This window comes from Sorex fumeus, unplaced genomic scaffold (genome assembly GCF_029834395.1).
Source record: "Sorex fumeus unplaced genomic scaffold, SorFum_2.1 ptg000122l, whole genome shotgun sequence".
NCBI lineage: Eukaryota > Metazoa > Chordata > Mammalia > Eulipotyphla > Soricidae > Sorex > Sorex fumeus.
In genome coordinates this window covers 17,361,328-17,505,506 of record NW_026606179.1, presented here as the reverse complement: position 1 = coordinate 17,505,506, position 144,179 = coordinate 17,361,328, and the positions used below count along the sequence as shown (strand labels likewise).

At 43.4% G+C, this 144,179-nt stretch overlaps 3 protein-coding genes and 1 pseudogene across 3 annotated transcripts; all 4 read right to left on the bottom strand.

Moving 5' to 3' along the window:
- Window positions 1-45,872: 45,872 nt before the first annotated feature.
- LOC130043620 (cytochrome P450 2B4-like) lies at window positions 45,873-60,530 on the bottom strand. Its single transcript, XM_056136041.1, has 9 exons — window positions 60,363-60,530; window positions 53,113-53,275; window positions 52,874-53,023; window positions 52,138-52,298; window positions 51,474-51,650; window positions 48,892-49,033; window positions 47,633-47,820; window positions 46,344-46,485; window positions 45,873-46,146 (listed from the first exon to the last, which is right to left on the bottom strand). Exons 1-9 carry the CDS (start codon window positions 60,528-60,530, stop codon window positions 45,920-45,922), a joined length of 1,518 nt encoding a protein of 505 aa, XP_055992016.1. The 3' UTR covers window positions 45,873-45,919.
- A 1,555-nt stretch (window positions 60,531-62,085) lies between these two features.
- Window positions 62,086-77,556, bottom strand: LOC130044119 (cytochrome P450 2B11-like). Its single transcript, XM_056136714.1, has 9 exons — window positions 77,354-77,556; window positions 71,964-72,126; window positions 71,667-71,816; window positions 69,958-70,118; window positions 68,904-69,080; window positions 68,125-68,266; window positions 66,023-66,210; window positions 65,598-65,739; window positions 62,086-63,151 (listed from the first exon to the last, which is right to left on the bottom strand). The coding sequence occupies exons 1-9, from the start codon at window positions 77,522-77,524 to the stop codon at window positions 62,970-62,972; spliced, it is 1,476 nt and encodes a 491-aa protein (XP_055992689.1). The 5' UTR covers window positions 77,525-77,556; the 3' UTR covers window positions 62,086-62,969.
- A 14,503-nt stretch (window positions 77,557-92,059) lies between these two features.
- Window positions 92,060-110,514, bottom strand: LOC130043377 (cytochrome P450 2B11-like; annotated as a pseudogene).
- Window positions 110,515-117,760: 7,246 nt separating this feature from the next.
- LOC130043376 (cytochrome P450 2B11-like) lies at window positions 117,761-134,531 on the bottom strand. The gene is made up of 9 exons (XM_056135630.1): window positions 134,361-134,531; window positions 129,791-129,953; window positions 129,524-129,673; window positions 127,664-127,824; window positions 123,033-123,209; window positions 122,556-122,697; window positions 120,702-120,889; window positions 120,388-120,529; window positions 117,761-117,951 (listed from the first exon to the last, which is right to left on the bottom strand). The coding sequence occupies exons 1-9, from the start codon at window positions 134,529-134,531 to the stop codon at window positions 117,761-117,763; spliced, it is 1,485 nt and encodes a 494-aa protein (XP_055991605.1).
- Between the last annotated feature and the right edge of the window lie 9,648 nt (window positions 134,532-144,179).

Genomic DNA, 144,179 nt, shown 5'->3' with positions numbered 1-144,179 from the left:
TGGCTTGAATCGCCTTCAAGAGCATCAAAGAAATAGCTAAGAGAACGAAGAACCTCTGGCTCCGGGCACACCTCTTTGATTCTACTGTTCTTCCTGCATTAACACAAGCCTCAGAGACCTGGGCCCTACAAAAACAGGATAAGAACGCTATTCGGATCTCCCAAACTGGAATCGAAAGAGCTATGCTTGGAGTATCACGCTTCACTCAAATGAGAGAAAGAATCTGGAGTTCCGACTTCCATCAACGGTCAAGAATCAGGGATGCTGTCTTGTTTGCCAAGGCATCAAAAATCAGATGGGCTGGTCACGTAATGAGATTTGGAGACAACCGTTGGACTAGAGCTGTTACCGACTGGATTCCATGAGATGTCAAAAGATTGCATGGCCACCCACCTACGAGATGGTCAGACTTTTTCATCCAAAGAAAAAGAAAAACCTGAGCGATCGGTTTGAGGCTCTTCGTGTTCCTAAAACAAGCAGATGACATTGGGCCACACTAGCACGTGACAGGGATGAATGGAGATGTTACTAGTGCCCACTCAAGCAAATCAATGAGTAACAGGATGTCAAGTGATCGAGTGATCAAGTACATGATTGAGCCTTTCTACAGCATGCATTTAGGAACATTTGGAATGGGAAATGTGATAGAGTATCCAAGAGTGTAGAAATAGAAACATTTCCAGGGAGCTGGAGAGAAAGTGGCAGGGAAGGTGTTTTCCTTGCATGTGGCCACAGGGGTTCAATTCTCATATCATCCCTTGAGCACTGTCAGGACTGAGTGATCCCTGAGCAGAGTCAGGAGTAATCTCTGAGCATTGCTGGGAGTGGCCCAATATTCTCCAGGCCCCACTCCCCCCCAAAAGAAAATAAAAGGTGAAAAGAAGCAATATGATTGGGGCTGTCCTATTAACATGGGAGATCTAATTCCAGGAATGCCTCTGATAGAAGCTGGCACAAAGGGATAACTGAATAGAGAAGTCAATATGATCATTAAATTTGGTTGTTGTATCATCTATTGACATGACACATAAATTAATATGTTAAAACGTTTAAACTTAGTCTCTTGTTGCCATTTATGGATATGCAAAATCAAGAACATAAAATCAGGGGTTAGAAAAATAGTATAGCGGGTAGGGCATTTGTCTTGCATGTGGCTGACCCAGATTTGATATCCCTGGTACTCCATATGGTCCCTGAGCACCTCCAGGAATAATTTCTGAGTGAAGATACAGGAGTAATCACAGGATGTGACCCAAAATCAAAACAAATAAAAATAATATGAAATCAAGGAAAAAGGATATCACCTATATTTTCTCATTGTAGGGGTGACATCAGTGGAAGAACATACATAGAATCTACGACAAGAAAAGCCAGAGGTGATCACAATCAAGTGAACACAAAATATAAGTTGCTGTAGAAATCTAGGACAGACATAGCCTTACACCAAACATAGATAATCCACAGGTCCACTCTTTTCAGTGACCCCAGCCACTTGTTCAAGACCACCATCCAGGGCTGGATTGATAGCACAGTGGTTAGGGTGTTTGCCTTGCACGCAGCCGACCTGGGTTTGATTCCCAGCATTCCATATGGTACCCCAAACACTGCCAGGAATAATTCCTGAGTGCAGAGCCAGGAGTAATGCCGGTGCATCGCCAGGTGTGACCCAAAAAGAAAAAAAAAAGAGCACCACCCACTTGAGAGCAGCAGTTATGCCTTCTTATAGCTTCTGTGAGAATTCAGACAGAGGGAGGTGGCTGAACTTATACATGTGCCAAACATGTTGTACTAGAACTCCAGCCCCAGGGATTTAAGTTTTCTGGGTATGGATGCAAACTAAGGAAATCCACAGAGGCCATTCCTTTTTCTTAATTGTTCCAGCACTCCCACCTCACCCTGGTCCCTCCCCCTCAACTCCAGCCCCCATATGTCATATCTTAAGGCAGCTAAACATCCATTTTAGGCAATTGCATTTATGAATCAGATGTCCTGGGTTCAAATTTTAGTTCCACCTGTTTTTGATTAGGCAACTCATTTAGTCTCTCTCTTTCTCTCTCTCTCTCTCTCTCTCTCTCTTTGCTTTTTGGGTCACACCTTGCAATGCTCAGGGGTTACTCCTGGCGGTGCTCGGGGGACCATATGGGATGCTGGGAATCGAACCCGGGTTCACCGCATGCAAGGCAAACACCCTACCCGCTGTGCTATTGCTCCAGCCCCTCACTTAGCCTCTTGGCTTTAGTTTTCTCATTCTTCATATAGGGTAGATACACTCTTTTAGAGAACAGGAATTACTTCTTCTCTTCGGATCCTAGTAACAATCAATTTTTAAAATTAGGAGAATTAGGTGAAGATTAAGATAATCTAGAGTGTTGGTGCCCAACCAGATTGTTAGGAAGAGTCTGTGGATACTGACCCGCAAACAGGCAGGACTATTGACCCCATGAAAATGGGAGAGTTTCTGACTCATGTGTCTGGACTGGTCTGGAAAGGATTAACATCTCTTTCTTTAGCTTCTTTCAGCTTTAGCCTAATTTTAGTATTACAAAGAAGCAGTCTTCCCTTTTCCACAGATCCCAGAACCAGCTTGCCTTAGAAATGCCAACACTCTCACATCCTCCCCTTATCACCCCAGTGCAAGAGGCTATAACTCATGGTGCCAGAATGCTTGGCCTTGCATTCCTCTCTGGGGGTTGCATCTGTTTGACTTGCAGACATGACAGAACAATGTATGCCTTGATGTCTCAATGTTCTTCCTGTAACTTTTTTTTTCCATTTTTTTATGATTGATGACATCACTGTATTGAGCCTATTAGGGGCATACACAATAGGATAGTAAATAAAAAGAGGCAGCGGGACACTCTTTCTTTGCCACAGGGTCTGAGTGAGCCCGTGATCCTCCTCAATATTCAATTTCTTTCATGTTCCTTGTCTCAGCACCTCCGACTGAACGAATATTCACACAACACTAGAGAACTGGCTAGAGAGATAGTACAGTGGGTAGAGCGCTTGCATGCAGCTGATCTGAGTTTGAGCCCCAGCACTCCATATGGCCCCCCTTGTTCCCCCAGTCAGAAATAATCCCTGAGCATAACCGTGTGAATCAAAGACCTTGAGATCAGACCAGAATCTATAAAGTACACTGAGGAAAACATCGGCAGAATGGGCCAGGATCTGGACTTCAATATTGTCTTCAGTGATCAACACCACTGGCAAAGGCAACAGAATAACAGAATTAAAAAACAAAACAAAACAAAACAAAAAACGAATGGGATGACAGCAAGTCAAAGAGTTTCTGCCTGGCAAAAGAAACACGGGCTAAGATTAAAAGACAACTAATTGAATGAGAGAAAATATTTGCATTCAGCACATCAGAGAAAGGGTTGATAGCCAAGACATACAAAGATCAACAACAACAAAAATGTAAAAACCTGACCAAAATGGGAAAAGGATATAAACAAGGGACTTATCTGAGAAAGACCAATGGATGGCTAACAGGCATATGAAAAAATGCTCAGCATCACTTATTATTAGAGAAATTTAAATCAAGACAACAATGAGATATCATCTCATGCCAGTAAGAATGACACATATCAAAAATACAGGGAACAATCTGTGTGGGTGGGGATGTGGTGAAAAAGGAACTCTCATCCACTAATGCTGGGAATGTTGTCTGGTTCAAATGTTATGGAAAATAGTGTCTCAGTAAACTAAGAATTGAGCTGCCATATGACCCAGCAATTCCTCTTCTGGGCATCTACCCTCAAGACACAAAATCATTCATTCAAAAAAACCATGCACACCATTATTAATTGCAGCACTTAGTATAATAGCCAAGATATGGAATCAACCTAGGTGTCCAACAACTGACCAGTGTTTTATGAAGATATGGTATATATACACAATGGAATACTACTACACAGCTGTAAGAAATGATGAAATCATACAATTCTCAGCAACATGGATGATGAAACTGGAAAACATTCTTAAAAGAAGTAAGCCAGAAGAAGGATAAAAACAGGTTGATCTCTCTTATATGTAGGATCTAGAACAACTGGATGAGGGAGTGCAATGTTTGAAAGAATTCCTAGATAATCCTTGGTCCCACAGTATAGGGAGAATAAAGGACATAGAAGGAAAAAAATAAAGGGGGGAAGAAGAGATAGGAGGGAAATAATGGGGACTAGGGTGTCAAGGAGATCTGAGTATATCAGAGTGGGCGCCAGTAACGTCTCCATTTGTCCCAGCCCTGAGATTTTAGCAGCCTCTCCTTAGTCGTCCTTCCCAATGCTGCCGTATTGGGGGCTCTTTCAGGTCAGGTGAATGAGGCCCATTATTGTTACTGTTTTTGGCATATTGAATATGTCATGGGTAGCTTGCCAGGCTCTGCCGTGCGGCGGGATACCCTCCGTAGCTGCAGGAAATTCTGCCATTAAAATGTCTTATAGAGGTGCTAATGGCCCCTGGGTGAAATACAGCAATCTTCACACACTTTCTTTAAGGAAATTTTTTTTGAATCATTTTCAGCGGTTTATTTAAAACAAACAGTACAAAATAAAATATTCTGGTTCTGCTTTGGGGCAGGGGTTGAGGTTCGGGATGGATGAAAACATCCAAAATATGGAAATATGGCGGTGGGAAGGTATAATGGTGGCGGGATTGTTTTTTGAATATTAAATGTAATAAAATAATGTGAACTACTTTATTTAAAAAAAATGTCCTGGCTTCCTCCTGCTCCCAGTCTCCCAATAGAGTCCACTGGCTAAACCAGGCTGTCTGAGAATCCTTATAGGCTATCAACTACTGAGGAAGAGAGAAGGTGGTGATGAGAGGGGAAAGGGGAATAATCCCAGGCAAACAGAGCAGAGGAAGCTCTCTCTGTCCTTCTCTCTGGAAACGGATCTAATCACAGATCTTTGTAAATCAAACTTATCTCAGAGTAAAGCAAGTTGACCTTGCTCCACCCTGTCCCTCAGCAGTAATTAATCACCAATACAGAAAAATTTACAGAGTTCCAAAGACTGAGAGTTGAGGTCATTCGTGATCACTGCCTCCACAATGACCAAGATTCATGATGAAAGAATTAGCATGGAATCATGTTTTGATTGGAACCTTTAATCAGTGTTATTTTTTCTTGTTTATAAAGGTAGGGAAGTATTTGTAGGGAGTATGGCTAACCCTTTCCTGATTTTTTTTCTTTTTGGGTCACACATGGCAATGCTCAGGGGTTACTCCTGGTGCTGCACCCAGGGATCACACCTGGCGGTGCTCAGTGAACCATCTGGGATGCCAGGGATTAAACCTCAATCAGCTGCGTGCAAGGCAAATGCCCTACCTGTGTGCAAGGCAAATGCCCTACTATTGCTCTGACCCCCTTTCCTGATTTCTTAAAACTATTTTATTACAGTCAAATTATCAAATACTTTGTGTGTGGTAGCTGTTATACAAACACACCATGCAACAACAGACATTTTCAATTCATTAGAATCCCATTCCTATTTTCAGTTCAGAAATTGTCTCTAAACACAATCAACTGCTTCTTAAATGAGGATGCTGGGAAATATACAGGGACCTCACAGAAATTAAAGACAATCTTTCTGTAAATTCAGATGCTAAGCAGAAATCTGAATTTCTGTAAATTCAAATCTTCCTTTATTAAGTAGATATTAGTGTACGGCCTGGTATTGGCTATTTCTAATTATGTTAAACACTCTCACTAATTGTAAAAAAAGAGTAGTTTACACTTTAATGGTCATCCTCGAGGTTTATTCATTGCTCACTTTAACATTCTTTCTGCCAAATACATTTCCATAATATATTTGCTCAGTTAACCCCCTTCAGGCATCAACAGGCCTGTTTCCCCATCTGTGTCATTATCTCTTGCTTTATCAGTTTTACAGGAAACAATCAAAAATTTTGCAAGAGATAATGACGCAGATGGGGAAACACTCTCACTCTCACTTCTTACCTTTGCTGGTCCTCTTCCAGGCAACATGGATGAACAGGCAAGACAAGCAGAGTGCCAGAAAGATGGTGAGGACTCCTCCCAGCCCCATGGTTCCAGGTAGCAGGGTTGTGACCAAGGTTCCAGATTCTACCTAAATAAACTCTGGGAAAACAGGTGTGTGGAAATTTAAATATGCTGGAATTCGAATTTTCCAGGTATGGATATCATCAAGGAATTAATTGCTTTATGGTGGGCTTGATTATATAACATATAATCTCTTACATGATTAAAGGTAGATTTAACTTACCTAGTGAAATCCATGAGGCCATTCTCCTTCATATTTCCAGCCTCATGGTGCTTCTCCCTAAGCTCCATCCCTTACCCAACATATCTTAGTAGGGTGTGTAAGGAATGTGAGTTCACAAAGTATAAGTGAATGACACTATGTCTCCCTGTTCTCCCCAGAACTCCCCAGCAGAGGAACAAAGAGATGGGGCACTCACCAATAAATGGCCAAAACAGCCCATTTAATGCAGAGCTTCTAGCATGTTTATAGAGCATCTGGAGGGGTGTGAGGTTTAGAACTGCATGCAGATTGTGGTTGATCATTTACAGAGGTCAAATAAAGTCAAGGCTGCTGGGCTTATACCGTAAATTCCAGACTAGATCCTCAGACCAGTTTAGTTTGTCCTTCCCCATGGGGGTCTAGTATCTTAAGACATAACAGCTTGCATGAAGACCAGTCTTTTATGCTTTTTATACTGTTCATGATCGGGTTTCAGTCATAAAATGATCCAACACCCCTCCCTCCACCGGTATCCATTTCCCATTCCTCACCACCGATGATGCCTGTTTCTCTCCTGCAACCTCGCCACCCCCAGCCTGCCTCCCTCTATGTCTCTATAGTGGTCATTTCCTCTCTCTCTCTCTCTCTCTCTCTCTCTCTCTCTCTCTCTCGCCCAGTGTAAGGCTTTTTAATCAAGGTCAGGTGGTTATGACCTGTCCTAAAACTCCCTGAGCACAACTCTTGGACAGGATCTGTGCCTGTTTCTCTTTTGAAAATATTCATCTTCGGTGGTCTGGGAGACTTCTCTGAGTTGGCATGCAGCAACCATCGAATAGGTATTTGTTAAAATGAAAAGTGGTACTGCTTGGAGTAGAAAAAGCTGGAAAAAGAAAATATATTCACCCTTTTCACTATGCAAACTTGGAGAAATATGTTGGATTGTGTTTTTGCTGTAATAGAAGAGAGGATACTTTGTTTTTTTCTAATGTAGGAGTACTGCTATTTATTCAACCTTTGATTAAGCTGATTGAATTGGGCATTAACTCCACATTACTTTTTAATTCAGAATGTTAATTTTATTTTATTATTATTTTTTAATCACCGTGAGATGCAGTTACAAAACTTTCCTGTTTGAGTTTCAGTCATTCAATGAGCGATGACCCAACCCTCCACCAGTGCACATCTTTCTCCACCAAGGTCCCTAGTATCCCCCCTACCCCAACCCTTCCCCTGCCTCTAAGGCAATCTTCCCCATACTCTCTTGTGTACTGCTTGTTATGAATAGCGTAAGATGTCATGTGGCTGCGAGAGCGGATGCATGCTCCTGAAGTTCTAAAATTTTAGATAATTTGGGTCTGGAGAAATCTCTGCAGCGAGCTGCTAGGTTCAGAGATTCTTCTGTGTGTCTCTGGATCATGGCCGTTAATAAGCTCAAGTAACAGCCAGAGGCAGCTTGTGGGCGTGACCTTCAGGCTCCCATGGGGATGTGGGGGGGAATGAGAGGCACTGGCCCATTACTTATCCCTTGAGGCCTAGAGTTTGCCATCACTGGATCCATGTACCTGCAGTTCTCACTGGGTTCTGGAAGTTGGCAGTGCTGGGGTTTTTAGGGGGCACATGGGGAGAATACTTTACTGAGCAGAAAAAGTAAATGGGAGTGGGAGATGACCATGCAGTGTCTAAAAGAGACCTATTTGTGGGCGATGTCAGATGGGATGGCTTTAAGATGGTTAAATAGTTTCCAAAACTAACATTTTTATGTGGTTCTGTGGTTCTTGTCCTCATATTTGAGAACCCTAGAATTCTGTGATTCTTAAATTTTTCTGTTATCTGTGGATTGCACCATTCCAGAGAAGGACATCAGTTTTGGCAGGTGCAGAGCTGTGGCAAGAGGGAAGGGTGCTCTTTGGACTTCCTTGGATTGGGAGTTGAAAAGTGCAGCCAGAGAATCGCTCTTGCTCACTGTTCTGTTTTTAGATAAGACAAATTTGTAGAATCTCAATGCCAAAGTCTAGAGGACTGGACTCAGAGGTTATTCTTTAAAAATTTGTTTTTTATAAATGGAATCATGAATTATTAATTTATTCATGATTGAGTTTCAGGTATATGATATTCTAACATCAGTCCCTTCACCAGTGACCACCTCTCTCCACCAATATCCCCACTTTCCCTCCTTCCTCTCAACTTGCCTCTATAGCAGGCACTCATTCTCTTCCTCCTCTTTAGGTACTGTGGATTACCCTACTGTTACTGATAGGATATCATGCATGCCACTTTACCTCCTTTGAGCATCCAATCCTGGTACAGAGTGATTACTTCCCTCTGTCATTGTCTCATTGGTCCATCCCCAGACCTATCCCACCCCCTCCATGCCCCAGCGGTAATATTCCTTCTCAAGGACCACTTCTCCTTTTTTTTAAAATGGGGACCACACCCAGTGATATTCATGGGCTACTCCAGACTCTGTACTTGGAAATAACTCCAAGTGATGATCAGGACCATATGGAATACCAGGGATCAAACCCCAGTTAAATGCACAAGCAAGCTCCCTGCCTGCTGTACAGTTCTGCTCTGGCCCACAGTTCTTCTGTTCTTGAGGTTATTCTTCATTGGGGAGTGGGAATGATGATGAACGAGGCTTCTGAATTTCTTTATCTCCTGCTCAGAAAAATAATCCAAAGCATGAAGATTAAGAAAAAATAATTCAAGAACATTTGAAATATGGCATGGCATATTTCCTACATGGCACATTAGGGAACCTGATAGTTTTGATCTTTGAATCAAATATTGATAAACTTTGAATTCGATGATGTTGTCCCTGAAAAAAATGAAAAGAACATTTGTACCTGAAGTGGAAACAACCAATTGCCTCCTAAAATTTGCTCTGTCCTTTCCCCATAATAACAGAAACCAAGTTTGTAGACAGGCACACAGCTCTCCAGAGTTAGCCTGACATTTCCCTGCCACACTTACGGTCAGGTTTGGCAGCACAACAGATTCTGGTCAATGAGCTGACCAAATACCTACCCGGTATTTCCACTAGTAAGTGCGGTTTCTCTTTTTGTTATATCTCCTTCTCCCTTTATAGTATCTGGAATATGGCCTCAATGGATGGAGCTCCAGCAACTATTTTGCACCATGGTGTCATCTTAGGAATGGAAAGCATATACAGAATAGAGCAAGATAGAAGAGTCAGATGTTATGGAGTACCATTTTAACCCTATATGGATAATCTTTAAAAGTCTTCAATTTATAAAAAAGCTGAATACTATTAAGACTTGGTTTTTCCTTTTCTGGTTACTTGAAGATGAACACACTTTCCACCACACTCAAATATACATGTGTAATGAGCACAAAGTCAGCACAAAGGGCTGGGGTGATAGCAAAGTGAGTACAGCATTTGCCTTGCATGCAGCCGACCCATGTTCGATTACTCAGTTCCTCTTGGAGAGCCCGGCAAGTTACCGAGAGTATCCTGCCCACACTGCAGAGCCTGGCAAGCTCCCCATGGCGCATTCGATATGCCAAAAACAGGTACATCAAGTCTCACATTGGAGATGTTACTGGTGCCCACTTGAGCAAATCAATGAACAATGGGACCACAGTACTACAGTGCTAATGAGCACAAAAGAATAGATTTTCCTCTGAGAGGCCACAGATAATCTACCTGAAAAGTTAAAAAAGGGGATGACTATAAATGAGACTGAAGATGGGGTGGATTTGGGGTGCTTAGATGTGGAAAAGAGTCAGAGAGAAGGCTTCCAAGGAAACTACTAGGCTGAAGTACCAGACAGATGTTTATGCCAAATGAAATGTGAGAGACAGAGTTTGACGAAGGAGATGAGGTGAGGGAATGACAAGGGCCTGAGGCAGTGCCTTCAGAGAATTGTTGAGAGCTGGGTCAGTACAATGGTAGGGCTTTTGCCTTGCACATGGCAGACCTGCATTCCATCCCAGCATCCTATATGGTCCCAAGAGCACCGACAGGAGTTTCTGAGGGCAGAGCCAGGAGTAAGCCCCGAACATTGCTGGGTGTGGCCCCAAAACAAAAACAAAAGAACAGGGGATTTCAGAAAGCAGAAAGAGAAGAGGGCATTTCAATAAGATCCCAAGGCATAGTTTCTTGAACCCTCAATCTAGTCAGCTAGCATCTGTAACAAGAAGTAGACAAAGCTCCACCACTTGACAGGAAAAAAGATTTATTTCTTACTCAGATAAAACATATATTGGTGTTGCTAGATCTAATCTGGCTACAAGGATATTGAGAAACATAATCCTCTTATGTACGCAAGAAAGAACTAGAACTGGGTGAACCAATCTCAGTCTCTCCCATGTGCGCCCCCCCCCCCTTTCATAACTGCCTTCTACTCTCTTGATAGAAAAGCAAAAGACAGTTTCAAATTATTCTGAATTCATGTTGAAGGCAGGACGATACTTCACTGGAAGGGATACTGTACCCAAACTTGGATTGCCTGAATATTTCTGCTCAGTGCATCTACTTTTAGGGAGTTTGAAGAACTTGAGTACCTGGCCTAAGATTTCCTGTGGAAGAAGGTCAGGGATGTGACTCAGCAATAAAACATATACGTTGTATTGGGCAAGACCCTGATTTTGATTTGATCCCTGACTAAACACACACACACACACACACACACACACACACACACACACACACACACTACACATTCCAGGATGATTTTGCAAATTACGATGCTAAAATAAAATAAACAAAATCCTGGACAAGAGGAATCGTAATGGCCTTTATTGTGAAGTCAGCCCTGTCTTGTTAAGGAACCATATTTGATTAGGCCCCTGATATGTGGTCATAAACAATTTAACTCTGTTACCATAATTCCCTTAGAGTTTCTTAGAGCTGTCATAGCAAAATACCACAAATTAGGTGGCTAAAGAGAACAAAAATATGTTCTTTGGTTGTTTAGGCAGCTGGATGTTTAAAAAAATCAAGCTTATAGCCAAGGTAGGGGAGTATTGTTGCCTAATGTGCCCTAGTTTCTGATGAGTGCTTGTGATCCTTGGTGTTCCTTGGCCACTCCATGCTTACATGGCCTCCCCTCTGTGTGTGTGAAGGATTTCACTTGACCTTCTCTTTCCTGTTTTCACCTTTGGAGTGGGTGGGAAACATGGTCTTCCCTGTGATACATGGCCAATTGCACCAGAAGAGTCGATGTGAGGATCTGGTGATGTCGTGCCATGGTGCCACTTACACCCAGCAGTGCTTGGGGATCACACCTGGTGGTGCCCAGGGGCCTTTGGTCGTCTGATCAGTGGCCATGAGTATGATTACCTGTTGGCAGTTAGGGGTAAGCATACAGTTCTGGGGAAAGACTAAGGAACTTGCACAAGCAAGGCATGTACCCCTGACCTCTGAGCAATGTCCCTGGCCCTGGACAATGATCACTGGATCTGAGCCTACCTTCATCTATTACTACCTCTCTGTCACTGTCACTGTCTTCCCGTTGTTCATTGATTTGCTCGAGCAGCCCAGTACACCTCCATTGTGACACTTGTTGCTGTGTTTGGCATATCAAATACGTGACGGGCAGTTTGCCAGGCTTTGCTGTGCGGGCAAGATACTCTTGGTAGCTTGCCGGGCTCTCTGAGAGGGGCATAGGAATCGAACCAGGGTAGGGACCAGGTCAGCAGTGTGCAAGGCAAACACCCTACCCGCTATGCTATTGCTCCAATTACCTCATCTTAGTGAAATAATTGGATCTGCAAACGCCCTATTTCCTAAAAATGTCACATATGATGGATCTAGGTAGACAAAAAATTGGGGATAGGCACTTTTTTGGGGGTTTGTTTTGCTTTCTGGGTCATACCCGGCAATGCACAGGGGTTACTCCTGACTCTACACTCTGGAATTACTCCTGGTGGTGCTTGGGGGACCATATGGGATGCAGGGAATCGAACCCAGGTTAGCCACGTGCAAGGAAAACACCCTACCCACTGTGCCATTGCTCCTGCCCTGGGAGAGGCACAATTAATCTTTCGGTAGGACCAAAACTTTGCCTCCCAAGACACCTCTCAAGCCAACCTTCTCCTGCATCTACTCTTTTTCTCCCAACCTCCAATATTGCAGAAAATTCTACGAGCAGCAAAGTGTCTTCCAATCTTTCCTGTCACCATAGTTATGCCAATACTATATGGTTCGATTTTTTTTTCTCCCTTTACCTCCATAGGCCAGTGTTGGTGGGGTGATCACAACAGGAGCCTTTCCAGGTTTACCTTTCATGGAGATCCCAGGGGGAAACCCCTGGAATATCAGGTTGAAGAAGTAAAGGTGTAAGGGCTGCTCTAGTTCCTTAGGTGAACTCTGAGGCCAAAAGTTTCCCTAACACTTTTCTCTGTGCCTCCTACTGATAGAAGATTAGGAGGCTGGACTCTGGGGAGAAGGCTGGACTCACAGTATAGATGTGGGTGCACTGATTTGGTAGGTAATGGGCAATGAGCATAAGTGTTGGAATAAGAGGGCCTATGACTTGACCTTGTGGAACCCATGGACTAATGCCTTCTTCGAACTGGCTCATGGACAATTAGGTTAAAACCTGCTGTGATCTCTTGGTTGGAACAGGAAGATTTGATGGCTAAGAGGGAAATTTTCCAAGGGACGTGTCCAGAGTGAGGGGAATATTGGTCGCTACACACATCACAAGAGCGTTTTTGGGGACCTGTCACCTGCAGCTGTCCCCAGGAGTGCTGTGAAGGGGAGGTCTTCTGGCAATGATGATAACGATCACTTGGAACTTCACAAAGGCCCATTTCTGAGTTTTTTTGTCTTCCCACTGGGCCAAGCTCAGTGTTCCCTTCCTTCTTATCTCTTTTCTTCTAAAGTTATGTAAGACCAAATCGCCTCCTAAATGTTAAAAAAAAAAGTTAAAGTAGGACTCAGGACCCAATGACAGGGTTAGAACAATGGGGGCACAGGAGTAGGAAGGCATGATCTAGAAGTGGCTCATATCAACTCTGCTCCAATCACTTTTACTTGCAATCTCAAGACCATCCTCTGGCTGCAAGGGATACTGGGAAATGTAGTCTCTGTTCTGAATGGCCGTGAGTTTAGCTCAGATTTAAGAATTTGATTGCCAAAGAAAAAGGGATTTGTGGTCTTTTAAGAGACCAAAACAAGGGAATAGACAATATCAAATGGTGACAAAGCTTTGGATTTGAATTACAAAACTCAGATTACTGTGGGGAGTGGTGGAGGGAAGGAAAAAGATTGACTAGAGCTGACATGGGAACAAAGCTGGAGGGACCTGGGCACTTCAATGGTGGTGGTGGGGTGCAGTGACTTTGTCTATTATAAACATTAACACTGTTGTGACCATGTTACCTGAGCTGTAATAAGAAACACACTTTTTAAAAAAAAAAACGGTTCACAATAGCCAAAATCTGAAAACAACACAAGAGCCCAGGAGAAGATGACTGAATAAAGAAATTGTGATATATATGTAAAACCGACTCCTTAGTGCAAAATTCTACTTCATGGAGCGGGGAGAAAGGGCTGCAAAGTTTAAGAAGAGAACTCCCAGAACGACCACCAACTGGGGAGTTCTTTGGCACTATTGGGGCAACATGGGAAGATGCCATAGTTGACAACATTGATGAAGAATACGATCTACTGGTTCAGCACCTCCATGATTATGCGAGGAATGCCAAGAGAGAGATAGCCACAAAAAGACGCCTGTCTTCAAAAAATCTTGAGCTCATTTGCCAACGTGGCTTGGCTTAAGCCTCAGGCAACCACAAGCGAATGTCCGAGCTCACAAAGCAGTGCAGAGAAGCAATCAAGGAAGATCTCAAAGAGAAGAGCAGCAGTGCTGGCAGATGTGGCAGAAGCCGAAAAAAGCATTCACAACGCTCGCCTGTCCTTCACCAACTACAAGACCAACATGACTGCCATCGATGTCCTGATGGATCTATCACATCTTACAGAAGGGCAATAGAGAAGATTATCCATGACTTCTATTCAGATCTCTTCATAGCCACGTCCACCTACCCACATACCAAATTCCACAGGATGGATATATCGTTCCCAAGGTTCTCCCTTCAGAAATCCAACACACCATTTCCTCAGGAAAGAAGCGAACAGCACCCGGCCCAGACAAGGTCAGAGCTGAACACCTGAAGAACCTGCCGTGATTTCTCATCAATACACTGGCTCGGCTCTTCACACGCCACCTGTCTGAATGCAAGGTTCCATCTAAATGGAAAACCGGCAGGACTGTACTACTGTACAAGAAGGAAGACATCCAGACATCCACAACATTGGCAATTATCACCTGATCTGCCTGTTGTCTGTCATCTACAAGCTGTTCACTAGAGTCATCCTGAATAGGATTGGCAGAACACTAGATGAAGGACAACCATGCGAGCAAGCCTGGTTCTGAAAAGAATTCAGCACGATCGACCATATCCACACGATAACCAAGCTCATTGAGATTTCTCCAGAGTTCAAGATGCCACTCTGTCTAACATTCATTGATTTAAAGAAGGCCTTTAATTCTGTTGAGACTGAAGCAATCATCGAAGCCCTAGCCAAAGAGGGCATTCAAACTCAATACATCAGGATCCTCCATGAGCTGTATTATGGATTCACTACAAGGATCTCACCATTCTACAAGAAAGTGATCATTCATGTCAAAAGAGGGGTTCGTCAGGTGATACAATTTCACCGAAACTCTTCAGTGCCACTCTCAAGAATCATGCAGCAACTGGAATGGGAAGGAATGGGAGTGAAGATAGATGGTCAGCAACTACACTACCTCTGCTTCACTGATGACATTGTTCTAATAACACCAAACATTAATCAAGCGGCACAAATGCTAGCCAACTTCAACCAGGAGTGTGGAAAGGTCGGACTACAGCTGAATCTCGCAAAGACAATGTTTATAAGAAATGGTCTTGTTTCTGACGTTCCATTTGCTCTCAATGGAATGAACATCTCCAAATGCAACAGTTATGTGTACCTAGGTCGAGAAGTCAACATGACGAATGACCTTGCACCTGAGTTGTGTGGGAGGAAGAGAGTGGCTTGAATCGCCTTCAAGAGCATCGAAGAAATAGCTAAGAGGACGAAGAATCTCTGGTTCCGGGCACATCTCTTCAATTCCACCGTTCTTCCTGCATTAATATACGCCCTATGAAAACAGAATGAGAATGCTATTCGGGTCTCCCAAAGAGGAATTGAAAGAGCTATGCTTGGAGTATCATGCTTCACTCAAGTGAGAGAAAGAATTAGGAGTTCTGACCTCTGTCGACGATCAAGAATCAGGGACGCTGTCTCATTTGCCAAGGTGTCGAAAATCAGATGGGCTGGACATGTAATGCGATTTGGAGATAACCACTGGACTAGAGCCATTACCGACTGGATTCGAAGGGACATCAAAAGATTGTGTGGCCGCCCACGGATGAGATGGTCAGACTTCTTCATCAAGACCCTGAATGGTCAGTTTGAGGCCCTTCGTGTTCCTGGAGTGAGCGGACGCCATTGGGCTACACTAGCACATGACAGGGACGATGGAGACGTTACTGGTGCCTGGTCGAGCAAATCGATGAGTAATGGGATTTCAAGTGATCAAGTGACCCAAAGGGAGTAGCTTTTAAATCAAGCCTATTAGAAAACATTTATTCAATCACCTCTGTATTATTCAAATCTGATTCTTACAAAAAGCATGGTTTTCTCTCCATGTTCACTTTAAATTTGCCAGATGATTTAACAAACCTGACTTGTTCTTTTGCATAAACACAGCTAGATAGGAGAACTCTCCATCTGGGGTACCCCGTTATTTACTGAGAAGTCCTGGGGGTTGGCTAAAGACAGTAGATACACTAATAGTGACATTAATTTTTTTATCTGACACATCAGAGTTACCCAGTCCAGTCCATAAGAGGTGAAGATGAGGTCCCATGATTAGTAGGTAGACTCAAGCCTTCAGGTTGAACAGGATGTGGCCTCAGGTCTCTGCCTCTCACCTTTTGTAGGAGTGTCTTGGCAGAAAGGAGTCCATCCCATCCCTTATTCAGGACTGGGTGAGATCCTGGTTTCCAGTTTTTTTTTTTTTAACACTGAGAGCAGGGCCCAGACTGAGTCAGTTACTGCAGATCTCCAGATTCCTCATTTTCCATAGCACAGGGAATTTTCAGTACTTCCTTGAGCTGACTTGCCTCTAGGGTTCCCCTGAGGTTTGTAGAAAACTTGAAACAGTACCAGTTAAATAACTGATCCTGTCATTCAGATCAATCCCTTGACTGTTTCCCTGGAAGAGGGCTTTGGGGGTCCCACAGCTGGTTTTCCTGTTTGCATGAGGGGTAGTACTGTAGCACTGTCCTCCCGTTGTTCATCGATTTGCTCGAGTGGGCACCAGTAACGTTTCCATTGTAAGACTTGTTACTATTTTTGGCATATCAAATACATCATGAGGAGCTTGCCAGGCTTTGCCGTGCAGGCAGGAGACTCTCGGTAGCTTGCTGAGGGACAGACCCTCTTAAAGAGAGGAAAGGCTTTCATCTGGATTTATGCAAACCAACACAGTGTCATGAAGCATCAAAAACATACTGAAGATGCAAAGAAGAGTAAAGCAAACATTTCAATTTATTCACAAATGAGATGCAGTACACCTGTTTGCTGTGGGTCCTAGTAAAAAGAAGTGAAGATCTGTAGGAAAAAAGCATACAGTCTAACATAATATTTAATTCATTCAATTCCATATCGAAAAGCCTTGACTTCCCATTTTCTAAGAGCACTGTATCAGGAATCCAGTGTACAGTATTTTTTTTTGTAGGAGTACTGCTATTTATTCAGCCACTGATTAGCTGATTGAAATGGGCATGAACTCCACCTTAATTTTTTATTTATTTATTTTTTCTTTTTATATTTACTTATTGAATCACTGTGGGAAAAGTTACTAAGTTTTCAGGTTTAAGTCTCAGTCATACAATGATCAAACACCTTTCCCTTCACCAGTACTCGTTTTTCACCACCAAGAACCCAGTATACCCCCCTCCCACCCCTCCAAATGCCTGTAAGGCAGATGATTTCTACTTAACTCTTTTTTATATTGATTACAGTAATTATTTCGACAAAAGATGCACCATTATTGTTTTAGAATTTCCCCCCAAACAATCAGAATTGCCGAAAAGGCATTATGAAATATTTTTTTCTATAGCTGGTTATGAGAATCATATAATGTCACACAGCCACGATTTTGGATTTCTGCAAAGAGCCAGATAATTACGAGATTGGTTTCTGTGTGTCTGGTGTTATGGCCGTGCTGGAGAGCCGCTCGTGGGGGGTAACCCGTGACCTTGGTAGGGCGTGAAGGACGTGCCGGTACTGCCCCCCTTCCCATGAGACTGCAGTTGCCCTGTCACCACCGGCTCGTACCTGGCTTTTCTATAAGCTCTGAGGCGGCGGCCACCTTGCTGCCAGGGGGGAAAAAGGTGGAAGGGAGCAACACCCTTTCCCTCCTGGGGAGGTATGGCACCATAGTTTAACGCATGGTCCATTCACTTTTCTTCTGCAAGCTGCTGGGCTCTGGACTAAGTCCTTTTGCCTCTGGAGCAATGGCCATGCCAGAGAGCCGCTTGTGGGGGGCAACTTGTGACCTCAGTAGGGCGTGAAGGACGAGCCGGTACCTTCCCCTTTCCCATGAGACTGCAGTTGTCCCATCACCGCCGGCTCATACCTGGCTTTCCAATAAGCTCTGAGCCAGCAGCCACCTTGTATGCAGTCCAGATGCATTTCTGCCAAAAGCCGCTGGGTTTCAAGATTTGTTTCTGAGTCTCAGGTATCATGGCTGTTAATCAGCTTGATCAGGAGCGAGAGAGGCCATTTGTAGGCGGCGACTCGGGGTCTCATTGGGATGGGGAGAAAGAGTCAGCTCCATCCCCATGTGGTGAGGCCCCGTGTGTCTCGTCACTGCAGGCCCAAACCTGACTGTCCTGTGGCCTCTGGAGGATGGTGGTCACCAGGCCGCCAGGGGAACAGGCCAAGGCACGAAACCTATTCCCACCTGGAGTGGCCCAGCCCCAGTAACCTACTGCAGGAACAGGACGCATTTCTGCCAAAAGCCTTTGGGTCTGAGATTCGTTTCTGAGATTCTGGGATCTGCCTAATCATGGCCATTAAGCAGTTCAATCAGGAACCAGAGAGGCCATGCCTCCAATTAAATAGCTGAGCCAGAGGTGGTTTGTGGGTGTGTCTCCCACATACCTAACTTTTGGCTGTTTACTTTCTTGGTAAACTTTGCCCCAAGTTTTTGAGGTCTGGCCAACGGCACAGCAGCAATTTTGGGGTATCTGAAAGTCTGACGTTGCTATCAGGCTGCTGATGCACTCACCTCACAGGTACAGATTGACCTGCTGGCGGCACCATACCCCCTGTACAGTATTTTAAAAAAAATTTTATTGAATCACCATGAGATAGTTACAAGCTTTCATATTTGGATTACAATCACACAATGATCAAACACCCTCCACCAGTGCACATTCCTCACCACCAATAGCCCCACCATACCCCTTCTTTCCCACCCTCCCTACGTCCATGGCAGACAATATTCCCCATACTCTCTCTCTACTTTTGGGCATTATGGTTTGCAGTACAGATACTGAGCAGTTATCAAGTTTGGTCCTTTATCTACTTTCTGCACACATCTCCCATCCCGACTGGTTCATTTTCTAAGTGATCCCTTATCTATTCCAGCTGCCTTCTCCCCTTTGCTCATGAAGCAGGCTTCCAGCTATGGAGCAATCTACCTGTCCCACGTACCCACTATCCTTAGGCGTCAACCTCATGTTATGTTGTTTTATACTCCACAAATGAGTGCAGTCCTCCTATGTCTGTCCTTCTCTTTCTGACTCATTTCACTTAGCATGATACTCTCCATGTCTATCCATTTATAAGCAAAGTTCATGACTTCATCTCTCCTGACAGCTGCATAGTATTCCATTGTGTAGATGTACCAAAATTTCTTTAACCAGTTATCTGTTCTAGGGCATTTGGGTTGTTTCCAGATTTTAGCTTTTGTGAACAGTGCTGCAATGAACATATAGGTACAGATGTCATTTCTACTATGCTTTTTTGCATCCAGTGTACAGTTTAACATGTCTAATTAATTTAATCCCATGTTGAAAAACCTTGATTTCCGCAACTTTTTTTTTTAAGATTCAATTCTCTTAGAACACTATAACAGGAGTCCGAATAATCAGCCCAATATCTTTTCCATAGATATTGCCAAAAAGATACTAGAATGATTATGCATATGTAATTTAAAGAGTTTTCTAAAAATAACAATACAGTTTGATTAGTTCCTTTCTTTAAAACACAACCTCAAAACTTCTACACATCTGTCTTGTAACTTTTTCCATTTCAAAACCAACTTCACTTTAACAGGGTTCCTTTCCTTTTTCCCACTGACGATATATTCATCCATTATCTTTCTTACTTAAAACATGCATGTAGACCCCTAGAGTCACATCCCACAAGTTTAAACTTCTTATTTTACTGAGCTTAGTACAACATTATCTCCCAAAGGTTTACAATGCCCACAAATAACGTTTTTATAACAAAATATTTACTTGGCAAAAGTTCACCTCACATTAGAAATTAACTGGGAAACATCTTTAAAATTCTTATTTCTAGGAAAAACATATAAAATATAACTCCAGAAACTCATGTTTTAAACTAAACCATTACTCTTTGAACCTGTTTTATGTACCACAATTATTTAAACTCACAAGATTTTCTAGGTCAGATATTCTAATAATCCAATGCAGATACGAACAAATATGTACACTGACATGCCAGTATGAGAAAACCTTTGAACCATCAATTTTTATGAAACACGAGAAAACCTCCTTTGGCTTGACTTGAGTAGTTCTTGTACCTTAGTTATTTCAAATCATGAGCTTCCTACACTAGATTCCACAAGAATACAAACATGTCCCACATCCAAAAAAACAAAGGCAACCAGTGTTGGCGTGGATGTGGGGAGAAAGGGACTCTCCTACACCTCTGGTGGGAATGTTGACTGGTCCAGCCTTTTTGGAAAACAATATGGACGTTTCTCAAACAACTAGAAATTGAGGTCCCATTTGACCCAGCCATACCACTTCTGGGAATATATTCCAGAAATGCAAAAAATACAGTAGGAATGACATCTGCACTTGTATGTTTATTGCAGCACTGTGTACAATAGGCAGAATCTGGAAAAAACCCGAGTGTCAGAGGACAGATGACTGGTTAAAGAAACTTTGATATAACTACACAATGGAATACTATGCAGCTGTTAGAAAAGATGAAGTCATGAAATTTGCATATAAGTGAATGAACATGGAGAGTATCATGTTAAGCGAAATTAGTCAGAAAGAGCGGGATAGACTCAGAATGACTGCACCTATTTGTGGAATATAAAGTAACATAATAGGAGAATAACACCTAAGGATAGTAGAGATAAGGTCCAGGAGGATCGCCCCATGGCTTGGAAGCCAATCTCATGTGCTGGGGGAAAAGGCAAGTGGGAGGGAGAAGAGACCATTAAGTAAATGATGGTTGGAGGGATCACTCGTGATGGTAGATGTGTACCGAAAGTAGACTATGGACCAAACATGATGACTGCTTAGTGCCTATATTGCAAATCATAACACCCAAAAGGAGAGAGAGAAAGAGGAAATGTGTCCGTCACAGAGGCAGGGGGAGGGAAGAGGCGGGCAGGAGGGACACTGGGAACATTGTGATGGAGAAAGAGCACTGGTGGAGGGATGGGTACTTGAACACTGTTTGATTGAAACATAATCATGAAAATTTGTAAGTCTGTAACTGTATCTCATGGTGATTCACTGTAGCACTGTCCTCCCATGGTTCACCAATTTGCACGAGTGGGCACCAGTAACTTCTCCATTGTGAGTCTTGTTGTTACTGATTTTGGCATATCTAATACATCACGTGTAGCTTGCCAGGCTTTGCCAGGTGGGCGGAATACTCTCGGTAGCTTGCCGGGCTCTCTGAGAGGCGCGGAGGAATAGAACCTGGGTCAGCCGCGTGCAAGCAAAACGTCCTACCTGCTATGATGTCATCATTCCAGCCTGGTGATTGACTTGAAAAAAAAAAAGAATACAAAAATATTTTCAGACACAGAAAAAGGCCCTTAGTTTTTATCAAACTTTGATATTAGCACAAGAAAACACTTGAACTGCTAATGTTTATAAAAAATATGAGAAAATTTTATTTTAATGGCTTCTGTCCCTCTGTTGTTTGTACAACAGCCTACTTTTTTATTAAGGTTATCTCTGCACTGACTCACAAAGCTCTTATCTCTCTGCTGCTTTTGGCTCCAGCTCCCCATCCTTTCTAAACGGTACAGGTTCTGGAGCTGAGAGAACTTCAGGGATCAGGAACCCTTTAACCTTTTCCAGTACGATCTAGGTTGGGAATTTCAATCTCTCCTTGTGCTCACTCAGTTTAGAGGCCTTTCAGTTTGTTCCTGGTCTAACAGGGTCCGAAAGCACCTAACCCTTTAAATTGTTGGGTTGCATATCACTCTGACCTCTCGTGATAATGCAGCTTGCCCAGGTCTAAGGATTTCTACTTTTGATTTCAACGTGGCTCTAACATTCGAGTGTTCCACTCAGACCGACAGACAATGAACTGACTACAAACACCACATGTACATGTACACACATACACAATTGATTGATCAATCTGACCCTTCAAGAATGGCAGGGAGAAAACTGATGGACTGAGAAAAGAAGGGACAGTTTCCAGGGCAAAGTAAGCTCTGTTGGTTGATTGGGAACCTTGCCCCCCATTTCCCAGCTTGACCAGCCTGTTTTCTGCTTGTTAAAAATTGGTCAAGAAAGTGCTTTGGTTAATATAAGCCGGCAAACTAAATCAAACAAAGTTGTAAACCTAAGGTGGTCAGATGTTACCATTTTTGGCTTTCCTAGTTATGAGATAGGGAGTTAGCATTTTCTTATGTGATATGGGGATATGACACTTTTTCATCCTTGATATTAAAGTTAATCATGATCTTACACTTATCTGCCTCCTCTGCTTTGATAACTCCACTTCTTTTACTTTTTGCAAAAAGATCTAACTGCAAAATGGTCTGTCAATGCAAAATGCCATTCATTGGTTGTCTTTACCTGTGCTCTAATTTAAACTCAAGCCACGTGGTATTACATAGGTCAACAAGATGCTACTTATTTATTTATTTTACATTATTTTTAAAAATTAATTAATTTTTAGAGCCATTCATAATTGGTTTTCAGCCAGACAGTATTCCAATATCCATCCCTCCACCAGTGTACATTTCACAGCACCATTGTCCCCAGGTTTCCTCCCACATCACCACCACTCCCCCACATACCCTGCCTGCCTCTTTGGCAGGTGCTCTCTCTCTCTCTCTCTCTCTCTCTATCTCTCTCTCTCTCTCTCTCCCCCCTTTTGGGCATTGTCATTTGCAATATTGATAATGAAAGGTTGACAAAAATGTCCCTTACCTACTTTTAACCCTCATATCTTGTCCAATGTGATCATTCTCAGCTATTATTGTCATACTGGTCTCTTCTCTATCTTACCTACCCTCAGCCCCCACACACTTGTGGTTAGTTTTAACCATTGACCAGTCCTCCTAACCCCTGTTTTCCTGTCCATTGGATATTTTTCTTATAATATATATATGTTTATATAGCACAAATGAATGCAGTCATTCCATACTTGTCCTTTTCCTTCTGACTCATTTCACTCAGCATGATACTCTCCATGTTCATCCATTTATAGGCAAATTTCATGACTTCATTTTTCCTGACAACTACATATTGTTCCATTGTGTAGATGTGCCATAGTTTCTTTATCCATTCATCTGTTCTTGGGCACTTGGGTTATTTCCAGATTCTGACTATGATGAATAGTGCTACAATGAACATATAAGAGCGGATGGTGTTTCTGCTGTGTGTTTTTGGACCCCCAGGGTATATACCCAGAAGTGGTATTGCTGGACCAAAGGGAGCTCAATTTTTAGTGTTTTTGGATGCTCCTTATTTAAACTACCTAATTGGAAGCTCTTCTAATGTTTTAATAAGCAACCCAAAGAAGAATCTTTGGATATTTATGTAGAATTGACCATTATTTCCTGAATGCCAGCAAAAATCTATGAAAAAGAAGGAAAAACCTAAGACAGGATCATTCCTTGGTAAACTTTTCTCCTGGTATCTTTAATTTCTCCCAAGGGGCTTTGTCCCCTTCTGCCTAGACTGCTGTAGCTTCAGCTCAGACATAACCACGACTGCATGTCAGTCTAGCCTGAGTCTAAGAATCACGAGGGAGTACATCTCCATCAGTGATCTCTGACCTACCCCAGGTGTCCCTGGGGCCTTCCCAGACATCCTGACCATGGCAACATGTGGAGCTGGACCTAGAGTGCTATAGTTTTCAGGAAACCTTGCTACTTAGAGGAGGGCTCCTTTATCATTTGGCCTTAAGAAGTGTGAGTGTGAGTGTGCCAGTGGCTGAGCAATGGGCTGAGGGCAGACTGAGGTGGGGGCAGGGGTAGTCACAATATGTTGATTGGGAACTGGACTGGCAGGATTGGACTGGCAGGGAGAAGGGGGCATAGCTGTTTCTTTTTTATTGATTTATGTGCCACATTCAGCGATGCCCGGGGATTATTCCTGGCTTTGCACACAGGAATTATTCTTGGTGGTGCTTTGGGATGCTGGGGATTGGACCCAGGTGGGCTGCGTGCAAGGCAAATACCCTCCCTGCTGTACTATTGCTCTAGTCCCAGGGCACAGCTGTTCCTGAACTTTGTCTGTACTAACTCTGAGCTGACTTATTTGCTTTGCTCAAAAGCTCTGATTAGTTTCACACCTAGTGCCACTACCATCTTTCACAGGAACAGATTGGTACTCACCAGAAAACCAAGGACCCCTCAAGGAGATGGAGTAGGGATTAGCATGCCCAACAGCCCCCCGCCCTCATCCCCCTTCCAAGAACCTCCTCTTTCCTTCTGGTGCTATGTCTGGATCCCTCTCCTCAGACACTCTATGGTTAACTGGTATGTCAGGGTGAGGGTGAGAAGCAGAGGCTTGGGAGCAAGCTCCCCTCCTCCCAAACTCTGCAGTCCAAGACTCAACTCAGAAGCTGGATTCCTTTGACTCAGCCAACAGAACCAATGGTTGTCCCAAGTTTCATTGAAACCTATTTATTTATTTATTTTTGAGTTTTGGGCCACACCCGACGGTGTTCAGAGGATACTCCTGGCTCTGCACTCAGGAATCACCCCTGGAGGTCTCAGGGGACCATATGAGATGCTGGGAATCAAACCCGGGTTGGCCATGTGCAAGGTAAGTACCCTACCCGTGTACTATCACTCCAGCCTCTCCTTTATTTTTAAGAGGCATGGGGGAAGGAGGGTGCTGAGGATTGAACTTGATCTCTTTCAGATGGTTTACCATCTTCCACTGAACCACATTCCTGGCTTCCAATAAAATCTTGATTCTGTGGCTTTTAAGCTCTTTTCTAGGAACTTGAGAGAGCCCCCATACTTGCTGCCTTCTGTGTGGAGTTTTCCCCAGTGTACCCTCGTTTCCCCATCTAAACCACCCCACTCCCCCTGCTCCTGTTCTATTTATTCTCTGTCTGGGGAGCAGGGAGGGAGAGACTATTACCTGATCTCTCTACCCTCTCAGGAAGAATGGAACTGGGAGAGGTGTCCATGGAAGCCAGCCAGGTGTATAGCTTGAGGGAAAAAGAGAGAGCTGGGAAGGGTGATATGAAGGAAACTGTTCCCTCCTGGCCTCATACTTCATCCCATGAACTCACAGCAAACTTGTAATAGCTTCCATATTCCTCCCTCCAGGGAGCAGTAAACCAGAAGGCACAATATGTGCTTTGGGGAGGATTCTAGGCAGTGTCAAGCAGTGCCGAAGACTTACTCAAGCCTTTTCACTCAGGAATTACTCCTGGTGGTGCTCAGAAGGCCATATGCAGTGCTGGGGATTGAACTCAGGCTGGTCACCTGCTAAGCAAGAACCTCTCGTATTGTACTACCCACTGTCTCTTGGGCCTTATACACACCTTTGAAGCAAGCTGTTTGTCCTCACAATTCCCTCTGTAGGAACACCACACACACACACACACACACACACACACACACACACACTCAAACCATCAGAGTTTGTGTTTAATTTTCTACGTGGCATTTTTCACTAGCAGGTTTCCTGTGCTTTGTTCTGAGCATTTCATCTGCTGAAATGGACAGACTCCAGGAAGAGTGAGCCTTAGCTTTCCATGCCCTTTGCAATAGCTCCTGAACTCCCCCCACCTCCCCACCCCCACCCCGACTCCTTGGAGGCTTTCCCTGTTTTTGAAAATTGAAATCATACTGCTTTATGGCATCATGTAGATTTCATGTATACAACCTTATAAACGGACTTTTTTTTTCTTTTTGGATCACACCGTGGTGATGCTTAGGGGTCACTTCTGTCTCTGCACTCATAAATTACTCCTGGCGGTGCTCAGGGAACCATATGGGATGCTGGGGATCAAACCCAGGTTGACTGTGTGCAAGGTAAACCCTACTGGCTGTACTATTGCACCAGCTCCTAAATTGACATTTGTATCTAATAATCTACATTTTCCTGGGAACATGGTTTTCATCCATGCCCATATACACAATCCCTTTCCCCAATTTACCTACCTCCCTTTCCCCTACCCTTCCAGCAATCACTGTTGCATTCTTCCAGTCTGCATCTTGGGTTTGTTTTTATTTAGTTGGTTCATTTGTTTCATTCCCTCATCCAGCTTGTAGGAGTGGCATCCTATGGTACTTACCTTTCTCTGATTTTATTAAATACAGTTCCCCAGGTCCACACGTATTGCTGCAAATATCAGGATTTTCTTATTAGCTCTTTTATGCTTTGCTGTGTCTTAGCATGGTAGTATTCTATAACCCCCATCCCTACACTCCTCTGTTCCTAGATCCTCAGTTTATTTCCCATTCTTTGCTATCATGACTAATGCTCAACATGGGTATTCTGGGAGCTTATTTTTTTGGGGGGGGAGTCTCACACCTGATGATGTTCAGGGCTTACAACTGACTCTATACTCAGGGATCACTCCTGGAGGGGTTGGGGGACCATATAGAGTGCTGGGGATCAAATCTGGGTCAGCTGTGTGCAAGGCAAGCACCCTACCTGTTAAACTATCACTTTGCCCAAATTAATGTTTTTCTATTTGGATAAATAACTCAGAAGTGGGATTTTGGATCACAGTGTATTTCTATTCTTAACATGTGGTGAGCATGGTGCTTGGGACTTAGTTTTGGTTCTGTGCTCAATGGCACCTGGTGGCATTCAGGGGACCACATATGCTACAGAGAGCGGAACCAAGAACCAGAATCAACTGAGTATAAGGTAAGTACCTTCCACCCTGTTCTATCTTGCCAGCACCTTTCCTTAAGGTTTTGTAGAATCTTCATACTGTTCTCTATACTGTGACAGCTAATTCTGCCCACAGATGACCCCATGCTCCAGCTCCTTCTACACATGAATTCAATGACCTCCCAAGGAATCTATAGAAGAGATGACGTATGGGGGAAAGGAGCCAGAGGGTGTAAGAAGCTCTGCTCCCTGGACGAAGGAAGGCAGAGTCCTGGTTCAGACTCATGCCTTGTGGATCAGCCTCTGTTGTCCCACTCTGCCTTGGCCAGGACCACATGGGCAGAGGAGTTCTTTATGCCAGCATCATGATGGGACCACACTCAGCATTATGACAAGAACAGATTTCCAAGTCTCTCGGGTGGTCTCATTTGCACCCAGAAATTCCGACTCTGGCCAAAAGAGAGAGAGATATGGTCAATCAATGCTTTTGAAAAAAAGAAAAAACAAACAAACCACAATACTAGGGCTAGGGGAAGTCTCCAAAAGCTGAAGCTCAGGATTTGCATGCAGGATTTCAGTCCCCAGCACCATATGGTCTCCTGAACACTACCAAGAGTGACCCCCAAGCAGGGTGTGGCCACAATCCCCCCAAAAATACAAAAAAAAAGCATGAAAAGAAGGCAAACAGGGCCAGAGTACAGTAGGTAGGGTGTTTGTCAGGCTTGATCCTGGCATCCCATAAGGTCCCCAGAGCACTGCCAGGAGTAAATATTGAGTGCAGAGCCAGAGTAACCTCTGAGTACCACCAAATGTGACTCCAAAAAAGCCAAAAAAAAAGAGAGAGAAAGAAAACAATATTTTCCCAGAAATGAGATGCACAGTGCCAAGGGGAGAGTTTGCAAAAAGGCAGGAAAGGGCGATGGGAGAGCAGGGACAGGGGGTCAGGGATCTTGGAGGGGCCAGTAGGGCATAGGAACTGGCTCATCTAGACCCGCATCTTTAATGCGAGTGGGATGGGCTCATGTGACTCAATGGAGGGGCTAGGAAGAAAGTGGTGCCAGTGAAAGGTTTCTGAACACGAGACGATCACAAATGAATCCTGAATCAACCATGGACAGGTTTGAACCATTTTGGACAGGCTTCACATATGCTGCATTCCCAAAAAGGAGTGAGAATGATATAGGCAGGTAGACAGGGAAGGTTCCTCATGGCAACGGAATTCATGGGAAGTCATAAAACCAATAGTCCCAAGGCTGCAAAGAGCCCACCTTGTGAGCTCAGGTACTAAGGCCTGATAAAACTTCATCTGGTGCCAACAGTCTCAGGCTGGACCCCCCTCCCAGAGAACCTCCAACAGGAACAAAGGCCAAGGAGAGGAATTTCAAAGAAGATCATCAACCACTCCCAACACTCCTTGGCAAACACCCTAGCAATGGACTCTTCGCACATGGGGCAGCTTGGGAAAAACTCTATAAAAACCATCCTGAGCAAAGGAAGTGTATGCATAAACTGCCCAAGCCCATGTGCTGCTTGTCTCCATGTGACCAAGCACCTGTGACACCCAAGCACATGTGATGCCCACAACTTCTCTCTTGAGATGTATACCGGGGCTCTCTGTCTTTGGAGAAGAGTTTAAAATACCATGCTCTAAAATGACTCTCCATAGCCATGCTGCCAGGCCCCGCACCAGGCTGTTTCATTCAGGGCACCCCAGAGGGGGGTGGGTGAGGCTCCTTGCTATCCTAAGAAACCCAGCCCTGGCCAGCAGCAGAAAACATCCAGAATTTAGCTGCCGCTCTCCACACACTTGGGCAGAATCTCACCCATGAGTAAAGTTATTCCTGGACCGTGAGGCTGACATCTCATGCCTAACACACTCATATTCCAAGAGTAGTGTACCACATTTGCTGGGATTTAAAGTAGAAGGCAACCAATCTTAGAGGGAAATATATTTTTACAGATATATATACATAAATTATATATATATATATATAAAAGCACACAAGTCTCAACCTTTAACAACATATTAGTCATCTCTTTATAGAAGGGCTTAATGGCCCCTGGGCGAAATACAATAGTCTTCACACACTCTCCCCTAAGGAAAGTTTTTTTTGAGCATTTTCAGCAGTTTATTCATAACAAACAATACAAAATAAATTATTTTGGTTCTGCTTTTGGGCAGGGGTTGGGGTTTGGGATGAAAACATCCAAAATAAGGTGGTGGGAAGGTGTAATGGTGAAGGGATTGGTGTTCAAATATTACATGTAATCAAATATTGTGAACTACTTCATAATTTTTTTTTAAAAAACCCATACTCTAGAGGATCCCTTTGGGTTGAGATGACCAAGGTGGCTGTCTGGTTGCTTGTGATTTGGGTAGGTTTAAAGCTGGGAAAAGAGCGACTTGGGGTGTGAGAGCTGGAGAGTGGAATGGTTGGAGGCTCCCAGCAGGGTTTGGTTTGCAGGTCTATGAAACCCACTCCTCTGCTCATAGTTGACCATTTTAGGAATCAGCCAGCAAGTTTCCTGATGCCAGAGAACCAGAAAACACACATGAATTGATTAGCACTAGCATGAAGGATGAGTGGCAGACAAAATGGCAATACCAATCTAAGAAGGTCCAGTTGGAATCAGGGTTGAGAAGCAAATCCTTAAAAGCAACCTGCCTAGAGGCCAGAGTATCTTTCAGCGTTAGCAGGTGGGCCTTGCAGGTATAATATAATATGCTGGGTTTGCCGCCCCCACCTCCCCCAACGTACAGACAGACAGACACACACACGTAAGCACACATTCATCATGGACACTTATGCCAATTCGAAAATCCTTCAGGGAGAAAAATTCCCTTCCAGATGTGGCAAGATGGGAATTGAAATATTTCTGTGTTGGGTGCTGGAGACTAGCTGCCACCTAGCCAGCCCAGCCGGTCCTCTCTCTCTTGCTTCACGCTGCAACACTAAGACATGGACACTCACCCCAGTCCTCCCTTCTTCCTCACAGGCCCTGGATGGATGTTTGGCTAGGGAGGTGATACAGGAGCAATGATGAGGGTCTCTGCCTTGGTCCATAAGCCCAGGTTCTTCAATATTTTCAAGGATGAAAATACTGAGCAATAAAGGTGCTCAGATTCAGAGTTAGAAAAGTTTATGGGAAAGTAGAAGAGAAAAGAAAAGGAGCTCCTTGAGTGAGGAAGAACTTAGTATGGGGCTAAGTTAAGGGAGGCTTTGTGTGTGTGAGTGTGTGTGTGTGTGTGTGTGTGTGTGTGTGTGTGCAGGCCCTTTTCAACAGAAACTGAGCTCTTTGCATTTCTTCACATTGACAAGAATGCTATGGGGAATGCAAGAATCAGATCCTTGTTGGGCCCTTTGCCTTAGTTTCTGCCCATTACTTAACCTCTCAGTGATCCTAAGCAGATCTGTATATAGAATTGGCAGAATTGTATGTAGGACAACTGTTAACTCTTTGTTTATCCAAAAGGGCCCAGGAATTTTCTGGAAGTCCAAAATGTAGGATGGGGGTAGTCCAAAATGGGACCAATCACAGCAGCTGGCAAAGGGGAGGGGAGAGACGCGGAGACAGCAGGGCCCAGCTGCAGCTCTGCAGACTGGAATGCGAGTTCTGTGATGGCAAGTCCATGGGCTGAGGTTTCTGCTGCACCCCCAAACATTCTCCGGAAGAATGCTTAGGACACGACGGGGGTGGGGGGTGGGGCGAAAGGGGATGAGGCTGGGCTGGAGCTGGCCAAGAAGGAAGGGTGAGGTACTGACTCGCCGGCCACTCCCCTCTCCCTCCCCAGTCCCGTTGCTGACCAGACCTGACCGTTGAGGATTTCATAACCCCAGTCCTTGGCTGCAGCTGTAGAAACCTAAACCGTTGCCTTGAAAAACAAAGTGAGCAAGAGTCGTTGCCCGGACTGGCCCCCTTCCCCAGCCAAACACAGATAGGCTGATTCTCAGCGGCCAGGCCCTGTGGCCAAACCTGGCCCAAGGAGCCCTGGCTCCCCAGAGAGGCCAGAGCAAGTCACGCGTTCCCCAGTAGGAACCCCGGAGCATGTATGCCCCCCTGCGGGAAGAGCAAGTCCACTGCAAGGCCTGGCTCAGCTGCTTGGACCTGGCCAGAGCAGGACCCCGTGCAACGCCTCCCCCCTCCTTCCCCCCCCCACCCCCCCCAACGCCTTCTGGACCTATCTTCTGTGTTCCGTGTTTTAGAAAGCTACAACCAGACTTCTGCTGCTGGGCTCACTCTTCTGTGTTTCCCTCAGTGCTCCCCGCTTGGGCTCTTTGTCCTCTGTGCTCACTTCCAGTCACTCTTGTGCTGTCTCCACGGTCCTCTCTGTGGATCACTGTCCTAATCCCTTGCTTCCCCGTGCTCCAAGGGAACTTTTGTCTCCACTTTCCCTCCCCAGTGCCATGGGTCTCTTCCCTGTCTTAGCTCCAAGGCTCTCTGCACTGCTCTGTAAATACCAATTCCTCTTTCTGCTTCTCTCCGGAACTCTCTCCTCCCTCCTGAGGAGGAAGAGGCTGCAGAACATGGTGGGTATGCAACAGTGTATCATGGACCAAACCACCATGGGACCAAGGAGACGGTTTCCATGGGCATTAATTTTATTTTTTTAAGTATATTTAGTTTGTTTTCTTTTTGGCTTTTTGGTTCACACCCGGCAATGCTCAGGGGGTTACTCCTGACTCTGTATTCAGAAATTCCTCCTGGTGGTGCTCAGGGGATCATATGGGATGCTGGGGATGGAACCAGGGTCAGTGATGTGCAAAGCAAACACCCTACCCGCTGTACTATCATGTATTATCACTCCAGCCCCATGAGCATTAATTTTAATTGAGATTTTAAAAAATCCCCAATAACACCAACATGCCATTTTCCCTGACACATACATGCAATTTTTAAAGCGGGGGTGGGGGGTGGGGGAGAGACAGAGAGATAAAAGGGAGGGAGGGAGAGAGAGAGAGAGAGAGAGAGAGAGAGAGAGAGAGAGAGAGAGAGAGAGAGAAACATCTACCAGAGAGGCAGGATGGGGATGGAAGATGGGGGGTGATGGGAGGGAAACTGGGGACACTGGTACTGGGAAATGTACTAGTTGAGGGATGGGTGCTGGAACACTGTATGACTGAAACCTAATCATGAACAGCTTTGTAAGGGTCTATCTCACAGTGATTCAGTAAAAAATAATTGAAAAAAAAAAAGCTTATTCAGGTAGTGAGATGTGGAGAATCTGGTGGTGATGGTGAGGTAGGGGATGGAGGAAGGAACTACTGTCTCACAGATGTGACTGTGAGACAATGGTCCAGGGAAATGGTCACTCTGTGGTGTTGTTAAAATGTTAATTTCATGAAACATGAATAGTTTTATGAAATCGTGAGTCATTGTGGTGAGCCATGTATATATACATGATGGCGAACCAAATATATCCTTCACCCCAAATGATTCAAATTCTTTTGAAGAAAGAAAAACTGGACAGAGGACATTGTACCTTTCATAAGTGAACCTTTCCTGGTGCTTGTGGGGGATTTCCTCCTGCCAAAGCAGGGATGTCACTGATGTTGCTTTTCTCGAGAGTATGCTTTCATTTCTGCTCCAGCCTCACTGTACTTTACTCTGGAGTTACTGTCAAGTGCGTCAGGCTTACTCCTCATCCTTTCCCAATGCTGGTCTGTTCTGGTGGCATGAGTGTCTGCCAACTCTTTCTGTACATAGCCAGGCAATGTTAAGTGTTTAATTTGACTTGTTTAGAAAAAAAATTTTTTTAAGGTGGAGGGAAATTGACAATGAAGGTGCTGAAACATTGTAAGTCATAAACTCAACTCTGAGTAAGTTTATAAATCATAGAGTCTTAATAAAAAAATTAACTTAAGAAAATTAAAGTTAGTTGGGTGAGACCAAAGGGGGGAAAAAGCAAAATAATCTGCACATGAAAAAAAAAAAGAAAATTAAAGTGTGTGTGTGTGGGGGGTAAGCTATAGTATAGTGAATAGGGCATTTGCCTTGCATGTGGCTGACCCAAGTTCAAACCCTGGCATCCCATATGGTCCCCTGAGCACTGCCAGCAGTCACTCCTGAGTGTAGAGTTAGGAGTAAACCCTGAGCATCACTTGGTGTGGCCCAAAAGGCCAAGAGAAAAGAAAAGAAATGAAATGAAAAGAAAAGAAAAGGGATGGAGGACAGGAATGGTGGGGTGGAGCTTGAGACACTCCACCCAAGGTGACACCTTTCTAGGATAGTCCCCATCTATACTGACAGAGGTGAGGTGCGAAGGTGCAGGACCCCCTGACAGCTACATTGGCTCTCGAACTGCCAAGGAGTTGGCTTGAAGGAATGCATGAGCCTCTACAACATCTCTGTCCACCTACCTTGTCCTCCTCCTCCTCCCCCTTCCACAAGTATTGGGGGATCCCAACAGCACCCCCTAATCAACATCATCCCCCACACCAAACTTCATCTCTGATTCAGCTTTCCAACGGACCTCTTCCCCCACCCTGACACAGCCACGGGCTTCACAGAGTCATCATCAATGCGCAGGGCAGTTGGCCTTGGGTGCCACTAAGAGAGGACCCTGATTTCTGATGAGTGCACATAACCACGCGGATGGACCTCCTACCGCTTCTCTGTCATGTTGACCTGTACCACCTCTATTTCCCAACACCTCAAAAGCTACCTGAGGGGGAAGCTGGATGGGGCTTCTGCTACCTGGTACAGTCTCAGGAGCTCCAAAGGTCACTGACTTTCCTTGGCCTTGGCCGTGATGTCTGAGGCGTTGCTGCGGATTCTGTCAAGCTCAGATAAACTTTCCCAAGAACATTCTTTCTTTGCTGCTTTGTTCTGACCTCCTGAGTGGTGCAACAAATATGAGAAAACTGAGACTTGATCAATGGGATAGCTAGGAAACAGATACTTGATCAACATGCAAACAAAAGCACCAGAGAGTGCACGAAGCTGCACTTGCATGACCTGTTGCACCAGATTGGGGTATGAGCATGTGTTGTAACCAATTATAACTTTGTAACCAACAAAGTACCCTAGACTCGGGAACTGTTTGATACTTCAGGGATTACTCCTGGCTCTGTGCTCAGGAATCACTCCTGGTGGTTCCTGGGGGACCTTATGGGATTCTGAGAATCAAACCTGGGCCAGGGGAGATAGTACAGAGGTAAGGAGTTTTCCTTGCACATGTCTGACCCAGGATTGATCCCCCGGCATCCCATAGAGTCCCCTGAGCACCGCCAGGAGTGATTCCTGAGCACAGAGCCAGGAGTAACCCCTGAGCATCGCCAGGTGTGACCCCAAAAGCAAAAAAAAAAAAAAACCAAACAAACCAAAACAAACAAAACAAAAACAAATAAAAAACCTGGGTCAGTCACATGCAAGGCAAGCACCCTGTGCACTGTACTATCTCTCTGGCCCTAGACCTAGACTGGATAACTTAACGTATTTATGGAACACAGTTCTGGAGGCTGAGATGTTCAGATTCAATGCACTGGCAGATCTGGTTTAGGGTTCAGACCCTCCAACTTGCAAAATAGCGGCCTTCTCCTGGTAGAAAAGCATGCTCTAGCATTTTTTTCCCTTCTTCTGAGGACCCCAATCAGATCCAAATGTACCACCCTCATTCACTCAGAGAAACCTGGTTTTCTAACAAGGACTTCTGCAAACAGGGCTGGGGCTGGGGCAAGTATAGAGGCAACATGCTTACTCACACCTGTGCACAGACAGTTGGGAGCGATGCTTGGCCTCTGGGGTCACTGCTTTCACAGCTCCAGCCCCCATTCGTTGCCCCTGTTCCCCTACACTTGCTTCTCACACAAGGGCAGCCAGACTTCTTGCGCCACTGATACACCTACTGCAAAAGGGCTCCACCACCGTTTACTTGTCCAGAAGCTGAGGTCACATTACCAGCCTATAGCTCTCCCGCCCTCTCTTGGCAGCCCCTTTCAAGCCTGAGCTTAGAGTCTCCCAGAAACTATTCTGAGAACCTTAAACTCCAAAGTGGACCTATGGTCTTTTCTCCCAGAATTCCCCCTTTCCTATCAGTGATCACCCAGCCTTCACCCCGGGGAAGTAAAGTAAAGTAAAGTAAAGGCCCTCCCGTTGATCATCGATTTGCTCCAGCGGGCCCAGTAACATCTCCATTGGAGACTTTGTTGTTACTGTGTCTGGCATATGGATACGTCAAGGGGAGCTTGCCAGGCTCTGCCGTGAAAAGCTCCTTGCAAACAGTCCTCAAATCTCAGGAGCTTCCTACTCAGGCCAGATTTGTTTCTCCTGTTGTGTCAGAGGCTGTCATTGGGCTTCTTTTTCTGCTAGGGGAAAGAAGAGGATTGAAAACCTTGCTCCTTCTGGTTACTTCAGTACCTTCTCTGCCAGTGTCTCTTGAATTCTTCCTGATCTATTCCAGACTCTCCGCTGCAACCCCAGCAGAAAAGGGAGAGGACCTAGAGATCCAGAACTGCTGTGTGACTTTGGGGCCGTCTCTTCCTGATATCTAACCCCGCAAACCAGAACATCAGATGCTTCCCTATCAGGAAGTTTATTAGCATCAATCATGGCATTAATAGTTCAAAGGCAGGGGAAGCCCTGTAAGATCGTGGAGCAATGAATTGGCACTGGAGATACTACAGGGAATCTTACCCTGTCGCAAGTTTCTTCTTACATGTTAACAGTGAACCAATGACCTGAGAGCAAAACAAAGTGTGGGTTGGTGGAGGTGCAGAAAGTGCTGTGGATTCAGGTTTGGGAAAACCAGACCCATTCCTAGGAAGGCAACTTGTCATCAGCACTACAAACAGCAACCAGTAGCCTGCAAACTCCTTCCTCAGCTCTTTTTAGTTTCCTGGTGGTGTTTTTTTTTTTTAATTTTTAAAATGTTATAAGGTAGTTAGCAATATTTGATTACATTTAATATTCAAACACCAATCCCACCACCATTACACCTTCCCACCACCATATTTCAGATGTTTCCATCTCAAACCCCAATCCTTGTCCCAAAGCAGAACCAAAATAATGTATTTTATATTGTTTGTTATGAAAAACCACTGAAGATACTACAAAAAAGTTATTCATCGATTGCCTCGAGCAGGCCCCAGTAACGTCTCCTTCATCCTAGCCCTGAGATTATATTCAAGGCTCTTTAGGAGAATGAGACCCATCATTGTTACTGGTATTTGGCATATTGGGTACGCCACGGGGAGTTTGCCAGACTCTGCCGTGTGGGCAGGCTACATTCGGTAGCCTGCCAGTTTGTCCAAAGTAGGAATGAGATAGTAAGATGTCATAATAAGATATCGCGCGGCCACGAAAGCTGGTTTTTATAGTCTCTGAGTCTTGGCCGTTGATGGGATTACACGGCGCCAGGGGGCCAGTTGGTGAGTGGAATTCGGAGGATCTGGATGGAGGATGCTCAGCTCCGATCCCAGTAGGCTTGGAGATCTCGGCCCCGGGAACCCGCATGCCTTCGTTCCCCTGCCGGTACGTTCAGGTGTGCGGAGAGTGGTCTCAGCATGGTGGTGGCTGGTCCTGGAGGCCTTCAGCTACAAAAAAGTATCCCTAGAAAAAGAGTGCGAAGATTATTCTATTTTGACAGGGACCATTGAGACCTTCTATAAGAGATCACTAACATGTTGTTAAAGGTTGAGCCTTGTGTGTTTTTGTATATATATATTCAATATGTATATATACCTATATCTCCATCTAATATTGATTGCCTACTACTGTGAACCTCAACAAATATGGTGTGGTACTCTTAGCGTATGGGTAGGGTGTATCCTATGAAGTGTTGTGTGGCTGCATTTGTGGCTGTGCAGTCCAGAAATAGGTTCACTCATGGTTGAGGCTTGGCCCGAGTGTGTGGAGAGTGTGGAGAGTGACCGTGAGCACTGCGGCAGTTGGGTTCTGTAGGTTTTTGGCTGCCGGGGCTGGCTCTTACCCACCCCCTTCTGGGGTGCCCCAAGTGAAATAGCCTAGTGCTGGGTCTGGTGGCACGGTTATGACGAGCATCATGTTATGTTCCCTTCTGGAAGAGAAGGGCATAGGATCTGGATGATGGCCCATGACAAGATTATCTGGCGCCAGCCAGAGGAAGCTATGAGCATGACTACTGAGTCGCCAGAGACAGGGAGAAATGGGCAGGAGATCTTTGTTCCCGGCCCTGTTGAGCCCAAAGCTCTAAGTCACAAAGTCCCATATATCTGGTGGTGTTCTTAAGACTTGCCCATTGTGTGGATAAGTTCTTGATCTGTTCATTGAGGGAGAAGATCAAATACATAGATTTCACACATCTGTGGTGTAGAGAAAGACAAGACAAGAGAATGGACAGTAGCAAACAGTGACAAATCATTCACCTTGGATTGTAAAATTCCATGAATGACCAAGCACAGTGGGGAGAAGTGAGGGAATGAAGAGGTGGTCCCTATAGGTTCCTATATGGATCCTCTACTGTCCAGAGTAGCACACCACTTTGGTGCTTGGCATGAAGTGATATTTTACATTAATACTAAATACCATCTCATTAACACTATTGCCATCATTTTGCCTAAACCATAATAAAACTTTGGCAAATAGCTTTGAATAAACGTCAAAACAAATGAACAAACTAGGGGTTGGAGTAATAGCATAGTGGGTAGGGAGTTTGCCTTGCATGTGGCCAACCCAGGTTTGATTCCCAGCATCCCATATGATCCCCTGAACACCGCCAGGAGGAATTCCTGAGTGCAGAGCTAGGAGTAACCCCTGTGCATCGCTGGGTGTGACCCAAAAAGGAAAAAGAAACAAACTCCTAATGTACAATGCATGTACAACTAACAAGACATCATCAGCAAAAGAAAGAAAAATCTCTCTCTCTCTCTCTCTCTCTCTCTCTCACACGCACACACACACACACACACACACACACATGCCCATGCCCATGAACACTCCCAGACAAAGATTGGGTCTAATTCTTCTCTTGAATATGGGCTGAATGTCCTGATTTGCTGCTATTTGAATCTGGTGATTAAGGATCTTTAACTGGGTTGGAGAGGAAGTGAGGGCCACTCAGGATAATATCCCTTTGGATTTACCCACTGTCACTGTCACTGCCCTCCTGTTGTTCATCAATTTGCTTAAGCGGGCCCAGTAACATCTCCATTGTGAAACTTGTTATTGTGTTTGGCATATCAAATACATCACAGGTAGCTTGCCAGGCTTTGCTGTACGGGTGAGATAGTCTGGGTAGCTTGCCGGGCTCTCCGAGAAGGGCGGAAGAATCAAACCTGAGTCAGCTGGGCAAACGCCCCACCCGCTGTGCTATAGCTCCAATCCCAGTCAATTAATTTGGAATCTTAAATGCATCTGCCTAAGCCCTTTGCTTTTGCAGGGTTCCACTGGATAGAACCAAGTCTATAGAGGCAAGATAGAAGCCCACCCTCTATTCTGCAAAGAAATAGAGAAGGAAAGAAAGAAAGAAAGAAAGAAAGAAAGAAAGAAAGAAAGAAAGAAAGAAAGGAGGAAGGAAGGAAGGGAGGGAGGGAGGGAGGGAGGGAGGAAGGGAGGAAAGAAGGAAGGAAAGAAAGGAAGAAAGGATAAAGAAAGAAAAATGAAAGAAAGAAAGGAATGAAGAAATGAAGAAGCAAGGAAGGAAGGAAAGAAGGAAGGAAGGAAGGAAGGAAGGAAGGAAGGAAGGAAGGTATCTTCAGAGATCCAGGAGCTGACAGTTACAGCTGAATCTTAGCATATCTGTAGAACATAAGCAATTTTATGAACCTTTAGCATCAAACAAGGTCACCCTGTGGCTATCACAGATCAAAATAAAACCAAGACTATTCCATAAGCATGTCAGTTACAGATAAAACATAAATATCACCCAAACCTTGCAACACCAGGTATCCCATTTGTCTTCAGTTCCACCAGGGTTAGTATATATTCCTGATTTACTGACAAATCCTAGCTCTGACATCATGCATGCCCCATGGTAGGCAGTCAGCAAAAATCATCAAGCGAACACGGGAGGAGTTTGAAAACTCCTTAAAAGTTTAATATGATATTAAAATGTATATTTCTTTTTTTTATTGAATCACTGTGAGATACAGTTACAAAGCTTTTGTATTTGAGTTTCAGTCATACAATGATCAAACACCCATCCCTCCACTAGTGCACATTTCCCACCACCAATGTCCCAAGTATCCCCCCTCATCCCAACCCTCCCCCTGACTCTATGGTAGACGATTTCCTCCATACTCTCTCTACTTTTGGGCATTCACACGGTCACGGTCCTCCTGTTGTTCATCGATTTGCTCGAGCAGGCTCAGTAACATCTCCATTGTTACACGTTACTGTGTTTGGCATATCGAATATGTCACGGGGAGCTTGCCAGGCTTTGCCTTTTGGGTGAGATACTCTCGGTGGCTTGACAGGCTCTCCGAGAGGGGCGGAGGAATCGAACTCGGTTCGGCCATATTGGCTGCGTGCAAGGCAAACGCCCTACCGCTGTGCTATCGCTCCAGCCCACTTTTGGGCATTATGGTTTGTAATACAGATACTGAAAGGCTATCACGTGTTTGGTCCTTTATTTACTTTCAGCACACATGTCCCGTCCTGAACTATCCCTCCAATCATCTAAAATGTATATTTCAATGTGTTCTGAAGGTAGAAGTAAAACCCTTTGTGAGCAATGCAAAGGAATACATAACATACTTTATAAAGCAGAAAAATCATTTTCTGACAATGCATTCACCTAAGGTCTTTTGTAAACAGGAAAACTTTTTTTAAATGGCAACACTCTTTCTAAAGCAGAGTTTTCATAATATACTCCATCCAGGTGCCATCTAAAGTCTTTATAAATTTTAAAGTGTTTTGCCATAGTACTTTGAAAGCTACAAAATGTTCTATAAACAACAGGGAGCTCTTTATACTGCAGAACACTCTGAATGTCAAAGAGTTTTGCTAGGTGCAACATTTTTCTAAATGTGAAGTGATCCATCTACATTAAAGTGTTTTTAATTATTGAAATGTTTATATATGGCAAAGCACTTGGTAATTCAGAAAGATAAGCAAGTCACTAAATGCTTTATAATATTCCAATTATTTGTAAGAGGTGAAGTCTCTTACACAATGTAAGCTTATATGCCTACTAAAGAAAAAGTAGGCATATGTTTCTAAACAGTGGCATATTTGTCACTGGTAACTTGCTTTGTTAAGTATTTGATCTGTCAGTTATAAAATAAGTTATAAAATAATGTGAGCTATTATAACTTTTTGAAAGCCATGACCACCACAGAAATCATCTTGAGGACTCACAGATAGTCCCTGTCAGCACAGCAAAGACTCAGTAACTATTAGATGAATAATTTGTAAATTCTTAAGTAAATTTATTTATAATAAATATATATTTATCTATAAATTTCTCGGGATAGCAGATGCATGTTGAAAGTAGACTATGGACCAAACATGATGGCTGCTTGTTATCTGTATTGCAACCGTAACACCCAAAAGGACATAGAGAGTAAAAGGGTTTGTGCCTGCTACAGAGGCAGGAGGTCGGAAGAGATGGGGATGGGTGGAGGGATACTGGGAATATTGGTGGTGGAAAATGGGCACTGATGGAGGGATGGGTAATTGAACACTGTTTGACTGAAACGCAGTCATGAAAGTCTGTAAGTCAGTCTGTAAATGTATCTCATGATGATTCATTAAAATAAAATATTTGTTTAAAGTATTAAAGCACCATGATTTATAAAGTTCTTCACAGTTGAGTTTTAGCCATAAAATATTGCAGCACCCAGCCCATCACCAGTGTCAACCTTCCTCCATCAATGTTCCCAGGTTCCCTCCCATATATCCTGCCCCCTCAAGCCTGCCCTCTTGACAGGCACCTTTCTGAGTTCAGTTGTTAAAGTTTGAGTCTCTTGATTTCAGTGTTGTTGACTCTGTGGTTTGGATATTGTCTCTATCATTCCTTAACACTACCTTTTTATCTGATTCTTCTGACCTGGCCCCGATTACTTCTCTGTTTCTTCTTACCCGGCCCTCCACTCTTTCTTTCCTTCTCTCCCCTATACTCTGGGACCAATGTTGATCTGGGAAAGGTAATGAAATCCAATGTTTTAAAATACTACTCATTTCATCAGTCTCCTGTCACAGAGGGCCAGGGTTATTCAGAAACAGAATTTCTCTGGAACTGGAGTCACTGTATCGGACATGGTGGTCAAGGAAGGGAAGGTTGTTCTGATTTTGCTCTAAAAACAGCAAGGTCTGGGCCAGAGACAAAGCACAGCTGTTAGCGGTTTGGCCTTGCATTCAGCTGACTTGGATTCAATTCCCAGCACCACATATGAACCAGGAGTAATTCCTGTACATTGCCAGGTATGGCCCCCCCAAACCAAATCAAAAGCCCAGAGAGATCTCTGGCAATAACTATTACTTTGGTAAATACATCATCACAAGCAAAATTTTTTAATTGACAAATACCTTGGTGTTTACCAGTGACTTTATGAATTCCAAAATACTTTACCATGTATTTGGTGCTCCTACAGTTTTCAAATCATGTTTTTTTGAGGGTGGGTGTAGAAAGTATTTCATACCCAGAAGGAATTTTTGATAAAAATTTTTTGATTTTCTCAAATACTTTTGGCATGCCAAGAATAAAAAATTGTCAAGCATATTATTTTTTAATATTAGGTATAAAATACACAAAATAAATTATACATACTTTGTCATTGACTAACCATTTTGCAGATGAATTGATTTAATCAATCATGCTCTGATTTGGGGGGAGAGGTGGTTGTAGTGGGGGTTTATTTGTTTGGTTTGGTTTGATGTTTGAACCTCACCTTGCTGTGCTCTGGGCTTACTCCTGGCTGTACTCCTAGGACCAACCAATGGGACCAATTGTGATGCCAGAGATGGAATCTGGGTCAGCTGCTTTCGAGTGCTTCCCTGTCACTCCAGCTCAACCCATACACTGTTTAAGAAGTATTTTATTCTTCAAGTATTTTATACTTCATGAAGCAGGTGGCCATTACAAACCTATTCATTGAGAATTGAGGAGTTTAGAATCTAAATGTTATGCAACTTCTGAGCCCTGAAGAATTTCCCAAGGCAACGGGTAAGACACTGCCTTGTCAGTGTTTAAATGCATTAAAAGTGACAAACATTGCAGTCTCTAATTAACTTGACAACGACAACATATTATCATTTATATAATTTGTGGACTAATATTTAAAATATTCTAGGGTTTTCAAAGTACTTGACTGTATTTTGATTTGGGGGCCACACCCAGTTATGCTCAGGGCTTACTCCTGGCTCTGCACTCAGGGATCACTCCTACCAGGCTTCAGGGACCATTTGGGGTGCCAGGTTATGAACCGAGTTGGGCGCATGCAAGGCAAGTGCCCTATCCACTGTCTATCTCTCCAGCACTCCCCCCAAAGTACTTAAGAATTCACAAATTATTCATCTAACACTTACTGAGTCTTTGCTGTGCTGACAGGGACTATCTGTGAGTCCTCAAGATGATTTCTGTGGTGGTCATGGCTTTCAAAAAGTTATAATAGTTCACATTATTTTATAACTGACAGATCAAATACTTAATAAAGCAAGTTACCAGTGACAAATATGCCACTGTTTAGAAACATATGCCTACAATGTAGGCATATAAGCTTACATTGTGTAAGCAACGTGACTTGTGTTGGTCCACTACATGATGAATGAAAGCGCTCATTATCCTTACTGAGAAAGAAACTTTGATTAATTGTTGGTGATGGTGCTACTGCTGCTGGTAAAAACAGACAAGGTGGGGACTCAGGATTTGGGCTCCATGAGAGAATTTGGCCAGGGGAGAGATGTGAAGGCTCTGTTGTAATTTTTGGAGGAATATAGTGCACTAGTCCTGCTGCCAAGGATTCAGTTCTGGGGTTGTGCAGTGTACATTTGAGATTACTTGGGAGACGCTGAGTAAACAGTAGAGAGAAAGAACATTTTTGAGTTCTGTATGTGACCACACACACCCTGTGCCCGTCCCTAAATTCTGAAAGTAGATCAAGGGTGAGCCCTAGCTGTGTAAATACCTGTATTCTGAGTGTTTATAAGCCTCTTATTACATTCCACATCCCTTCTTCTGAGTATCCTTCCTGAGTGTGGGGTCTAAAAGATACTGTGCCTGCCAGAGATTGAGGCAGAGAGGAGGGAAGAAGGGGAGAGAGTAGAGCATTTTGGCCAATAGGAGCCACCCAATACCCAGGTGGAGAAAGGTGTTATTCATGCCAGTTTCTCTGTGGAATAGCCTGATCCTGGACAAGTTGTGGCTGGATTCCTCTACTTGGACAGGAGGGAAACTGAGGCACAGGGCTGCTAAGAAAGACTCACCAACTCACATAAGTGCAGACCATGTGCAGTCCATATACAAGAGCTCAGCCTTGGGAGTCAGTGGGCTTGGCTGTGAATCTTCTCTGACTTCAGGGAAGTGGCCTCCCCTCTCTGACCTCAGCTGGAAGATGAGGGTTTATTGGCTTCTCTGCCAAGTGAATAACACAATTTCTATTTCATTTCCATGGAAGTTGGGGGCTAAGATCAGAGACATAGAGGAAATACTGTGGAGTCGAAGGTTGGCACCAAGCCCTTTTCTAGACACTTGATTAGTATCTTCTTTCTTTTAATAAGAGGAACTGCTGATGGCAGCATCAGGAGGGGAGGTCTGACCCCAGCCTCCCAGAGCAGAACCAGAAAAGCATTTTCTTACCTGTTTCTGCCACGAAGCCAGAATACTCACTCACGTCAGAACAACCCTACTCACAGTTGCTCAAAGCTAGAAATAACCCACATGTTCATCTGCCTGGCCAGCTACCCGTGACATATTCAATATGACAAACACAGTAACAACAAGTCTCACAGTGTTACTGGGACTGCTCAAGCAAATCAATGAATAACGAGAGGACAGTGCTACAGTGCAGTGCAGTTCATCTACTGGTGAGGAGATTGATATCATGGGGCATTTTTTTTACAGATATATATATATATATATTATTAGTGAAACACCATGAGGTACAGTTGTAGACTTACAAATTTTTGTGCTTGGGTTTCCGTTGTACAATTATCGAGTGCCCATCACTCCACCAGTGCCCATTCTCCACCTCCACTAATCCCAGTATCCCTCCCACCCGCCTCATCCCCCACATCCCACCCTGCCTCTGTGGGAGGGCATTCCCTTTTGTTCTCTCTCTCCTTTTGGGTGCTGTGGCCTGCAAAAAAGGCATCGAGCTCAAAGGAAAATTTTTAATTGGAAATAAAGCTGTGAAAATCAACTTTTATTTTAGCAATAAATTTATTTTAGCAATAGATATATTTATTATTTAGCAATAGGTTTTATTCAATTTTGTTTTTTTTTGTTTTTTTTAATCATTTTTTTAATTAATGAAACACCATGAGGTACAGTTATAGACTTATAAATTTTTGTGCTTGGGTTTCAGTTATACAATGATCAAGTACCCATCCCTCCACCAGTGCCCATCCTCCCCCACCATGGTTCCCAGCATCCCTCCCATCCCCCCATCACCCCCAGTCCCACCCTGCCGCTGTGGCAGGGCATTCCCCCTTGTTCTCTCTCTCTTCTTTTGGGTACTGTGTTTTGCAAGAGAGGCATTGAGTGACAATCATGTTTGGTCTATAGACTACTTTTAGCATGTCTCTCCCATGGGGCGTATTTTTAAACAGTGTCTATGCAGCCATAAAAGGAATGAACTATATATTTTTTTTTGCTTCTGAGTCGCACCTGGAGATGCTCAGGGGTTACTTCTGGCTCAGCATTCAGAAACACTTTTGGTGGTGCTCGGGGGACCATATGGGATGTCAGGGATCCAACCCAGGTCAGATGCATGCAAGGCAAACATCCTACCTGCTGTACATCACTCTGCCCCCAAGGAATGAACTATTTAGTCTCATTACAACATGATTGAACCTCGCAGACCAAAGCTGAACACTGACTCCATTTAGACAAAACTTCCAGAATAGGTCAATTCAAAAACAGAAGTAGATTCATGGCTGTCAGTGGCCAGAGAGATCAAAAGGAAGGGGTACTGACTTATCAAGAATCGGGCTTCCTTTGGAGATGATAAAAATGCTCTGGAAAGAGATCGAAGCTGTAGTTGGGAAAAATTCATTGAAATAAACTTTTCTTTTTTTAGATAAAGGAAGTGTGATTTACAAAATTATTGATAGTTGAGTTTTAGGCAGATAATGTTTCAATAACCAATCCCCCCCATCAGTGTAAACTTCCTCCCACCAGTGTTCTTGTATTACCTCCCCACTCCAACCCCCACCTTATCCCCTGCCTGTCAACTTGACAGGCACATTACAAAGTTTCAGTGTTGTAGCTTAGATCTCATTTTTCAGTGTTACTGAGCCTGTGTCTTAGTATATGGCTATACTGCTCACCCATATCACTGATATAACTAAAGCCCTGGTGCCTGTTCACCCATTACTTCCCACTGAAATAAATTCTTAATTAAATGATACATTCTAAGTTAGAAAACTTTTATTTCAGAAGGAAAAACAATGACTGGTGTAGGACTCAGAAATAGACCACAGGCCTTACACATGTGAGGCCCTGGGCACGCCCTCATGTACACACACACACACACACACACACACACACAGCCTGATCCTCAAGTAGTAAAACAAAAGCAACAAAAAAGAGAGGGCCCACGAAGGGCAGAAATGTATATTTTATTTCAATGACTTTAGAGGGCTTGGAACTGAGATGAAGAGAGGCATTGTGGGGTTGTACCTATTGAAGGCTTTGAACTTGAGAAGGGGAGGAGTAGGATGGAGATGGAGAGGGATAAGATTGTGGGGAGGCTCCATTTGGTTCTGCTGCTGGTCATCCTAATGTAACCTTGGATCTAAATTTTCCTCCTTTCAGTCCTCAGTTTCCCTAACTGGGAGGGGTGGCAGGAACATCAAGTGACCTTGAAACTCTAAAGTCAATAATTGGTCAACAAAAGGGGGTGGAGTGATAATACAGTGAGTAGAGTGCTTGCCTTGTACACAGCTAACCTAGGCTCCATCCCTGCCATCCTATATTGTCCCCTGAGCACCACCAGGAGTAATTTCTGAGTGCACAGTCAGGAGTAAGCTTACTGGGTGTGGCCAAACAAACAAACAAACAAACAAAAACCCTCCAAAACCCAAACAATTGGTTGACAGAAACCCTTGGTCAATAGTTAAGGACATCTGGGGTGAATGGTTGCAGAAGGCAGAAAGGAGGGGGAACTCCCACTGGGATATGAACAGGGAAGAGTCAGAAGGTCTTTCCAGATTCATTCTTCAGGACTCTGAGAGTCTCTGCTTCCCTTCCACCCTTCCTGGCGGGGAAGGAAACAGAGCTGGAACACAGGGGGCAGTTTCCCCAGCCCGTTCTCCCGTGGTGTGAGGTCAATGTCTTCAGGTGCTTTGGAGGAGCGCAAGGAGAAATTCTGCAGCATCGAAGTGAAGAAGAGGAAGAGCTCTGAGCGGGCCAACCCCTCGCCTATACAGAGACGTTTTCCTGAAATGGTAAGTGGAAGAGAGGGTCATTGGCTCCTGAAAGATTTTGGTGCCCCCACACTCACTCTTGGCACATTCACATGCTCATCTACTTAGATGTACACTTGAAGTACTTTTGTTTCTATTCTTGTCCTCAGTATCAACAATGTGTGCGGGGATAACTGACATCTTCATTAGGTGAGAGAGGGTGTGACTTACCCATGGAGAATGGGATGAAGGCTTCTTGCTTACGGAAGTTACCCTCTGCATCAAGGAAATGGCCAGGGTAGAAGTCATCTGGCTTCTCAAAGTGCAGTGGGTCATGGAGGACGGAACTCATGATGGGGTACACAGTAGTGTCCTAAAAGGTCCCCAAAACCAAAGGAACTCAAATGACCATCCAGAAAGAGCGGTTGGATCAATTATGGAATAGATGTAGATAATGAGCCCCACCCACTATAAAACTCTGTAGTTAGGGTTGAAAGCTTGAAAAGGTTGTTTCCATTTTGTTAAGACTTGTACTCTGAGCCCTCCAAGTCTCTCTCCACCCATCCCCATCAACCGCCCTTTCCCCATTTTCCCAAGACTCTTTGAACTTCTCCAGGATACATCAGCTAAAAGCTGGTTCAGCAGAGGTCTCCAAGGACTCAATGCCAGCATGAAAACCATAGTAATTTGAAGAATTTGTGACCATTTGGCAATCAGGTATAGTAAATATAACCCCTAAATACATCTAAGCTTGGAAATATACAACCATGGGGAAAAAATCAGTTAATGATTTTTTTTACCTGATATTTTTCCTATATTCACAGACCTGACATATATCTTTAGTAAGCCACTATATTATAAAAGAAAACGCACACATCCAGTGAAAAACAAGTGGAACATGATCATGGTATGGATGTAAAGATGGGAAGGAAAGGAGATGTGGCACACTTGTCACCCATATAACCTAAGTGACAGATCCAATCAATATGTTGCCAATCTTTGCATATACATATATCTAGGTGTAATATGTTCATATGAATTTAAAGAAGGTCTGGAAAAAGAAACATCAAATTGAGAATGCTTGTTGTGAATAAGAAGGTAGGAGAAATAGCTTTAAATATTAAGGAACAGTTCTGTTCATTAATTCCCAAAAGTATTATATATTTTTTCAATGAATCTAACAACCAATAATTTTTTCAAATAATATAACAGATGGGAAGAGTAATCTCCCCTCCCATAAATATCTGGAACTAAAAGAATTCTCGTTGTAGTCCAACAAGCAGAAGCATAAACTATAACTTCCTTTTGTTTTTCTTTTTGGGTGACACCTGGCAATGCTCAGGGGTTACTCCTGGTGCTGCACTCAGGAATTACTCCTGGCAGTGTGTGTGGGACTGAATGTGATGCTGAGGATAAAACCTAGCTCGGCTGCATGCAAGGCAAGTGCTCTACCTACTGTACTATTGCTCCAGCCCCTGAACTATAAGTTTCACCCAAGATTTATGCCCTTCTGGTCTCACCTTTGGGAGATGATAACCCCGGAAGTAAGTCTCCTTGATGACACAATGGGGGACACCAATTGGGGTGAGGTCACTGAATCTCTGAATCTCATGGATGACTGCATCTGTATAAGGCATTTTTGCCCGGTCTTCAAGAGCTGGGAGACGGTGTGGGCCAATCACTCTGTCTATCTCTGCTTGAATCTTCTCTGAGAATGGCACACAGTGGGTAGTAAAGAGGGACAAGAACATATTCCCATTACAATGGACCCAACCAAGTCACCCCAGAATGACCTGAAAACCGGAAGTGAGATGGGTGTTGTCTTGTGAACTCTTAACCTGAGTGACCTTCTCATTGCCAAACTCCACTCACACAATAGTTAAAATGCTTTTGCAAATTGCAACATATTGCCTAAGCACAAAAGTTATCTTCCAAACCATTGAGCACATCATTGAAAAAAAAGTTTAACAAATCTCTTCTTTCCTTCCTTCCTTCCTTCCTTCCTTCCTTCCTTCCTTCCTTCCTTCCTTCCTTCCTTTCTCTCTCTCTCTCTCTCTCTCTCTCTCTCTCTCTCTCTCTCTCTCTCTTTCTTTATTTCTTTCTGTCACACCCGGGGATGCTCAGGGGTTACTCCCAACTCTGCACCCAGGAATTACTCCTGGTAGTGCACAGAAGGACCATATGGGATGGGCAGGGATTGAACCCAGGTTGCCACGTGCAAGGCAAACGCTCTACCAACTGTACTATCGCTCCAGCCCCTCAAATCTCTTATTTTTGAGGTATCAGAGTTTAAAATAGTATTAAAATAATTGTTTTATATTTGCAGTATCTCTATCCCAATCCCCCATGAGAATGTCAAAATCAACTGAGAATAGCTTGCTGTGAATAAGAAAGGTAGGAGAAAAAGCTTAAATAAAGGACAGCTCTGTTCATTAATTTCAAAAAGTATACAGTATTTGTTTTCAATAAATTTAACAACCAATAAACGTTGCTTTTAAAAATAATAAAACTGATGGGAACAGTAATATCCCCTCCCATAAATATCCGAAAATAAAAAAAATTCTCATTGTAATTCTACAAGCAGAATCTTGCCAACTTTGTGTCAACCGCAAAGCTTGGTTATAAATTACAATTTCCCACTGGAGACGGTGTTTATTTTTCTTTCGTTGTAGTCAGCCAATCTGTCTTGAGGTTATCAGTTTCCACCCATCCCCAAACTTGTGCAAGTATGATTGCAGAGTACCCCACCCCCTCAAAGCCCAATATCCACCCAGCTAACCTGTGACATCTGGATTCTTTAGAAGGATGAGCAGTGCATAACGGAGAGTGGTGCTGGTGCTCTCTGTGCCAGCAAAGAACAGAGAGAGCACTGTGTGGACAAGGTTTTTCTCGTGGAACTCGCTCTTGGGATCAAAGCGCTCCTGGGAGGGCAAAAACCAAGTCTTCACATCTACTGTTGCAAAGGTTTCCAGTTTTTGGGTCATTTTTTCTTTCTCCCTGTTTCACCCCATATTACTCTGTGCCAATTTATCTTTTTGCTTATTTCACTCTTTCAAAGCCAACAATTTTGCACACACACACACACACACACACACAAAGTAGGGGGCAGGAATAATAGTGCAGCAGGTAGGGTGTTTGCATAGTCTGTGGCTGACCTGAGTTTGATCCCCAGCATCCCATATGATCCCTAAGTACTGCCAGGAGTAATTCCTGAGTGCAGGAATAGGAGTAACCCCTAAGGATCATCGGGTGTGTCCCCCAAACAAAAACCAAACAAAAAATGTGGGCACTGGCATAAAACTACCTAGAATAAAAGGTGGGCACTATGAGTGACCAGCTGTGTGATTTCAGGCAAGGAACTTAACTTTCTTTAGAACCCATACAGTTAAAACATCCAGGGTTTTTGTGTGTATGAAAGTGCTCAACAAACATGAAAGATAAACAAACGGTTGTTGTTGCAATAGTCTCTGTCCTTTTCAGTCATTGGATAATAATATGTTCTTATTGGATATTGCAGCTATGTATATGGGGGTGATGTTGAAGATGCTCAACAGTCCATGTGGCAATTGGATGATTATTCAGAAAAGATATTCCCTTCTTACCAGCAGGACAGACTTGGCCTCCAACTAGTCAGACCAGGTCGCTGGCCAATCAGAATGGAAGGAGGCAATATATTTTCAGAGGCCCCTTGCTGGATGAGATAGTAATTCTTTAGTTGCTATCTTTGTGGTTTTTAAGTATCATTAGGATTACCTGAATTAAGATAGTTTTACCAGTTTGTTTGCCAACAGTTTTTTAAATTTTTATCTGATTACATTAGATAATGTCTCTCATTCATTAAGAAATAACAGAACATTTCTCTTTTGCTATATTTGAGACTGAATGGCATGTGTATTTTGTCATGTTAAATATTTACCAATTCCCATTTCATTAATATTTGATATATTTTAATATCAGAAAGCAATAATGAATTTTATGGAATACCTTTAAAACATATGAATATGTAATATTCTTTGTCATTACCAGATGTTTATCTGGTATTGAAGCAAATTATATCAATGAATTTTATGATATCAAACCATCCTTAATTTCAGGGGGAAAAATCTCACTTGGCCATGATATATTGTTTTAAATGTAATAAATATTTTTATATTTATTAAATAAATATTTATATTATATTAAATAAATGAGATCCACTGTATTAAATAAATTGGCTACACTAGCACGCGACAGGGACGAATGAAGACATTACTGCTGCCCGCTCGAGCAAATTGATGAGTAACGGGAAGTCAAGTGATCAAATGATTAAATAAATATTAAATAAATAACAATGCAGAGTCTCTTGCCCCCACGCCTGGCTGTCCTCACTGGGGCCCCTTGGAGGGGGGCGGGTTGAGTTTCCCTCCCCACCCCGAGCAGAGACCCAGACAGCTGAAGACTTCTGGAACCCAGCCACAGCCATGCTAAGACCACTCTCCACATGTTCAGACGAGCCCCACGCATGAAGGAACTGGCAGAGGAACCCAGGTGTGCGGGACTTGGGGCTGAGATCTCCAAGCCTGCTTGGATCAGGACTGGGCCTCCTCTACCCAGATTCCCCATCTTTCAGTAGCTAGACAGTTACATCCACCAACTGCCGTGTAATCCAACCAACGGCCAATATCCAGAGACCATAAAACCAAGCTCCCGGAAGCACGCGGCCATATTCTCAGCCAGCAACCTCACTTTGTCTAGTTTTTTGCTCTCAGAGAACCCGGCAGGCTACTGAAAGTATCTTGCCCACATATACGCCTGACTTGGAACATCTGTAAAGGTGAGTAGAGGCTGCCCCAAAAGCCTCCATCTCTCTCAGAGAGCCCGGCAAGCTACTGAGAGTATCCCTCCCGCACAGCAGAGCCTGGCAAGCTATCCATGGTGTACTTAATATGTCAAAAACAGTAACAATGATGGTCCTCATTCCCCTAACCCTGAAAGAGCCCCCAATATGCCATTGGGCTACACTAGCACATGACAGGGATGAATGGAGATGTTACTGGCACCTGCCCGAGCAAATCGATGAACAATGGGATGACAGTGATACAGTGATACAGTAATAAATATTAAACACTCTAAATTGATACAAAATTTGATACTGTTTGTTTTTATTTTATTTTGATTTAAAGTTATCTTTTAAAGTCATTTCTGGAAGAGCACCTGCGAAGACTAAGGAATAGGGTTTGTGTTTTTCATCAGTGGGTTATTTTACCCATTGCAAAGAAGTATTTTAAAGTTTAAACAATAGGTACATCCATCATATCCAAACATACTGCCACAAAATTAGGAGTGTCCGTCACCCTCCCATCCACCCCCAATGGTCCTTACCTTGTCCATGTTAATCAGAAAAGAATCAATAAAGTCCTTTGGGGAGCTGGCATCCAGTGTCTTCCGGTGCATCTCAATATTCTCAGTAATAAAATCTTTCACTTCTTGAATTTTGCTGTACAAATGGGTGTGGGTGCCAGGAAAGTGTTTCAAGATGCCAGAGAGGAGCTCAAACACCTAGGGGGAAGCACAAAGACCCCAGAACCTGCCCTATTTTCTGGGATGGTGCTTAGGGCCCAGGGCTTTCACAGTGTGTGTGGAGATTGCGTACTGCAGAGCACAGCCACATCTGAATATGAGTACCACTTACTCACGAACATGGGAATCATGTCCCTCAGCTGAGCAGACTAACACACAGACACATACACGTAGTAGTAAAAGAACAGTGGCACCCTGCTCCATTCATTGTTGTATCCATTGAAGTCCTTTCCCTTAAAGTTCATCTTTTTCAGAGGCCTGGTTCCTACCTCTAATATGACTCATTGTCTCACCTGGGAGTGTGTGTGTGTGTGTGTGTGTGTGTGTGTGTGTGTGTGTGTGTGTGTATAGAAAAGTGACCCTTTGATGTCTTCTTGTTTTAAGGTTTAGGAGAGAAAGTGTCTGATTTCTTCCTAGAGTCCATCCACCCCCAATTTCTGGCCCATTGCGAAATAATTGACCTCACCTGACTGTAGAAAGAGCTGGCAATGGTGAAGATTTCATTCAGTAAATTTAGCAGTCGTAAGAATCGGGGATCATGGTAATGAAAGCGCTCACCAAAAACAATTGAGCAGATGACGTTGGCCGAGATGGAATGAAAGAGGGAGGTTGGGTCCAGATAGGCCCCTAGGGATGAGAGGTCTGTCATGGGGGTTTCTCTGTGGAGTCCTTCTGGAGCTTCTGACCTGGATGTTGCTAGCTTAGTTTGATGTTTTCTTGCACTGTCTCTTGATCAACCCACTTCCACTGGACCTCTACATTGCAGCTTTTCATCATGGGCTTCTCTTATTTTTACTGGTCCTTGCTTTCGCTTGATTTTCTAGGTATTCCTGGGCATTCCTCTAGTCTTATCCCTAACTGTTTAAGTCAATTCTCCTGCCTTTGTCTTTGTGCCATCTTTTTTACTTCGTTGACACATTGTATCTCCCCTGATTGTATATCAATTGCACCCTTTTCTTAAGCCTTTTCTTGAGGTCTCTGCTTCTGGGTTGATCATTGTCAGCATTCTCAGTTTTCCTCTTTCTTTCTTTCTTTCTTTCTTTCTTTCTTTCTTTCTTTTCTTCTTTCTGTCCCTCCCTTGCTCCTCTCCCTCTCTCTCTTTCTCCCATTCCCCATAAGTTATGTTCTCTTGTTCCCTTTCTCTGTCTCCACCTCACCAACCCTTCCACCTGCCAAGCTTTCTCCTAGCCTAAAGGACTCACCCTGGGATTTCCACAGCTCCTTCACTAGACACTGAGCTTCCTCTTTGATTCGCTCCTCAATGCTCCGCTTCCCCATCCCAAAGTCCCTCATGGTGGCCAGAGAGAAACGTCGAAGGACCTTCCAAGATTTTCCATTGGCAAAGATCACACCTGATTGGCATGGAAGAAAGGAAGGATTGACTGATGCATAGTATGCTTTCTCCTCCTCTCTCCAATCTGGAGCCCCATCCCTCACTCACCAGTTCCCTGGAAGACAGGGTCAATGATGGCGATAGGTCCTCGACCAGAGAATGCCTCTGCCTGATCCACTAGGGCTTCTTTCACTGCCTTGTACCCACACAAGACAACAGCAGGTCGGGGGCCCAGGTAGACTGTAAAGACATCGCCGTATTTGTCTCGTAGCTGTGAGAACAAGGTCCAGAGCTCACTCTCTAAACCCAGGAAAACATCATCATGCTCAGACTTTGTTCACTCATTCCTGAGCAGCCTTGATTCCCCTGGCTGCAGCCCCATCAAGGAGGAAAAAGAGACTTGGACTCTGTCTCTCACGCATGTCCTGGTGTCCTGCCGAGTCTCTTGTTTCTCCCAACAACTCTCCCAGTTTTTATTTCTCAAGATTTCAGAAAGATTAAACCATGAAGAATTAGAGACTCTAAGTAAACATGCTATTAATAAGTAAACTGAAGCAACAAAAAAATCTCCCAGCACAGACACTTGAGACCAGAGGGCTTTATTTGCAAACCCTACTATACCTTCAAAGATTTAATTTCTATCCTTCTCAACTCTTCTTCAAAACTGAAGATGTGGGGAAGCTGCCAAATCATTCTAGATGACCAGAACTACCTTTAACCAAACCCAAACAAGGACATTACACACATACCAAGAAAAGAAGATATCCCCATAAACATACATGCAAAGAATCTTCAACAAAATGTTTTCACGGTCCTCCCGTTGTTCATCGATTTGCTCGAGCGGGCCCAGTAACGTCTCCATCATGAGACTTGTTGTTACTGTGTTTGTCATATCGAATACATCACGGATAGCTTGCCAGGCTCTGCCATGCAGGCGAGATACTCTCGGTAGCTTGCTGGGCTCTCCAAGAGTGGCGGAGGAATCGAACTCGGGTCGGCCATGTTGGCCGCTTGTAAGGCAAATGCCCTACCGCTGTGCTATTGCTCCAGCCCAACAAAATGTTATCAAAACAAATTCAACAATGTAGCAAAGGGATCATATACCATCAAGTAGGATTAATTAGCAGGATCCAAGGATGGTTCAACACTATTTTTTAACCAATCAACAAGATACAAAAAAAAAAAGGTAAAAATCGCCTACTTACCTGAATAGATGCATTGAATGTATTTTACAAAAATCAACAATGATTTATAATAAAGTTCTCAATTAAGTATTATGATCATACACCACCACTTTAATCAAGGTCACATATGACAAGCCCATGGCTAATATCACACTTAACTGTGAAAGGCTAAAAAAGATGTTTTTAATGATTCTTACTAGGTGCCAGATTTTACAATGCTGTCATACTTTTCATGTGTACATTTTCCCAACACAACCCCCATCACTGAAGTGCCATCTTCCTTCCACCAGTGTCCCAGAGAACTCTTCCAGGATGGCCCACCTTAATTCAGTTCTATATGCCAAATGTACAGTATCAATGACTTTGACCATTTGTTGTTTTCTTACCGTGGTTTTAATATTCCACATGTGAAAGAGATCTTTTAAGAATTATTTTTCTTAAAATAAGAGACATGACAAAGAAGCTCATTAATCCCATTTTTATTGAATTAGTATTGGAAGTTCTTGCCAAACCAATTAGGCAAGAAAAAGAAAAAGCCTTCAAATAGGAAAAGAAGTAAAATTGCCACTATTTACAGATAACATATTCTGTATGAAAAATATTAAATGCTCCATAAAAAACTGTTAGAACTAGTGAGCAGGTTTAATAAAGTAGCAAGTCACAAAATCAATATATTAAAATTAATTGCATATCTGTACACTAACAATAAGTTACCAGAAAGAGAAATTTAAAAAACAATCCCATTTATAATCATAACTACCCAGGAATAAAAGAGTAACTAGGAACAAATTTAACAAATTTAAGAAGTGAAAAATCTGTTATGTTGGAAATTATGAAATATTATTTTAAAAAATTGAAGAATACACAAAGAAATAAAATGATGACACGTGCTTATGTATTAGAACATTTAATAGGTTAAAATGTTCATGCTGCTCAGAAAAATCTATAAATTCAAAAAATAGTTATAGAAATTCCAACTGCATATTTTACAGAAACAGAACAAACAATACTAAATTTTGCATGGAACTACAAGAGAGGCCAACTAGTTCAAAGCAATATAGAGAAAAAGGCAAAAAAGGCACAACAGTCAAAGCAATATTAAGAAAAAGGCATTCCACAGGGACTGGGAGGGGTGGGGGGTGGGGTTTTATTGGGGTTCTTCATGGTAAAAAATAAGTTTTGGTAAAGGGAAATGTGCTTGATATTTGCATGACTGAGACCTAAATCTGAAAGCTTTGTAACCTTTCCCATGGTGATTCAATAAATAAATAAATAAATAAATAAAATAAAATAAAAAAATTTTAAAAAAAAGAAAAAGGCATAATGCTCCCTTATTTCCTATTATATAACAAGGCTATTGTAAAGAAAATGATATGGTATTATCATAAAGACAGATACGTAGATCAAGAGAGTAAAACAGAAAGCCAGTAATAAACCCCATTCAAAAGGTCAATACATTTACAGCAAAGGAAAATAAAGAGCTGGGAAAGGACAGTCTTGTCAGTAGGTGGTATTGGGAAAGCAGAAGGGTCATGTGCAAAATATGGAAAATGGACAAAACTTTACACCATACACAAAAATGAACTCAAACTGTCGTGAACACCTGAATGCAAGACCTGAAATATAAAGCTCTTTCAAGAAAATACAGGACACCCACATCCCATGGTCTCTGTCCTGTAAGTGCCATATTAACAGGCAGTTTCACAGCCTCATGACTAATCTTGGAAGAGATGCCAAGTCAAACTAATGAAACTCAAAGGTACACGAGTCTTCAGGCTGAACCCTTTGGGGTCTCTTTGGGAGTGGGTTTGGGTGTGGGCCAAGAATTATTCCAGTTCCTCAGATCCTGAAGGTCCTAGAGCTGTGCAACACCTCCAAATTCCACAATACTGACAGCCCAGTTGTTGTGTAACAAATTAGATGGGAAAGTAGCATAGAGGCCCAGGAAGCTCAGTAAGTGAAAACAATGACATAGAAGGCTCAACTAGCAACAAACAGCTCAGTAAATCCTCAGACAATGATTGTAATAGCATCATTGTGAGTTATAACAATTTTCACAATTTTTCTTTTACTCAACTACTTCTTTTTAATAATTCCACCCACCATTTTGTTGTAACAAGCAATAAAAATTAAATTATTTTGTGCCTGCCAAAGACACAGGCTTGAGGGGTGGATGGAAAATGTGACAACGCTGGAGGTAAGATCACACTGGTGGTGGGATTGATGTTGGAACAATTTAATGCTCAAAACAACTGTATTATAAACAACTTCGTAAACCATGGTGCATAAATGAAGTTTAAAATTTCTTTCAATGAGAATATAGGTGGCAAGCTCCTTGACATCAGTCTTAGTGTTGTATTTTTTAAAAACCCACAGACAAGGTAAAGGTAAAAGGTAAAGGCCCTCCCATTGATCGTCGATTTGCTCGAGCGGGCCCAGTAACGTCTCCATTTGAGACTTTGTTGTTACTGTGTCTGGCATATCGAATACTCTTGGTAGCTTGCTGGGCTCTCCGAGAGGGGCAGAGGAATCGAACTCAGGTCGGCCATGTTGGCCACTTGTAAGGCGAACGCCCTACACACTGTGCTATCGCTCCAGCCCAAAAACCCACAGACAAGAGAAGCGAAAAACAAAGATACAGGACTGCATGAAACTAAAATTCTTTTGTGCAGTGAAAAAAAATCAACAAAAGGAAAAAGCAACAGGCTGGACTGGATAAAGTATTAGCAAACCATACATGAGATTAGAGGCTTATGTTCAGGATAGTAAAAGAATCTATACAATTCTATAACAACAAAAGGATCTGATCCCCCAAAGTGGACAGAGGGTCTAAATAGCATTTTCCCACAGATGACTTAGAGATGGCCAACAGGCCTGTGAAAAGATTCTTAGCATCACTAATCACCAGGGAAATGCAAATCAAAACCACAACACAATATCATCTTGCACTGTCAGAATAATCATCATAAAAAAGGAGAAATAACAAAAGCTGGCAAGTCTCCTGAGAAAAGGATCCCTTCTGCACTGTTAGTAGGAATTTAAACTGCTGCAAACACCATCCATAGAAATCAGTGTGGGGACCGGGAGATAGTACATAGGTGAAGGTGAACGCCTAGCTTGTGCCTCATTTAGATTCAATTTCTGACATCACGTGATCCCCTAGCATTGGCGAGTGTTCTTCCAGCACCACTACGTGAGGTCTTAAAGATCCTGATACTACCAGGGTAGCCAGGATATCCCCACCTAGTAACATCACATTTTCAGTCCTTGCACTGAAGCAATTAACCAAGAATCACCAGTGGGGGGTCTCATGTCTCCTGAACATTGCTTGGGAACCTCCTATACACAAGATAAAGATTAAAGATAAAGGCCCTCCCCTTAATCGTCGACTTGCTCGAGCGGGCCCAGTAACGTCTCCATTGGAGACTTTGTTGTTACTGTGTCTGGCATATTGAATACTCTCGGTAGCTTGCCGGGCTCTCCGAGAGGGGCGGAGGAATCGAACTCGGCCGCGTGTAAGGCAAACGCCCTACCCGCTGTGTTATCGCTCCAGCCCTATACACAAAATATAAATAAATGAAGGAGAAGGAGGAGAAAGAGGAAGGGGAGGAAGAGAGGGAGGAGGAAGAAGAGAAGGAGGAGGAGGGCAAGGACGAGGACGAGGAGGAGAAGGACGACGACGACAATCAGTGATGAGTTTCTTCAAAAATTTTAAAATAAGGAGCTGGAGCAAGTAGGGTATTTGCCTTATCTAACTGACCCAGGTTTGATTCCTGACACCCCATATGGTCCCCCAAATACCTACAGAAGTAATTCCTGAGGGCAGGGCCAGGAAGTAACCCCTGAGCATTGCTGGATATTACCCCAAAAGCCCATTTTTTTCCTTAAATAGAACTGCCATATTATTCAAAGTCTAATCATGGCTATTTATCCAAAGGGGGGGGAAAGCATTAAGTAAAAAAGACACAGGTACCTCCATGCTTGTTGCAGCATTATTTGCAGTAGTAGAGATAGGGAAAAACCTAAATAGCATGAAAAACTAAATAGGTCCATAGATGGATGAGGGAAAATAAATACAGAAAATAAATACAGGTTTTGAATCCTGTCCTTCCCATTCCAGCCAGCTCTGTGACCCCAAGTCCCGCATTTGCACACATCGGGGAACCACTGCAGCCCTGCCCTCCATACTGCAGCCACCCCTTATATAACCCCCGGGCTGGGGTCTTCTGTAAATTAAATCAGGTGTGCTAAGTGGTCCCACTGGCCACACTGACACCCAGAACCAAGCAGGTGCATTATTCCTCCCATCTCACAAACTCTAAGGGCTGCTGAGGTTCTATATTCGGTAATAAAATACCTCCATAATAACTCTGATATCTAAACTGGAAGAATCAGACCTACCCCTGTCTGTCCCACTGAAATATCATTTCAGGGTCATGGAAATAGAATAACAGGTAATATACAGTAGTTCTTTGCCTAAAATATCAAATTAGATCAGTATTCAAATAATTTGGAATCTAAAGCTCAACTGTTAGGACCCACAAAATTCTAAGAACAACAAGGGAAACAAAAGAATTCAGCTGCACTGATAGACAGGGTCAGGAGTTCAGGCAAGTCCTTGAGTTCAACAAAAATCTTGAGCTTTTAGCCACGTAGAAAAGGACCTCAAATCAACACTACATACAATAACCACAGAAATTAAGCAATCACTGGAAAGTAAATTCGATTTAGCTTAACAAAGAATTGATTCAGATTATGAAAGAGGTCATACAAATGGAATCACAGAAGTTCAAGAATACAATAGCAAGCCTTAGCAACAGAATTCTGAATGTGAAGAACATATCTGTGACAAAATACAAGCTGACAGCAATAATAAAGTAGTAAAATAGAAAAGAAGTAAAAGAATGGAAGTGAATGTAAGATTGTAGATTATAAGAATAATCTTACATTATAGCAAGTATAGCCAGTGGAATAACTCAGAATCATAGGAATGCCATCAGGAGAGGAAAAAAGAGAAAGAGGAGAACAAAGAACAACTGATGAAAGGAAAAATAACTGTGAACTTCCTCAGTCTCTGGAGGGAAGCCTCGGCACAGCCTCAAGAGTACCAAACAAAATAGACTCAAGAGAAACAACACCAAAACACATCGTAATCAAAACAGTAAAAACCAAAAAGAGAAATAGACTACTTAAAACATCAAGAGAGAAGAAAAACCTCAACTCAAGGAAAATAATGTAAGAATCACAATAGATATCCCACAATTCTATACAAGCAAGAAAAAAGTGGAATGGTATATTCAAAGAACTGAATAAGAAAAATCAACCTAGAGTCCACTACCCTGCAAAGTTATGATTCAGATTTGAGGGAAGGATAAAAACCTTTCCAGACAAACAAAAGCTGAGCACATTGGTTACAACTAAACCACGCCTGCAAGAATGACTAAAGGAGACCCAACTGAATGTAAGAAAATATTTGTACTCAACACATCAGAAAAAGGGTTAATATGCAAGATCTATAATCACAAAGACTGAAAACAACAACAACAAATTCAAAAAACCCTATAAAAATGGAGAGAGGAAATGCACAGATATTTCTCTGAAAAAGACAAGGGGCCATTAGGCACATGATAAAGTGCTCATCTCACTAATTATTAGATAAATCCAAATCAAGATGACAAGGAGATATTATCTCACAACAGCAAGAATGGCACCTATCAAAAACAAATCTGTGAACAATCTGTGTGGGTGGGGATGTGATGAGAAAGGAACTCTCATCCACTGCAGGTGGGAATGTTATCCAGCTCAACCCCTAGAAAAAACAATTAAAAAATTTCTTAGACAAGAACTGATATGGTGTAGCATCTCACTTCTCATTGCCTACCTCCCAGGACACAAAAAATTTCATTCAAAAGGATGTATGGTCACCACTAATTTATGCAGCACTTAGTTAAAAGCCTGTGGGAATTTTCCCATTCAGTCAACTTCCCCACAATTCCTTCTATGTTGTGTCAGTGAAGCACATCACATTGGATTGTGACTGCACCAACAGATCATCTCCAGGAGATCCTTCAAGGTCCCAACCCAAAGTCTGATTTTTAACTGCCTCATTATCTAGGATCTGTTTACAACTTCCCACCTCCTGCCACCCAACCCTGCTCCCTGCCCCCATCTCACCGCCAGGAAGGACTTGAGAAAGCCTTTGGGATCTATTTGCAAAATGTTCCCCAGGAAGGGAAGAGGTCGAGGTCCAGGAGGAAGACAGCCCCTGGAGGTAGGGTGACTCCAGAGAAGCAAGAGACCAAGGAGGAGGAGCAGGAGGAACAGGACAGCCGAGAGCACCATCGTCTCCAGTGTGCCTGTCTCTCTCCTTTCCGTCCCTAGAAGCAGGATTCTCTATTGGTTGTTTGTGTATTATTTCTGTGGTGGCTGGAGAGTTGCCAATGATCTACCTTGGCAGAACTCCTGGTAACTCTCCAGAGGCATTTGGGAGTCCAAAAGCACCAGGTGCTACAGAAGCCAAGAGGGTTTTTTTTTTTAATCACTTGAGGTTGTGTTCCAAAGGACCACTCATAATGAGTGCTACAGTGGAGAGCACGTACCTGGAGCAAGAATACAACAACTTAAGGTACAGCAAGGGTACAGAACTTGCCTTGTATGCCACTAACCCAGGTTTGATACTCCACATCAGGCCCACTGAGCACTGCCAGGAGTGATCCCTGAGCACTGTGCCAGGAGTAAGCCCCGAGCACAGCTGGTAGAAGTAAAGCAAACAAAGAAGCCCACAGAGGGAAGCTGACACTGGTGGAGAACAGTAGAACACTAGGAGGTAGAGTTTTGGGTGGTTCCACTGCCAAGGTGGCTCTCAGCCAGTTTGTGGCATGAGCAATTCAGATAGCTGACAGGCACAGCGTGTGCCATTGGGGGATAGAAATTATTCTTGGCATCCAAAGAAAGTGAGATGTAGAGGAGGTAGAGTCTGATGGGGCTAAATTGGCCTTCCTGTAGGGCTGATCTGGAGATTGAATGATTGAACTGTTTCTCAGCCAATACTTTGACCTTTATTTATTCACTTTTATTTTTTGCTTTTTGGGTCACAACCAGAATCACTCCTGGAGGTGCTTGGGGGACCATATGGGATTCTGGGAATCGAACCCAGGTCGGCCGTGTGCAAGGCAAATGCCCTACCAGCTGTGCTATTGCTCCAGCCCCTACTTTGTCCTTTAAACACCTGTCATGTGCTACAAACTATTCCGGGAATCAAGAGCACAGGAAAAAGCAACATCGGAAGTATGCCTTCATGGATTAGTTTGGGGTCAGACAGATAGCACAAGGGTACAGTACTTGCCTTGTATGCTGCTAATCCAGGTTTGATACTCCACATCAGACCCACTGAGCACTACCAGGAATGATCCCTGAGCACTGTGCCAGGAGTAAGCCCTAAGCACAGACAGTAGAAGTAAAGCAAACAAAGAAGCCCACAGAGGGAAGCTGACACTGACGAAGGGTGTGGCGGTAGAATGTGCTATGCAGGAAACTCTGCTGTATATATGACACGCAAAATAAAATAGACCATAGAACTGGTCTTGAGGTAAAGGAGAAGTTTGAAAAGACCTTGTGGATCCTGATGATGCAAGTCACAACTGACATACAATGGTTTCCCAACTCATCAAGGATGACGGTCTTGGGAGCTTATTGAATCCCATGGGCTAACAGGGAGTTCAAGATGCCAGTTTAGAATTACACATGTTGATGGGCTGTGGATTGAGGGTGCTCTTTCATCAAGGGGAGGGGCAGCGAGAGGAAGTATGTATGAGAATGGAGCTTGGGGTGGAGGTAGGATACAACCATGGTACACAGTGTGGAAGAGCCTTGAAAATATTATGCCAAGACAAGGAAGACAAACACCAAGATCACATATTTTATGTTTCCATTTCTAGGAAATATCCAGAAGAGCCCATCCACTGTGACAGAAAGCAAATTAGCGCTGGCTAGGGGACTGAGACAATGGGGAGAGATTGTTGATGGAGAAAGGATTTTCTTCTGTGGTGACAAAGTAGCGTGATAGTGTCTGTCAAACAGGTAAGTGAATTAAATACTACTAAGTAGATCCATTTCACAATGATTCATGTTATGTTATGTGAATGTCATATTCTTTGTAAAATATAAGTGCAAAAAGGGGAGTTGAGAGAGTGATTGGGAGGAATTTGAGTTCCAGAGCTAGGTGAATAGAGTCATTTTTTTCACTCCTCGACTCTCTAACCACGTGATTCTCCCCCCCCCCGCCCCCAAACAATACTTCATGGTCCAAACTCTGTTTACTTGTCCATGAAAGGGTGTGTTCATCATACATGATTGTCGTTGGAAAGAGGATAGAGATGGGATCATGTAAATGCAGATCGTGGAGTGTAAGGAACGGATATATAGAGACTGAATGATTCAAGGGAGAAGTCATTAGAGGAGCTGTGAACCGGGGGATGGGCACAGAACTGCAGGCATCTAGAGCCAAATTTCTTATGGTTAGCCTTGTTTCACTCTATGCACTCATTCTGGAATTCTGTTAACAGAGGAAAGGAATGCATCTTTCTAATTCCACATAGGAGCCAAACGATGAATCTGCATGAGGAAGGAATTCCTCATGGAGGCAGCCACGGAGGAGGGAGAAAGATACTGGCTTGTAGTGAGATCTCTGAAGAAGGAAGACATGGAGAGAGGCAGGGGACACTTTTTGCAGAAGGAAGGACCCTAATCCCAGCCCTCTTGGAGCCCCTTTCCTCAGTCTCCTCAGCGGGGCAGGAAGCGGATCTTGTATATTGGGGGCAGTTTGCCCACACCACACTCCATGGGGGTGAGGTCGATGTCCTCAGGGGCCATGTTGGTAGCCAGAGTGAAGTTCTGCAGGATGGTGGTGAAGAAGAGGAATAATTCTGCACGGGCGATGCCTTCTCCAAGACAAATACGCTTCCCTGTGGGCACAGAGGGTCAATGATGTAGGCAAGGGGGCAACACACATGCTCTGCTTCTGAAAATACGAACTTTGTGGCTGCTGCAACAGATTCATCTGGGGTTGCTCTCTCCTGCAGCCCTGAAATCAGGTGTGACCTCTGGATAGCTTTGCCACATACATTTCCCCAGGAGAATATGTGTAGTTTCCTTAAGATTCTGAAGGGTTCGATGTTTCTTAGGGTATAAAGACTCCTAGCTGAACATTGGTGCAAGTGCACCTGTGTGTATGGCCCCATTCACACGTGGGGCTGTGTGTTTATTAAGGACTTAGTACTTTAGTGTTCTTCCTTTCTAATGTAGAAGACTATACCTACCTTAAAAAGATATTGTGAGGTTAAGTAGTCAACACTGTTAAAGATTCTTAGAATAACACAGACCCAGGGGTCAGAGTGATAGTATAGGGGGTAAGGCACTTGTCTTGTTTGTAGCTGACCTGGGTTCAAACCCCAGCACCATATATGATCCCTGAGCCCTGCTGGATGTGATCCCTAAGCACAGAGCCAGGAGAAAACCTTGAGCACTTCCAGGTGTGTCCCCAAAGCAAAAAATAAAATAGAAATAATGACACTGGCTTGGGTGGGATGAAGAATCCTGGAGGTGTACTTGTTGTGTGTTTGTCTCTAGCTATAGAAAGGGCATGTTGCTAACACTAGGTCTGACACTAATTTGTATCTGGGTTGGCTCCTGCTCAGTCCCAGAGACACATGCTTCAAAGTTCTAAAACAACAAAAACAAAAATAAACAAACAAAACAAAAACAAAAACAAACAAAAAACCCCTCAAATGTGGCAGAGAATTTTGGCAGCAGACTACAACTTCTGTTAGATTCTCTGAGGTGGAAAGGAAACTTTCCCCACACAGTAGATGTGGAGAGCAAGGAGCATAAAGGGTGACTTTTACCTTTATTCCTACTTTACTTTATAAACTGATGACCTGGGGGGAAGGCCTTTCAAATATGGGAGTCCAGACTTTGTCTAGGTATTTCAGAGCTTTGGATGCTGTGAGCCTATGTGGAGGCATTGTGCAGACTCTGGGGCTTTCCTCTTGGACACTCCTCTAGTATCTCCTTGAGTCTAACACATTTGTCTTGATTTATCTTTCTGCCCAAGACCAGCCTGATGCCCCCACCCTTCTCTGTCTGTATCTGCTACAGGATACTCCCTCCACACTCTCTTCTTTGTTTTCTTCCAACTGGCTTCTTGTTTTAGTCTATCTGGATCTGATTCTGCCTGCAACTCTCTCTGTCCCTCTCTCCCTCTCTCACTTTCTCTCTCTCTGTTGATCTGTGTACATTCTATCTCTTCTAACCTTATTTCCAACCCCTTCTCTCCATATGTTTCTCTGCCCTCTTGTTCACATTTTCTGTCTCTCTCGGTCCTTAATTTTCCCTCTGCCTCCCTATGAAAATGGTAGGAAGGACTCCACTCCTGTTCCAACATGCTCTTCCTTCACTCTCATGCAAGATCAAATGAGGGAGGCAGCCACAGCACTAGGCAGACCCCGGGGCCCTGAGTCATTGACATGACTGATGAAATCTAAAGACTTGTTTAATGGCCTTCCTTTCTCCTAAAGGATGAGATTCCTGGGCAGTAGGGTTTCCAATGTATGGGGCTAGGAATGGAGAATGGACACGAAGAAAAGTTAAAAAGCTAACTTTTAAATTTGGGGCACATTCAGTATTACTCAAGGACTCTGTTGAGATCCTGCAGAGCCCCAATACGCTGGCATATTTCTCTGATGCACCAGGCTGTCCCCACCTTCAGGCTTTGCCCTGCTGTTCTCTGTCGACCGTGCTCTTTCCAGTGGCTGATGGCATCCGCTCTCATATTTAGCCAAGAGTTTCAATTCAGGGAAGCTTTACCTCACTGGTTTTCTGATTGCTCCCAAAGTCCCTGAAGTCCCTTTCCACAATCATTATTCCTTAGAGCAAAAGTAACTGTCCCTCCAAGCAATTGATTTGTGTGCACCTGTTCGAAACACACTTCAACCATTCATTTCTTTAATGAGAACATTCTTTTGATGCCAGATAATAAATGTCTATCCTCTCTGCTAGACTGTAAAAGTCCTGGGAAAAGACCTATACAGCTCTTGGACACTGTCCAGTACATTGGCTTTAACTTCCGATAGAGTACTGGTCTCAGAGTAATATTCAGTGGATACTGTATACTGCAGTGTCAACAGTTTGAAATGCATTCCCTGGTCTATAAGTCATACCTTTGGGGTATAATCTCACTTCTCAAGTTCCCTCCAGGTTGTAGAAGATGAGAGGGATAGTGTCAGTAAAGTGGCACTAATTGCTACTGCTACTAACTGATAATAACTGCTCAATAAACAAAGGCCTCGGCTTGATTATCTCAAGATGACTGGGCACCCTGGTATCTAGGATCTAGAGCATGGTCCATCTTACCTATAGAAAAGGGCATGAAAGCGTCATTCTTCTTCAAAGTCCCATTGGCATCCAGAAAATGGTCAGGGTTGAAGGTTTCTGGTTTCTTGAAGTATTGTGGGTCATTGAGAGCAGAGTTCAGGATGGGAAATACTTCAGTACCCTGAGGGAAGGTCACATGATCAAAAGATAATGTTATCCTGTCCCTCATTTCGTGCTTGGGGGTGCAAAAACATCTTCATGATAAAGCTGGCCAGGAATGACCCTTGAGCTCAGATCCAGGAGTCAGCCCTTGAGCACTGCCAGGTGTAGCCTCAAATCAAACCAAACTAAACAAAACAAGCAACACTGACAAGGACTAACTTTGGTATGAAGGACTTAATTTGGGAAAGTAAGAGAGCCCAGGATGACCACATAGGAGATTCAGGACCCCAGGCAAACCTCACCTTTGGGATGATGTACCCTCGGAAGTGTGTATCTTTGGTTACAATGTGCGGTACTCCGATGGGGAGGAGGTCCCCGAATCTCTGAATCTCATGGATGACGGCATCGGTGTATGGCATGTTGGCTCGGTCATTGAGGGCGGGAGTACGGTGTGAGCCAATCACTCGATCAATCTCCTTCTGGACTCTCTCTGCATGCAGAGCAGGAGCCAATGAGTCACATTTTAAAGAGGCATTTCAGCAAGGTAATTGTCCTCTGGCAGTTTTTAATAGCTTCACAGTGGTAGGGTGTTTGCCTTGCGCACAGCCAGCCCAGCTGAGCTTGGTTTGATTCCTCCGCCTCTCTCGGAGAGACTGGCAAGCTACCAAGAGTATCTTGCCTGCATGGCAGAGCCTGGAAAGCTATCTGTGACATACTCAATATGCCAAACACAGTAACAACAAGTCTCAAAATGGAGACGTTACTGGGCCCGCTCGAGCAAATCGATGAATGATGGGAGGACAGTGCTACAGTGCTACATGCACCACTGAACCAGAAAAACTCTTAGCTTACATCCTGGTTGACTTCCTTGGCAGCCAGCTTGGTACAGAGGCAGCAGTGGGGGGGGGGGGGGGGAAGCAGCAAGAATTCTCACCCTATGAAACCTAATGAGTGTTACATGTTTTCTTCTCACATGCACAGATAATACATGTGTATGACATGTACTCTCCATTTTTTCACAGAATTTCAGATTAAGAATTTAAAACCATGAACCTCCAAAAACTTCTCTTTAAAATGAGTAGAAAGGGATCTATTGTGTTTATATTGTAGATAAGGTACTGTCATCAGGAATATAATAATGAAAGGTGCCTATAGATTAATACATAAACAATTTGATAAATAAGTGAATAAATAGAAATACACTTATGTATGGAAAGATTAGTGAAAGAGGGCCAGGAGATAGATTAATGATCTGAGCATATCTTATATATAGAAAGATTAGTAAACAGGGGTCAGAGAGAAAGATTAATGATATGAGCATATACTATGTATGTGGGATGCCTAATTAAATGCCTGGCACCTACAGAATTCCTGAGTCCTGCTGGATATGACTTTGAGCACAGATCCAGGAGTAGTCCCTGAGTAACACTGAATGTGGCCCAAATGAAAAATATATCAATTTCAAATCAATAGATAAATATACATACTTAGCAATCAAAAGGTGAGTTAAAGAGATAACAACATGAGTTCAATCAAATAATAAATCTTATAAATGATTTACTTATGAGAGGAATACAGTGAAAAACAACTAATTAGTAAAAGTAATTAGTAAATTAAGGATACTTCATGAATGAATTGAATGATCAATGACTAGAGCAATGATTCACAAATGAGTGAGTTGTGAAATGCAAAATGAAGAAAGAGATGAAGTGAAATATGGGTGGAATAAGTAAGAAGTGAAAGGTGGAAGGAATAAGGGGTAAACCTTAATCATAGGAGAGACAACATTTGGCTGGATCAATAACACATTGCTCATTCATGAAACATTAGTTGACAAATCCTGTAATCCAAACAAATGAGTGGAAGCCTATAACTTTGAATAACCCATAGATGACAGAATCAAGGGGCAGAGAGGTAAGTTAATGACCAAAAAAATGATCTACAGGGGCCAGTGGGTACAGTGGGTAGGGTGCTTGCTTTGTATGCTGCTGACCCCGGTTCTATTCATGGCATCCCATATGGTCCCCCAGACCTGACAGCAGTGATATCTTAGTGCAGAGTTGGGAATAAACCTGTGCACCAGTGGGTGTGACCCCAAAATAACAAACCTACTCACACACACACCACCTATACAAAAGAGTGAGCAGATGGATGGAGGTTGTATAAAAGGAGGGAAGAAGGAAACAAAGATAAGTTGATTTTTAAGTAATGGAAGTAAAAAGTGGGAGAACATCAACATCCATCTTCTCAGAACTGTGAGATGTTTGGAGGCTTGTTCAGAACCTGCAGTGCTCCTAGTCAGAGAGATACATGTCTCATTCTTGCAGTACCTCATAGTCTTACTTCTACAGCTCAAAGAGAGGTCAGAGGACCAACCTTCATTAGTGGCCCCCATTCTGCCCACCTCTGATGTGTGGGTATTTGAGCATGAGCAGGAATCCATAGCGGAGAGTGGTGCTAGTGGTCTCCGTGCCAGCGAAGAAGAGCGAGAGTGTAGTGATAATGAGGTTCTTGTGATGGAATTCAGTATTGGGGTCAGACTTCTCCTGCGTCCAGAGAAAAAAGTTTTAGTCAGGGGAACCTGGAGCCTCATGTGTACACACAAACATCTCTGGGAATCCCCATCTGTCCCTTGTCTGACAGCATCTCACCCATTTTTCTCTATTCTGTGTGTCTGAGTCTCTCTTGGGTTCTGTTTTAGCCTTTCTCCCTCTTTGGTGTGTTTGTTTTCTTTCTCTTCAAGCCCCTCTTTCTCCTCTGAGGGTCCCTCCACCAACTCAACAGTTGTTCTTTTACCCCTTGTTCTGTATTCTCTTTCTCTCTATTTTTTAGTTTTATTTTGTATTACTTTGGGGACACATCCAGCAATGCTCAGGGGGTAACTCCTGACTCTGCACTCAGGAATTACTCATGGCAGTGCTCAAGGATCATATGGGATTTTGGGGATTGAACCTGGGTTGGCTGCATGTAAGGCAAGCACCCTACCCACTGTACTATATCTCTGATCTCTCTCTCCTTTCTCTCTCTCTCTCTCTTCTCCCCCTGATATCCTACTACTCTCCCTTTCTCTAATCTCCCCTAACCATCCCATGTTCTTCCATACTGCTCCTCCCCAGCCTTGCACTTGATTCCCTTCCCTTCTCACCCATCTTTTCCTCCCTTCCCTCCCATCCCTCTCCGCACTTTGTCCATGCGTATCAGGTAGGTATCGATGAAGTCGCGGGGAGCCGTGCAGTCCAGAGTCTCGCGGTGCTTCTCCACACTGTGGCCAATGAAGTCATTGATTTCCTGAAGGTTTCTAAAGATCTGCCTGTGTGAGCCAGGGAAGTACTTCAAGAAGCCAGAGAAGAGCTCAAACACCTGTGGGGAGAGATAATCTAGAGCCTTCTGTGTCTGAGATAGCAAGTCACAGGGGGGAGTAGACCTTTTGGTCCCAACACTTTTCCAGGATCTCTGCCCCTGAGTCTTTCACTGTACCCCTCTGCCTCTCTATTTCTCTCCATATCTCTCTTTCCCTTTGACACTGGTTTCATCTCCTTCTTGTATTTCCCCTCTTTCCTAATCTTCCATGCTCATCCTGTGTATTTTCATGGTTCTCCACCTTGAGCTTCTTTCTTTTTCTCATATCTGTATGTCTCACTTTCTGGTCATCTTGCTGTGTGTCTGCTGCCTCTATTAGGCACTTGACCTATTTAAGCATGAAAATCTTACTCTTTTTTTCTGTATTTTTGGGTCACAGCTAGTGATGCTCAGAGATTACTCCTGAATTTTCACTCAGGAATTACTCCTGGCAGTGTTTGGGGGACTATATGGGATGCTGGAGATTGAGCCAGTGTCAGCTGTGTGCAAGGCAAACAGCCTCCCCACTGCGCTATCCCTCCAGCCCCAAAAGTTTCACTCTTGAACTCTTTCTTTTCCACTCTCTCAAGAACATTTTCTCTCATCTTCTTCCCTTTGTTTCATCCTTCTTTCTTTACCTTCCAAGCCTTCATCTCATTGTCTGTCTGTCTCGCTGATTTTCTCTTCCCACCTCACCACTTCACCCTGTCATTTGCTTGGTCTCTCACCCGATCTCACCATCTTCCTTGCCTCTGGTTTCTGCACCCCTCCTTCTCCTATTTGTCTGTGATCCTTGCCTTCTTCCAGCCCTCTACTGAATTCTACAGTCCAAGCAGAACTTCCCCAACCCTTGCCCTGGGTGTCCACCTCATTCCCACTCCCCCTCCCTTCTCCCAACCTGGCTGGAGAAGGAGCTGATGAGGGCGAAGGTTTGGAAGAACAGATCCAGCAGGCGTAGGAACTGGGGATCTCGGTAGGAGAAACGTTCCCCGAAGACGATGGAGCAGATGATGTTGGCAGTGATGGAGTGGAAGAAGAAGGTGGGATCCTGGAGGGCTCCTGGGAGGAAAGGTACACAGGTTCCTGGACACTCACTCAAAGGCCTAGGGATCCCAGGCTTCTGCTCACTACTTTGTCACTGTCCTGTTTTTCCCAGTGAAGGGTCAGAAAACAGCACAAAAACAGGGACACTCAGGAGCCCATGTTATGTGTGAGACCATCTCCAATAAGTGTCATATCTAGTCCCTTCTCATCCTCACCACATCTGTGAAGAAGGCGCCAGGCTGCTGGTACGCCCATTGCACAGATGTGCACCAGAGCTCTCAGCATCCTCCTGCCTTGGAAGCAATTGAGGTGTTACACAGCTGCTTATCACTGGAGACCGACTGCAGATTTGGCAGTCAATAATTAGCAGTAGTGTCCTGGATCTCCAGCTGGTGCCTCTGCTCTGGCTCTGGGAGCTGGAAGAATGAAGTCTCAAGGGTGGGAATATAGTTTTCCAATGATCATGTTCAATCTATTTTATTATTGATTTGGAGCCACAGCCAGCAGGGCTCAGGGCTGACTCCTGGCTCTATACTCAGGAATCACTCCTGCCTATGGGATTCCAGAGATAGAACCCAGGTCATTCATGTGCAAAGTAAGTGCTCTATATACTGTGTTATGATTTTGGCCCCTGTCATGCTCAATCTTTAAAAACACAGCTCTCCTCGAACCTTAACTATCACACACCTTCCCTCTGTCTCTCCACCTTTGGGATTGTGGGTCTTCAGGGAACAGAGCTTCCCTTGTTGACTGATGTCAGCTCACTCCAGCCAGGCTCATATGGGAACAGAGGGCACTGTGAGCCCAGAAAGCAAAGGAGGTGCAGCCTCACACCTGGGTTTCCCCTGTTCCCCAGCAATGTCTTTTCTGTCTCTGTCTTCAGTGTCCTTAACTTTTCTGCTTTTCCTCTCCCCTGGACTCTGCAAATCCTTATCTTTGGTTCTTCCATTTCTGTCTTTTCTTTTCTGTCTCTGAGCACATTGCCTCTAGCTCTTTCTGTACCTATTCCTCTTACTCCAGTGTTTCTGCCTCTCCAGTCCCTTCACACTCTGTGCTGATCTCCTCAAGTTGCCAGGGAAAAGGACCACGTGACCTCTGTGGCTCAAGAATACTCATTTGGGGAGAATCCAAAAGCCGCTGGAAGTACTCCTTGTACTGGATGGCCCCTTCCACTGCTCTCTGTACTCACTACGCTTTTTCCCAGAAAGAAAAACCCACATCATGTCTCTGCTTTTCTTCCTTTCTCTCTGGAAGTTTTCTTTGAAGTCCTATTTCTGCTTCCCATAGATGTAATTTAACAATGAGCTGGTGTGCCTGAGCAAAGTAGGGAGTGAACTAACATCTAAGCTTACGTCTTAGCACCATCAGCACCACCTCTTCTGGATTGCTTGGTCCTCTCCAACTTTCTCTCTGTCCCCAGGTCTGGCAATCTCTGAGATCAGTCCTTGTCTCATTACTTCCCTTCATTGACAACTACACTTCTCTTTATTTTACTATGCACCCTGCATATATCTCTGTGTTTGTATCTCAGTTCGTTCTGCTCTCACCTCCCCCGGTGCTCACCCTTGGTATTCCGAAGTTCCTCCACCATACACTGAGCCTCCTCCTGGATTCTCTCCTCCACAGTTCGTTTACCCATCCCAAAGTCCCTCATGGTGGCCAGAGAGAATCTCCGAAGGACCTTCCAACGTTCCCCATTGGCAAAGACAACACCTGTTGATGAAAACAGCAACAACATAGGTTACGAAAGATGTTAAAAGGAGGCTCTGGATCCCTCAGTACTCCCTTATCTCCCATTTCCAACTCCCCCTTACCAATTACCATTCTAAAAATCATTTATGACACCTTCAAGGTCCTTACCATATCCCTGGAATATTGGATCTATCACAGCAATTGTCCCTCTGCCGGAGAAACCATCAGCATTGTCCACCAAAGCCTCCCGGATGGCTTCTGTCCCACAGAGCATGACCACGGGCCTTGGTCCCAGATATACAGTGAACACATCGCCGTACTGGTCTCGGATCTGCCAAGCACATCACATCTATTATTGTATTAGTCTGTACCACTGTGGTTACCTCAGTTGTTTAACCACTACAATGCATAGACTAATACATGTCTCTGCCACAAAGATTGCCATTGTCCTAACCCAGACATAATAACCAGTGCCCTTGGCACACAAAAGTTCAACATTTCGGCATTTTCAAAGATGACATGTCACTGACCAACCAAGTGGAAACAGAGATAAACAAACGGGACTATATTAAAGTAAGAAGCTCCTGCACCGCAAAAGACACAATGACCAAATTACAAAGACAATCTACAGTATGGGGAAGAAGGATATTCACCCAATACCCATCCGATATGGGGTTGATATCAAGGATATACAAAGCACTGGTTGAATTCCACAAGAAAACATTCTACCCATCAAAAAATGGGGTAATGAAATGCACAGAAAGTTTCTCAAAGAAGAAATCCAAATGGCTAAAAGGCACATGAGAAAATGCTCTTCGTCACTGATAATCAGGGAGATGCAGATCAAAACAACAATGAGATATCATCTCACACCACAGAGACTGGCCCACATCCAAAAGAACAAAAGCAACTGGTGTTGGCATGGATGTGGGGAGAAAGGGACTCTCCTTCACTGCTGGTGGAAATGTCAACTGGTTCAGCCCTTTTGGAAAACAATATGAACGATTCTCAAAAATTAGAAATTGAACTCCCATTTGACCCAGCAATACCAATCCTGGGAATATATCCTGGAGAGGCAAAAAAGTATAGTTGAAATGACATCTGCACTTGTATGTTCATTGCTGCACTGTTCACAATAGCCAAAATCTGGAAAAATCCCGAGTGCCGGAGAACAGATGACTGGTTAAAGAAACTTTGGTACATCTACACAATGGAATAGTATGCAGCTGTTAGAAATGATTCAGTCATGAAATTTTCAAACAAATGGTTCTACATGGAAAGTATTATGCTAAGTGAAATGAGTCAGAAAGAGAAGGACAGACATAGAAAGGCTGCACTCATCTGGGGAATATAAAGTAACAGAATGGGAGATGAACACCCAAGAACAGCTGAGATAAGTACCAGGAGGTTCACTCCATGGCTTGGAGGCCAGCCGCATATGCTAGGGGAAAGGGCAGCTCAGATAGAGAAGGGAACACCAAGTAAAGGGTGTTTGGAGGACTCTCGCTCGGGATGCGAGATGCGTGCTAAAAGTAGACTATAGGCCAAACAAGATGGCCACTCAATACCTCTATTGCAAACCACAACACCCTAAAGGAAAGAGAGAGCAAAAGGGAATGCCCTGCCACAGACGTGGGGCGGGGTGGGGGGAATGGAGGGGGTGGGAGGGCTACTAGATTCATTGGTGGTGGAGAATGGGCACTGGTTGAGGAATGGGTACTTGATCATTGTATAACTGAAACCCAAGAATGAAAGTTTGTAAGTCTACAACTGTACCTCATGGTGTTTCACTACTACTACTACTAATATATATCTATATCTATATCTATATATAAAGAAAAAGGAGAGAAACAAGAGAAAAGAAAAAAGTTCAACGTTTTTAATATCACCCTTGTTCATAACCTTGTCTCTAGTCACATCTCTCTGACATCTCAGCTAAAGAATCAGCATCCTATGAGCCAAACAAAAGCCTGCATCTTAATGTCTTCCCTGGAGCACAATCCTGAACCATCTTTGGCAGACAGATTGAAGATATAGGACTCTGTTAAGGTGTCATGAAATCTGGACAATCACAGCATCAGACCAACCTTTAAGAATCTGTTCAGCACCACAGTCAGGAAACAGCTTCTCTGTGTTTCAGTCAACGAGGAATCACACACATGACACCATTCCCATAAAATTGCACCATGGAGCCTAGGTGTGTGATAGACTAGGTTTCTGCAATTACAGCCTTTGGTTTCTCAAAACACAGAACACATGACCATATCTTCTAAAGTGATTGGTGACTAAGCAACATCGCTATGTGAATGACAAAAATATATACATGTGTATCCAGGAAAAGTCAATTCACAGAAGCTTGTTGATGACACGCTCAGCAACACAGAGATTAAACTAGTGATGTGTTCATTCTGGGGGATAAGGTCATGGAACAATGAAACAGAACTACTGCAACCAATAATCTGAAAAATTCACAGTGATATGAAGTGTCAGCAAAAAAGTACAAAAGCATCCATGCATCAGAATTTTACTACAAGGAATACAAAACAGATACTACAAGTTACTGGGATCAGGACTAGCAGTAGGGCAGCCAGTGCAAAGAAAATGCAGGGGGCTTTGAGTCATAACAACTTTAACTACAGGAGTGTTTGAGAAAATTCACTGATGAACTCATGAATTGTGCTTTTGGGGAGCATTATTCCACATTGATAAAATAGTGATTTAAGGAGAACAAAGATATATCTCAGTGAACTGAGCACATGTTTGAACGCTGGAGTACTAGAGGTTTGAGTCCTGGCACCACATTGTCCCCTGATCATGGTCAGGTAGGTGAGCCCCTCTACCCCTGAAAAAAGAGCTAACTTAAAATCATTAGAAAGTTTAATTTAAAATGTTTTATGCAATGGGACCGGAGCAATAGTATAGCAAGTAGGGCATTTGCCTTGCTCACAACGAACCTGGGTTTGATCTTTGGCTTTCTATATGATTCTGAGCCACACCAGAAGTGATCCCTAGTGCAGAGCCAGGAGTTAGCCCTGAGCACAGCTAGGTGTGGCACTCAAACAAACAAAAATCCTTTACATTAATTTCTGAAAGACTCATCACTGCTCTCCCTGTTTTTACTCCTCTGCCACTACAACACTTGAAGTCAATGAAATCCCAAATAAACAGTGTATTAACCAATTACCCCAAACCTACTCCAAATCCCCAGTGCTTCCTTAGGGGACCATTTGGGATGCAGGGGTTGGAACCCTGGGCCAGGTGCATGGGAAAGCAAGCTGCTTACCAGCTGTGCTATTTCTCAAGCCGCTGACATGGATTTATTTGAGTGAATCCCATGTCTACTTAATATTTCCTTTTTTATTTATTTTATATATCCATCATCAATGCCTACAATATTCCACAACACACAGAAGGTGTCCTGGAAACTATTATTGAGTGACCAAGTAAATGCAGCAGTGATTCAAAGTCGTTGCTATTTGGGACTGGAGCAATAATACAGCCTTGCATATGGCAGACCCAAGTTCTGTCCTCAGCATCCCATATGGTCTCCTGAACCCTGCCAGTGGTTCCTGAGCACCACTGGTTGCGGGCCCCAAAACAAACAAAAAGAGATAAAGTCGTTGCTATTTAATGAACATTTGCTCTACACTGGGTTACAATGGAACCTTGAGTCCTGATAGCAAACTTTTGTTGTTTTGGGATCACACTCAGCTTTACGTGGGGGCTACTCCTGGTTCCGTACTCGGGGTTAACATGCATTGGGGGATTGAACCTGGGGTTCCTACATGCAAAGTCTGCACTCCAGCCATGGCGCTTTCTCCTTAGCCTGCTTACGGCAATTTAGGAGATGCACATTCTTACCAATACTGCCTCATTCTACAGTAAAGAAAATGGGCTTATTGAGAAACAGTTGGTCCCAAACATATCTCTGTTTGATTCCAAAAACATCTTACTTCTCTTCTCCATCTCCCACTATCTCCCCCTCTTTTACTCCCTTCCCCCCATCTCTTTCTCTTTGTCTCTGTCTCTCTGTCAATCTGTCTTCTACAGGATCCTTGCAGAGGCTAGGAAAAGGAGGAACTCACAAATGCCCAAGGAAATGTGTTAGGGGTAGGAGTGAATCATTTTCAGCAAATTCCCAGGGGGCCTGACAGCCCAAACTTCCTGCTGTTCTGATGTAGGAGGAACTGCTGAAGAAACATCTACACAGGCTCCTGTCTTCTCCTTGTAAAACTCCTGCTGTGGGATGAGCACAAAGGGCCTTCCCAAGGTTGAGCCTCGCCTGTCCTCACAGCTAAGAAGGTGAGAACTTGAGATCCAGAGGATCAGGTCACTGTGAAAGAAACCTGTGAAGTTACTGTCATGATGGTAGATTCCCTATGCAAAGGAAAAAACTTTCTGAGTTGACAACTAAGTGCTATACCCTTGTAGTACACCAAGAACTAGTACAACTAAAAATGATATGTACCCAGGATCTCACATTGGGGATAGAATTCTTTCTTAATTCAAAACCAAAAGGAGCACTCTCTTGTGCCAAAAGGTTAACTAGAGGGGTCAGAGAGTTAGTACAGCAGGTAAAGTGCTTTCCTTGCATGCAGCCAACCCTGGTTCAATCCCCAGAGCACCCTTAGGAGTGATCCCTCAGTGAAGATCCAGGAGTAAGCCCTGAACATTGCTGGATATGCTACCCCCACCCAACCCCCCTCCAAAAAAAAAAACAAACTAGAAAAAGAAACACAAGGACATTGGTGGAGGGAATGGAAGACTTCAGCAGTAGTGAGAGGTGATAGCAGTATGTCAGAACCATAGACTTTAACATTATTGTGAACATCTTAATGATAGCACTTGTTCTTTTAAATTGAAATAAAAATGAAAACAATCTAATCAGAGGAAAGACAAGTCCCAGATTCATAGCGGGATCACCTTGTCTGGAAGTAGAGAATGGAGAAACAAAACCATGTTGTATTTAGAGCCTGCACCCTTATTATGCAGGGGGTTAGAGTGTGTATGGGGTGGGGTGTGTTGTTAATGAAGAAGTAGATCGTGATGTATGAAATTGTGCCCACAAAACCATGCAATAAAGGCCACAGTATTAGCTAGCCTATCCCTACATTACTGCTTATCAATGAAATATCTCCACTGGGAGTTGCTTCTCATCAACCTAGCATTTTGTCACAGCCTTAGGACAGTCTTTGAAATAAGCTGTTGGAGACACTTGCTTGATTGGTGCAATGGCCCTATTTTCCCTCTCTTCTAGTTTTGGGCAGTTTCCCAGAGATAGGCTGGCAATGCAGTGTGAAATTCTACACCTGTGGATCACTCCCAAATGTAACTTCTTGCCCTCCTACCCTCACCAAGGACAATGCCTATAGGCTTCCAATTGAACAGGGACGCTTCTGGGCCGCTGCTCTGATCACCAGCCTCCTCCACATGGCTCTTAATCAACAACCACCGTACAGCCACCCCAAGCCTGGAGGGAAACCCCTGTCCTTTCCATAATTGATTCCTGTGGACCGAGAGAGGAAGTTTCCCCTGCACCCCGTCTTTCTGTGTCTCACCTTCAGGAAGGATTTGAGAAGACCTTTTCTGTCCATCTGCAAAAGGTTCCCCAAGAAGGGCAAGGGGCGGGGCCCAGGAGGGAGCCGTCCACGAGCTTTTGGGTGGCCCCTGGCCATGAGCAGCAAGAGCCCCGCGAAGACGGCCAGGAGGAGGAGGACACTGAGCTCCATGGTCCTGGTCACCTGTCTTTCTCTCCACTGCTTCCAGGAGAAGGGCTTCTTATGAGCTGCTGCTAGGCCCTGTTATGTAACTTCATCCAAACCCCGCCTCCCTCTCATCATTAACCAGTAGCCTGAACTTAGAAAAAAGTCCTAAGGGACACAAACTTCCTGTTCCAGCAGCCCAATAGCATGCTGCCTCTCTACCTTGTTCACTCCCTTTCCCTTCTTCTCTCTCCCTAGATGCTGGCAGATGACAAATTCCATGCTGTGTGCACATGCAGTTGCAAGCACACTCACATGCATACCACACTGCCTTTTTCTGTGGGTATAGATACACTTCTTTTATGTTCCAGCTTTGTGTGGACTAACTCCTGCAAGTCTTTCTCTACTTATCCTGGTCCTGTGTCTGTGCTCACATGATTTTTTTTTTCAATCTGATTGACTATTTATTTATTTATTTTTGTGAAACACCATGAGATACAGTTTTAGACTTACAAGTTTTTGTGCTTGGGTCTCAGTTATACAATGATCGAGTACCCATCTCACCACCAGTGCCCATTCTCCACCCCTACCAATCCCAGTATCCCTCCCACCCTCCCATTCCCCATCCCACCCTGCCTCTGTGGCAGGGCACTCCCTTTTGTTCTCTCCTTTTGGGTGCTGTGGTTTGCAGAAGAGGCATTGGGTGGCAATCATGTTCGGTCTAGAGTCTACTTTCAGCATGCATCTCCCATCCTGAGCGGATCTTCCCAGCACCCCTCCTGGTATTTATCACAGCTCACATGATTTTTGATTGTGAAGGGGTGTTCGCATGTCAGTGGGTTTGCTGGAGTGTGTTTCTGTGTCTCATTCTGCATGTGCTTCTGCATCTACTTTTGCATGTGTGTGGGCTTGTATGCATCTGTAAAACTTCAAGTGCAGAGGTGGGTTTGTGTGATAAGGTTCATGGGTGTCCACCTCCCAGTCTGTGCCTTTGGAGGATCAATAATCATCTGGTCCCCTTCCTTTCCTTTAATCACATACCCCAGATGGTGTTGCTAGGGAGACAGAACTGAGCAGACTTAGAGCCAGGGTAGGGGAATAGGGAGGGAGATTTGACAGGTACAGAAAGAAGATCCTTTGGCCCAACCTGCCTCAGGATTTGTCTTCACAGAACTGGACACTCTCAGGCTTGGATGCATGTCCTCCTCTCTTGCCCTCTCTCTATCTCCATGTCTCTTTCCCTGCTCTCTCTGAACTCTAGGAGCATGGAGACAGGGATCAAGGTTAACTGATCACACTGAGCACCCTTCTCTCTCCAGCTTTGCCCTGAGCTTCCCATGCACAGTCCCTGTTGGCTCAATCTCAACCTGCAGGGAACAAATATGCCAAGTCCACCTGTTCCACTTGAGGCTTCATTTCCATCACTTGGAATCCCTTGAAAGGGAGAGAGCTGGGAGGAGGGAGAATCTTTCAGATCATGTTAAGTCACCCCCCCCCCCTTGCTTAAGCCTCTCCCAGAAGCTGAGGTGCAAGACTCCTGTAGTGCAAGAGGAGGGGAACCTACACCCCTGACCTCTGCAAGGAGGCGGAGCCTGCACTTTCCTTACCTAGGGCAGGTGCCCCCATGAACTTTCTCTCCTCAGGTCCTGGCTCCTGCTCTGCTGTGGGAGCTGGCACTGCACTTGGGTCCCTTTCCAGTCCTGAAAATCTCTGAGCCTCACTTTTGGTGGATGATATTGCTGCTTTCATTCATAGATGACATAGTGAAATTGAATGTTTCACTCCAGGGACTGGAGAGATAGTACAGTGGGGAGGGCACTTGCCTTTCATAAGGCTGACCGGGGTTCAATTTCCTGCATCCAGTATGGTCCCCTGAGCCCTTCAGGAGTGATTCATGAGCACAGAGTCAGGAATTATTCTGAGCACAGCTGGATGTGGCCCAGAAACCATAAAAAAAGCTAATATAAGATCAAGTTTAAAAATTTTTTAAATACTTGTTTTAATTGAATGACAGTGAGATATAGCTACAAAGTTGTTTATGATTGGTTTTCAGTTATATAATGTTCCAACACCCGTCCCTTCACCAGTGTACATTTCCCACCACCAATGTCTCCAGTTTTCCCCTCCCCCCAATCCCCACCTCTATGGACAGGCACTTTTCTCTTTTGTTTTCTCTCTCTCTCTCTCTCTCTCTCTCTTTTTCTCTCTTTCTCTGTCTCTCTTTCCTTTTGGGCATTATGGTTTGCAATATATACACTGAAAGATTCTCATGTGTATCCCTTTACCGAATAAAACGTTTTACTCAAGGTCACACAGCAGGTTAAACCTACATTGTCCAGGTAGAGTGATCAAGTAAGACACAGCCCTTAAAGAATAGGCTAGTAATACATATTAAAATCTTAAATTTAACTTAAGTTTTAATGACAAGACTTGTCATGGAGGAGGTGAGGAGGGAGGGGTCAAATAAACAAGATCTCTGTTCAATCCTGTATCTATCTATGCTATCTGACCAACTTTAAAATCATTATTTATGTAGGGCATCTGTGACCTGATTGGTTAGTTCCACAAACACTCATTTTGTGTAACCAATATAACGTGTAACCAATCAGATAACAAAAGGCAGAGGTACATAACTTCTACAAGCTCAGGTCAGTATAGGGGTTTTAGGGGTTTTTTTGTGGGCTTTTTTGCGGGGACGGTGTTTGGGGCTTGCTTTCTCTGATGCAAATGCTGCTCTTTTTGGAATCCTACTGCTGAGGTTCCATTAAAGATGTATATTTAAAAAAAGGTGGGGGAAGGATTTCTACTGCTAGAATTTTAATATTCTAAAATGGAAAATTTTCTTATCTTTTTATGAATCTATACAGCTGTTGATTTATAATGATGCATACATGAAGCTTATGTTATGTTGCCGTGCAATGTTACTTCAATAAAAATACTTATATAAAGCTAAATAAAGAAGTCAGACTCTTTTTGTTTGCTTGTTTCTGGCTGTGCTCAGAGCTTACTTCTGTGTCTGGGTCACTCTTGGCAATGCTCAGGGGGCCAGATGTGGTGTCAGAAAACAAACTGGGGTCAGCCAAAAACATGTGCAAAGCAAGTGTCTAACCCCTACACTATCCTCCAGCCCCACTCCCCCTGCAAAAAAACTTCCCCAAACTTAAAAATATGTACATAAGAGATATGTATCTATGTGAACTATAAAAACTATAAAGCTGGAACATGGAGACATCTGGTGGTTGGTGTGCTGTTCTTGCAATCTGTCCACAGGAGCCTGGAGTCTATTTTGGGCTACTGCAGCAAGGGTTATAACTGCTCTAAGGTAAGCAGAACGAATTACCTGCCTCAGCTATTGCATTTGTCATGGCTTAGGAATGAGGCGGGTGGAGATTCTAAGATGCAATTCCCATTGTCTGAAGGAAACGGGGGGGGGGGGCAGAGAGGGGGTGGAGGGGGGCTGTGCTTGGCATTGTAACTGCCTGCAGGGGTGGGGCAAGAATGGAATGAACTGGGCCCTAGGCCTGCTACACATGATCTCACCAGTCCCATGCAATGGTCTATGGTTGTGTGGGAGACATGGGTGGCCATATCTCCCTTTAAACTGGACTGGGCACTGAACCTGAGGGTGACTGCACCTTCCCAGCTTGGTCATGCCCATGCTAGAAAATGTCACTGAAAACTGGACACCCTGTGTTAAAGGCATTGTATATGCAATATGTTACTTTTCACACTGAGGGAACAGTAGCAGAAGAAAGTTGTTGCATGTGTGAAGAGTCCCAAAAGGGTATTATTATAGGAAATATAGTGACATTAAGGTTTTTCCTCACACAAATAGTTGGTTTGGGACCTTAAGTGAGTAGATGACTGTTGGAATGCTTGTGGAGTCTGAGAAGAGTGTGTTTCCTTGAGCCCCCAGCTGACATTTTCCTTTTTAAAAATTTCCTTTTAACTTTTCCCCCACTTTATTTAAATGCCATGGTTTGCAAAGTTGTTCATGATGATTGGTTACAGGCATTCAGTATTTCAGCACCAATCCCACCACCTCTGTCGCCTTCCCTCCACCATTGTACGCATTTTCCCAACCACCTCTCAAGCCTGCCCCTGTAGCTAATCCACAATCATTTATTTTATATTGTTTGTTATCACTAAATGGCTAATGGAATGATCAAAAATACTTCAATAGAAGAAACTATGTGAAAATTGTTGTATCTCACCATGGGGACATTAAGTCCTTGTCTGAGGCTTTACTAAGCTTGTTGTTGTTCCAAGTTGAGCCTTCTGTGTTTTAATACTTTTGTTAGCCTAACTGAATTGGCTTCTATGTTACATTCCCATCCAATCTGGTCAACTCCTTCTGGGATGTTAGTACTGTAGGGTTAGGAGATATCACACGGCTGTAAATGCGGCTGCACACTTCAGAAAATCCAAAGTGTTTAACTGATCGGTCTCAGCTGGGACCAGGTATGGAGAAATTTTTGTGGCTGGTTGATCTCTTTTGAGATTTATTTATGAGTCATTGGAAGTGGACTGGTAGATGAGCTTACATGGCGGTAGCTGTGGGACATTTTGTTCTGTTTATTATTAGGAAAGTGTTGTCCAAGACTCTGACGGTGCATGTAATAAAGCATTGACCTCCCAACAACACTTTGATTTCCTTTGCACTGTCTGAAATTCCAGATTAAATGCCCCAGGGTGGACCTGTTGTCCTACAACTCTTTTTTTTTAATGCTGAAAAGGACTTTTTAAAAAAAAATTTATTAGTGAGACACCATGAGGTATAGTTGTAGACTTACAAATTTTGAGCTTGGGTTTCAATTATGCAATGATAAAATACTCATCCCTCCACCAGTGCTCATTTCCCACTACCACGGATCCCAATATCTCCCTCTCACCCCCCCGTCCCCCGATCCCACCCTGCCTCTGTGGCAGGGCATTCCCCTTTGTTCTCTCTCTCCTTTTGGGTGTTGTGGTTTGCAAAAGAGGCATTGAGTGGCAATCATGTTTGGTCTATAGTCTACTTTCTGTCCTGCAACTCTTAACCATGGGTGACACAATGCTATGCTTATCCCCTTTGCTGTTTGTGGAATGACCATCTTTTGGAAATTCCTTTATGGTGATAATTTTTTCCATATAATCTCTTGGGGAGGGACTTTCTTAAACACACAAAGGCTTCAGTCTCTCTCAGGCATGCATGTATGACACCCTTTTTGTCCAAATCCAGGATGGGAATTTGGATGGAATGAACAGTGCCATCTGGGCAAGGGGCACTCCAGGGAGAACCTGAAAGGCAAAACCAATGTATATTTAGCTAAAGGAATTCAATTACATCCCAAATAGACACCAATATCCTTGAAGACCTAAAGCAAAGAAAGATCCAAATATTCTTGGTTTATCATTTAGTTCAGGATAGATTCCTGGTCTTTGGAGAAAGCTTACCAATCTCCATATAACTTTCCAACCTTGGTGATAAGATAACCCGAAGTTGGAATGGAGAATGGTACAGAATTTAAAAGTAATAAATGACACTGATTTTTTTAATCATCTAATAGTCTCAAATCCGTATATCCTCTTGCAATCCATTCCTCTCTCACCCCAGTGATTTATAGTTTGGGGTCTAAAAGATGTATTCTTCTGCATTTCTGTAGAAAATCCCTAATACCTATTTGTTTTTGAGTGGGACATGGGATAGTTGTCCACACACCTCATCTGAACTATACTTCAGGCTTTTCAGGATAGACCCCATATATTTGGACAAGTTCTGAGTAAAAGTTGGGAATATTCCATTGCAACAAAAAGAAAGAAAGTTTATCCAGTATGTGGAAATGATAAGAGATTAATGATCACAACAGAGAGATGCAGTGTTACCTATTACCAATATCACAATCCGCCGACCTACTGAAAAAGGTCATGTTGGGGCCGAAGTCATGGTACAGAGGGTAGGGCACTTGCCTTCAACCTGAACAAACTGAGTTCGATCCTGGTCTGCCAGGCATGATTCCTGACTGCAGAGCCAGGAGTAAGTCCTGAGTACTGCCAGGTATGACTCCAAAGCAAAATGAGACAAAGCAAAACAAGGTGATGAAAGCATGCTGCTGAGACCCTTAATTTTCTGGTCTTAAGGGGACATAAAGGCATAAGAAATCAGATCCCACTCAACCAACAAGTTAAATACCTGGGTGTAATTTTAACCCCCCAAACCCAGAGGCAATTCAGGCTATCCTCGACATCTCCAAACTCACAACCAAAAAGTAACTCTGAATCTTTGGAGACTTAGTATATCGTCGATTGTGGACCCTGGGATATGGGGGTAAATATCCAAGCCCATGAATAAAAGTCTAAAGAATGCAAATGTCATTTTGTTCTTTGTGGACAAGAATAGGGAGCTGCATTTCCAGCCCTAAACAGGTTTTGACATAAGCCCCAGCACAAGCCTTGACCAATCTGACAAACCCTCCCAGCTGTTTCTGAAAGGTTAGGTATAATTTGGGGAATCTTGACTCAGTCACTGCACAGTGCATTGATTAGTGCTTTACTTGTGCAAAAATCTAGATTCAGTTGCAGAAGGCTGGCCTGGTTGTGTAAGAGCAGTAGTGACCACAGCTTTGCTAGCAGAGAAGCCCTTTAAATTCTGTTTGGGAGGGGTCTTAATCATCTACACCCCTCACCAAATAATGCCACTCCTAGAAATCAAGGAGTGACTTTGGGTGACTGACAGTCATTTCCTTGGTTATGCTGCTTTTCTTTTAGAACATCCAGACATGACACTAAAGCTGTGTCTGACCTCAAATCTGGTTACATTACTTTGTATGCCAGGCTCTCCTCACAACTAGGATTCTTCTGTCTCTAAGGTCTTGAACATAATTATGCCAGCATACCTGACATGTCATGGAAAATCCAGACATCACTTTGATGACAGGTGGCTATCTCTTTGTAGAACAAGGCACCTGCAAAACTGGAAATTCAGATTTGCCCTCACTGGTGCTCTATCTGTGGGATGTATGGCCCTACTAGCTGAACTCATAGCCTTGCTTAGAGCCTTGGAACTAAGAGAGGGCAGGTTGGTCAATGTATTCACAGATTCCAAAGATGCTCTGCTGTTCTTATTTGGAAGGCTAGGGATTAAATTTTTCCCCCTTTATTAAAGAACTGGGCTGGAGCAATAGCACAGCGGGTAGAGCATATGCCTTGCACGTGGCTGACCCGGTTTTGATTTCTCCGTCCCTCTCGGAGAGCTCGGCAAGCTACCAACAGTATCCTATCCACGCGGCAGAGCCTGGCAAGCTACCCGTGGCATATTCTATATGCCAAAAACAGTAACAAGTCTCACAATGGAGACGTTACTGGTGCCCGCTTGAGCAAATAGATGAACAATGGGAGAACAGTGCTACAGTGCTTATTAAAGAACTACAATACACAAAGTTGTTCACAACTGAGTTTTAGGCACATAATATTTCAACACCAATTCCACAACCAGTACCAACTTCCCTTCACCAGTGCTCCCATTTTCCCTCCCCACTCCCATCCCCACTCCATCTCCACTTGTTGACTTGATAGACATATTTCAAAATTCCAGTGGTTGCAACTTAGATCTTAAGTGTTCAGTGTTGAGTCTGTGTTTTGGGTATGTAGCTATACTGTTCACCCATATTACTGGTATAACTGAAGCCCTGGTGCCTGTTCACCCATTACTTCCATTCTCTTCTTCCCCACCCCCTTGATTTAGGAAAGAAGATTTTTGACAGATAACAAAATATGACTCTCAGATTTGTAAACTTCTCAAAACTGTACATCTGTCTGCCAGGTTGCAATAATGTATTACCAGGGTCATTGATGCAACATCAGATAAGGAAGTAGAAAAGATATAGGCTGTTGGCACAGACTTACTTGGCCTTGGTGCCTCAATCAGATCTCAGAGACACCTATCTCTCCGATATGGAGGAGGAACAGTCTTGGGCATTGAGGAGATGAAGAGAGGGGATGGGTGACTCTGGAAGAATAACACTCTGAATTTGCTTCAATCTCCTGTATCAGGGCACTAAGGGCCTATATGTCTTTTGAGTAGGGACAACTCTGCATCCTCAGTTGTTTTGTCTTTACTCAGAAAAATCGTTGAAATATTTGGATATTGCGTGTCAGAGTTGTGAAATCCATGCTTGCAACAATCCACAGGGAGTTCAGCCTCCCAAGTTCATTACCAGGACTCAAAGGTATGGCACATGTCCCAGAAAGGGACAATTGCAACTGAATTGAACTTTACTCAGTTTCCCCATAAGTGGGGTTCGAATACTTGCTTATTTTAGAGGGCACCTTTACTGGATGGATGGAAGTGTTTCCTACCAGGAGTACAAGATATAACTAAGATCTTTCTTCAGAAAGTAATTCCCAGATTTAGTTACTTTATAGCTTGCAAAGTGACAACCCTCTTTCACTGCAAAGATAACCCAGAAGGTGGCCAAAGCTCTGGGGATTAATTATTATTTATAGTTTGCTTGGAGATCTCGATCATCAGGGAAGGTAGAAAGAGTAAATCAGGTCTTAAAGACACAAATCAGAAAGCTTAGTTAAATAACTTCTCAAAATTGGTGACAGGATTTCCCCTGACTTACCTTCAAATGCACACTGCCCCTTCCACTTGCTTGTATCTTATCTTCTTTGAAGTCCCATGTGACTTTGAAGTCACACCGACCTATTATTGACTCGGAGTATTTCTCACTGCAAAGGCTTACCCTTCCCCTCAGTTCATTCAAAAAGGCTCTAAGAGAATTTGGTCAGCAAGTACTAGTTGAGGCCCAGGTGCACTCTTGGGAACCTCTTTGAATCCCAGACACCTTGGGATTAATTACCCAGGAGAACCACATTCACTAGAATTACAAGCCCTCTGAAAGAACCCATTTCCAACTCTTCTCTCTACTTCCATAGTTGTCATTTCCTGGGATTCTGAACTGGATCCATCATCCTTGGTTGATGATATGGACTGGTCCCCTTTATTTGGAGGCAGAGTTTTCTAACTTGGTGGCTCTTCATTAGTGGAAACCAAGGGTCCTGGATACAGTGCTGATCCCAAGGGCAGAGTAAACCAACATAACATCAACATCCAGAAAGTCTAAAATATCTCTTCAAAGCCTCCCATGTAATATATGAACAGGGATCTCATCTCCTCACTTGTGGGTATCATCCTTACTCATGCTTATGCTTATATATAAGGGGACCCCATTTAAGCAAATAATTTCTCTATTATTTTATTGCTATCATATACCTATGATCTTAATATAATCCTAATAGTTTTTGTCATTAATATTTGTCCCTTGGTTTACAACCAAAACTTGTCTCCCCAGAGTCTGTGAATTCTAAAAGGGTCTGCTTCCTTCAACCGATGGACTCACCTAATATTTACTATGGCTCATTTTACCTACCCTCTCAGAACCTGACCCATCCTTAAATGCCACCTCCAATGCCACTCTGGCAGAGAACAAAGAGGAACACTCTAAAGTCCATAAAAGAAAACAGTATCTATTTCCAGCAGGAAGTAATTTCAGAGGATAGGCTTTCATCCTATATCCCTAAAAACAATAAGGGCAATCACTCCTAGAGGAGGGTGGGGTGGTGAGCTAGGGGTGTTTTGAAAGAAATGAGGAGGGAGAAGTTGGAGAAAAAAAAACTTCTAATCATTCCCTTATTTATTAGTTCCTTGAATTGGTCCCTTATTCCTATCCAGTTGGTTGTCTTACAACAATTTTCATAGGATTTGCATAAGGCACATACAACCTGCCTGCTTGTGCAATGCATTCCACAGACCCTCCTTGACATGAGACATAACCATTTAAGAGAAAGGGACAAGGATACATTAACTGATATAAAACCATCACAGAAGAGAGTTGTTGTTTGTTTTTACAACAGTTTTGTTGTTTCTGTTTATTTTGGTTGTTTGGAGGGGTGCTCGCTCAGATGCAGGGGTTACCCTTGTTGCACTCCTGTTACTGCTGCTGCTGAGAGTTATACACAAGCCCACAGAGATGTACCTATGGGAACTGTAAAACAAGGAGCAAACATCTTGTGGTTGGTGGGTAATTTGTACATGCCACCCACAAAAACCTGAAGTTAGTAAGATCTGTTGCAAGAAATGGATGTTCAATTTGGTTATTAAATAACATCTAAATACACTTGGAACTGCTGGGCTATGAAAACCTTTCTTTTTTTTTTAAAATTAAAAAAAATTTTTTTTAATTAGTGAGGTACAGTTATAAACTTACAAATTTTTGTGCTTGGGTTTCAGTTATACAATGATCAAGTACCCATCCCTCCACCAGTGCCCATCCTCCACCACCACAGGTCCCAGCATCCCTCCCACCACCCGTCCCTCCATCCCACCCTGCCTCTGTGCAGGGCATTCCCTTTTGTTCTCTCTCTCTCTCCTTTTGGGTCCTGTGGCTTGCAAGAGAGGCACTGAGTGGCAATCATGTTTGATCTATAGTCTACTTTCAGCATGCTTCTCCCATCCTGGGAGAATCCTCCCAACACCCTTTATTTGGTGCTCCCTTCTCTATCTGAGCTTCCTTTTTCCCTAGCACATGTGGCTGGCCTCCAAGTCATGGAGCAAAATTCCTGGTACTAATCTTGGCCAATCCTGGGTGTTAGTCTCCGATTTTGTTACTTTGTGTTCCCCAGATGAATGCAATTTTTCTGTGTCTAACCCGTTCTTTCTGACTCATTTTCTTAACACGATACTTTCCATGTAGTATCACTTGTATGTAAATTTCATAACTTCATCTTTTCTAACAGCCACATAGTACTCTATTGTGTAAATGTATCAGAGTTTCTTTAACCAGTCATCTGTTCTCAGGCACTCAGGTTTTTGCCAGATTCTGGCTTTTGTAAAGAGTGCTTCAATGAACAAAAAAGTGCAGATGTCACTTCAACTATACTTTTTTGCCTCTCTGGGATATATTCCCAGGAGTGGTATTGCTGGGTCAAATGGAGATCAAATTCTAATTTTTTGAGAATCGTCCATACTGTTTTCCAAAAGGGTTCGACCAGTCGGCATTCCCACCAGCAGTGAAGGAGGGTCCCTTTCTCCACATCCACGCCAGCACCAGTTGCTTCTGTTCCTTTGGATGTGGGCTAGTGTCTGTGGTGTGAAATGATATCTCATTGTTGTTTTGATCTGCATCTCCCTGGTGATTAGTGATGTAGAGCATTTTCTCATGTGTCTTTTTGCCATTCGGATTTCTTCTTTGAGAAAGTTTCTGTTCATTTCCTCACCCCATTTTTTTGATGGGGTTGGGTGTTTTCTTCTTGTGGAGTTCAATTAGTACCTTGTATATCCTTGTTATCAACTCCTTGTCGGATATGTATTTGGCGAATATCCTTTCCCATTCTGTAGACTGTCTTTGTATTTTGGTCACTGTTTCTTTTGAGGTGCAGAAGCTTCTTGGTTTAAGATAGCCCCATTTGTCTATTTCTGTTTTCACTTGCTTGGCCAGTGGTGTGACATCTTTGAAGATACCATTAGCTTCAATATCATGGAGGGTTTTGCCAACTTTGTCTTCAATGAACTTTATGGATTCTGGTCTGATGTTGAGGTCTTCAATCCATTTTGATCTTACTTTTGTGCATGGTGTCAGGCAGAGATCTGAGCCCACTTTTTTGCATGCAACCGTCCAGTTTTGCCAGCACAATTTATTAAAGAGGCTTTCCCTGCTCCACTTCACTTTTCTTGCCCCTTATCGAAGATTAGATGATCATGTGCTTGAGAGGAGATGTCATTATATTCAACTCTGTTCCATTGGTCTACAGTTCTGCCTTTGTTTCAGTACCACGCTGTTTTAAGGAAAGCTATCTTTTGATTGTAAATCGCATGAAATCTAAATAGATCAAGTATTTAAGAGGAAAATTTAAGGTTATATTTAAGATGCACTGAAATGTAAAATAGACACAGATTTTTGAAGATTTATTTAATATATATATAATTATAGAGGAAGAAGCAAGTAGAATTATTCTTGTAATGGAAAAAGAATAATATATTTTTCTTTCTTTAAGAAGCAATAAGGAGGGAGGGAGAGGTGTAATGAGGGAGGGACAGAGAGGGAGAGAGGGAGAAAGGAAACAGACTTAAGTGAATAGAAGAATAAGTGGTGATGGGTCCTTGATGATGAGGTTGGAGTGAGGTGAGGAAGGGATCACAAAACAAAGAACCAGGTGACCCTTAAAAGTTGGAAGAGGTGAGGAAACGTCACTCCCTCAGAACTTTCAAAAGCTATACAGCCTTGTCAACACCTTGACTTTGACCTGAGACTGAGAATATATTCTGACTACCAGTAGGGAAACAAGGGAAAGAAGGCAGGAGAAAAGGTCAGAAGAGAGATGATAGTATTACGTATAAAGAATAGGATACCTAAATCTAGATTACAAATCCTTGGCCCTAGATTACAGAAATCAGGATATCAGGGAAGGAAAGAAATGTGTGTGTTTTGGGGGGAGGTAAGAAGAGATGGATGGGAGATAACAGGGGAAGTGACCAGGGCTCAGGCATAATGGTGGAGTCGAGGGGAGTCACATGTTTATATCTAAATCAGAAAGTCAATAACACTGAAAGCATGAGACTCAAACTATAGTACCAAACTTAGAAATGTGTTTGTTGGGCTGGAGTGATAGAACGATGGGTAGGGTGTTTTCCTTGCATGCTGCCTACCTGGATTTGATCCCTGGCATCCCATATGGTCCCCTCAGCACCGCCAGAAGTAATTCCTGAATGCAGAGCAAGGAGTAACCCCTAAGTATCTCCAGGAGTGACTCCAAAAGCCTACATAAATAAATAAATAAATGATAAAAGAAATGTGCTTGATGAGAAAATGCTCTACATCATTAATCATCAGGGAGATGCAGATCAAAATAACAATGAGGTAGCATTTCACATCACAGAGACTGGCCCACATCCAAAAGAACAAAAGCAACTGGTATTGGCTTGGATGTGAGAAAGGGACTCTCCTTCACTGCTGGTGGGAATGCCGACTGGTTCAGCCCTTTCGAAAAACAGTATGGACGATTCTCATAAAATTGGAAATTGAGCTCCCATTTGATCCAGCAATGCCACTCCTGGGAATATACCCCGGAGAGGCAAAAAAGTGTAGTCTAAAGTGACATCTGCGCTTGTTTGTTCATTGCAGCACTTACAATAGCTAGAATCTGGAAAACACCTGAGTGCTCGAAAACAGATGACTGGTTAAAGAAACTTTGGTACATCTACACAATGGAGTACTATGTAGCTGTTAGAAAAGATAAAGTCATGAAATTTACATACAAGTGGTACTACATGGAAAGTGTTAAGAAAAATGAGTCAGAAAGAAAGGGACAGACATAGAAAGATTGCATTCATCTGGGGAACGTAAAGTAACAAAATAGGAGACTAACATCCAATAATAGCCGAGATAAATACCAGGAGGTTTACTCCATGGCTTGGAGGCCAGCCGCACACTCTAGGGGTAAAGGCAGCTCAGATAGAGAAGGGAGCACCAAATAAAGGGTGTTGGGAAGATCTGCCCAGGATGAGAGATGCATGCTGAAAGTAGAATATAGACCGAACATGATTGCCACTCAATGCCTCTTTTGCAAACCACAACACCCAAAAGGAGAGAGAGAACAAAAGGGAGTGCCCTGCCACAGAGACAGGGTGGGATGGGGAATGGGGGGTGTGAGGGAGACTAGGATTAGTGGTGGTGAGAATGGGCACTGGTGGAGGAATGGGTACCTGATCATTGTATAACTGAATCCCAAGCACAAAAATTTGTAAGTCTACAACTGTATCTCATGGTGTTTCACTAATAAAAATTAAAAAAAAAGAAATGTGCTTGTCATGGAGGCACTCTGGGGCAGGGGTGGGACAAAATCTGGGGACAGTGGTAGAGGGAAGTTAACTGCTGATACGAGTGGTGTGAAAATTTCCATGACTGAAACTCTATTGCAAACTAATTTGTAAGCCACTGTGCTTTAAATTTTTTTCTGAAGAATAGAAATATTTAATATGATTGACATATTAAATATGAGACATATTAAATATGAGTGGCCTTCTTCTCTACCTAAAGAAGGCAGAGAAGAAGGTCACTCATAAGAACTGTGGGCTATCTTTAGAAGCAACCAGTCAGGAAAACAGATCTTCTTCTAGGACTTTCAGAAAGGAACTCAGTCCAGCTGACTGCTTGATTTTAATACAGTGACACCAATGTTGTTATATGACTTTAAAAATATTAAAATCGATGGGTGGGACCAGGGGTGGACCCCTAGAACATCTGCATATGAGTACTATGCATGATGACTGAGATTGTAGATCATGGGAGATGCCACACCCTACAACTAAGTGCCTGTCTCCCAGGAAGCACTACAAGCGCTGCTTTGTGATAAAAGGAGGTGGGACCTCAGAAAGGGCTTCCTGGTTGAGGTGGTCTCCAAGAAAGATTGATGTCTTGTGGTCTGTTATTCTGAAGAAATGGAAAGAGGCAAGGTCAGCTCCTGTAGAAGCAGGGATTTTTAATGACTCCACAAGCCTTTAAGCTCCTTCCCTCAGTCACCTCAGTGGGGCAGGAAATAAATCTCGTATGGTGGAGGCAATCTGCCCATACCACACTCCATCGGGGTGAGGTCAATGTCTTCAGTGGCAATGTTGGTGGCGCAGCTAAAGTTCTGCAGGATGGTGGTGAAGAAGAGAAATAATTCTGTGTGGGCGATGCCTTCTCCAAAACAAATGCAGTTCCCTGTGTGCACAGAGGGTCGTTGTTGTGGGCCGGAGAGAAGAGGTCATCAAATCCTCTGCCCTCTCTCATCTGAAAGCTCTACATAGAAGATTGTAATGAAGATCGACTTTCAGGACAGCAATAGGAATGACAGGTTTCAATTTCCCGATAAACTAAGGCTTCTACTTGATTATCTCAAGATGACTAGCCACCCTGGTCTCTGGGAGTCAGCGTGGGATCCATTTCATCTATAGAAAAGGGCAAGAAAGTGTCGTCCTTCTTCAATGCCCCGTTGGTGTGCAGAAAAGGATCAGGGTTGAAGTTCTCCAGTTTCTCAAAGTGATGCAGATCATTGAGAGCAGAGTTCAGGATGGGAAATACTTCGGTGTCCTGACGGAAGGTCCCCAAATCAGAATATATTGCCATTTATTTCCTCATCTCACAGGGAAAGTACAGGACAAGAGCGCTCTTGTGATAAAACCCAAAATGGGTTCCTCTGAGAGATTAAGAGAGCCCAGGATGCCCACACAGGAGACATTGAGGCCTCAACTGGCCTCACCTTTGGGATGATGTACCCTTGGAAGTATGTGTCCGTGGTGACAATGTGAGGGACTCCCACGGAGAGGAGATCTGCAAATCTCTGAATCTCATAGATGATGGCATTGTGTTAGGCATGTTGGCTCAGTCATTGAGGGCTGAAACACGGTGTGAGCCAATCACCTGGTCAATTTCCTTCTGGAATCTGTCTGCACACAAGAGGGGGAACTGTGAATGAATTTCAAAAAGGTATTTAGCAAGGAAACTGTCCTCAGGCTATTTTTTTTCTAGCTCATGGGCAAATGAACTACAAGATCTCTATAGTAAAGGCTACACCATTGACATCCCTGGCCACCAGATTGGGTGAAGGGAGCAAGGAAGGAACGAAGCAATAAGAATTCTCACCCGTTTAAACCTTATGAATGTTATGAAATTTCTCTTCGTGTACATAGGTAAGCACACATAAAGCATGTACTCTACAATTAGAAGAGTATTTTGGATAAGGGCTGGAGCGATGGCACAGCGGGTAGGGTGTTTGCCTTGCACGCAGCCAACATGGTCGACCCGAGTTCGATTCCTATGCCCCTCTCAAAGAGCCCCGCAAGCTACCGAGAGTATCTCACCCACACGGCAAAGCCTGGCAAGCTACCCGTGACGTATTCGATATGCCAAAACACAGTAACAAGAAGTCTCAAAATGGAGATGTTACTGGGCCCGCTGGAGCAAACCGATGAACAACGGGAGGACAGTGACAGTGACAGTGATTTCGGATAAAGAACTTGAGACCAAGAACCAGCCAAATTCCCCTCTGACTAGAGAATGAAAAAAGTGCCTTTTGTATGTGTATTATAGATGAAGTAGGACTATGTCTCAAAGAATATAGCAGTGAAAGATCCAATGAAAAATCCACAAACAACTTGATTTAAAAAAAAAATATGTAAGCAACTAGTCTTGTCATGGATATAGGAGGAAAAGAAGCCCTCATTACCTAACTGCGGGTGGGAATGACATATTACCCAGATTTTTTGGGAAACAATATGAACACTTGTCAAAAAGACTAGGAATTAAGTTTCCAAACTACCAACAATTCAACCTGTTGGCATCTAACCCAAGGGCCCCACATCTCTCTTTTGCAAAGAAGTTTGCACTCATTTAGTTCATTTTAGTGCTATATATCACAATAGCCAAAATGTCCAAGAAAACCCCAAATGTCCAAGAACAGATACCTGGATAAAGGAACTATGGTGCATACAGACAACGCAATAATCTTCAGCTATAAGAAAATATGAAACCATGCAATTTGCTGTTATTTTGATGGATCTGAAGAATATCATGCTGAGTGAAGTTGGTCAGAAGGAGAGGAGTAGACAGCATGATCTCTTTCAGATGTAGGATATAAATAAACATAGGGGAATATCAAAATTCCAAAGGCAACAGAAAGAGAACTGGTCTTCAGCAGAAATCTTAGCATGGGGGAGATGGTGGTGGGGAACGCAGAGAAGGGAATAAGATGAATAAGATGGAAGAGACATTAGGATAACAATGGAGGGAAGCAGACATGCTGGTGAAGGTGGAAGATTTTATTTTTTTATTTTTATTTTTTATTTTTTAATGAATCACCTTGAGATATAGTTACAGACTTACAAACTTTCGTGCTTACGTTTTAGTCATACAATTATCGAGTACCCATCCCTCCACCAGTGCCCATTGTCCACCACCAATGTTCCCACAACCCCCCCTTCCCCCCTCCCCAGCCTCTGTGGCAGGGCTTTCCCTTTTATTCTCTCTCTCCTTTGGGGTGTTATGGTTTGTGATACAGGAATTAAATGGCCATCATGTTTGCTCTATAGTCTACTTTCAGCACGCATCTCTCATCCCGAGCAAGCCCTCCAAGCATCCTATACTTGGTGGTCCCTTCTTTATCTGAGCTGCCTTTTCCCCCAGCATGTGAGGCTGGCTTCCAAGTCATGGAGCAATCTTCTTGGTTCTTATCTCTACTATCCGTTAGTCTCCCATTATGTTACTTTATATTCTATAAATGAGTGCAGTCCTTCTATGTCTATCCCTCTCTTTCTGACTCATTTCACTTAGCAGGATATTCTCCATGTCGATCCACTTATACGCAAATTTCATGACTTCATCTTTTCTAACAGCTGCATAGTATTCCATTGTGTGGATGTACCGAAGTTTCTTTAACCAGTCATCTGTTCTTGGGTATTCGGGTTTTTTCTATTGCAAACAGTGCTGCAACAAACATAGAAGTGCAGGTGTCATTTCGACTATACTTCTTTGCACCTCCAGGATATATTCCCAGAAGTGGTGATGCTGGGTCAACTGGGAGCTCAATTCTAATTTTTTGAGAAACATCCATACTGTTTTCCAAAAGGACTGAACCAGTCGGATTTCCCACCAGCAATGAAGAAGAGTCCCTTTCTTCCCCACATCTGCGCCAACATCGGTTGCTTTTTTTTTTGTATTTTTTTTATTATTTTTTTTTACAGTTGTAGATTTACAATTTTTTGTGCTTGGGTTTCAATTATACAATGATCAGATACCCATCCCTCCACCAGTGCCCGTTTTTCACCACCATGGATAATATCCCTCCCACCCCCATCCCCCACCCCCCACCCCCGCCTCTGTGGCAGGACAATCCCCTGTGTTCTCTCTCTCCGTTTGGGTGTTGTGGTCTGCAAAAGAGGCATTGAGTGGCAAAAATGTTCAGTCCATAGTCTACTTTCGACATGCATCTCCCCTCCTGGGAGGATCCTCCAAACATCCTTTATTTGGTGCTCCCTTCTCTATCTGAACTGCCCTTTCCTCTAGGATACCCGGCTGGCCTCTAAGTTATGGAGTAATCATCCTGGTGCTGATCTCAGCTATTCTTGGGTATTAATCTCATACTTTGTTACTTTATATCCCCCAGATGAATGCAATCTTTCTATGTCTATCCCTCTCTTTCTGACTCATTTCGCTTAGTATGATACTTTCCATATTGTACCACTTGTGTGTAAATTTCATGACTTCATCTTTTCTAACAGCTACATAGTATTCCATTGTGTAGATGTACCAAAGTTTCTTTAACCAGTCATCTGTTCTTGGGTATTCAGGTTTCTTCCAGTTTCTGGATATTGTAAAGAGTGCTGCAATGAACAAACAAGTGCAGATGTCACTTCGACTATACATTTTTGCCTCTCTGGGATAAAGTCCCAGGAGTGGTATTGCTGGGTCAAATGGGAGCTCAATTTCTAATTTTTTGAGAATCGTCCATACTGTTTTCCAGAAGGGCTGAACCAGTGGACATTCCCACCAACAGTGAAGGAGTGTCCCTTTCTCGCCACATCCACGCCAGCATTGGTTGCTTTTGTTCTTTTGAATGTGGGCCAGTCTCTGAGGTGTGAGATGGTATCTCATTGTGGTTTTGATCTGCATTTCTCTGATGATTAATGATGTAGAGCATTTTCTCATGTGCTTTTTTGCCATTAGGATTTCTTCTTTGAGAAAGTTTCTGTTCATTTCATTGCCCCATTTTTGGATGGGGTTGGATGTTTTCTTCTTGTGGAGTTTAACCAGTATTTTGTATATCCTGGATATCAACCCCTTGTCAGATGTGTATTCGGCGAATATCCTTTCCCATTCTGTAGACTGTCTTTGTATTTTGGTCACTGTTTCTTTGGAGGTGCAGAAGCTTCTTAGTTTAAGATAGTCCCATTTATCTATCTCTGTTTTCACTTGCTCGGCCAGTGGTGTGGCATCTTTGAAGATACCATTAGCTTCAATGTCATGGAGGGTTTTGCCAACTTTATCTTCAATGTACCTTATGGTTTCTGGTCTGATGTTGAGGTCTTTAATCCATTTTGATCTTACTTTTGTACATGGTGTTAGGCAGAGTTCTGAGCCTATTTTTTTGCATGTAGCCGTCCAATGATGCCAACACAATTTATTAAAGAGGCTTTCCTTACTCCACTTCACATTACTTGCACCTTTATCAAAGATTAGATGATCATATGATTGAGGGGAGATGTCAGTGTATTCAACCCTGTTCCATTGGTCTGCAGTTCTGCCTTTGTTCCAGTACCATGCTGTTTTAATTATTACTGCTTTGTAGTACAGTTTGAAGTTAGGGAGGTTGATTCCTCCCATTTTCTTTTTCCCAAGAATTGCTTTAGATATTCGTGGGGGCTTATTGTTCCATATAAATTTCAGGAGTGTTTGCTCCATTTCTTTGAAGAATGTCATGGGTATCCTTATAGGGATTGCATTGAATTTATACAATGCTTTCGGTAGTATTGCCATTTTGACAATGGTAAGTCTCCCGACCCATGAGCAGGGGATATCTTTCCATTTCCTCATGTCCTCTTTTATTTCCTGAAGTAGCGTTTTGTAGTTTTCTTTGTACAGGTCCTTTACTTCCTTAGTTAAGCTGATTCCTAGGTACTTGATTTTCTGGGGCACAATTGTGAACGGGATTGTTTTTTTCATGTTGCTTTCTTCTCTCTCACTGTTTGCGTATAGGAAAGCCATGGACTTTTGGGTATTGATTTTATAGCCTGCAACTTTACTATACGAGTCTATTGTTTCTAGGAGTTTTTTGGTGGAAGTTATTGGGTTCTCTAAGTAGAGTATCATATCATCTGCGAATAGTGAGAGCTTGATTTCTTCCTTTCCTACCTGAATGCCCTTAATATCTTTTTCTTGCCTAATCGCTATTGCAAGTACTTCCAGTACTATATTGAACAGAAGTGGAGAGAGTGGGCATCCCTGTCTCGTCCCTGATCTTAGAGGGAAGGCTCTCAGTTTTTCCCCATTGAGGATGATGCTTGCTGTAGGCTTGTGGTAGATGGCTTTAATTATGTTGAGGAAGGTCCCCTCTATACCCATTTTGGCTAGGGTTTTCATCATAAAGGGGTGCTGGATCTTGTCAATTGCTTTCTCTGCATCTATTGATATAATCATATGCTTTTTATCTTTTCTTTTGTTAATATGATGGATTATGTTGATTGATTTTCGAATGTTAAACCATCCTTGCATCACTGGGATGAATCCTACTTGGTCATGGTGTATGATCTTTTTGATGAGTAGTTGGATTCTATTTGCTAGTAGTTTGTTGAGGATCTTTGCATCTGTGTTCATCAGGGATATCGGCCTGTAATTCTCTTTCTTTGTGGTATCTCTGTCTGCTTTTGGTATCAGTGTGATATTTGCTTCGTAGAAACTGTTCGGAAGTGTTTTTGATATTTCAATTTCGTGGAAAAGCTTAAAGAGCATTGGGAGTAAGTCCTCTTTAAAGATTTGGAAGAATTCACTAGTGAATCCATCCGGGCCAGGACTTTTGTGCTTGGGGAGACTTTTTATTACCATTTCAATTTCCTTGATGGTGATAGGTCTGTTCAGGTATTCCAGGTCTTCTTGGTTCAGCCTTGGGAGTCTGTAGGAGTCTAGGAATTTATCCATTTCCTCGAGGTTTTGATGTTCCGTGGCATAAAGCTTCTCAAAGTACTCCCTGAGGATCCTCTGAATTTCTGTGGTTTCTGTTGTAATGACCCCCTTTTCATTTCTGATTCGGTTTATTAGGGTTTTCTCTCTCCCTTTCTTTGTGAGTTGCTTTTGTTCTTTTGGATGTGGGCCAGTCTCTGTGGTGTGAGATGATATCTCAATGTTTTGACCTGCATCTCCCTGATGATTAGTGATGAAGAGCATTTTTTCATGTGCCTTTTGGCCATTCGGATTTCTTCTTTGAGAAAGTTTTTGTTCATTTCATCGTCCCATTTTTTGATGGGATTGGATGTTTTCTTCTTGTAGAGTTCAACCAGTGCCTTGTATATCCTTGATATTAACCCCTTATCAAATAGGTATTGAGTGAATATCCTTTCCCATCTATAGAATGTCTTTGTATTCTGGTCACTTTTCTTTTGAGGTACAGAAAATTCTTAATTTAAGTTAGTCCCATTTGTTTATCTCTGTTTAAGGTGGATTTTATGCATAAAATCCCACCAATTAATGGTTATTGTAAACCAGTGTCTAAAATAAAATATTTTTAACAAGAAATGGAACAATACTGAATGTATTTTTCTTTTCTTTTTTTTTTCTTTTTGGGTCACACCTGGTTATGCACAGGGGTTATTCCTGGCTCACTTACTCAGGAATTACTCGTGGTGGTGCTTGGGGGACCATGTGAGATGCTGAGAATCAAACTCAGCCTGGCCTCATGCAAGGCAAATGCCCTGCCCACTGTGCAATCGCTCCAGCCCCCTGAACTATGGCTCTAGCCCCCGAATGTATTTTTTTATGTAGAAGTACTGCTATTCATTCAGCCATTGATAAGCTGATTGAATTGTGCATGAACTCCACCTTACTTTTTTCATTTTTTATAATTTTATTTTTTTATAATTTTATATATTTTATTTATTGAATCACCGTGAGAGCAGTTATAAAGCTTTCGGGTCTAAGTCTCGGTCATACAATGAAATACCCGTACCTTCACCAGTGGCCATTCTCCATCCCCAACAAACCCAGTATATCCCCATCCCACACCCTCCCCCTATCTGTGGGGCAGATGATTTCCATGTTACTCTCTCTCTACTTTGATCACATTCAATATTTTGACACCAGACCCACCATTATTATTTGAGATTTTACCCCAACACTCAGATCTTCTGGAAAGGCAACAATGGACAATTTGTTTTCTATTGCTGATTATGAATAACATATGATGTCACGTGGCTGCAGTAGTGGCTGCGCGATTTTGAAATTCTGAAATTTTAACACTTAAATCTGGAGGGATTTCTTTCCAAACCTGCTGGGTTCCGAGATTTGCTCCTGAGTCTCTGGGATCATGGTCGTTAAGCAAGCTTGATCAGGAGCCAGAGAGGTCGCTCGTGGATGATGACTTGGGGTCTCATTGGGGTGGGGAGGACAGGACCGGCTCCACTCCCATCCCATGAGGCCCTGCGTGTCTCGTCACTGCAGGCCCAAACTTGACTGTCCAGTGGCCTCTGGAGGATGGCGGCCACTGCACCGCCAGGGGGAACAGGCCAAGGTACGAAACCTATTCCCAGCAGGGTTGGCCCAACACTGGTAACCTACTGCAGGGACCAGACGCATTTCTGCCAAAAGCCACTGGGTTTTGAGATTTGTTTCTGAGTCTCTGGGATCATGGCCATTAAGCAGTTCAATCAGGAATCAGAAAGGCCATGCCTCCAGTTATATATCTGAGCCGGAGGTGGTTTGTGGGTGTGTCTCCCACATACCTAACTTTTGGCCGTTTACTTTCTTGGTAAACTTTGCCCCAAGTTTTTGGGGTCTGGCCAAAGACACAGCAGCAATTTGGGGGTATCTGGAAGTCTGAAGGCGCCATCAGGCTGCTGATGCACTCGCCTCACAGGTACAGTTTGACCTGCTGGCGGCACCATATCCCCTCCCGAATGTATTTTTCATCCAATGTGTTATTAATTAATAAAATGGATCAGAGAGATAGCTCAATGGACTGAACATATTTTATGTACATAGGAGCACGGAGTTCAATTTATGGCACCACAAATTCCCGCAATTAATACAAAGAGTGTCCCCTGAATATAGAGCTTTGAGTATGCCCAAGTACATTTGGATGTGATTCAAAACAAAAATAAACAACCAATATATAACTACACATTATCAACCAATCATAAATCACATGAATGAGTGCATGATGAGATAGACTGATGGAGAAATATGTGAATGAACAAATAACTGAAGGAATGAGTAAGTTTAATAAAAAATGGATGAATGAGATGTTTGATAAACACATTAGGGAGTAATAAATAAATGAAGTTAAGGCAGAAACAAAAAAATGGATGAGTGTGAAGCTAAATACAGATGAAGAAAATAAGGATTGACCTAGATAGCTTAGGAAAGATGAACACATGAATGAATAAATCTGCCAATGATTGCTCATTAAATAATAAATTCTATAGTCCAAATAAATGAATAACATTGAATATCTTTTTTTTCCTTTAATTCCCAATTTTATTTAAACAAAGAGAAAACTCTGTAACTTTTGTGTTGAAAAGAAATCAAGTCATCCACACTGTTCTTTCTTCTTGGTAACAGGATCAAGATTAGAAAGTGAGAGCAGACATCCATGCTTCCTTTAGTTTAAGTCTCCTGATGAGTGAAAAGCCACTCTTCCTCAGTATTTCTCCATTGAAGAGTTTCAAATATTGTTTGTTTGAGGAGATTGTGGTGGTCATTTAAGAATTAACTTTAAGTCTAAAAAGATACTTTAAATAATGATCTATTTGGTCTAAACTTGGCTTTTTTTAATTATTTATTTATTTATTTATTTATTGAATCACTGTGGGAAAAGTTACAAAGCTTTCAGGTTTAGGTCTCAGTCATGCAAATATCAAACACATTTCCCTTTACCAATACTTATTTTTTACCACGAAGAACCCCAATAAAACCCCACCTCCCACCCCTCCCAATGCCTGTGAGGCAGATGAATTCTAGTTAACACTCTATCTACTTTGACTAGATTCATTGTTTCGATAAAAGATGCACCATTATTATTTAGAGTTTACCCGCCCCCCCCCCAAATCAGACATGCTGAAAAAGCGTTGTGAAATGATTTGCTTTCTACAGCTGGGTTCAAGAATTAAATGTTGTCGCCCAGCCTCAATAGCGGCCGTGCAGTTTTGGATTTCTGCTATTTTACTTATTAACCCTGGAAGTATTTCTACTGAAAATCAGATAATTAAGAGATTGGTTTCTGTGCTCTGGAGTTGTGGCCGTGCCGGAGAGCTGCTCGTGGGGGGCAACTGGTGACCTCAGTAGGGCATGAAGGACGAGCCGGAACGCCCCCCTTCCCATGAGGTTTTAGTCGCCCACACACCCCCCGGCTCATACCTGCTCTCCACAAGGCTCCCATGCAGCCGCCATCTTTCTTTCCAGAGTGGGGAGGGTGGAAGGGAGCAACACCCTTTCCCCTCTGGGCAGGCATGATGGCGTGGATTAACGCATAGTCCGTTCACTTTTCTGCTCCAAGCTGCTGGTTTCTGCATTAAGACATTGAATATCTTTGAATGAATCATATACTCAGAGGGCATACCAGTGAACTAATGAATAAAAGAAAAGATAGTTAAATGCTTGGATGGATAGACAGATGGAGGGATGTGTAAAGATGAATAAAAAAGGAGTGAACTGATGTTTAAGTGATGGAGGAAAAAAGGGGGAGAATGTATTAACAGATTCTTTGTTCATCCATCAGTCCAGATTCTTGACTTAATTGGGAGCTCATTGAAAACCTTCAGTGCTTCTGGTCTAATTCTTGCTCTGACAGGGACTTTGTTTTTACTTCTGCAGCTCAAAGGGGGATTAGAACACCTACATCTATTAGTAGACTGCAGCCTGCCTGCCTGTGATGTGTGGGTATTTGAGTATAATCAGGAATTCATGGCGGAGAGTGGTGCTGGTTATCTTTGTCCTGGCAGAGAAGAACGAGAGCACAGTGGTGGTAAGGTTCCACGTTACATGTGAACATCTCTGGGTTTCCTATCTGTTTCCAGTTGTCTCACACCATCCAGCCACTCCTCCTACTCTCCCTCTCCCTCTCCCTCCTCCCTCTCAATCTTTCTCTCTCTTCTCTCTCCCCCTTCCCATCCTCTGTCTTTTCCTCTCTGCTCCCTTGTACCTGATTCCCTTCCCTTCTCATCTCCCTATTGTTCTTCCCTCCCTTCCCACCCCCTCTGCCAAGCCTCACTTTGTCCATGAGGAACAGGTAGGTATCAATGAAGTCATGGGGAGCAGTGTAGTCTAGAGTCTCACAGTGCTTCTCCACATTGAGATCTATGAAGATGGTGATTTCCTGCAGGTCTCTGTGGATCTGCCTATGTGGACCAGGAAGTGTTTCAAGAAGCCAGAGAAGAGCTCAAACACCTGTGTGTAAGAGAGGTGGGTAAGAGAGGTACTGTGGCGCCTCCTGTGGCTGAGCTAGCAAGTCACAGGGAGGGACAGGACTCCACGGGTCCCCAACATCTTTTCAGTATCTTGGTCTATCTCTGTCTCTCTGTCTCTATACTTGGAACCCTCTTACACTGATTCTGTCTCCTTCCCACATTTGTCTGAACCTCCAAACCTCATCCTCATGTCTTTTGTTGATCTATACCCCACCTCTCCATCTCTCTCCACTCCACCTCTCTTGTCTGCATGTCTCACCTTCTGCTCCTCTCTCTGAATATCCATTTCCTCCCTGGAGCACTTTGTCTGTTTTGCTCAGACCTCTCCCTGACTCTCCCCTCCTCTCTGCATCTTCTGTGGTGTGTCAGGAATGATAAAGTGATGCTCACCCCGAAGAGGCAGCAGGTCACTCAGCCTCACTGACTTCTTTGGGTTTGGGCTTCTATTGTTCTGTCTGATGACAGATATAGTGTCTATTGTCACAAATAATTATCAATAATGCAGTTACTCAATAGTTAAAAATGTAGGTGTGTAACGGTAAGATGTAAATTTGTTTACTGTTTCCTCCTTCTAGAAATAACTGTTGCTTTTGGCTGAATCCCACATGCTTACTTTTTCTCTCTGTGATTCTCTGTAGGAGGACATTGGAATCTCCATTAGGTAACTGCACACATCCACCTGAGGGACCTTCCCAATTTCCCATTAGTTTATTCATATGAAGGTCATGTGAACTCTGGGGATGGTCCTAACTGACCATCTGACTTACACTCCTGTGAAGAATTCCAGCTGCCAGGAGCCCACTGATTTTTTCCCCTTCAAGTTTTTGGGCCACATCTGGCTATGTTCAAAGCTTACTCCTGGCTCTGTAATCAGGAGTCCCTCCTGACAAGACTTGAGGGACTACATGTTCTGCCAGGAACTGAAACCAAGTCAACCATGTGCAAGGCATGCACCTTACTCGCTGGACTTTTGCTCCAGCCCAGTTCAAGATTTTGAGACTTAAATAAACTACAGTTGACCCTCATCAGCAGAGTTTTAGGTTTAGGGGTTAAAAAAATTACAAGGGATAGGATGATCATTTCTTAATGATCAAAGGAAAGACACACCATGAAGAATTCCTGAACACTCCTAAACATTTATGCACCTCATGAGGGACCATAAAATATTTAAATCAACCATTTAAATTTAAATAAACTAGCACAGCGGGAGGGCGTTTGCCTTGCACGCAGCTAACATGGCTGAACCGAGTTCGATTCCTCCGCCCCTCTCGGAGAGCCCCGGCAAGCTACCGAGAGTATCTCACCCGCACAGCAGAGCCTGGCAAGCTCCCCGTGATGTATTCAATATGCCAAACACAGTAACAACAAAGTCTCCAATGGAGACGTTACTGGGCCCGCTCGAGCAAATTTATGATCAACAGGAGGGCCTTTACTTTACTTAATAAATTAATGAAAATATAAAAACCACAGAAGGTATTGACTGATATCCTGAATGTTTAGGTCTCTCCCATCATGCCCCATTCTTTCTCTTGGTCTTTCAGTCCATCATTTTCTACTCTTGTTTCTGATTCCCTGCCTCTCTTCCATACCTGGGGTCTCTGCCCTTGTCTGTCCTTGATCTGATTTTCTACCCACTCAAGAAGATCATCACCATGCCTGCCCTGGGCGTTCACTTAATCCCCACCAACCTTCCTTTCTCCCAACCTAGCTGGAGAAGGAACTGACAAGGACAAAAGATGGGAAAAACAAATCCAGTAGCTGCAGAAATTTGGGATCTTGGTAGGAGAAACATTCCCCAAAGACAATGGAGCAGATAATGTTTTCAATAATGGCATGGAAGAACAAGGTGGGATCCTGGAGAGTTCCTGGGGAGAGAGGATGCAGATTACGAGAAACATCTCCAGGTGTACAGAATGCAAGGTGATAACTCATCCCTCACTGGCTCAGAGGGGAACCAGAAAACAGGACAATTACAGATCTATGAGCCCATATTTTGTGCTAAATTTACTCCAATAACACCCACAAGTAATTCCTTCCATCTTTATCACAACTGTGAGGAAGGTTCAGGTATTCTAGTGTAGCCATTTTGCATGCGAGCACACAGAACTCTCTGCATTGAGCATAGCTAAACAGCTGCTCATTTCTGGGGCCCAGATGCAGCATCAGGTAACCAACATCAACATCTGTGCAGTGAGATCCCTTTTCTGTCTCTGGAATAGGAAAGGGAAGTCCCAAGGGTGGGGTAGAGGGCATAGAGAGCAGATGCTCAATCTGTCAAAGTCTTGTACAGCTTTTAAACAAAATAAATGCAGCTCTCCCATACCTTAATTGTTACACATACTTTCTCTGTCTCTACTTCTGGACTCTTGGTTCTTCAGGGAATAGTTTTGCCTTTGTTGGCTGATGTCTGCACACCCCAGACTCAGGTGGGAGGACAAGGGTGCTGTGAGCTCAGGAACTACAGATGGATACAGTTTTACTCTTGGTGTCCCCTATACCTTCTCTATCTTCTGCAGAGCCTTCCTGCACCTGTCTCCCAGTGTCTTCATTAAAAAATCTCTTTAATTTTTTGAATCAGAGTGAGATACAGAGTTACAAGGTTGTTTATGGCAGGGTTTCAGTCATACAGTGTTCCAACACCCATCCCTTCATGAGTGTACATTTCCCACCACCAATGTCCCCATTTTCTCATGGCAACAGGTGCCAGAGCAGATAAGATCTGTCCCTGCATAACAGATAAGACCTGGCCCTGCATAGTGACCCAGTAGGGGGTGTGTCTAGTCGTATTTTACAGGCACCAGGTACCCGACCTTGAGTCTTACCTAAACCCCCAAGAATTATCACCTACACTCAGCAAGTCATTCCTAACTGCAGCATCTGGCCCTATTTGGGATTGGGTCCAGGCAAAGAAGGGTTGGAAAGGTTAGAGGTCAGTAATGTGATTGGATCATCCTCTTAAGCTTAGACCCTCTATAAAATATGTATGTACTTGGCAATAAAGTGTTTTTTATTATTTTTATTATTTTTTAAAATGTTTATTAATGAAACACCATGAGGTACAGTTGTAGACTTACAAATTTTTGTGCTTGGGTTCAGTTATACAATGATCAAGTACCCATCCCTCCACCAGTGCCCATTCTCCACCCCCACCAATTCCAGTATCCCTCCCACCCCTCCATCCCCCCATCCCACCCTGCCTCTGTGGGAGGCAAAACATTCCCTTTTCTTCTCTCTCTCCTTTTGGGTGCTGTGGTTTGCAAAAGAGGCATTGAGTGGCAATCATGTTCGGTCTATAGTCTACTTTCAGCATGCATCTCCCATCCTGGGCAGATCTTCCCAGCACCCTTTATTTGGTTCTCCCTTCTCTATCTGAGCTGCCTTTAACCCTAGAGTGTGCGGCTGGCCTCCAAGCCATAAAATGAATGGCCATCGGCTGTCTCCTGGGGTGGTTTCTCTGTACCCTGGTCATCCTTTGCCCCACATCTGCCCGGACCCAGTGTGTAGTGTGTCTGGGCACGTTCGGAAAAAAAAAAACTTTCACTCCCTCTCATCTTCCTCCTCCTCTTCCTTCTCCCCTCTTCCTCCTCTTCCTTCTCCCCTCTTCCTCCTCTTCCCTTTCCCTTTTCCCCTCCTCCTCCTCCTCTTCCTCCTCTTCCTCCTCATTTTCTTCTTCTTCTTCTTCTTCTTCTTCTTCTTCTTCTTCTTCTTCTTCTTCTTCTTCTTCTTCTTCTTCTTCTTCTTCTTCTTCTTCCTCTTCCTCTTCTTCTTCTTCTTCTTCTTCTTCTTCTTCTCCTTCTCTTTCTTCTCTTTCTCCATCTCCTTCTCCTTCTCCTACTTTCCTTCCTCTTCCTCTTAGTCTTTTTCCCCTTCTTCCTCTTCTTCTTCCTCTTCCTATTCTTCATCCTCTTCCCCATTGTCTTCCCCTTCCCTTTCCTCTTCTCCTTCCCCTTCCCCTTTCCCTTCTCATTCTTCTCGTCCTCCTCCTCATGTTCCTCCTCCTCCTCCTCCTTTCTCTCCTTTTTTTATTATGATTTGCAATACAGATACTGAAAGGTTATCATGTATATCTCTTTACCTATCTTCAACACTCAGTTTTTGTCCATTGTGATTTCTAACAGTAATTTCTAACTATTATTGTCATACTAGTCCCCTCTGTATCCTAACTGTTCTTTCCCCCCCCCCCAAGCACTTGTGGCAAACTTCCAACAGTTCTCTTGGCTCTGATTTTTCTAGCTTAGGGTATTAGTCTCATATTATTTTTGTATATTCCACAAATGCAAGGCAGCACAGCGGTAGGGCGTTTGCCTTGCACGCAGCCAACATGGTCGACCCGAGTTCGATTCCTCCGCCCCTCTCGGAGAGCCCAGCAAGCTACCGAGAGTATCTCGCCCGCACGGCAGAGCCTGGCAAGCTCCCCGTGACGTAGTCGGTATGCCAAACACAGTAACAACAAAGTCTCCAATGGAGACGTTACTGGGCCCACTCGAGCAAATCGACGAACAACGGGAGGGCCTTTACCTTTACCTTACCTTTACCTATTCCACAAATGAGTGAAGTTATTTTATTTTCACTCAGCATGATACTCTCATGTACATCCATTTATCGGCAAATTTCATGACTTCATTTCTCTCGGTGGCTGTGTAGTATTTTATTGTGTAAATGTACCATAGTTTCTTTATCCAGTTGTCTGTTCTCAGGCACTCGGATTGTTTCCAGTTTCTGTTGGTATCTTTATTTTCTCTGCTCTCTCTCTCTCTCTCTGTCTCTCTCTCTCTCTCTCTCCCTCCCTCCCCCCATACCGCTCCATCTACTCTCAGTCTTGATCTCAAAAATCTTTTGACTTGGTCCTCCCATCTCTCTCTTTCTCCTCAGTTCCCTCTGTCCCTGTTTCTTTGCTCCCTGTGTCCCTATGTCACCTTTCCTGATGCTGTGCACTGAGGTCTTCCAATCTCCTGAGAAATAACACTGTCACCTCTGTCTCCCACTGGGGGAAAAATCAAAAGCAACTGGAAGTGTCGTTTACATGGCCCCTCCACTTCCCTCTCTAATCAATCACTGCCTTTTAACCTTGGAAGGAAAAGTCACAGCATGTGCCTCTGGATCTTTCCTTCTCTCTCACTGCTTCCTAATTCTGCCTTCCATAAACATGATCAGTAATGAATTGCTTTCCTTGAGAAAAGTTAGTAGAGTGCTAACATTAAACTGACTCCTTAGCTCTTTATAGGCATCTTTTCTGGTTTCGTGTGTCCTCTCTGACCTTCTCTCAGTCACCAGACCTTTGAGCACCTACAACCCTATTTCTATTGCCAGTTCACTCTGCATCTTTCTCTCTGTCTCCATTTTACTGTCTCTCTCCCCGCTGTCCCCTTTCCCAGGGCTTACACTTCGTAGTCTTCAACTCCTCACCAGACATTGAGCCTCCTCCTGGATTCACTCCTCCACACTCCTCTTTTCCATGCCAAAGTTCCTCATGGTGGTCAGTGAGAATCATCAAAGAAACTTCCAATGTCCCCAGTGGCAAAGATTATACCTAAAAGTGGAGACCACATTGTGAATTGCAGCGGACATTGAAAGGAGACTCTGACTCCCTTTTTTTTTTCTTTTTAGTGAAACACCATGAGGTACAGTTGTAGACTTACAAGTTTTGGTGCTTGGGTTTCAATTATACAATGATCGAGTACCCATTCCTCCACCAGTGCCCATTCTTCACCTCCAATGATCCCAGTAACCCTCCCATCCCTCCCGCCCACCCCCCATCCCATCCAGCTTCTGTGACAGGGCATTCTCTTTTGTTCTCTCTCTCTCCTTTTGGGTTCTGAGGTTTGCAAAAGAGGCATTGAGTGGCAATCATGTTTGGTCTATAGTCTATTTTCAGCATGCATCTCCCACCTGGGAGGATCCTCCCAACACTCTTTACTTGGTGTTCCCTTCTCTCTCTGAGCTGCCTTTTCCCCTAGCATGTGCGGCTGACCTTCAAGCCATAGAGTGAACTTCCAGGTGCTTATCTCGACTATTCTTGCATGTTAGTCTCCTATTTTGTTACTTTATATTCCCCAGGTGAGTGCAATCTTTCTATGTCTGTCCCTCTCTTTCTGACTCATTTCACTTAGCATGATACTTTCCATGTAGTATCACTTGTATGTAAATTTCATGACTTCGTCTTTTCTAACACCTGCATAGTACTCCATTGTATAGATGTACCAAAGTTTCTTTAACCAGTCATCTGTTCTCGAGCACTCGGGGTTTTTTTCCATATTTTGGCTATTGTGAACAGTGCAGCAATGAACATAGAAGTGAGGATGTCATTTCGGCTATACTTTTTGCCTCTCTAGGATATATTCCCAGAAGTGGTATTGCTGGATCAAATGGGAGCTCAATTTCTAATTTTTTGAGAATCGTCCATACTGTTTTCTAAAAGGGCTGAACCAGTCAGTATTCCTACCAGCACTGAAGGAGAGTCCTGTTCTCCCCACATCCATGCCAACACAAGTTGCTTTTGTTCTTTTGGATGTGGGCCAGTCTCTGTGGTGTGAGGTGATATCTCGTTGTTTTGATCTGCATCTCCCTGATGATTAGTGATGAAGAGCATTTTTCATGTGCATTTTAGCCAACCAGATTTCTTTGCAAAAGTTTCTGTTCATTTCGTTGCCCCATTTTTGATGGAGTTGGATGTTTTCTTCTTGTGGAGTTCAACCAGTGCTTTATATATTCTTGATATCAACCCCTTATCAGATGTGTATTGGGTGAATATCTTTTCCCATTCTGTAGATTGTCTTTGTATTCTAGTCACTACATCTTTATTTTTTTGCTTTTTGGGTCACATTCAGCGATGTTCAGGGGTTACTCCTGGCTCTGCACTCAGGAATTATTCCTGGCGGTGCTTGGGGGACCATATGGAATGCTGGGACTAGAACCCAGGTCGGCTGCATGAAAGGCAAGTGCCCTATCCACTGTGCTATTACTCAGCCCCTTGGTCACTATATCTTTTGAGGTGCAGAAGCTTCTTAATTTAAGATACTCCAATTTGTTTATATCTGTTTCCACTTGGCTGGTCAGTGGAGTGGACTCTGACTCCCTTTGAACTTCTTTACTTCTCTTTCTGAATTCACATTCCCACAAGCTTCATCTTTAATTCCATCCCTCATGAGAACTTGGAAGCTCTTTTCATATCCCTGGAAGACTGAATCATTTGCAGCAATTTTCCCCTGGCTAGAAAAGGCATCAGCTTAGTTCACCAGAGCCTCCCAAATGGCCTTTGTGCCACAGAGCATGACAACAAGTCTTGGTTCCAGGTACACAGTGAACACGTCCCCCATATTTGTCTCTAATCTGCCGAACATACCCACACCCATGTTTGCTCTAAGTGTGCAACTCTGTGGTCACTCTAGTTACTATACACTTAAAATATCTCCCACGTAAGGGTATCTCTTTTCTTCCCAGGATCTAAGAACTATGAATTAACCCATGATCCAACTCAGGCCCCGTGGCCTCTGGGACCTCTGTCTTGACCACCCTCCCCCTGTTTCATTCCTATGTTCCTTACCAACCATTGCATACCCAGCCCTGAGCCTGGAAGGAAGCCTCAATACCTCCCATGAATGATTCCCAAGAACCCAAAGAGGAAGCATCCCTCAGATCCCATCCTTCTGCGTCTCGCTTTAAAGAAGGATCAGAGAAGGCCATTTCTGTCCATCTGCAGAAGGTTCCCCAAGAAGGGCAAGGCCCGGGGGCCCAGAGGGAGGTGTCTATGTGTCTTTGGGTGGCTCCTGGTCATGAGCACCAAGAGTCCCATCAGGACAGCCAGGAAGAGGAGGACACTGAGCTTCATGGTTCCGGTTGGGCTGCCTTCTTCTCCACTGTTCCCTGGAGAAGGGCCTTTAATCCTGAGCCTCCACTGTGTTCCATGATACAATTTTATCTAATCCCCGCCTCTCTCTTATCATTAACCAGGAGCATGAACTTAGGAAGAAATTGGTCTGGGGCCCAAATTTTTGACTCCAACAGTTTAATGATCTGCTCACTTTACCTTGCCCTCTCTCCCTGAATTCAGCAGATTCCAAAGTCCACTTGGGTGTCTCTATATGTAGGATGCTGCCAAGTTCTGTGAGTATGGCCGAGCATGACTGCTTGCTCCAGCCATGAGTATGTCCTCACACTTGCAAATATCTGTCCATTTACCCAGGCACTTGTATCTGTGCTGACATGATTTTGCATTTCATGAGCTTGCTGGGGAAAGGGCCTGTGTCTCAACTGAGTGTGCTCATGTATCTATTCTTGTATGTGTGAGAACATATTTGTCTTTCTATGGCTTCACTTGTGGAGGAGGGTTTGCACTGTGGAAGGTGGGCAGGGCATATGTTACATTCTTGTCTGTGAGTCCATTTGTGCTAATGGGTCTGTACCTCTCTCAGTTAATATCTCCCTAGGATCTATGTCTCTCTGCCCTTCCTTACATCCATCCCCCAGATGGGTACAATGGGGAGACAGATCCTATCAGACTCAGAGCTGATGCAGGGAAAGCTGGCAGGTTCAGGGAGAAGGTCCTCTGGCCTACACTAGCTCAGGCTCTGTCTTCACAGAGCTGAACCCTCTTGGACTTGAATGCGTGTCCCTCTCTCCTGCCCCCTCTCTACCTCCATGTCTTTTTCTCTTCTACTCTATGAACTCCAGATGCATGGAGATGGGGTCCAATTTTTTTGATGACCACTGGGCACACTTCTGTTTTCTGCCTACCCTGAGCTCACCACACAGTCATTGTTGGCTCAGTCCTAATCTGAAGAACATGAAAATGAGGACCAGAGCAATAGTACAGTGGATAGGGCATTTGCCTTGCAAGTGGTGGGCCTGGGTTTGATCCCTGAGTACTGCCAGGTGTGGACCTCAGTAAAATAGATTATGTGAGTGAAAATATCTGTGTTCACCTGTTCCAAGTCAGTCCTGGTTTTCCATATCTTTGCAGCCCTTAAAAGGGAGTGAGCGAGCTGAGAGGAGAATGTTAAGAAAATCTCTTGCCAACCCAGGAACCTCCCCAGAAGCTGAGTCAGACTCCTGTGGTGCAGGGGTAGGGGGACCTATACTCCAGATCTCTGCAAGGGGGTGGAGTCTGCACTCTCCTCACCTGAGAGCTTGCACTTTCCTGACCTGAAACAGGAGACACCATGGACTTACCTGAACTTAGATCCTGGTTTCTGCTGTGTTGTGTGAGCTGGCACTGCACTTGGTCCCTTTCCAGCTCTGAGAACCCTGATGGGCAGAGTGAAGTCCTTCACACACACAGGGACTTCCTTCATCCTTGCCTTTTGAATTAGGCATTAGGGATCCCCCATTCACAGATGAAGATAAGCGCAGAGAGATTGAGAATTTTACCTAAAATCACACAATGGGTTAGAACTGCTTTGTCCAATTGGGAGCCACTACCTATCTTGGTTATCAAGCATTTGAGTAATACACAGTAGAAATAGCTAAAATTTTACATGATATGACATCTCTATCCTGGAGATTCACTCCATCTCAACCTGAAATGTGGACTCCTGGCACTCTCCCATCTTGAGAAGTTCATGTTCTCTCTCAAAATCTTTCACTTGAGTTTTCATTACATAACTTATGTTCAATTCAGTCATTAAATACTTTCTAAATGCTGAAAATGATTGTTGAACAAGCAAACGCACAAATTACTAGGTTAAAGCAATTGCCATTTGGTGAGGCACTTTTACCCACCAGATTGTTGGTTGCATCTAAAATCCTCACAGCATCTCATGAGGCCCTCATTCTCATCAATGCCATCTCATTGTAGAGTCAAGGAAACTGTCTCACTGGACCACAGGTAAACCCAGAACACAAACCCTTATCTCACTTCCCCCCCCCAAAAAAAATGATGTCACCTTTCCAACCGTTCATCTCATCTCTCTGTCTCTCTGTCTCTCTCACTTTCTCTCTCTCTCTCCTTTCTTCCATGTATCTTCACTCTCTTTCTGCTGCTTGCTGTCAGAAAGTATTAGAGTAGATCTTTTCTGTTCATCTGTGGAAGGTTCCCCAAAAGAGGGGAACAGGGGTCAGGGGTAGGGGACAGAAGTCCCAGAACAAGAGGTAATGACCATGGAGGGGTTGGACACCTTTAGGGTACTTTCAGGTGCTGGGGCAGTGCTGTAGGAAGTCAACTATCTATGAAAATGGAAGTGGATATTAGAGTGGAGAGAGTACTTGGGTTTTGCCCAAATCTCTAAGGATACACACAAGGTTAAATGCCCTACAGCATTAGAGTGTGATTCACTGCTGAGGATGTCCCTCCTGCTGGCCCTGTCTTCCGATGTCAAACTCCTACTGTGGGTGTGAGACAAGGGAAGTCCCCAAGCTAAACCACACTGGTTTGCCCTCTAGGAAGGAGAGAGCTCTTCACCTAGCCCACCAAGTCACTATCAAAGAGAACCTGATGAGTCCCCACCATAGTGCAGATGAATCCTGGCCCCTTAGTGCTGAGGGGGAAAGATGTAGGTTACAAGTCTGGAACCCTTCCGATACTCAGAGGTTATAGTACACTTGTTGATATGAATTGTATTATTTAAAAAGTAGTAAATAATTATACATGAAATTCACCCAAAGCCTCAATCGCATGTCCAGCTATTGCTCCACAACATCGCCCCTTCCTCTATTCACACATTATTTCTCAGCAATGATGATTCAGTGGGAGGGGACCATCCTCCAATAATCCCTCCTCCAAGTCATCCTGGCACTGAAATAGGCCACAGTTCTCTCTTTTGTTGACCTTAAAGATTCCTATTTCTCAGTGCTACAACCTCCTTTGTCTCTCTCACTTTCAGTGACAAGCAAACGCCCAAGCACGGGGTGGCAACATAACATGAAATTGTACAACATGGCTCACACTCAAACATTTTCTCTTGCTCTCCACTCTCTAGCAGGTTCATCTCTATGGTACTTACAACAACTGCATACCCCAACTCTGACCATGGAAGGAAGCTTTAGTCCCTCTCATGACTGATCTTCAAGGACCAATATGGGTAGGCACCCCACACCACCACATGTTTTGTATCTTGCCATCAGGAAGTATTAGAGCAGAGCTTTTCTGTTCATCTGTGGAAGGTTCCCCAAAAAAGTGGAACAGGGGTCAGGGGTAGGGGATAGGGGTCCCAGAACAAGATGAGCATAAACAGTTTTGTGAAGACAGCCAGAGAGAAAAAGAAGTTTAGCTCCATGGTCCTGGAGATTGGCCTTCCTCTCCACTTCTCCCTGGAGAAGGGCTTTTTACCCTGAACCACCACCATGCCAAGTAGATAATTTCATCCAATCCCCTCCTCCCTCTTACCATTGCCCAGTAGCAAGAACTTAGATGAGAGTTACCAAACGGCCCATGCTTCCTACTCATGCACTCCAGTGATCTGCTAACTCTGTATTTGTTCTCCACCCATAGATGTATGAAGACACCAAAATCCCAAAGCGTGTGTGTGCATGTGTGGGTGTGCATGTGTATAATGCTTTCCAATTTCTGTTAGTAGATGAGCATTCGTCCTTATTCTAGTCATGTGTGTGTGCACTCACATTTACAGGTGTTTATCCATGCACCCCAGCACCTATGACCAAATATCAAAGGACACCAACAAAGTCAAATATCCTGCAGTTCTAACATAGGAGGCACTGCTGAGGATGACACATGATTACTCCTATACCAAAATCACTTGATTTTGGCATATGAAAAGATGTTGGCACATGAACTTCCTGAAGTGATTCTGAGCCTGTTTTTGCATGGGTGCAGTCTTCGATGACTCTGTATGTTCTCACCTATGTGGAGGCAGTTGGCATTTGTGTGATGGTGTTTACATCCCTGTGCTGGGTCTGTGTGTGCAGAGGAGTGTGGTTCTTTGGGGCATAAGTATAACCAATTTTTGTCATTACTATTAGCTAAAAACACTCTTTCACCACTAAAATGACTTTGCACCTGTGTCAAAACTCAGATGCCTATTTTCATGACCCAAATTTTGATTCTTTTCTTATATTCTATATTTTGTGACAATACCAAACTTTGTCTTGATTAATGAAGATTTGCATTTACTTATATCTTTCAGTTGTTTTCCGCCAACACTGGCCTTCTATTTCAAACTGAAGCTTTTGAAGTGTTTTCACACTTTGATTTGTATATTAGAAACAATTCCTCAATTTCCCCTCACATCACCCACGGAACTTTACCGGGATTGTATAGAATTAATTTAGAATTAAAATCTTAACCCATGGAGGGGGTATGGTGCTGCCAGCAGGTCAATCTGTGCCTGTGAGGCGAGTGCATAAGCAGCCTGATGGCACTTTCAGACTTCCAGAAACCCCCAAATTGCTGCTGTGCCTTTGGCCAGACCCCAAAAACTTGGGACAAAGTTTACCAAGAAAGTAAATGGCCAAAAGTTAGGTATTTGGAAAACTCACCCACAAAACACCTCCGGCTCAGCTATATAATTGGAGCCATGGCCTCTTCTGGTTCCTGATTGAATTGCTTAATGGTCATGATGCCAGAGACTCAGAAACAAATCTTGAAACCCAGCGGCTTTTGGCAGAAATGCATCCAGTCCCTGCAGTAGGTTACCGGTGCTGGGCCAACCCAGGTGGGAATAGGTTTCATGCCTTGGCCTGTTATCCCTGGCGGCTCGGTGACTGCCATCCTCCAGAGGCACTGGACAGTCAGGTTTGGGCCTGCAGTGACAAGACATTTTGGACCTCACGGGATGGGGGTGTAGCCGGTCCTGTCCTCCCCACCCCAACGAGACCCCAAGTCATCGCCCATGAATGGTCTCTCTGGCTCCTAATCAAGCTGCTTAACAACCATGATCCCAGAGACTCAGAAACAAATCTTGAAACCCAGTGGCTTTTGGAAGAAATGTGTCTGGACCACGCAGTAGGTTACTGTTGCCAGGCCACCCCAGGGGGGAAAGGATGCTGTCCCGTCCCCTGCTCCCCCTTGGTGGCTCGGTGGCCGCCATCCTCCAGAGGCCATTGGAGAGTCAGGATTGGGCCTGCAGTGATGAAACTTGTTGGGCCTCATGGGATGAAGTGCAATGATGAAACTTGTTGGGCCTCACAGGATGAAGGTGGAGCAGGTCCTGTCCTCCCCGTCCCAACGAGACCCCAAGTCATTGCCCACGAATGGCCTCTCTGGCTCCTAATCAAGCTGCTTAACGACCATGATCCCAGAGACTCAGAAACAAATCTCGAAACCCAGTGGCTTTTGGCAGAAATGTGTCTGGAGCACTCAGTAGGTTACTGTCGCCAGACCACCCCAGGGGGGAAAGGGTGTTGCCCCTCTGCCTGCTTGCCCCTGGCGGCTCAGTGGCTGCCATCCTCCAGAGGCCATTGGACAGTCAGGTTTGGGCCCACAGTAACGAGACATGTTAGGTCTCATGGGATGGAGGTGGAGCCGGTCCTGTTCTCTGCACCCCAAAGAGACCCCAAGTCATCGCCCACAAATGGCCTTTCTGGCTTCTGATCAAGCTGCTCAACGGCAATGATCCTAGAGACTCAGGAGTAAATCTCAGAACCCAGCAGGTTTTGACAGAAATCCCTCCAGATTTAAGTGTTAAAATTTCGGAATTTCAAAATCGCACAGCCACTACTGCAGCCACGTGACATCATATGTTATTCATAACCAGCAATAGAAAACAAATTGTCTACTGTTGCCTTTTCAGCAAATCTGAGTGTTGGGGTAAAATCACAAGTAATAATGGTGGGTCTGGCATCAAAATATTGAATGTAATCAAAGTAGAGAGAGAGTAATGTGGAAATCATCTGCCCCACAGGTAGGGGGAGGGTGTAGGATGGGGGTATACTGGGGTTTTTGGTGGTGGAGAATGGGCACTGGTGAAGGTATGGGTGTTTCATTGTATGACCAAGACTTAGACCCGAAAGCTTTGTAACTGCTCTCACGGTGATTCAATAAATAAAATTATAAAAAAAGAAAAAAAGTAAGGTGGAGTTCATGCACAATTCAATCTGCTAATCAGTGGCTGAATAAATAGCAGCACTCCTACATAAAAAAAAATCTTAACCCATGGACCCATGGACCTCTTCTACTCATGGGAACAGAAAAATTCCTCACTCCTATGGTCAGATAATACAATAGACAGAAAAATGTCCCCCATATTGGTGTACACATTCTAATCCCCCAAACATGGGCCTATCTGAGGCACAATCAGGTTTAGATAGAATTCTGGTTTCTAATCTGTTTGATAGAAGAGAGGGAGAGGCTTAAATGACCCAGGTGGACACACTTAATGTCCTTCAAAGTGTGTGGGGAGAGGAGGCAGGAGAAATGGACCAGAGGGAGACGGTGATGTTAAAGAAAAACCAGACAGATTCAATATTCTAGGATTTATTTATTTATTTATTTATTTATTTATTGTTCTGGGATTAAAACCAGCAATGCTCAGAGCTTGCTCCTGACATAGCACTCAGTGCTCACTGCTGGCAGAACATGGGTACTATTTGGATTAAACTTTGACTAGTCACATGCAAAGCAAGAACATAGCTGAGTACTATTTGCTCCAGTCCCAGTATTGTTGGCTTGAAAGTAGACAGGGGGCTAACAAGTCAAGGAATGTTAAGATCTCTAGAAGCTGAAAAGACAAGAAAATAGATTCTCCCCTAGAAACTCCCCAAAGGATCTCCATCTAGTTGATTCCTTCATTTTAATCCAGTGAGATATATGTTGAACTTCTTACAACACCTCAGATGTGTAGGGATGGAGCTAAGGTAGAGCACCTGCCTTGCAGGTGTAAGGCTTTGAATTCAATCCTTAGCTTAGTCTCACATGCAAGTGTGATCCACACCCACTTGAGATTTGGATTACTGGAGGTGCACCGCCTCAAACTAAATGTGTGACCCCAATGTGGCCCGTGAGACTGCATTGTGATAGAGGCGAGGCTGCAGGAAGAATTTCCCAGTGGAGGTGGCCACCAGGACAAAGAAATACATAGGTTGGGAGCAGATCTGTCTGAGGAAGGAAGATGTGGAGAGAGGTGGGGGCACTTTCTGCAGAAGCAGGAATTATTAATGACACCAGCATGCTCTGAGTCCCTTTCTTAGTCTCCATGGCGAGGCAGGAAACGGATCTTGTATTTTGGGGGCAGTCTGCCCACACCACACTCCATGGGAGTGAGATCGATGTCCTCAGGGGCCATGCTTGTAGCCAAGGTGAAGTTCTGCAGAATGGTGGTGAAAAAGAGGAATACTTCCGTGCGGGCAATGCCTTCTCCAAGACAAATGCGCTTCCCTGTGGGCACAGAAGGTCACTAATGTAGGAAGGGCTGGGAGATGGACACACATGCACAATACCCTGTCTCATCTGAAAGCACAGACACTTGTGCAACAAATTCACCTAGGCTTGATCTCTTCTCACCTGCAATTTTAGATGCACTAGTAAAAATACCCTAATCTCTAAAATCAGGTGCAATCTCTGGTGGCTTTGCCACATACACTGTTCAGAGAGCAACTGTATCTTTTGTTAGAATTCTCAACGCCCCAACAGAGTTTGTGGACCCATTTCTGGTTGGACATGGATGGGTGTCAGTATTTCCTCCACACCTGGGGTGTTTTCACATTTCTGGCAGCACATTATGTCCTTCTGCTCTAATATGACACACTGCACCTACCTAGGTGTGATAGCACAGTGGTAGGGCGTTTGCCTTGCACGCAGCCAACATGGCCGACCCGAGTTCAATTCCTCCGCCCCTCTTGGAGAGCCCGGCAAGCTACCGAGAGTATCTCGCCCGCACGGCAGAGCCTGGCAAGCTCCCCGTGACGTATTCGATATGCCAGACACAGTAACAACAAAATCTCCAATGGAGATGTTACTGGGCCCGCTCGAGCAAACAAGTTAATACTGGAAATAGTTCTAGAATAACACTAGCCTGAATAAAGGATCCTGTTGGTGTAGTTTTTGTGTGTTCGTTTCTCTATGGGAAGGTTGAGTGTCTCTAACTCTGCTCTTGCTTGTGTCTGGGTTAACTCCTGATCTCAGACTCAGAGTCACATGCTTCAAAGTTGAGCCGGAAGGGCAGAAAATGGTGCTGGGAGTCCAGAGTTTCATCAGATTCTCCAAGGTGGAAAGAACCTTCCCCAGTGAGTTGAAAACTGCCAATGTGGACAGTAAGGACAAAGGGAGATGTTCCTGCTTTACTTCCTGGCTCCTAATCCACAAGCTACTAGCCTGGGAAAGACCTTTAAAAGATGGGATTTCAGGATATTTTGAGACTTTTCAGGGGAATTAAATATTGTGTCTGTTTGAAGGTATTTTGCTGGTGCATCTAGATGTCAGATGGCATGATCTCAGGTAGCTTTCCAGGCTGGTATTTTTGTAAAAGGTCCTGCAGCTCAACTCATTCCAGATCAATCTGTTATCTCCTGAACATCATCCACACTTCTGGGGCTTTCTCCTTGGCCACTCTCTGGTATTACCTCTGTTCTAATATGCATGCCACGACTTATCTTTCCTATGGCAATATGCCCTATGACCTTTTCTGCCTATACCTACTGCATGTGTTGTCTCTTTGTTCTTTACAATTTTATTCTCTACTTTCTTCAAGCTAGTTCCTTCCATGGTTGTTTTAGATCTGATTCTGTCTACAACTCTGTCACTGTCTCTATCTCTACCTATCTCCCTATCCCAAATATATAATCCATGTGTATGTTACCATACATGACCCGCCTGTAGTGTTAAGTTCACTCTATCGCTTCTGTTCTATCTCTCTGTCTCTCTCCATCTGTTCTGTGTTCTTCTCATTTGCACTGTCTCTCATTATCTTTAATTCCCTACCTCTCTGTCTCTCTGATAATGGTGGAACAAAAACAGAATGTTTCTCATTTTCACTCAAGATAAAATTAGGGTGGAAACTCAACACTGGCTAAATTTCAGAGCACTGAGTCACTGAAGTCAGTGATGAAAATGAAATCTAGGGACTTATATTGTGGTCTTTCTTTCAAAAATGTGATACTTGAACAGTGGGATTTTTTTTTCTGTGTGGCCAAAAGTGGAGAATGGTGACAGAAATAAATCAGAGCATGTCAAGATCCTGAAGATGCTCCAGTACCCCAGTTATTTCACTGATTCACCATGATGCCCCACTTTCAGCCTTTAACCGTGCTGTTCTTTCTGCAAATTACACTTTCTCAGTGACTGACCAAATCCATCCATGAGGTCTTTAGCTCAGGAGGCCATTCTTTGGCTCTACCTCACTGACCCTTCAAATTCCCCCGTAGATCCCTTATTGCTGTAGAATTCCTTTAAAAAATAGTAAATTCATCTTTGTGCTGCCAGTCTGTGCCAAGTAGGACTAAGGATAACACAAACATTTATTCCCTAAAGAGATCATATTTTGAAACCCATAAAACAAATTTCTATTACAGATGGGTCACAAATCTCCTAGGAAAGGACATATAACTCAGAGTGACTGTTGGATACATTATCTTAAGCCCCCAAGAGAGTAAAACTGGACTTGGAGAAGCATCAACAAATATGTCTTGCTGAGTTATAGGCAAGATAAAATATATCTCAGGTTTATTTGTCCTCCGAGATTGATGTGAAGACGAACAGTCAGGACAGTAATGACAGTAGAAGAGTCTAACCTCTCAATAAACAAAGGTCTCCACTTGATTAATCAACATGACTAGCACCCTGGTCTCTAGGGTCTGGAGCTCAGATTCATCTTACCTATAGAAAAGGGCATGAAAGCGTCGTTCTTCTTCAACGCCCCCTTGGCGTCCAGAAAATGGTCGGGGTTGAAGGTTTCCGGTTTCTCAAAGTAATTTGGATCATTGAGAGCAGAATTCAGGATGGGAAATACTTCAGTGCCCTGAGGGAAGGTCATAGATCAAAAGATAATGCATTTCCCTCTCCACCCCATGAGGCTGAAACTCAGGACAAGAGCACCCTAGGTGTAAAACCCCCACAGGGGATTCCATTGAGAGACTAGGAGAGCCCAGGATGCCCACACAGGAGACATTCAGGACCCAGGGTTGTCTCACCTTTGGGATGATGTACCCGCGAAAGTGTGTGTCCTTGGTGACAATGTGAGGCACCCCAATAGGGAGGAGGTCCGAAAATCTCTGAATCTCATGGATGACAGCATCAGTATATGGCATGTTCACACGATCATTGAGGGCTGGAGCACGGTGTGAGCCAATCACCTGGTCGATCTCCTTCTGGACTCTCTCTGCACACAAGAGAGGGAATGGTGAACTGCATGCAAAGAAACATTTAGCAAGGAAACTGTTCTCTGGCTAATTTTCCTAGCTCAGGGGAAATGAACCAGGAAAACCCTGTCGGAAAGATTATATCACAATGCTGCTGAGGTTCTGGAAAACAGCTCTAATGGGCACAGTAAAGAAAGAAAAAGCAGCAAAAATTCTCATTCTTTGAAACCTAATGAATGGTATGTATTTTTTCCATGTGCAAATGTAAGAACATGTACATAGAGAAGTCTTCACAATTTGCGTAGACTTTTAAATTGATAACTTGAGACCACAAATCAAGTAGAATTCCCCTATGAGTACAAAGTTAATTGATATTTATTGTATGTATATTATAAATTATTGAGCTGTGTCACAAGGAATATAGTAGTGATAGATCATATATAAACCAAGTAAACAACTGGATTAATAAGGAAACATGCCAATTGATTAATGGGAAGATCAAAGAATTAAAAAATAATCAATGCAAAATGGATTTTTCAACAATATATTAATTAATTAATAAGGCCAGAGATATAATTTAATGAGCTGAGCACTTGTTTTGCATGTGGGAGTAGAATATTCAAGTTCTGGCACCACATGTTCCCAAAATCAAGACCAGCACTGACCCCTCAGCACAAATGTCTCCAGGAATATGAAAAGCACGTTGTTGTTACTGTTTTTGGCATATTGAATACATCATGGGTAGCTTTCCAGGCTCTGTCGTATGGGCAGGATATCCTCGGTAGCTTACCAGGCTCTCCGAGAGAAGCAGAAGCTTTGAGCTTATATAGCTGAGCTGGATGTGGTTTGTGGGTGTGTCTCTCTCACATACCTAACTTTTGACTGTTTAATTTCTTGGTAAAGTTAGCCCCAAGTTGTTGGGGTCTGGCCAAAGGCACAGCAGCAATTTTGGGGTATCAGGAAGTCTGAAGGTACCATCAAGCTGCTGATGCATTCACCCCATAGGTACAGGTCGACCTGCTGGTGGCACCGTACCTTTATATACATATTCAGATATACATATCAAGGATTAATAAATGAATGAAGCAAATCACAATGTCTTAAAAAAATAAATTAATAAAATATTTAACATCAAAAATACTATCATAAAAGTAAAAAATTAATGAATGAGATGTTAAATGCAGAATTGATGAATCTGATGGATGAGATGAATAAAAGTACAGTCATAAGGAATGAACCAAGATGAACACATGAACAAATGTAGTAGCCAATGAATTAGTGACAGGCTACTCATTTAACAAAACATTCATTTGTAAGTCCTATAATCCAAATCAATGAATTAAATGTCTTTGGATAAATCATGGATGGTGGAATCAGAGGGTGTACTAGTAAATCATTAAATAACAGAAAATATAGGAAAATGAATGGTGGGTGAAAAGATATATAAAGATGAATAAAATAAGGGATGAGTTAAGTGGTGAAAGAAAAAAGCAGAACATTATCAATAGAATCTTTTTTTATCCATCAACCAGATTCCTGATGTGATTAGGAGCTTGTGCAAAACCGTCAGTGTTTCTGTGCTGAGAGTCACATCCTGCCTCTTCTTCAGACAGAACACTTGGCTTATTTATGCAGTTCAAAAAAGAACAAAAGACCCACCAGATTAGTGGCCCCCATTCTGCCCACCTGTGATGTGGGGATATTTGAGCATGAGCAGGAATCCATAGCGGAGTGTGGTGCTGGTGGTCTCTGTGCCAGCAAAGAAGAGCGAGAGTGCAGAGATAATGAGATTCCTCTCGTTGAATTCAGTGCTGGGGTCAGACTTGTCCTTCATTAAAAAAAAAATTCAATTCATGGGATCCTGAAGCCTTGCTGCACACATGAATATCCCTAGGTTCACTATTTGCTGTTGACTCACACCATTTCAGAACTTCCTTCTGTAAATGTGGATCTGTACCATGATAGCAAGTTTGTCACTTGTCCTTCAATATCTCTCTCTCTCTCTCTCATTTTTCTACTCCTTGATGCCCTACCATACAACCCCTTTTTACTAATCCCCCTCCCTATTCCCTCTATGCTCTTCTCCTTAGTACCTGTTTCCCTAGCCTCCTCACCTCCCCACCTTTTCCTCTCTTCCCCCACATCCCTTCTTTCAAGTCTCACTTTGTCCATGCGGATCAGGTAGGTATCAATGAAGTCACGGGGAGCAGTGCAGTCCAGAGTTTCACGGTGCTTCTCCACACTGTGACCAATGAAGGCATTGATCTCCTGCAGGTTACTACAGATCTGCCTGTGTGCTCCAGGGAAGTACTTCAAGAAGCCAGAGAAGAGTTCAAACACCTGTAAAAGACAGAGAGAGATTCTAGAGCCTCTTGGGGAAGGCCAAGAGCACTGGTCCAAAACCTCTCCAGGATCTTTGTCATTCTGTCTCTTTATTTCTCTGTACCTGGGTCCCTATTACACTGATTCTGTCTTATTCCTGAATTTTTTCTCTTCCTGAATCTCCAACCTCATCCTCATGTCTTTTGTTGATCTATACCCAACCTCTCCATCTTTCTGCACTCCACCTTTCTTGTCTCTGTGTCTCACCTTATACTCTTCTCTGCGTGTATTGATTTCCTTCCTGGGTCACTTTGTCTGCTTTGCTCAAACCTCTCCCTGACTCTCCCTGACTCTCTGCATCTCTTTTGCTGTCTCGGGAATGATAACGTGATGCTCACCCAGATGAGGCAACAGGTCACTCAGTCTGACTGACTTCTTTAGGATTGGCCTTCTGTTGTTCTGTCTGATGACAAATGTAGTACCTAACTTGTTGCAAATAATTACCTAAAATTCAGGTAATGGTAAGATGCAAGGTAGCTTCTTCTTCAGATATAACTATTGTATTAGCTGGACTTCCCAAGATGATTTTTCTCTCTCCGTGTTCTCTGTGGTCGAGAACATTGAAATCTCTTCTTGGACTGGCCATACAAACTACCATGGTCTCTCCTGATTTCTCATCTGACTCTTGAGTCAGAGGTCATGAAAACTCTGGGGACAGTCCCATGTCACTACCTGACTTAAATTCTGGGTGAAGGAAACCACATAGCCTGCTGGTTTGGTTTGTTTGGTTTTGGGGTGATTTTAGTTGTGGGGCCACACCAGGGTGTTCAGAGCTGACTCTTGGCTCTTGTTCAGTGATCATATCTGGTAGTAACCAGAGGATTTGATGCATGCCAGCAATTGAACTTTGGCCGACAAATGCAAAGCAAGTTTCTTATCTGCTGTACTCAGTCCAAGTCCTTTAACTTAGTAACCATGACACAACACATTTTAGTTGTGCAGGCCCGTTTACAAAAAAAAAAAATTCCCTTCTTTGATTTGCATTCACAAATCTACCTATCCTGAATGTCACTGATTGACTCCAGGTATGAACCCTGCATATAAAAGAGGTGACTATGACTTTCACTCAGACTGGAGAGGTGGATATTTTACAACCTCTGGTGGATCAAAGCTCAGCTCTGTATTAAAATTATTTAAAAAGAAGTAATTATCTTAAACATAATTTAAAAGAGGGAAATATTTGCTCTGATTTTGGACCCGAGTATAGGGTGGAGAAGTAAAGAATGAGTGGAAGGGAGGGTGAGATGAGAAACAATGGGAGGCAGGGTAGGAGAAGTAAGTACAAAGGTGATGATGTTAAGGAATGATAGAGTCAAATAAATATCCAACCCACAGAGTCAACTACACTGAAATCAAGAAACCCATACTTTAACAATCAAACTTAAAAAGATGTCTGTCAAGAGCGCAGGCTGGAGGGTGTGGGGGAATATGGGAGGGATCCTGGGAACATTAGGGGAGGGAAGCTGATACTGGTGGTCGGATCAGTGCTGCAATATTGTGCATCTAAAACTCAAACTATGAAAGGCTTAAAATCATGGTAATTTAATTAAAGTGTAAAAAATAGGGAAATATTTATCTAAAATCTTAAGGAAAGTTTTTAACATAAAGAAGGAAGATGGAAACTACAGAAAAATCTATGAATTTTTAAAAACTTTCAATAGTGCAAGGGATAATATTATGAGAAGACCATCAACAGTGCAAGCTTTTCTTGTGAAAACACCTGGGATCAATTTTTTTCATATGCAGATATTCCCAGAAAAAAGTCATATGGCGCCTTTGTCATGTAAAGAGCCAGGTTTCACAGCTTCACTGCTAATCTCAGAAGAGATGCCAAGTCAATAAATTTCACAGGTACATGGATCTGTGCGCTGAAAACTCTGGGTCCACCTCTGGAGGGGTATGGGCTGAGTCCTCACCCTGCTGAAGCCCCAGAAGCTGCACCCACACCCCACAGCCACTGCTATACATACAGCCCAGCTTCATTGCTTTGTGACTAATCTCAGAAGAGACGCCAAACAGATTATACTTACAGATTAATTTAAGACTGACCCAGCAGAGAATACTAAGTCCTTTCTGAATCAGAAATGAGGGGAACAGTAACTGGTGGGACTTGTGAATATTGCAGAACTACAGTCTCCAAATATCCCATAGGAAATAATATTGGCAGATTCCTGAGGATTGCCTGACAGAGAACACAGGGTCTGTGATGAGGCACTTTGAGGAAAGGCAGAGGGAAAATGAGACAATGATATGTTAACTTTCTCCTGTGCGACAGAAAGGATTGAGCACCCATAAAGTCTGAGAAAACTTAGGCAGTAAATAAGAGTATGCAAGTGAAGACTCGTGTACCACAGCTTCCACCATGTAAATGGACTAGCTTCACAGGTTTACAGAAGAGATGCCAAGACAACCCAGTGAAACTCACAGGTTCACTGGTATTCAAACGGAGAACTCTGGGGCCTTCTTGGGAGGGGATGTGACCACATATGCAGATACACAACAATTCCAAATTCCACAAAACTGACAGTCCAGTAGGAGCGCAACAAATTAAATGGCGAAGTAGCAAAGAAGCTCACTAAACTCAACAAGTGAAAAAAATAACACAAAAGTCTCAAACTAGCAACAAACAGCTTACTAAGTCCTCAATGACTTTAATAACATCATTGTGAGATATATCAATTTTCACAAATTTTCTTTTACTGAAGTGTTTTTTATAATTCCACTTACCACTTGGTTATAAAGAGCAATACAAAATAAGTTATTTTATGTCTGCCAAAAGGGCATATTTGGGGATGGGTGGGAAACTGGGAAAAATGGTGGAGGGGAAGTCACACTGGTGGTGGGATTGGTGCTGGAACATTGAATTCTTGAAATAACTGTATTATAAACAACTTTATAAACCACATTGTTCAAACAAAATTTAGAAAAGAAAGAAGGAAGATAGGCCCAGAAGTGGTTCAGTGGCAAAAGTACTTGAATTACAACCACGAGGCCAAGAGTTCAACCCTGGTGCTTCCAATATGAGACAAGAGCAATCGATGAGGGGCTGAAGAGATAGTACAGCAGGCAGAATGCTTGCCTTGCTGATGGCCAACCAGGGTTCAATCCCTGGCATCCCTTGTGTTCCAATAAGCCCCACCAGGTGTGATCCCTGAGCATGCAGGGTGTGGAAAAAAAAAAAGGAATGGTCCATAAATGAGGCTCTGCTAGATGGGACCCTCAGTGTCCCAATACAGTGCATGAGGACAATGGAAATGTGCAACCTCTAGTGAGTACAACAAACAAGCTTATGTTTGACTTATGGTCTCATCATGGCAATAAGGGAAAGAAAGGAAAAGAAAGGTGGAACCAAAATAGGGATTAAAAAGAAATGAGGACCCACCTCTTCCTACTTCCAGAAGCCCAGGCAGCCACACCTATGTCCAAACTCCAAACTCTACAATACTAACAGCATCCTAGATTGGATGAGAATGTAATATTGAAGCCAACTAATCGACTTAACTAGCAGCAACAACTTAGTAAGCCCTCAGACAAGGACTTAATGTCCCCATGCCTACCAAGGGGGCAGGTTAGGGGGGTGCATGAGAAACTGGGGACAATGGTGGAGGGAAGGTCACACTGATAGTGGGATTGGTGCTGATCAATCTCACCACCAGTGTAAATTTTCCTCCCCATTGTCCCCAGTTTCCTACCCACCACCCTAACTTGCCCCCTCAGCAGGCAAGGGGTCTGGTGAGATGCAACAATTTTCATAAATTTTCTTCTAAGAAAATATTTTTAACCATTCATTTAGTGGTAACACGCAATATAAAATAAATCATTGTGGGTATGCTATGGAGGCAGGCTTGAGGGGTGGCTGGAAAAATAGAAGCAATGTGGAGGGAAGGTGACATTGGTGGTGGGACTAGTATTGGAATATTGAATGCCTATGACAAATCATCATGAACAACTTTGGAAAGCACAGTGTTTAAATAAAATGGGAAAAAGGAAAGAGAAATGGGGTTTTCAAGAAATAGTTTCCTCTCCTCATAGACCTTAGAATTTCTCCCAGATGAGAAACATGGGCAGTTATTTGGGAGATCAGGAACAGAAGATTATGAAATCATGGTTCTCTCTCCTCAGCAGTCTCTTGAGGACCCTTTGTCTCTGCCTTATCTTTTTCTCCTTATCCTTCTGTCTTCTCTGAGCATAACTGCTTTGTCTATCTATGGATGTCTTTGGTTCCCTGAATATTTGACCTCTTCTTTCTTTCTGTCCATCTCAACTCTACTTTCTGCCTCCTGGGATCTCTCCCATACTGTTGTCACTGTCCTCTTTCATCCCTGATCTGATTTCCTGCACCCTAACACATTTCATCACCATCCTCACCCTAAGTGTCCACCTCACCCCCACCATTCTCCATATTTCCTCACCTGAGCAGAGAAGGAGCTCATGAGGGCAAATGTTTGGAAGAACAAGTCCAGCAGTCGAAGGAACTCTGGGTCTTGGTAGGAGAAGCGTTTCCCAAAGACAATGGAGCAGATGATGTTGGCAGTGATAGAGTGGAAGAATATGGTAGGATCCTGGAGAGTTCCTAAGGGCAGAGGATGCAGGTCATTGGAAACTCACTTAAAGGCCTGGAAATCCCAGGTCTGCATATTGAACAATGTCAAAGCCCTCACTGCTTTGTCACTGTCCTCTTTATGGCCCAGGAAAAAAATCATAATCACAGAGGTCATGCAGAACCCATATTATTTGTCAGTCATATATTTTGTACAATAACAGTCACAGAGTGACCCTTCTCATTTTCACCACAGGTATGAGGAAGGTACTGGTCTGTTGGTACACCCATTTCACGGACAGACACAGAAACCTCTGCATCCTCCTGCCATGGAGGAGACTGAACGAACAGTCATCTCTCAGGCCCAGGTGCAGACCCCACACAGCCAGCAACAGAAGCTGGAGACCCCTCCTCTATCTCCAGAGCAGGACGAAGGAAGACAAAGGGGAGGGGTAGACAGCGCACAGAACCAATGTTCAATATGACAAAATTGAGTGCAGCTTTAAAAGAAAATGTTGTCACCTTTTCTGGGGGCAGCAAGGTCTCTGTGGATGTTGGTTTTGTGGAGTTTAGGGAACTTAGGATATAAGTTCATTCCCTCTATTTTTCTTTGTGATTCTTATTTTCAAAAATCCTTTTTTCCCTTTTCTCCCAATGTGGAAATTACAAATCAAAGGCCTTTTTCTTTAATATAAAGTGTATTTTTTAAATACAAAATAAAAAAAGAAAATGTTGTTTCTCATTCCCCATTCCCCAAATGTCCATTATCATTCCTCTGTCTCATCCTCTGGACTCACATGTCTTAAAAGAGCCATTCCAACCTTGTTGGTTGATGTCTGTCTTCATGTCACAGGCTCAGATGGAAGGATGGAGGATGAGTTCAGGATTCACAGGTGGGTGCAGCCTTAATCCTGGTCCCCCCTGTTCCTCCCTTTGTATAAAAGACTTTAGTGCCTTTTAAGGCTGCACTTGTCTACCAATGTCTTTATCTTCTCTGCCCTTTCTCTCTGTCTCTACCTCACTGTCCACTCTCGTTGTTGATCTCACAAGTCCTTTTGTCTTGGTCCTTCATCTCTGTCTTTTTATCCTTCTCTCTTCCTCTGTCCCTGTTCCTCTGTTCCCTGTGTCTGGACCTCAGACTCTCTCTTTCACACTGTGCACTGATTATCTCCAGTTTCCTGAGAGAACCTGTCACTTCTGTTTCCACAACACTGATTTATGGAGAAAACAAAAGCAACTGGAAGTGTGACCAAATGAATTCTCCCACTTCCCTGGCTACTCACTGACCTTCACCCTGGGAAAGAAAACTCACAGCACATGTCTCAGATATTCCCCTTTTTCTATTTAGTTTCTTTCCTGGAAATTCTACTACTTCCTTCCATAAACATGATCAATAATAAGTTTTTCTTCCTTGAAAAAAGTAAGGAGAGAGCTTAGACTCAAGATTATCCTTGAGATCTTTCTAGCACACCACAACACATCTTCTAATTCAAGGGACTTTGTTTGACCCTCTCTTCCTCCCCAGATCTGTTTGGTAGTCTTCTGGTCACTGCACACTGCATTTTTCTCTCTTTACAACCCTTTCTCTGGTTATCTGAGAATTTCTATTTCCAGGTTCTCTCTCTCTCTCTCTCTCTCTCTCTCTCTCTCTCTCTCTCTCTCTCTCTCTTTCTCTGTGTGTATGTGTGTGTGTGTGTGTGTGTCTTACCCCACCATTTCCCCTGGGACTCACCCTTGGTGTTTCTCAGCTCCTCCACCAGACACTGAGCCTCCTCCTGGATTCGTTCCTCCACGCTCCTCTTTCCCATCCCAAAGTCCCTCATGGTGGCCAGAGAGAATCGCCGAAGGACCTTCCAACGTTCTCCATTGGCAAAGACCACACCTGGGGGTTGCAGAACATGTTTTATGAATACTCCAAATCCCATTGGACCCCTTGGCTTGCCTTCCTAGATTCACATCTCCCAACCCAACCCTCATGATACCTTGGAAGCTCTCTTACCATAACCCTGGAAAACTGGGTCAACCACGGCGATTTTCCCCCGGCCAGAGAAGGCATCAGCTTGGTCCACCAGAGCCTCCCGGATGGCCTTTGTCCCACAGAGCATGACCACTGGCCTTGGTCCCAGGTACAAAGTGAACACATCCCCGTACTGGTCTCGTATCTGTCAAGCATACACACACCCACGTTTACTGTAAGTGTGCACCTCTTTGCTCACTCCAGCCTCTACACTATTAAAAAGCTGATAGAGGGGTTGAGACAGGCCTCTCCAAAGGGTGTGTTTTTCTTTCCCCAAACCCAACAACTAAAGGATTTATAATTATTCAATTCAAGCCTAAGATTGGATGTCCTCAGAAACACAGATAGTTAAATGAGTTTGTTGGTGTTGTTGTTCATTTTTCGGCCAAATTCAGCTATGCTCAGGGCTTACTCCTGGCTCTCTGCCCAGGGGTCCATTCTGGTGGTGCTCAAAGGACTGTATGTGGTGCCAGGGATTAATCCAGAGTTGACCACATGCAAAGCAAGCCTTTATTACTATGATATCTCTTTGGTCTCAAGGCAAATGTTTTTACAATCACTCTGTCCTTGCTCCTGGATCTGACTTTATCTTTCTATTATCTCAGCCTCCTCAAACTTGGAGAGATTGTATGGCACAGAAGGCACATGCTTTGCATGTGGCTGACCCGGGTTTGAGTACACACCAGTAATAAAGAAGGGCTCATACCAATAATATAAATTGTTAGCTGGAAAAGCTAGAAAGAGAACAACAAACAAATGCCGAAATAAATAAAAGCAGGAGACGATAAATATTAGATTTGAAATCAATAATATAAAAAACAACAAAACAAAATACAGGAGGTCTTAGAAACAGGATTTAATTCTTTTTAATGAGTAAAAAATCTACAAACACTTATTTAACTCACTAAGAAAAAAGAAATCCAAAGATATAAATAGGATCAGAGATGACAGGGGAGTAATCACAATAGACACTACAAAGAATCCTAAGAGGTTACTGTAAACAACTTCATGCCACCAAGCTTGAGAACCCAAAACGTGTGCTTCCAACAGGGCAGGGATGCCTCTAGGATGCTGCTCTGCCCACTCTCCACCAGCTTCATCTCCATGGCCCTTAACCACCAACGACTGCACCACACAGCCCTGATTCTGAAGGGAAACTTTGCAGAGATTTATTTTTTATTTTTAATGAATCAATGTGAGGTACAGTTCACTTGATCACTTGACATCTTGTCACTCATCGATTTGCTCAAGCGGATGCCAGTAACATCTTCATTCATCCCTGTCATGTGCTAGTGTAGCCCAGTGGTGCCTGCCCATTCGAGGAACACGAAGAGCCTCAAACCAATCGTTCAGGGTCTTGATGAAGTCTGACCATCTCGTAGGTGAGCGGCCACACGATCTTTTGACGTCCTGTGGAATCCAGTCAGTAATATCTCTAGTCCAACGGTTGTCTCCAAATCTCATTACGTGTTCAGCCCATCCGATTTTTGATTTTTGACGCCTTGGCAAATGAGACAGCATCCCTGATTCTTGACTGTTGACAGAGGTTGGAACTCCGAATTCTTTCTCTCATTTGAGTGAAGCGTGATACTCCAAGCATAGCTCTTTCAATTCCTCTTTGGGAGACCCGAATAGCATTCACATCCTGTATTCGTAGGGTCCAGGTCTCTGAAGCATATGTTATTACAGGGAGAACAATGGAATCAAAGAGATGTGCCAGGAGTCAGAGGTTCTTTGTCCTCTTAGCTATTTCTTCGATGCTCTTGAAGGCATTCCAAGCTGCTCTCTTCCTCCTGCGCAACTCAGGTGCCAGGTCATTCGTCATGTTGACTTCTCGACCTGGTACACATAACTTGTATTCGGAGATGTTCATTCCACTGAGAGCAAATGGAATGTTAGGAACGAGACCGTTTCTCATAAACATTGTCTTCGTGAGAATCATCTGTAGTCTGATCTTTCCACACTGGAGGTGGTGTAGTTGCCGACAGTCTATCTTCACTCCCATTTCTTCCCATTCCAGTTGTCACATGATGTTCTCGAGGGTGGCACTGAAGAGTTTTGGTGAAATGGTATCACCCTGACAAACCCCTCTTTTGACATGAATGATCACTTCCTTGTAGAATGGTGAGATCCTGGTGGTGAATCCGTAATACAGCTCACAGAGGATCCTGATGTATTGAGTTTGAACGCCCTGTTTGGCTAGGGCTTCAATGACCGCTTCAGTCTCAACAGAATTAAAGGCCTTCTTTAAATCAATGAATGTTAGACAGCAGCATCTTGAACTCCCGAGAAATCTCAATGAGCTTGGTTATCGTGTGGATATGGTCGATCGTGCTAAATCCTTTGTAGAACCTGGCTTACTCCTCATGATTGTCCTTCATCTAGTGTTCTGCCAATCCTATTCAGGATGACTCGAGTGAACAGCTTGTAGATGACAGACAATAGGCAGATTGGGAGATAGTTGCCAATGTCATGGATATCTCCCTTCTTGTACAGTAGTACAGTGCTGCTTGTTTTCCATTGGTATGGAACCTTGCATTCAGACAGGTAGCGTGTGAATAGCTGAGCCATTGTATGGATGAGATAGCAGGTTCTTCAGGTGTTCGGGTCTGACCTTGTCTGGTCCAGGTGCTGTTCACTTCTTTACTGACAAAACGGTTTGTTGAATTTCGGAAGGGAGAACGTTGGGAACGACATATCCATCCTGCCGAATTTGGTATGTGGGCAGGTGGACGTGGGTATCAAAGAGATCTGAGTAGAAGTCATGGATGATCTTCTCCATTGCCCTTCTGGAAGATGTGATAGATCCATCAGGATGTCGAAGGGCAGTCATCTTGGTCTTGTAGTTGGCAAAGGACAGGGTAGCATTGTGAATGCTTTTCCCAGCTTCTGCCATATTTTCCATTCGACCTTCTCTCTGAGGTCTTCCTTTATCGCTCTGCACTGCTTTGCAAGTTCAGACATTCTGTTGCAGTTGCCTGAGGCTCGCGCAAAGCCACATTGTCAAATAAGCTCAAGAGTTTTCGAAAAGAGGTCTTTTTGTGGCTATCTCTCTCTTGGCGTTCCTCACACAAGCATGGAGGTGCTGAACCAATCAATCGTATTCCTCGTCAATATTGTCAACGATGGCATCGTCCCATGTTGCCGCAATAGTGCCAAAAGAGCTCCCAGTTGTTGGTCGTTCTAGGAGTTCTCTTAAACTTTGCAGACCTTTCTCCCCACTCCGTGAAGTAAAATTTTGCATGAAGGACACAATGGTCCTACCCCGTTTGGAATTTTGGGATAACAGTGACATTGGTCAGGCAAAACCGTTGATTGAATATGATGTGGTCAATTTCATTGTGGAACCGTCCACCGGGAGACTCCCATGTACAGTTACAGGGATATGTGTACAAACTTTTGTGCTTACCTTTCAGTCATACAATGATTGAGTGCCCATCCCTCCACCAGTGTCCGTTCTCCACCACCAATGTTCCCAGTATCCCTCCCATTTGCCCCCCCCAATTCCCGCAGTCCTCCCCCTCCTCCACCTCTGTGACAGGCACATTCCCTTTTACTCTCTCTCTCCTTTAGGGTATTGTGTTCTTCAACGCAAATATCAAATGGCCATCATGTTCTGTCTACATTCTACTTTAGGCACCCCATCTCCCATCCCGAATGGGCCTTCTACACACCCTTTACTTAGTGGTCCCTTCTCTATCTGAGCTTCCTTTCTCCCCATCATGTGAGTCCAGCTTCCAAGCCATGAAGCAAACCTCCTGGTACTTATCTCGACTATCTTTGGGTGTTAGTCTCCCATTCTGTTACTTTATATTCCAAAAATGAGTGCAATCTTCCTATGTCTGTCCCTCTCTTTCTGACTCATTTCACTTAATATGATACTTTGCATGTTGATTCACTTATATGCAAATTTCACAACTTCATCTTTTCTAAAAGCTGCATAGTATTCCATTGTGTAAATGTACCAAAGTTTCTTTAACCAGTCATCTGTTTTTGGGCACTTGGGTTTTTTCCAGATTGCAGAGATATTTAAATATATGTATTTAAAGAATGAAAATTTACATGGTCTAAACACATCTCTCCTTTAAAAAAATTTTTTATTCATTCACTGCGAGATAGACAATTACAAAGCTGTTCATGATTGCATTTCAGTCATACAGTATTCCAACATCCATCTCTCTGCCAATATACATTTTCCAGCACCAGTGTCCCCAGCATCTTCTCCCCCAGTGCCCACCCCCTGCCTCTATGGCAGGTGATTTTCTTTTCTCTCACTCTCTCTCTCTCTCACTCTCTCTCTCTTCCCTCTCTCTCTGCCTCACTCTCTGTCTCTCTCTCTCTCTCTCTCTCCCTCCTTATGGGTATTGTAAGCACACTTCTCCTAAAAAGAGCTGTTATTGACAGAGAAAACAGGGCTGCCTTACAGTGAAAAGACTGACAAATTTTTCCCTCTCAATTGTTCCAGAAGTGAAATGACAGAAGTCATATACACTGTCACCTGACAAGACAGAGAGGGGGACCCGTCCCTGTACCCCATCCTTCTGTGTCTCACCTTCAGGAAGGACTTGAGCAGACCTTTTCTGTCCATCTTCAGGAGATTCCCCAAGAAAGGCAGGGGGCGGGGACCTGGAGGAAGACGTCCACGAGTTGCTGGCTGGCCCCTAGCCATGAGTAGCAAGAGCCCCGTGAGGACAGCCAGGAGGAGGAGGACACTGAGCTCCATGGTCCTGGTTGACCTGCCTTTCTTCCCACTGCTACAGGAAAAGGGCCTTTTATCCTGAGCCTCTGTGCCCCGTAATACAATTTCATCTAATCTCCACCCCTATCTCATCATTAATGAGGAGCATGAACTTAGAAGTTGGTCTGGGATCCAAACTTCCGGCTCTCAAAGCCCAGTGATCTGCCCACTCTATTATGGTCTTTCTCCCTGGGTGTTGGCAGATGCCAAAGTCCATAGGAGTGTACGATGTTGCCAAGCCCTGTGGGTGCAGCTGAGTGTGTCTACTTTTGCCAGCATCATCTGTATATGTGTGTGTGCTCATAATTGCAAATATCTTCCTATGCACACTGGTACCTCTATCTATATGCACATGATTTTGATATGTCAAGGAATGTTTGCACACCAGTGAGCTGCTAGAGAAAGTGCCTGTCTCTCAGTCTGCATGTGTCTACTCATGGATGTGTGGCAGTATATTTGTCTCTGTATGGTCTCAGTTATGTCAGGTTTGTTTCACTGGAGTGATGGTGGGTAGTGATGTTCCTGTCTCTGAGTCTACCTGTGCTAATGAGTCTGTACCTCTCACAGTCCATGACTTCGTAGGACTAACATTCCTCTAGTCACTTCCTTCAGCTCTATCCCCCAGATGGAGTTTCTGGAGGAGACAGACCTGAGCAGATTTGACCTGGGGGAGACCAGAGGGGAGGGTCTTTGGTGCTCCTTCCTCAGGTTCTGTCTTCACAAAGCTGGATCCTCTTGGGCAGAATATGTGTCCCTCACTTCTACCCTTTCTCTACCCCCATGTCTCTTTCCCCTACTGCTCTCTGAACTTAAGGAGCACAGAGACTGGGTTTGGTTTGATTGATGACCACTGGGCACAGTTGTGTCTTCCATCTTGCCCTACGTTTATGGAGCAGAGCTATGGACTGGCTAAGTCCTGATCTGTGGTATATGTGAATGAATGTGTCCATCTACATCTGTCCCATATCTAGACGGAACTTCCATATCTTTGAAGCTCTTAACATATTAGAGGAGGGAGTATCTTTTTTACAATGTTAAGCAAACCTCTTAATGGACTCAGAACCCTGGTTCAGAAGCTGAGTCAGACTCCTTTGGTGCAGGAGGAGAGGGGCCTACACCACTGATCTCCAAAAGGGGGCGATCCTGCACTTTCCTGATCTGGGAGCCTGCACTTTCCTGACCTGGGAGAGGTGCCACCATGGATTTCCCTGACCTCAGATCCTGGCTCCTCTCTGCTGTGTGAGCTGGCACTACATTTGGTCCCTTTCCAGCTCTGAGAATCCCTGATAGGGCAGAGTGAAACCTTCCCACACAGTGACTCCTTTCATCCTCGCCCTTTGAATTAAGCATTAGGGGCCCCCCCAACTCACAGTTGGAGATAGTGAGGCACAGATAGACTGAGAATTTCCCTAAGATTACATAGTGGGTTAGAACTGCTTTGTCCAATTTGGGAGTCACTGCTTATCTTGGTTACCAAGCATTTGAGTAGAACTAGTAGAACTAGCTAAAATTTAACAAGATTATTATTAACAATCTTCTATCCTGGGCGTTCGCCTTACAAGCGGCCAACATGGCCGACCCGAGTTCGATTCCTCCGCCCCTCTCGGAGAGCCCGGCAAGCTACCGAGAGTATTCGATATGCCAAACACAGTAACAACAAACGTCTCCAATGGAGACGTTACTGGGCCCGCTCGAGCAAATCGACGATCAACGGGAGGGCCTTTACCTTTACCTTTACCTATCCTGGAGATTGATTGCATCTGAACCTGAAATGTGTAGTCTCAGCACTCTTCCTGTTGGAAAGGCTCATTTTCTCCTTGAACAACTTCCTCCCCTCTCTTTCCCTCCCCTTCCCCTCCCCTCCCCTCTCCTCTAACTCCTCCCTCCTCTCCTCTCCTCTCCTCTCCTCTCCTCTCCTCTGCTCTCCTCTCTTCCCCTCTTCTCCCTCCCCTCTCCTCCTTTCTCCTCTCCTGCCATCTCCTCTCCTCTCTTTTCTCTTTCTCCCTCTCTCCATATTTTTATCTCTTCTTCTTTCTCTTAAAGTTTTTATTTAAATTTTCATTACATAACTAGTGTTTAATTCAGTCATTGGATAACATCTAAATATACATGAAACAGGTGGACCATGCTAATCTACTTTTTCAACAGTGAATATTTTATGGAATCTAAAACATAGATCAGGTATTTCTGAGGAAAGCTTAAGTCCCACTAAAGATGCACAAAAATGCAAAATGAGCATCAGTTTTTGAAAGATTTATAGTTTAAAAAGATATATGTGTAGAAACACTCAAAAAATCATTGATACAGTGAAAAGCCAATAGTAGACAAGGTATTTGATATAAAGATGGGGAGGAGAAGGGAAGAACAAGGAAGTCAGAGAGAGAATGGGAGAAGAAGAGAGAAACAGACATAGTCCCAGGATCAGAGCTCACAGGGAATGTGGGTGAGGCTGGCCTCTGTGAAAGTGCTTGAACCTGCTTTATGTGCAATTGTTTTTGTATTCCTCCTTCTTATTTTTAACAATTTCTCTTAGACATAATTGAAACACAATAAATCAAAGCTTTTTAAAATTGAATTACCATGAGATACGTTCAGTCATACAATGTTCCATCACCAGTGTACATTCCCACCACTAATATCCTCAGTTTCCCTCCTGCCACCTTACCCTCAGTCTGCCTTTATGGCAAACACTTCTTCTCTCTGCCTCTCTGTCTCTCTTTCTCTCTTTTTCTCTGTCTCTCTTTCCTTTTGGGCATGATGGATTTGTAATACAGGTACTTAAAGGTTATTATGTTCATTTAATCTTTGATAAGGGAGCAAGAAATATGAAGTGGAGCAAGGAAAGTCTCTATAACAAGTGGTGTTGACAAAACTGTACAGCTATGTGTAAAAAAAATGGGCTCAGACCTCTAACACCATGCACAAAAGTCAGATCAAAATAGATTAAAGACTTAAACATCAGATCAGAATCCATAAGGTACACTGAAGGAAGGGTTGGCAAAACCCTCCATGATATTAGCACTAAAGGTATCTTCAAAGATAAAATGCCACTGACCAAGCAAGTGGAAGCAAAGATAAACAAATGGGACTATCTTAAATTAAGAAGCTTCTGCACCTCAAAAGAAACAATGACCAGGATACAAACACAACCTACGGAATGGGAAAGGATATTCACCCAATACACTTCTGATAAGTGGTTAATATCAAAGATATACAAGGCACTGGTTGAACTCTATAATAAAAAAATGTCCAACCCTTTACATCGACTTAAGAAGCTTCTGTACCTCAAAAGAAACAGTGACTAAAATACAGAGAGAGCACACAGAATGGGAAAGAATATTTACTCAATACCCATCTGATAAGAGATTAATATTCAAGATATACAAGACACTAGTAGAATTGTACAAAAAATAAAACCTCCAACCCCATTAAAAATGGGGAGAAGAAATGAACAGAAGATTCCTTAAAAAAGAAATAGAAATGGCCGAAAGGCACATGAGAAAATGCTACACATCGCTAATCATCAGAGAGATGCAAATCAAAACAACAATGAGATATCATCTCACACCACAGAGACTGGCACACAATCAAAAGAACAAAAGTACCAGTGTTGGCAAATAAGTGGGGAAAAAGGGACACTCTTTCACTGTTGGTGGGAATGCCTACTGGTCCAGCCTTTCTGGAAAACAATATAGACATTCCTTCAAAAATTAGACATTGAGCTTCCATATGACTCTGCAATATCACTTCTGGAAATATATCCCAAGGATGCAAAAAAACACAGTAGAAATGATATCTGCACCTATGTGTTCATTGCAGCACTGTTCACAATAGCCAGAATCTGGAAACAACCCAAGTGCCTGAGAACAGATGACTGGTTAAAGAAACTTTGGTACATCTACACAATGGAATACTTTGCAGCTATTAGCAGAGATGAAGTAATGAAATTTGCTTATAAGTGGATAGACATGGAGAGTATCATGCTAAGTGAAATAAGTCAGAAAGAGAGGGACAGAAGGACTGCACTCATTTGTGGAATATAAAATAACATAACATGAGACTGACACCCAAGAACAGTAGATACAAGGGCCAGGAATATCACTCCATAGTTGGAAGCTTGCCTCATGAGCGGGGGGAGAAGGCAGCTGGAATAGAGAAAGGGTCACTAAGAGAATGATGGTTGGAGGGATCGATCAGGATGGGAGATGTGCACTGAAAGTAGATAAAGGACCAAACATGATAACCTCTCAGTATCTGTATTGTAAACCATAATGCCCAAAAAATAGAGAGTATGGAGGAAATTGTCTGCCATAGAGGCAGGGGGAGTATTGGAAAGTGGGGGTATACTGAGGAGATTGGTGGTGGAGAATGTGCACTGGTGGAGGGATGAGTGATCATCGTATGACTGTAACTCAAATATGAAAACTTGTAACTTTATCTCATGGTGATTCAATAAAATAAATAAAAAGAAAATAAATTGTCCAATCCCATCAGTAAAGGGATGATGAAATGATCAGAAACTCTCAAATAAATTCGAATGGTCAAAAGGTACATAAAAATGCTTTTCATGGGGCTGGAGCAATAGCATAGTGGGTAGGGCATTTGCCTTGCACGCGGCCGACCCGGGTTCGATTCTCAGCATCCCATACGGTCCCCTGAGCATCGCTAGGGGTGATTCCTGAGTGCAGAGCCAGGAGTAACCCCTGAGTATCACCGGGTGTGACCTAAAAAGCAAAAAAAAAAATGTTTTTTCATCACAAATCATCAGGGAGATCAAAACAACAATGAGATATCATCTCACACCACAGAGACTGGCACAGATCCAAAAGAACAGGAGCAACCAGTGCTGGAGTGGATTTGGAGATAAAGGGACTCTCCTGCACTGCTGGTGGGAATACCAACTGATCCAGCCTTCTTGGAAAACAATATGGACATTTCTCATAAAACTAGAAATTGAGATCCCATTTGACCCAGCAATACTATTCATGGGAATACGCCATGGGGGCACAAAAACACACAGCAGAAGCACCATCTGCACTCCTACGTTCATTGCAGCACCATTCACCATAGCCAGAATTTGTAAACAACCTGAGTGTCCAAGAACAGACGAATGGATAAAGAAACTATGGCACATTAAAAAATGGAAAACTATGTGGCTGTTAGGAAAAATGAAGTCAGGAAATTTTCCTAAAAATGGATGAACATGGAGAATATCATACTGAGTGAAATGAGTCAAAAGGAGAGGGACAGATATAGAATGACTGCATTTATTTGTGGTACACAAAAATAGTATATAGTAGAAGACTAATGTGCATGGCCAGGGAAAACGGATTAGGAGGACTGGCCAATGGTTAACCATAAGTGTGTTTGTGACTGAGGGTAGGTAAGATAGAGAAGAGACCAGTATGTCAATAATAGCAGGGAAGATCAAGTTGAACAAGATCTGAGGGTTAAAAGTAGGTAAAGGGATATACTTGATAATCTTTCAGTATCAATATTGAAAACCACAATGCCCAAAAGGAGAGAGAGATAGTGATAGAGGAGAAGGAGAAGGAGAAGGAGGAGAAGAAGGAGATGAAGAAGGAGAAGAAGGAGAGGAAGAGAAAGAGGAGGAGGAGGAGGAAGCGGAAGCAGAAGCAGAAGAAGAAGAAGAAGAAGAAGAAGAAGAAGAAGAAGAAGAAGAAGAAGAAGAAGAAGAAGAAGAAGTGCCTGCCATAGAGGCAATCAGGGAGTGGGAGTGGTGGTGATGAGAGGGAACCTGGGGACACTGGTGCTGTGAAATGTACACTGGTAGAGGGATGGGTGTTGGACTTCTATATGACTAAAATTCAATTATGAAAAGCTTTGAAAGGATCTATATCACATAAAAATAAAAATTTGAATCAATAAAAAAGTTTAAAAAAAAGGTTATGGTGTTTGTTCCTTTACCTACTTTCAGCACACAGTTCTTGTCCAGAGTGATCGATCAGTTCCAACTATCTTAGTCATAGTGGTCCCTTCTCTATCCTAGATGTCTTCTCCATACCACCACTTGTGGCAGCTTCCAACCATGGACCATTCCTCACCCTTGCTTCTACAATCCTTGAGTATTAGTTTCATATCATGTTTTTTTTAACCCACAAATGAGTCTAATAATTCTATTTCTGTCCCTCTCCCTCTAACCCAGTTCACTCAGCATGATACTCTCCATGTCCATCCATTTATAAACAAATTTCATGGCTTCATTTTTCCTAATGGCTGTGTAGTACTCCATTGTGTAGATGTACCATATTTTCTTTATTCAGTCATCTGTTCTCAGGCACTCGGCTTGTTTACAGATTCTGGTTATTGTGAATAGTAATGAAATTAACATAGAAGTACAGATGGCATTTCTGCTGTGGGTTTTTGGACACACACCCCCCATGTAAATTCCCAGAAGTAGTATTTCTGGGTCGTATGGAACCTCAATTTCTCATTCCTCGAGTTTTTTGAGGAATGCCATGTTGTTCAAAGCTATTTAATAGCAACACATTAGTCAGTGTTGACATTGTACAGCTCTCAAGATCGTGAACATGTCTGTTCTCTCCCAAGTTTCTTCGTAACCCTTCATCACTTCTCTCTCCACACTCCCACACAATCTCTATTCACTGTATCACTTATCACTGTCATTTCGTTGTTCTTCAATTTACTTGAGCAGATGCTAGTAACGTCTCCATTCATCCCAGACCTGAGATTTTAGCAACCTCTCCTTATTCCTCTCTCCCAATGTATTTGAGGTTCTTTCACGGTCAGGGGAATGAGAACCATTATTATTACTGTTTTGGGCATATCGAATATGCCACAGCTAGCTTGCCAGGCTCTGCCGTGTGGGCAGGAACTTTCAGTGGTTTGCCGGGCTCTCTCTCTCTCTCTCTCTCTCTCTCTCTCTCCATATATATATATATTTCTCTAAAAAATATGGTGTGGTAATTATGGAAATGGGTAAGCAGTGTCTTATGATGTGTCACGTGGCTGCTTTTGTGTCTGTGCAGTCCAGGAATATGTTCACTCATATGTGAAGCTCAGCCTGAGCTTGTGGAAAGTGGCCTGGAGCGTAATGGTGGTTGAGTGGTGGAGGTTGGCTGCCGGAACTGGGTCCCTTGGGGCAGGGAGGGCTCTCACCAGCCTCCCTCTGGGGCACCCTGAGTGAAAACAGCCTGGATCTCTATTAGGATAATATATATGATCATAATATCAAACTTTATAAGTTAGAGTTCATTGTCACTCCCCTTCCCAGGCAACAACTAATCTGTGTTTTGTTGCTATAGATTAACTTGCACTATCCAAACTTGATGGTTAAAATGACACAGGATGTGCTCCCTTTTGGCTGGACAATTTCCCTGGCCAAGTATTTAAGTATGCAGTGGGTTAAATGTTGCCTTCCTGTATATGTAGCAATGGCCATGATATGGGCTGGAGCGATAGCACAGTGGGTAAGGCATTTGCCTTACACGCAGCCAACATGGCCAACCGGAGTTCGATTCTTCCGCCCCTCTCGGAGAGCCCGGCAAGCTACCGAGAGTATCTTGCCTGCACGGCAAAGTCTGACAAGCTACCTGTGATATATTCGATATGCCAAACACAGTAACAACAAGTCTCATGATGGAGATGTTACTGGGCCCGCTCGAGCAAATCGATGAATAACGGGAGGACCATGACCATGACTGTGGCCATGATATATGAATATGAAGCTTATATGATAATAGGTTTTGTGAGGGTCTTCTTTTAATTTAATTTTCTTTTTATTAAAACTGTGATTTACAAAGTTGTTCATAATACAGTTGTTTCAGGCATACAATGTTTCACACCAACCCTACTACTGGTGTGACCTTCCATCCACCAATGTCCCCAGTTTCCCTCCCACCACCTGCCCACTTAGGAAGAATTGAAAAAAAGAATTGAAAAAAACATTTTTATATTGCTTGTCCCAACAAAATGGCAAATGGAATTATAAGAAAATTAAGCAATGAACATCAGTTTGTGATGATAGATTGCTATTTGATTTTAACGAATGTAAATAAAGAAATTTAAATCATTGAAAACTATGTAGCAATAGTCCCTCTCCTCTGGGCTGCTGCAGATGGGGACAGGTGTTGTCTCTCTGCCTGCCCTCTAGGAGTTCTGGCAGCCTCCATTTTCTAGAAGCCAGCGAGAAGCTCCAGGTACGTGTTGCGGTGACGGCAAATCCCAACTCTTGTGGGACAGGGGAGGAGTGGGCCCTCCTTCCCCCTACCCCGATGGGACTCCAAGATGACGCCCCATCCACCCACTGTCTACTTAAGCTCCCACACGACTATGATCTAGAGATACACAAATGAATCTTGGACCCGAGCAACTTGCGGCAGCGATTTCTTCAGACTCTAATTATTAAAATCTTAGAATTTCTAGTTTATATCCATAACAAGCAATAAAAAACACATTGTCTAGCATTGCATTTTCGGCATTGCATTATCCCTCTCAGAGAGCCCAGCAAGCTACCAAGAGTAGCCCACACACATGGCAAAGCCTGGCAAGCTACCCATGACGTATTCAATATGCCAAAAACAGTAATAAGTCTCACAATGGAGATGTTACTGGTGCCTGCTCAAGCAAATCAATGAACATGAGGACAGTGCTACAGTGCATTTTCCACAGGTATGAGGGGTGGTAGGACTGGTCTCAAAATATTGAAGGTAACTAGAGAAAGTATTTTGCAAATTCTCTGCCACACAGGTAGGGGGAGGTGTGGAATGGGGGGGAGGGAAATACTGGGGATTTTGGTGGTAGAAAACATGCACTGGTGAAGTGATGAGTGTTTGATGACCATATGATCGAAGTTCAAACGTGAAATTTTTGTTACTGTACCTCACAGTGAATTAATAATAAAAAAATAAATTAAAAAAGAAAGAAAACTATGTAATCTAATGCCTATTCTTTTTTTTTTTCACACCCAGCGTTGCACAGGGGTTACTCCTGGCTCATGCACTCAGGAATTGCTTCTTTCAGTGTGCAGGGGACCATATGGGATGCTGGGAATCAAACCTGGGTCAGCTGCATGCAAGGCAAACACCCTACGCACTCCAGCCCCTAATGCCTATTCTTTTTTCCTTAAATAAGTTTTTTAGTCTGGTACCTAAAATGTATTGTATTAAGTTTTATTTTGTACTTGGGTCTCATTGTAGTAATCATCATGTTTTACCTGTCATTAAGAAAACTTTATTTTTAATTATTTGTTAATATGTTTTGGAGTTTACATGGAATAGGTAAAGCCTACAAATGGAGAATCACTTAAGAGTGAAGAGAATTAAGAAAATATAAAGGGGAAAATCTGAATAGATCTACAAAAGTATGATTTTTTATTTGCTTTACATTAGAAAATATTATATTATAGAGAATGCTTAAATGTCTGCATAAATAATAAATTGCAATAAAAATCTTTATGGACATTAAAAAAACTGATTAAGACCTAGAATGTTTAATATAAACGAGACAGTAATGCACTATTGATAATGTATAAAATTCCACACCTGAAACAATCATAAGTATCTTTGCTACTTTGTAACTCACGGAGATTCAATTGAAAAAAAAGAGAAGGAAAAAAAGAAAAAGCATAAAATCCCTTAGCAAGCTAGGAGC

What these genes read in the sequence shown, in the direction of transcription:
- LOC130044119 (XM_056136714.1), bottom strand. Translation starts at nt 77,524, where the DNA reads ATGGAGCTCAGTGTCCTCCTCCTCCTGGCCGTCTTCGCGGGGCTCTTG. An exon ending in TTCTCAAATCCTTCCTGAAG is followed by an intron (nt 72,127 to 77,353) that starts GTGAGACACAGA and finishes TGTGCTTGGCAG; the next exon opens with ATCCGAGACCAGTACGGCGA. An exon ending in TCCAATATTCCAGGGATATG is followed by an intron (nt 71,817 to 71,963) that starts GTAAGGACCTTG and finishes TTTCATCAACAG; the next exon opens with GTGTTGTCTTTGCCAATGGG.
- LOC130043376 (XM_056135630.1), bottom strand. Translation starts at nt 134,531, where the DNA reads ATGGAGCTCAGTGTCCTCCTCCTCCTGGCTGTCCTCACGGGGCTCTTG. An exon ending in CAAATATCCCCACATCACAG is followed by an intron (nt 120,890 to 122,555) that starts GTGGGCAGAATG and finishes TCTTGTGTGCAG; the next exon opens with AGAGAGTCCAGAAGGAGATC. An exon ending in GCGGGTACATCATCCCAAAG is followed by an intron (nt 120,530 to 120,701) that starts GTGAGACAACCC and finishes ACCTTCCCTCAG; the next exon opens with GGCACTGAAGTATTTCCCAT.
- LOC130043620 (XM_056136041.1), bottom strand. Translation starts at nt 60,530, where the DNA reads ATGGTGCTCTCGGCTGTCCTGTTCCTCCTGCTCCTCCTCCTTGGTCTC. An exon ending in CCAGCTCTTTCTACAGTCAG is followed by an intron (nt 51,651 to 52,137) that starts GTGAGGTCAATT and finishes GCTTCCCCCTAG; the next exon opens with GTGTTTGAGCTCCTCTCTGG. An exon ending in CTTCATCCCATTCTCCATGG is followed by an intron (nt 46,147 to 46,343) that starts GTAAGTCACACC and finishes TTACCATTTCAG; the next exon opens with GAAAACGTCTCTGTATAGGC.